General features: G+C 45.7%; 1 protein-coding gene across 8 annotated transcripts; it reads right to left on the bottom strand.

Annotated features, from left to right (window-relative positions):
- Positions 1 to 16,795: 16,795 nt before the first annotated feature.
- On the bottom strand, positions 16,796 to 101,080 carry SERTAD2 (SERTA domain containing 2). 8 transcript variants are annotated; one of them, XM_072857353.1, is made up of 4 exons: positions 100,595 to 101,080; positions 39,081 to 39,238; positions 20,035 to 20,965; positions 16,796 to 19,103 (listed from the first exon to the last, which is right to left on the bottom strand). In XM_072857353.1, exons 3-4 carry the CDS (start codon positions 20,959 to 20,961, stop codon positions 18,897 to 18,899), a joined length of 1,134 nt encoding a protein of 377 aa, XP_072713454.1. In that variant the 5' UTR covers positions 20,962 to 20,965; positions 39,081 to 39,238; positions 100,595 to 101,080; the 3' UTR covers positions 16,796 to 18,896. The 8 variants fall into 8 exon arrangements, with proteins under 8 accessions (XP_072713454.1, XP_072713457.1, XP_072713458.1 ...); XM_072857356.1 differs by lacking the exon at positions 100,595 to 101,080 and adding an exon at positions 98,762 to 98,926; XM_072857357.1 differs by lacking the exon at positions 100,595 to 101,080 and adding an exon at positions 41,354 to 41,371.
- Positions 101,081 to 138,336: the final 37,256 nt, after the last annotated feature.

Here is a 138,336-nt window from a genome sequence, read left to right on the forward strand (position 1 = left end):
TAACTGCAGCCTGTTCATATAAATATCAAAAGAACATGCTAGTCAGGATCTGCCCTATTGCTTGGGATAGCAACAAGTCTTGGCCATGTGACACAGGGAAAGGGAGGGCAGTCCTGCTGCTCCTGCCACACAACTTCATCCCAGTGTGCTTTTCCAAACTCAGTGGACAGCTATATGGTCAGAGGAGCAGGTTGATGTACAGTAGGATGTGCAGAAGACGTGTGTGGTCATGGCAGAACTGGCTCTGTCTAGTGTCTATTCTAGTGTCCCCTCGGGCTGTCACTCAGGTCTGCAGAGCTGTGATACTGACTGAATTGTAATTTTTGCTGTGGTTGGAGCTGGTTTTTCAGGTCTTTTTCAGCTGGGGAAAAGAAGGGTGTGAGGAGACTGCCTGGAAAGAAAAAGTGAACACTGGCAGCTGTGTGCAGACACTCCATGAGTTGTTGGACTGCTGTTTTCTTACTCCTTTATGCTCACCAGTCCAAGGAGTTTACAGAAGATGAGGCAAAAAGTTTTGCTGGATCTCTTCCTGAGGCCCTTCAGCTCCTCACAGCAGCCTTGCGGAAGAGTCTGGGAGCAGCTTCCACAGGAGTTCAGAGCAGAGTGGAAAGTATCTAACAGGCTCTTTCAAAAATGCAAAGGCTGGCTCAGGGTCCATAAGGCTTTTTCTGATCACATTTTGGCTTTTAAACTACAGGAAGCCTTAGCACAAATACAAAAGCGTGGCTGTTTTGGAACCAAATTGAAAGCAGACATGAAGTGTCCCACACACACCTACCTTCAAACCCTCCCTTTCCTCTCCCCCCCAGCCCCGAATCTCATCAAATGTTTTGTCCCAATCTCAGCAACTTGGACCTGAAACCTGTTTGCATACGAATTCGACTACCAAAAAGGGTCTTTTTCATGGCTGTGTTATTTTACTGAGTGCAGGGACTGTGTTTTCATTAGGAGCACTAAAGCCTTTTGTCACTTAGTTAATGCTGAAGCGAGTTAAGAATCAACATGCAGCTGGCGATGGGTGTTTAGCAGCTGTTAGGACTATTGCAGGTTACTCCACTTTCTCTTGGACTCCCTCTGACAATGGCAAAATGAGCAGTTGTATAGCGCTTTATGCTCTTAAGGGTACGGTTTTCCCTCCTTTTCCATTTTTGGGGGATATCCCCTCTCTTTCTCTCCCTCCTTGTCCACCTAGATAAAGTCTGTTCTGGCAGCTTTCCTCCTCCTTTGGCCAGGGAGGAGGAAACAGGGTGGAAAGGGAGGCACAAACAGCTGTCCTTTAGGTTTCAAATCAATGCAGCTCCTTAGCAGGCTGGCAGTGTGAGCTCAGTCATTAGGAAAGATGCCCTTTCATTCAGGAGGCGGCCTGAGCCAATTCTCTCCTACTCCGGGACCAAAGAGGTAGGGATTTTGCTCCTTTCCAGCTTGTAGGACCATTGCAGCTGGCACAGGCTCCTATTCCCAGTGTTTCGTTCATGCAGTGCACTGGAGGACCACGTTGGCACTTTGGAGATTAGCCTGTCTCAGGAAACTACTGAAATGTTGCAGTGCACATGCTTGAATTCCCTTCCCTTCATGAAAGCCACCTTCCCCTGAGATTGGGAGTGGATGTAGGAAGGAGACCTGGACTTTCCAATTGAGCCCTGCTCGGGTTAAACCTCTGAGTTGAGCAGGTTTTAAGAAAACAAGGTAGATGGGGTCAGCCCCTCAGGTGCTATTAGTACTGTAGTTCCCTTTGGCCTGCATGGGTAGTGCTGCGTAGCAGCCGGGGGTCCAGCATATAGGGATAGTGAATACCTGAAGCTCTGAGTGATTTCTGCAGGACTTGCAGACCTTACTTCAGTCCTGGCGAGAAAGATGGCATTTGCCTTTGCCTTCTGAAATGTGTGCTGATCCCCTTGCAGTTTTTTCGGTAAACTGCATGTGGATCGTGGCTCTGCTAAGCTGGTGTGTTGCATGTTGGGTTGCATTGTGTCATTTAAACATGCAGGAAAATATACTGAACCCCCAGGAGAAAAATAGACCAGCGTTGGACTGATGCACACTTCAACTAGACCCTCGCTAGCACCAGTGAGGTTTGGCACTGCCCACGCCAGCCTAACGCCACTGCACATTAGGGGAGATAGTTCAGGACTTGCTGTCAACCTGTTTCTGAGCATTCTGATCTCTGAAGTGTGTTTTGATCTCAGGGATGTAAGTGGGGAGGATCGCAGCTGAAATCTCATTAGCAAATAATAGGCCTTGTGTGCAGAAATCTGCCTCGCTGACATCTTGATCTTATTCCGCCTCTTCTGATCAGCAGGGTTGAACATTTCTTCTGGTTTTGCAAGTGTGAACACAATGTCACTGCCCTGGTTTGCAAGTGATGGTGGAAAGAGCCATGGTATGCAGCAGCAAGGGGGATTTTAGCATGTTTCAGGAGGAATTTTACAGGTTTCCCAGTGTTGCTGTTAGACAAGTTCATTTCTTGAGCGATACAGAAAGTACTGTCTACAACTATGGGATTTGAAAGATAAGTATGCCCCTAGGAAGGAAGGCAGTAGATCCCATTTAGCTGCAGAAAGGTTGGTTAGTGCAAAAAGTACTTCTTTCTCAGGTGCTCTGTTGTTTTCTCCATGAATTTGGGTGTCTAATACCCTTCTGCCACGTGGCATACTGCTAAGTGGTCCCTAAATCAGTAATGGTCCTCAAATCTGAGAGCTTGCAGGGTGATGACATCACTACTGGCAACAGATGAAAAATGAAGTAATGCAATGCTATACTATGCTGCCCTGAATTAAATATTTCCACCTTCAAAAGAATAGCCCTATTCTCCACATTTTAAAGAAACCTTTCAAGATGCTGTTGTGCTGCAGGCAGGGACATATTTGTGGTGTGTTCGAACAGCATGAGGCATGCGAGGAACTCTAGACCGTACCTTAGCATATGCGTCCCCAATATAAAGCGGGAGGAGAAGCTGTACAGCCATGGAATTGCATCACATTATATATGTGCATGTGATTTTTCTGGCCTTGCAAGCCTCCTGGTCCTCTGTGCTTGGGAAAGTCGCAGGAAGGCTTGGGAAGACTGCTGGAAGATGGCTATCAATAGTGCCATTAGCTCCAGGTAGGCTTTCCTTCAATTTGCAGGGTTGTAAGTGAAGGTGGACTCTGCAGACCCTGAGATTAGCAAGGCGGTTCTGATTGCAAGGAACTCCTGTCAGCAGCTCTCCAGAAGTTCTTAAAAAAAGAAAGAAAAAAGGATGACAAAAAAAAGAAAAGGGGCAGGGGGGAAGGCTGTTTTTTCCTCTATAAGGGCTGAGTTGGTTCTGCAGTCCCAATGGTGTGACAGGCAGAATACAGCGAAGATGTGCTAAGGGTTTCTCTCAGCCTGCTTCCCTGCAGTGAGCCTAGCACTGACTTCCTTGGAGCAGAAGCATTAGGGTAAAGCTAAAGTATTGGGAGGCGAGGGAAGACTTTGATTTATGTACTAGTAGGGTCTGTTCAATCTTTGGTCTGCCTTGTTCTCTTATTTTCTGTCTGCGTTGCTTATTTTTGTCTCCCTGGGTACTTCTCCCAAGAATTCTTAGCTCATTTGTGTTTAATCTTCCCAATTTGTCTACAGCCTGGGTTGCTCTAATCTCTGCAGGTCACTGTGCATTTTGCATGTTTGTTACTCCTTGGCTATTTGCTGTGATCAGCACACTTGATCATGGTTGAATTTACATCAAAGAAACACCTGACAAAGAAGCAGGCCTGATAATAGGCTCTAGTTTCTTCTCAGCAACCCAAACAGGTAGAGGCGGACGAGGGAACGCTTGCAGGATCACAAGGGAGTTCATGCTCTACTTTCAACGCAGTGTGTTTGCTCTCCTGCCTGTCAGAGCATTGCAGACCCTGCTGCTGCTGGAGGTTCCCCAAATATAGAGCTGCCACTAGAAAGAGGAAAACAAGACAGAGGTAGGCCTTGCTCTTCTCCTGCAAAACAAACCCACACCTGGGAAATTCCAATTAACGAGAGAGGGGGAGGAAAAGGCTCTCCTGCAGTTGCTGTTGTAGCTGCAGAAGTGCAGCTCACAAATTACAGGTCCCCTTTCCCTGCAAGGAGAGTTGGCTCAAATGCTAGGGGCAAGAGAGATGCTACAGTCGCAGTGTGATTGTTTCCTGCTTCGTCAGAGTTGGTCAAACAAGCGGCTGATAAATTCAAGACTGGCTTCTCTAGCAAAACACTTAAGCTGAAGTGTCTAAATAGGGGGTTTGCATTTGCTTTTGTTTGTATAATTTATGCTGGCCAGACCATTTTCCCTGTTTAGAGTTTGCTGTTAGGAGCTGATTTTATATAATGACTATATATAGTTATACATGGTTATGCATACACACATAGATACATATAGATATATGTGACATTTGGTGCACCTGGGATTATTCTGGGAGGTACTGGATGCTATTTAGGTTGGTGCCAGAGTCCAGTACGGAGGCGTCTCATGAGTGCACTGCTCAGGGTTTTGCAGCACATGGGAGATGCTCATCTTCCGTGCTGAAATGGTGTTTGGGGTACTTACAGAACCTCAGCCCTTTGTCCTCTGCTGAAAGGAAAACCAATGGCACCACATCATGTCTCCTGTAGGTTTTGCCTGATTCAGCAGCTGCTACTCTCAAGGCCTGCAGTTCTCCAAGAAATAAGTGAGTCTCTAGGCTCTGATTGATCCTGGGAGGCTGCATGTGCTCGCCCTGGGCTGGAGAGACCTCTGATAAGGGGAAAGCTCAGCTTCTAAAAGGCTGTGAGGGGAGATTTGGAGCAGGGGGATGTCTTTATTCCTCCAGCACAGCATGCAACAGCAGCTTTAGGATAGGAGGTGTGAAACCAGAAGTAAGTGCAAGCCTGTCTGGAGGGGCAGAAGCATGTGTGTTGGGAACTCCCTGCAGCTTGTCTCTCCTCCTGGGACATTACCAAGGACCACAGAGGTCCTAGTGTGCAGGAACCCCAGCTCTCCGAACTCTTTTGCACAGCACCAAGCTTTCTTATTCTTTCATTTAACTCAGGCTAGCAAGCCACTGTGTGAAACCTGGGTGTTTCATGGGATGCTGTACACTGGAGGGGGGAAGGGATGAGATCTTGCCGTCTTTGGCTGAAGAAGTGGTAGCTGGAGCTGTCTGGTGCCAGTGCTCCCTGGGCTTCCACTCTGAGTGCGCAGGGCTAAAAGCAACATCCCCCTTGGAGGGATTTCCAGCTCCTTTCATTCGGAGCAGAGTCGGAGATGGCTGGTTTCTCCCTGGTGTGAGTGCTGTTTCCCAGGAGGGCTGAGGGTGGATGAGCAGGACAGCCCTTAGCACCTCACACGCTATTGCCTAACAGACCAGAGGTGCTGTTTTGCCCAGCTGCTCACCTCTAGCCCTGCTGTGCCCCTGTAGTGCTGATAGCCAGCCATTCGGGAATTAAAGGTGCTACTTAAAAAATAATAATAATAAATCAAACCTGCCTGCAGTGTTATGTAGGGACTCCAATATTCAAATGAACTCATGATAAATGGAGGTACTGGCTCATTACATATTGCTTTGGAGTTTGTCCTTGGAAGGCTACAGTTTCATAGTGTAGTTGTGATTTGAGATGGTCTAAGTTGTGTCTTAGGGTTTTGTTTTGTTTTTCTTCCAAGGATTTCTCTGGGTTCAAAGCTGCTTTCAGCTGTGAGCTGTTAAAACAATTTCCAGCAAACTGTTGCTGCCCATCCTTGTATGTTTATGAAATAGGAAAACCACTTTTATTTTGTTTTCTACTGTTTTAAAGCCAGGCTTGGGTGTGATGTTTGGAATATCTGCTCTTTGCTTTCTACCATTTCTGCTGAAGAGCGTGGTGGAATGTCTGGAAGCTGTGAATGATGAAGGCAGGCTGTGCTAAAGCCGAGCTTAACTTCAAAATAAAGCAGCTAGAAAAAACGCATCGCCTCGCTCCCACTTCTTCCCTGGCAAGTGAAGCAGTCATATTCTGAATGAAAACGTGGGTAAATCTGGATAAATCCTATCTATTTCTCTGAGCCCACGTGAAGGGCACTGCTCCTGTCCCAGCTGGCTAGCCTGTGTCCCCATTCTAGGCATCCAAGCCATCGAGCAGTCTGTGTTAAACTCCCAGCAAAAGGCAAAACAGGAGGGGGTTGAGGCCATCCCACTTTCTGGAAGTGGTATATGGATGCCTTTTCTTCTGTATCCCAAGGATTTAACTCCTCACTGCCCTGGGTCTCTCCATGTGCCTGCTGCATAGGTAGGTGCAACTACAGAGCACAAATAAGCAGTGACTTCAAATGAAACAAATTGGGAAATGAAATGAGAATCTCACTGTGGCGTGGCATTAAATCCTTGAGTTGCATTAGTCTGAGTGGCAAGTCAGAAACCTGCATCCCAAGATTAAAAATAACACTGCCTTTATGAGAGCAGCGAGAATGCCTGCTAATTGTTGGTTTACAGGAGAAAAGCAGAAACACGCTGAAAAATTGGCTCACAATAGCAGTTGCTGTATCATAATCTCCTGGTTCCTTTCTTGCCTTGCTAGTAAGAACTAAGACTAATTTAATTTTTACATTGTCCCAAATCTGTGGCTATACAATTCAGAGACTTAATAAGATTCTCCTGCTGAGCCAAGAAAAGCTTAGTGGTTTTTAGCTTACTTTCTTCTTCTGGGTTTCAGTTTCGGGACATTTGTGCAGTGGCTGAGACCCTTTTTTTTTTTTTTTTTTTTTAAAAAAAAAAGCCTGAATTTCATCAGGATTACTAATGTCTCTGTTTAAGTTGTTATAGATGTAAATTGGTGTGCTGGAGCTGGGTAAAATCTTGAGGAAAAAAAGGCAAACTTTGGCAAAATGAAAACATTTTATGAGTTGTTTTGATTTGCCAAACTTTTTTTCTGGAGAGAAAAGAAAAAAACTTATTTTGTTTCAGCATTTTCCAAATGAAAGGCTTTGAGATCTTTTTCTTTGAAGCAACTTTTCATTTTAAATGGTCTTCAGCGCTAAGTTTTGTAAAGGGCTGAAGAGTCAAAGTGAAACATTTGTTTCAGTCGACCCCAAATGAATTTTTTTGTAAACTTTTTTTCAGGATTGCCAGCGAACCGAAAAATCAGTTATTCACCCAGCTTTATATACCACATACTGATAGAAACTTCAGAGCACCCCAGTGACTGTTTATGTAGTGCAGCTGTCGCTAAGCCCTCCATCTATATGTTGGTAAATTATTATGCTTTTCAGGGTTGTGTGAGATAGTAAACCATCAGTAAGCGCCTGGTTTTTCTCCCTTGGGTTAACAAGGAAGCAATGTTTTACAAAATATGTTTCTAACTTTATTCTCGTTGCGTGGCAGGTATTAACTTTGCTGGCCGACGTACAGTTGCAGGACCTGTTTTATGCAGAAGGTGCGCGTTAACTTCTTTGGAGACTTGGCTGTCTTAGGAGAAGGCGTCGCGTTAGGAGCTATTTTAAAGCGGCGGAGTTGAGCTCGGCTTTGGGGGTAGCTGTACTTCAAAAAGATGAGTGCAATAATCAAGATAAAGTCCCTAATTTCAGGGTTAGCCACAGTCACAAATCACATTTAAAATGTGCTTTTCCTATGGTTATTCTGGGTGATAGTTTATGTATAACATGAAGCTATTCATTTAAAACAGGTTGTTTTAACCCTTTTTGGCAGGGCGTGTTTTCCCTGTATAAAGAGCTGTCTGCAGATGGCACAGGTCATTTTGGAATGACGGGGCCAAATTGCCTGTTTTACTGAAGCTGATGGAAAAAAAGTTTAGATTAATTCCTGGAGAACAGACACTGTAACCAGGAATTGTTGGTCCTGCTTGCCTGGTATGGATTGCAAGTCTGCTGGAGAGAAAGGAGTCCCACTAAATAGGTTTGTTTCTGCTGTTCATCTTAAATCTTAATTTAAGCTTAAATCTTGATGCCTCTCAGTTGAAGGCCTTTAGCATTTAGAGCAGCACAAGAAAACAGGCTCAGTGTGTTAAGTGCTCCTGAGGTTGCAGTTTTCCCCTTATACCACTGTCCCACTGAGAACTTAGCAGCCAGCCAGGGTGCATTTCAGCACCCAGCTGTAACACGTAAAGCCAGGTTTGTCTGGGCATGGGTGCTAGGCAGGCTGGAGCCACCATGCATGCTCTGAACCTGGCGAGCAGGGCTAGGAAGGCACCGGTGTGGTGGGTTGACCCTGACTGGATGCCAGGTGCCCACCAAAGCTGCTCTATCGCTCCCCTCCTCAGCTGGACAGGGGAGAGAAAATATAACAAAAGGCTCATGGGTCAAGATAAGGGCAGGGAAATCACTCACCAATTACTGTCATGGGCAAAACAGACTCCACTTGGGGAAATTAGTTTAGTTTATTACCAATCAAATCAGCATAGGGTAATGAGAAATAAAAACTAAATCTTGAAACACCTTCCCCCCACCCCTCCCTTCTTCCTGGGCTTAACTTCACTCCTGATTTCTCTACCTCCTCCCTCGCAGCGGCACAGGGATGGGGAATGGGGGCTGCAGTCAGTTCATCACACATCTCTGCTGCTCCTTCCTCCTCAGGGGGAGGACTCCTCACAGTCTTCCCCTGTTCCAGTGTGGGGTCCCTCCCATGGGAGACAGTCCTCCACAACCTTCTCCAACATGAGTCCTTCCCACAGGCTGCAGTTCTTCACGAACTGCTCCAGCGTGGGTCCCTTCCACGGGGTGCAGTCCTTCAGGAACAGACTGCTCCAGCATGAGTCCCCTACGGGGTCACAAGTCCTGCCAGCAAACCTGCTCCAGCGTGGGCTCCTCTCTCCATGGGTCCACAGGTCCTGCCAGGAGCCTGCTCCAGCATGAGCTTCCCACGGGGTCCCAGCCTCCTTTGGGCATCCACCTGCTCCGGCATGGGGTCTTCCGTGGGCTGCAGGTGGATATCTGCTTCACCGTTAACCTCCATGGGCTGGAGGTGGATATCTGCTTCACCATGGACCTCCATGGGCTGGAGGTGGATATCTGCTTCACCATGGTCTGCACCAGGGGCTGCAGGTGGATATCTGCTGTGGCGCCTGGAACACATCTTCCCCTCCTTCTTCACTGACCTTGGTGTCTCCAGAGTTGTTCCTCTTACATATTCTCACTCCTCTCTCTGGCTGCAGTTGTGCAGTTTTTTTCCCCCCTTCTTAAATATGTTATCCCAGAGGTGCTACCACCGTTACTGATGGGCTTGGCCAGCGGCGGGTCCCTCTTGGAGCCAGCTGGCATTGGCTCTGTCGGACACAGGGGAAACTTCTAGCAGCTTCTCACAGAAGCCACCCCTGTAGCCCCACCGCCACCAAAACCTTGCCATGCTGACCCAATACAACCGGCTAGGCTGGGATTAACTGGAGAGGGGTATTCTTTATTTTTAATTTTTTTTTTTTTACCCTCACCTTTGGAGAGCACTGACCCTGGCTCAGGTAGAGGCATGAAATGTAGTGGGAGCCAAGCGGATTCGCTGCCCCCCAGGAGCAGCCCGTGGACTGTGGAAAGGTCAGTTTTTTCTCCCATCCCTTCTGAGGATACTTCAGTTCAGCAAGTCCTGTGCCCTTGGAGCCCTTCTCCTTCGCCGGTCTCATTCACTTCATCCCCTATGTCTCCACTCCCCGCAGGGACCTGTTTTCTAGGCTCCCGTTTGATCTCCAGGTGCCAGCTCCTGCCTGGAGGGAGTAGCTGTGCCGGGAGGAAGGTCATGGCAGGAGCACAGGGCATGGGAGGGGAGGCAGGAATAAGTTTCTGGCAGGAGGGAGCAAGCTGGGACTTGCCGCCTTTCTGAGCTCATCCCCAGGGCCATGCCGGAGAGCCGTCCCTCCTGCCCGGCACGTTTCTCTCCCTTTCTCCCTCACTCCTTTGCCTGGGATTACAGTCCCGGGTTGTCTTTGCTTTTGGGTGTGGGACTTCAAACTGGTTGAACCAATTCGTAGCAGATGATTCACTGGACACGTTTCGGCCCTCGCTTTGTTCCCGCAGTGTCTGTCAGCAGCTTGCAATTTTTACAGACGTGCTAGGTGGTGTTCTGTATTGCTGCTGTCCCGAGAGCCCCTGCCATGCACCAGGTGCTGCCTTGTCACGCAGCAGGGATGTACAAATCATAATCATACTCCTTTTTGCAAGTAATTCTGGGTGTCCTGGTGATCCCTGACCCACTAAGTTGAAGCTTTTCAATAACCCAATTTGAGTGGCAGTGGTGGTTAGGTGATTGTTGTTGTTGTTGTTGTTGCATTAGGGCTATTCACTTAGATTGGACAAATGTAACCATCCAGAATTCAGTTTATAGTAATAAGCAGTGAAACTGGTGAGACCATGTGGTGTTTGGGGAGTGATCTGTAGCACTGGAGGAATGGAGATGGTGTTTTGAACTCTGCTTAGAGCTGCTTCTGCTCTCTGTATTTGAGGCTGTTGCCAAGTGGTGGTGGGGGGTCATCTAAACAGGGGTGGCCTCGCTGCCAGCATCGCTTCTGCCAGAGCTGTTGCCAGCATCTGAGATGCCAAAAAGAGCCGTCTTGCAAGCTCAGCTCTTCCCTGGCTCCCCTGCCCTATTGCTTCCCTGAATCCTTTTCCTTTCCAAGGTGGGAGCAACCTGGCTCCCAGAGCAGCAAAATCCAGTTTCCCCTCCCTGGCTAAGGCAGCTGTGAGTCAGTGTGCTTGCGAGGTTCATCAGCAGGAGGAACTGGCATGAGGAATTGCGGTGCCACTGGAGCACGGCCAGCTCGGGTTTGGGCTGATGGTGTACCCTGGGCTGTGCTTTCTCCTTGTTTGGCAGCGTCAGAGGACAGGAAGCGGAGCAGCTGCTGCTTGTGGAGGCCACTAGGACCCGCAGGTAACCCCCAAACGCTTTTAAGATCCTGGAGTTGGGCTGCTCCTGTCCTGACCTCCAAGCACCTCCCTGGATGAAAGCTCCATAGCTGGGATCAAGTCTTGCTGCTGAAGTTGGATTATCTCTGGGCTGCGCTGGCCAGCCCTGTGTGGTTTTTGGGTGTCACTGCTGCTTCCATTTGTACGTGTTTCCTCCTGTGATCTGGGTCCAGACCCCACTCTTGCTTTCATCCAGTGAAAGCCGAGGTCTGGCAGCTCTGCTCACCGGACCTTCCTTAAACCCTGGTGTAGCCTTGCAGCTGGATTCAGAGGTCCATGCCTGTAGCCTGGAGCAAGTAAGATGTTCTGATGCGCTTGCACCAGGTGGTCTCCTGCTTTAAAAGTGGAGTTACAGGTCAGGTGTTCTCCAAATTGAGAAAAGGTGCTCCTCAGGCCTGAAATGAGAGCATTAACTTGTCTGTTCTCTATCTGGGGGGCAGCCATCAGGGCTGAGTGACCTGCAGTCCCATTCAGAGCAGCAGAAGCAGCTTTACATTTGCTGGAGGCAGGAGGTGTGAAAGCTGACACAGAACCTGTGCCAATTTCTGCAAGCTGGGCATCAGCTGATGCCACCATTACAGGCAAAACCTCCCTGCGGTGGGCAGCCCTCCTGGCAGCCACCGCAGGCCTTTTCCTTCTTGCTCCCAGCCCTACAGAGGGCTGCGCTTAAAAATGGCTTTCTTGAAATCGATAGCCCCTCGTGTTCACGTTCTGAGCCAGCTGCCTGGCCTCGCTTGAAAATGCTCTTGTGTCTGCTAAAACAGTCAGGACTCGAAGTCCCCCTCATCTGCCTCCCCAGGCCCCTGGGTTTGTGGCCCTAATGCTGAAATTCCCCTCCCAATTTTTCCCAGTGGAGTCTCCTGCTTTGCCCACCCCCACCCCCTAATTTATTAGGCAGATTAGGGAGATTTGCTTCACCCAGCTTTCCCACCAAACAGGGCAGGGGAAGAGATGCAGGCCACTTAGTGACAATGCTGAAGGATTTAGGAGGAAACCTTTGACTGAAGTAAGGTGCCACCCTGGCTGCAATGATGTTAACCCCTGGCAGGCCTGGGGCAGGAAAAAGGCAGTGGTAGGTGCAACATAAGAGCAGAGGGAAGGGGGTTTTGTCCCTCCATGCCTCCCACCCCAGTGCAGACCCCCCACAGCAGCAGGAGCTGGCTGGCCACATTAGCTCTGCCAAAGGATTGCAAGCAAACTCTTTTCAGAGCAGCCCAAATAATCCCTTCCCTGTGCGAGCTGTAAGGCAGCATGCAGGGAAAGCAAGACTGCCCAAGCATTGTCTTCTAGCAAACTTTGAGTTTCATGGCTTCCCCCCCCCCAGTAAATGCAGAGCTTGGCACAAACACAAAATCCATGTCATCCCCGCTCCCACCAGGAAGGGAGACATAAAGGCAGCAAGTAATGAAGGCTGTAGGCCAAGCTGCTCAAGGGAGAGAAAGCAAGGGGAGGAACGGGGAGGGGAGGAAGCCCAGTGAATAGGGGGAAAAGGAGAGGAAACAGGAGAGGAAATAGTCCGGGGACAGTAGTATGAGGTGGATAAAGCAGGGCCAGAAGAATGGAAGGAAATCCTCACAGAAATGAGCAATTTAAAACCTGTTCCTTCTGTGCCCCATGATGTGCCTTCCCCTGGTAGATCCTCTAGATCTGGAGATGTTTGGGGGGGAATTGGCTGGCTTTTTGGGGACATGTCGGTTGGAAAAGGGAGAGGGAAGGAGGGCCAGAAAGAAACCTCGCTGCCCATGACCCCGGAGCACCGGGCATACCTGGAGCATCAATCCCAGAGGATGAGTTTTGGAAGTGGGTAGGTATGCCCAGCACATTGCCACACACAGGGCTCTCACAGCCACAGCACACGAGGTCTTATGGCTCCTTCCCCCTCCCTGGCCATCTCTCTATTTGGAGGAGAAGGGAGGTGGGAGGAAAAACCCATGATCTTGCTGGCCTGCTGCCAGTTGCTAAGGCAGCTTCTTCAAAAGGGAGAGGAGCTGTGGAAGGAGGGAGCTGCCTGGAGAAGGAGGCAGATGATGCACGCAGGGACCAGGCAGACAGAGGAGCCTGCAACCACCAGCGATGGAGGCAAGTGGGACCACAGGCTCAGTGGGAGCGGAGGTGAAGTTGCCCAGAGGAAAGGGGCGAAGTGGAAAGGGGCAGAGGGGAACCAGGGAGAAACAGCTCCTTGCACAGCTTGGCTGTTGAGCCAGCATCCCTATGGACCTGTCTCAGCTGATGGGTTAGCTGTGGTTCAGAGCAGCTCTACAAAGCGTTGCCAGTGGCTGGAGAGGGGTTTCTCCCCAATGGCTTTTCCCCTCTTTGGTTTCTCTGGTGAGTATGAGATGCGCGTGATCCAGGGAAGCTGGCTTTGCTGCACAGGCAGGGCTGGGATCAGGGCTTGCTCCTGTTGCCAAGAAGGGGAGGAACACGTGTCGCTCTGGGCCTGGGTCGGATGTGCAGGTTAGAGGCAGGGAACGTTCTCCCTCCTGGGCGAGGGCACCAGGAGCGTGGTGGGGCAAGGGTGCCTTTTGCTGTCCCCTCCTTGCTGTATTTCTGCCCCACATGGCACATACTTGAGCCAGGTTTGTGAAAGCTGGTGACTGCCTGGCCGCAACACCCCAGTCTTCCAATGATTTGGGCCCAGAGAGGTGTTTAGTGGCTGGTGTCAGCTGTGGAGTTGCTGCACTGGCTCGTGGTGATACCGAGCAGCAGCAGAGCTGAATGCAGACCTGGGCCAGCTCCGGGCCATCACTGCTGGTTGTCTCAATGCCTATGAGGAGCCGTTGCTCTGCCCCTGGAAAGCCCACTCCTGGACCACATCAGCACATGCACCTCAGAGAGGGAGGGACTGTCCTTCAGTCCTGAGGACACCCCAGACTCCTGCCACCCCAAGAAACAAGGTAAGTGCCGTTCTCCTGCAGTGTGGTGTCAGTGTGAGATACCTCAGACCTGAACCTTGCCTGCCACAGGTCAGTGCCTGTGCTGAACCCCAGCCTGCTTTCTCCTGCCCTCCATGTAGGCAAGCTCGGAGCAGGGGCTGGTTGCGGAGAAACACCTGGCAGCTCCCGGAGAGCCCTCCAGCTGGGGTCAGACACTAGAGGGAGGAGCAGCTCACTGGCTCCCCACACAGGTACCCCCTTTTAAAAGCCCAGAGCAACGGTTTGCCCTTGCTGAGCTGGAAAGCTGCAAGGTCTGGAGCGGGTGGCAAGCCACTCACTTAAGGAGGGGCTAAGCAGGGCTCTGTGTGTAGCCTTGATGTTTTGGGCTGGAGGCATCTCTTACTAAGGAGTCACAAGTGAGAAAATGAGCTCTTAAATGGTAGGTGGCAACAAAACGAGCAGCTTTGGGAATGCAACAGCAGCATCTCCACATGTCCTGCATCAGGTCGATGCGCTGACAACTGGAGATGTCTGTACAGGAGCCAGCGGTGCATCGGTTCAGGGCAAGCACCATTGTACCCTGGAAGGGCACGGAGATGCTGGGGAAAGCGTTCACACCATAGTCTCGGGTGTGTTTCACCCCTCTGAGCGTGGCACGTGCTGAGCAGACAGAAATTCAATCCCTGGGCTGGCTTTAATTCTTCCACTTCTCCTTTCTTTGCGTTTCCTGTGCCCTGTGTCCCCACAGCCATTTGTCCCCGAGCGGCAGCTGGTGCGCAGGGCCCTGTGCCCCATGCTGCTGCTGCTGGCTGCCGCACCAGTAACATGAGCCAGTTCGCTGCAGCTGAGATGCTATGTGCGGCATGTTGGGACGGGGAAAACTTGCTGCTTTTCTGTCTGGTTTTTGGTTTGCTGTAAATCCAAAATGGAGCAGTCATGTTTCTGTGGGTGTAGGAGGCCGGGCGAAGCGTGCGCTGGGGGGGTGGGAGGGGGGGTGACTCACTTGCTCTGCACCGCAGCCAGGGCCAGCCCAAACAGCACTCCTGGGCTGCACTCGCTGCTTTATTGCCACAAAAGGCTTGAGCCAAAGACAGGCGAGATCTCCCTCCTGGCTGGCCCTGAGAGCAAACAGCAGTCACCTGAGGTGGGGGGGAGAGGGCACTGATAAACGAAGCAGTGGATTAAGGTATCAGATGTTTCCTGCTGGGATTTAATGCCCTAAAGGATAGTGCATTATATGTATTAAAACTGGACAGATTCTGCTCTTGGCTAGCCTGGTGGCACCCTGGTAAGCTGTGCACACCCCACATGGCCCAGCCCACACCACAGCAGAGTGGAGCATCCCTTGGCACTGGTAGCCCAAGAGTGGCCACAGAAGGACACAGCCACATCTCTGTGTTGGGGACAAAAAGCCTCACACCGGGAATGGGCCGTGCACAAGGTGACATTTCCCTTGTTCTGTAAGGTAGAGCGAGTGGGGTGAGGCTGGGCTCTCCCTCCCTTGTCCCCTGCCACTTCCCATGAGGCAGGCGAGACCCTCTCCTGCTGACCCCTGGGGTCTGTCTCCCCCTTACCTCCCTCTTTTGTGGAGGGAAAGAACAAAGCCAGACTTTATTTTAATTGTTTATTGTATAATATAAAACTACAAAAGTAAGACTGCTCATTTCCATGTACATTTGTCCAATTGTTTTTTCGATTACAGCCCATACCTACATGTGAATACAGTAATCTGGTTTCAGATGTATATGTCTGTAATATTGCATAGAAAAGGCACAGCTCTAAGGTCTGTGGGAGGGGAAGGGGAAATACAGCCTTTTTTCTTTTTTTTCTTTTTTTTTTTTTTGACAATAACAAGCCCTGTTCAAACAACCATGCACTGAACATGTCACACTATTTACACCTTTTCCAGAATCTTTGCCTTCACAGGCGCTAGTATGGATTACGCTCAGAACTAGATAGGAGTCGAGGTTGGGATTTTATCTGCAATTTGTGTTTTTAAAGAGGTTCCAGAACTTGCATTAGGCTTATTTTCAGAAAAAGAAAAAGTGCTTAAAAAAGAACTAATTTCTTTAAAAATGTTCAGTCCCATTAATTAATAGAAGCACTGAAAGCAACTTGCACAGAAGCAGGATACTGAGACCCGGGGGGGGGGGGGGGGGGGGGGGGGGAACAAAACAAAAGAAACCCTGTAACAAGAACAAAAAGTTCACAATATGCCAGAGTGAATTAAACCGTTTGTCAGACAGGACCCATTACGATTTACTCACTTTAATGGTGATAAAAGTGTAAACTTTGGATTCACAACATTTGGTTTTAAAAAACCCAGGCTATTACCACACAGCATTAAGGAAAAACCAAATTACCTTTTACAAGGTCCAAATTTATTCTTACAGTGATTGCTTCAGACAGCAGCTTTACTGTCTTGCTTTTCTAGCTGACTGCAAGGAAGGTGCCAGATTGATGCATTTATATGACACTGCTCAACGATGTTCTCTTGAAGCGGGAAGTTCCCCTTCCTTTGCATATAGGGCTGTGCGGTCCCCTCGGGCTCTGGAAGGGACCTGTGGTGTCCAAGGACGGGCTGGTTGGATGCACAGAGCAACGCAGGTAGTTCGAACTTGAGCAAGCAAACCCTCTGCTGCCCCTGCAAAGTGCCGTTGTGACTTCTTGTCTGGCCTTACCTTCTGGTGTCAGCTCTGTTGTTGCAACTTCGGGGGCTGGAGGTAACATCCTGCAACCTTCTTCAGCCATCCAGCCCCAGGGACTTCAGCTGGGCTTCCCGTATGTGTTCAAAAAATAAAAAAATAAATTTAAAAAAAAAAAATCACCTTTTTCAAACATTTACCAGGCCAGCACCATAGAGGTGACTGCATTTGCTCCTGGCTCCTGTTGCAGATTCCAGCAGAGTGCCAGGGAAGGCCCGTTGTGAGAAGCTGATGGGGTAGGAGCCTGACTAGGACTAATTTAGAACATAAAACTGTCCCTCATCCATACCTTTTTTGCATATTTCAAACAACCAGACCCATATTAGAAAAAGAGTGGGAAAAAAATAAAAAAGAAGTGATGTGAACCATGCATATCCTGACTGGAATTCAATTCATTTTCTCTGAATCTGGCTCCCATACCCTTTTTCATACAGATTTACATTCCTACAAGAGAATACATTCCTACCATACATTCTGTACATGTTACAATCCAGATGTTGTTAGCTTCACAATAAAATAAATATATTTACAGAAGAAAAAAAAAAGAATAAATAATTTATGAAAAACAAAAAAAAAATCACTTCAAATCCAAAGCCTTTTTATTCTGCTCCCATCTTGTCACTTCATTGCACATTAATGTCAATCTCCATCCCTGGTGTAGGTCTGGGAGACTTTCCACACGTGGCTGCTGTTAGGATGAGAGCAAAGGCCACGCTATAGACAGTAAGTGACCATGCAGGGAGAAAGCCACAGCTGAGCCCTTCCCTCCCTAGCCTGCCATGGTTACAGACCAGCCTTGCTAACCTTCTGCCTAGTCCCATCAGTCAGGTATGTTCATGTCCTAGGGGATTCGTGGAAAGGCTCTGCCATAGGACATGCACTTCAAGCACCAAGGATACACAGACACCATCTTCTGAGAGGTAAAGTGGATTTAGAGCTCCTCTCATGTTCTGCAGATACAAAAACTTCAACTAACCCCACTTAAACAACAGCACAGCTCTCCAAAAATGGCATTGATGTGAACTTTTGCCTAGCATATGGTATTTGTTTAAATGCATAAGTAATAAAAAAAAAGGCAGCTCCAACATACTGTAAATCATTTTTTAACCATGGTAAGGCAAGTGCTTACCAAGTTACCGTGTGAAACTGCTGCTGTTACCACATGCCTACAGGTTTGTGCAGACAGACACACAACCCTGGCATGGCTGAAGTTTTCCCAGTTACTCCAGTTACAAGAGGTGCAGAATCCAGCAGGGCTGTTTTCCTACAAGGGCCAAGGAGTGTGGCTGAGCACAGGCTAGTTGCTGCCAGGTGTAAGATGAAGCAGTCCCCCCCCCTCCTTCCCCACCCCTTCACTTCCGATGGTCCCTAAAGCTACACTTGGTCAATGGTTTTCTGTCTGAAGCAAGAATTTTTTTTTTTTTTGTAGTCTGTGTAAGGAAACAACTGCAAATCCATCAGCATCCTGCTGCTTCACTGAGTTTGGCTTAGAAAAAAGAAGAAAGCAAACCCACCCCCCCAGCCAGCTCCCCCCTTCTCCTCCAGCCCCATGTCTCACCCTGGCAGATGAATTAGGAGCCAAAAGCACATTTTGTAATTGTACATGACGCATTTCATTTCGATCAGGAGTTCCTTCATTGCAAAATGTATTTGCTTTTACACTGTGTCTGTGTGCATATCTATGTCACATCTATCTATCTATATACTAATAAATATATATGGCCTGTTTTAAAGTGCCAATTTATAAAAAGCTGCCTCCTTAAAGGGCAGACAAGACCCAATTTCATCCATGACAAGAAGGGAGCAGAATTGACTGAATATTGCCAAATGACGTAAAACATAATTTAAAATTTCTTAAATAAATATAAAAGTTATTCCTAAAGAAGCCATAGGCATGTCAACAATATAGGTTGTAACCAGCGCTCAACAGCTAAAGTACCATTGAAAAACTAAAATGCCATAGCAACTTCAGCAATAGGCATGATACATTGCAAACTTTTTTTTTTTTTTAAATTAAATGTACACCACAATGAACTGAAAAAATGCTATTGGTGCAGTAATGAGAAGACTTCTCCGGTGTTACAGGGAACGGGACCATGCATAGAAAGCTGTGTCTGTATATTCATTGTAAAACAGGTCTATAAAGTGTAAAGCAGGTAACACAGTTGATACAAGAAACCAACCCTATACGAGATGCCAAATGATGTAACACAACTGGCTCCAGTTTCAACAGCAATGGATATTAAAGCAAGTCCATCCAGTGCAGGTAAGAGATGAGCTTCACTGCAGTAATACTGAAGTTGCCTTTTTCAGCACTTAGCACAGTGAGGTGGGGAGAGGGAAGGAGAAATGCTCCAAGAAAGGGCGGGTGGATGCTGTCAACGCCAGTCTTCTGCCCGCTCCACACGTACGCCCATGGGTCAGGAAGACTGCCGCGAGAGGTTGGCTCTCGGTGGGCAACGGGCACGTTCCCCCTCAAAACCATTCCCAGGAACTTCGGGGTGAGGAAGTGCTGATCTGCTGCCGTGTTAAGGCGCTCCACGTCACACGGGATGGATGCCCCAGCAAGAGGACGCAGGCAGGCTTGGGGGCACGGGCCCGGCGCCAGGGCGGGGAGGCTGCAGCCGCGGTGGCACTCGGGACGTCTTCGGGTGAAGTTCCACAACTGTTTCCTGCCAACTGCTTCACATACATGTTGGAAAAGGACATGGCTCTAAGTTTCAGGAATCACAGTAGTGCGCAGTGGGTACAGCAGGGAGCAAACACTTGTGAAACTCATAGAGAAGCAGCTCCCAGCCCTTTCTTAAAGCACTTTTTTGTTTGCATTCAGGGAAACCGACTGCAGGCTTATTTGATCCAATTTTCTCTTTGCACCATACACATATAAAACAGTACAAGTGGTTCTTGTACATCTGAATTATGCAGGAACTATGTGAGCAAATCCTATCAAAATAGCTATTTTTTGTGTGTATAAACAGCATTTGTTTTTAGAAAAAACAATATCATAAACTGCAGAATCTGTACAAAAATATAAAATAAATTTGGGCAGCAGTTTCTAAACAGCCATGTAAATGCAACACTTAAAGAGGAGCAGGTTAATGCCTCCAAAAGGCTGAATTGCTAAGTCAACCTATACAGGGCTAAAATGGTATCGAGATTATCTAAATAATAAAATTTTTTACCTCTTGCAATAAAACTTATAGAAAAAATAGACAAATATGCACATGCAATTTACAGCTTTCCCCAACATAATCCTTGTGCTTAGCTTTTACAATTTTTTTTTCTTTTTTTTTTTTTCTTTTTTTGTAATAACATAACATTGTCTACAATACATATTCTTTCCTATACCAGGATATTCGGTCTTCCTTGAGGAACCACTTTAAAAAAAATACATTAGAAGTGGTCATACATGGATGAAGGCACTCCAACTCTGCTTGAAGCAAAAACTAGTGTGATCCTTTTCTTTTCAAAAAAGGCAAGCAAGGACGCATGCACAGTACTGTGAATCGCGGGTGGGAGGGACTATGGAAATACTACCAAGTGTATATACTGGTACTTAAAATTAAAAAACAAAAAGTTGCTATATTCCTATATTTTAAGACCCAACAAGCACCTCCATGATGTGATCCAGTTCTGTGAGGTCCATTTTGAAAGGCTGATTTGGAGTTACTGGTTGACTGCTGTATGGAGCGAGAGTTTTTAGGAGCTCATCTGCTGAGACAGGAGCCATTTTTGAGGCAGCCCCTGTGGCAGACGTGCAGGGGTCAAAATCATACATGGACGTATCAATGTCAGCGAACAGAATATCATCCAGGGTCAAGTCTGTGAGGAAACCTGTGGAAGTTGTTATCTCAAAGTTGCCAGGCAGCGAGTCCATGAGTTTCGATTCGGCCGTTCTGCTCTCTGGGAGGCCCTCGGGCTTTTGAACGTTGGACTCGCTGGGTTGGTCTTTAGAGTCATCGGCTGCTGTTTCGGCTGCTACTGCCTCTGCGGAGGTAGGTGCTGGACAAAGCTCCTCGATTTCGTCCAAGGCTGAAGAGAAGCTGTCCTTTACTGGTTGGAGAGCAGGAGGTGGTGGTTTTGTCGGACCATCGTGCTGGACAGTCGGGGAAGTGCAAAAAGTGTCGTCCTCGAGCAAAGAGGCTGGGGTGAGGCAAGACTCCAGGGGCGTAGTGCTTACAAAGTCAGTGGGGAGAAGGGGCTGGGAGGCAAGATGGCTGAATGCCGGCTGGGCCTCACGGAAGTTGTCGCTGAGAGGGTCGGCGGGCTGCGAAGCAGTCACAAACACGGGCCTCAAGCTGCCTTCTTGTTTGAGTTCTTCCTGGATTCGCCTCAACATGTTGTTAATTAAAACTGTCTTTTGCAAGCTTGGCTCGGTTAATGGCCTGTGGTTATAAAGTTTCATAAGGGAAATGTTGAAGATAGTCTGACGCTGTAAGGTGTAAGACACCTTAGAGGGACCATCAGTAGGAGACACCACTTTGCCTTCCAACCCATCTTCATGCTCGTCAAACTTCCGCTTTCCTCCTTTCCCCAACATATATCTGAAAGGAAAGAGAAGAGACCGATGAAGCCAGCAAGCCTGAAGCCTGTTCTTCCTGCCTGAATCACTACCCCTGTCCACCTACTCCCTTGCACACATGGTGTGGACAGATTGTCTGCTCTGTCCCCTCCTCGCTTACCCCTAACAGTCACAAGTGGAAATCTGTCCACGTAAATAACTCACTCCTGGCCCACAGCAGCATGATGAGGAAGCAGAACCTGCCTTAACACAGTGCTCTGGTCCACCGTGTTTAAGCACGGCTACGCTGGTAAATTCCAAGGAGGAATTCAAACAGCATCTATAAAACTCAAGCCCTTGCGCACTTGGCACCAAATTTCACTCTTGCATATGTTAAGCATATGGTCCCCAAATATCTGTACATAGGTGCACAAGATACTATATTGAATGTTCCTTTAAATTTCCTGACTGATGCAGTACTATGCCTGGGAATACAAACGTAATACACCGAGGTTCTTAAAATGAATTTCCCTTTTTATTCAAAAGTGTGTTCACAGGGGGAAGAGGAGTGAGGCTCAAGCAACTGTATACTGAGAGAAACCTTCCCAGTGAAGTCGGGAGATTCAACCTTTTAGCACACTAGGATATATGCAGATCTGACCTTGTGGGTTTACTTAACTGATCACATAAGGACTAATCTACTAGAGCAGGAAATGCAGTTATTACACTCAGAATTCGATAAATTACAGGTGAAGATGATCCGTCAGGTCTTTTAGTCTAATCTCCAAGACCATTCTCTGCACTACACTCTGCTGCTGCAACCAGGGCCTTCAATCCTGACAGTGCCTGGGTCCCAGTTTGAGGACAGGGGCATCTGCCTTGGAAAGCTTCAGAGGCATTTGGTGTCTCCTGAAGCTTTGAGCACCCCCCTCCAGGAACCGGGCCCCTAGGGAGCATCCCTAGTCGCACGCTCTGAATCCATGTGGAAACGCAGGCCCTGCCTGCACCTTGCCTGGAGGGGGATGCGCTGCATCCCCACCTGCACATGAAGCAAGGGCAGCTCTGACATAGGGCTGGGGCGGGCTGGGCTCTCACCCCCTGCTCTTCTGGGTACGGGAAGCCTTTTCACACAGTGGTGTTTGAAATCCTTTCCTCAGCTTCTGCCTGGCTAAGGCGATGCCAGCAGCCTTTGCTTCCTCCGGTAAGACTCAGGAGCATGCTAGCCACAGACAGAATAGCTTTTGCACCAGAGTAAGGATGCATTGCTCCAGATGGACCATTTGTCTTCACTTCTCCCCCATCAAAGCGTGTCCCTCGCTCAGGACTACATCCATGTCAGGTTTCATTTGAGATGCCATAAGGCTTTCTAAAGAACACAAATCAGCACAAATGCACGTGCTTTTGTCCTGGTTAGATGGCAGATTTTGAAGAAGGAATCAAAGGGAATTTTACCAAACTTGCCCCACATCATAAATCATTTCTGAGCTAAGAGTAAGTAGGGCAGTTCAATCCCTGGTGCTGTCTCTTCCAGGATGTTTCAGAGCGCCTGGAAATGCTCCTCTACACAGCACAGTCCCAGTCTCATTTTCTCACTGTTATTTTTTTGACATGAAGATCCCCCCAAACGCAAAGGAATGAAGGAACCACTGTTCTGTGACAGAGGCACAACCTAACGTTACGCATCTGAACGGGGAGGGCTTTAGGGCTTCTGCCCCACACCACCACCCATCTTCAGTGAGTAGCCAAGGTTTGGTTTGTTGAAATATCCACAATTACTTGGGTGAAACAGCACAGTCCCTGTGACAGACACTTCTTTCAGTGCTTGTGAGGTGGCAGGTTCCCTCTGACTCTCTCCCCCACTACCTGCATGGACCCAGTTTCCAGACAAGCTGTTTTATACCACATCTAAATCAAAACTAGACGGAGCAGAGGCCGTTACTCCACTTCGCTTGCCTGTCCCATGGGCTGCATCAAATCAGCTGAGGAAAAGTCCTGCGGAGACAGGGGTAGGATCACAGGCATTGCAGAGCAGCACCCTGCACTTGGCCTGCTTCCACGTCTTAGGGCAAACATTTGGCTTTCCTCTCTCATTTTCCCAGGTAGAGTGGTGAGGTCCTGGAGCGCTAACCCAGTTGCCCTTTTAATAGGATCACAGACAGCCCCCTGTTCATCCCTGCATCCCTCCCCCCATTTAACAAAACGCTAATAAAATGGCATGAAGATTTATGCCTCATTTAAAAAAAAAAAAAAAGTGGAAGATGCTTTCCAGCCCCAGCTACCCAGAGAGAAGTTGCAACAGGCATATAAATAGATTTTTAACCCCAAATCTGACTCCTCTCATACGAACTTTATTATGCAACTAATCGCCTAGCTATCGTCTAGGAGACAAAACTTGCCTTCTTTATTTGAGTACAATTCCCAGTTCTCCCAACAGGATCCACGCCTGCAAAATGACTGCACCAGGCAGGTCTAACACCAATTCGATCGTCATACACTGGTTCCGCAGTAGCTAAGGACTCGCTAACATCCCCAAGAACGTCTGACAAACATTTAAAAGCAAAGAGCCCTGGCGAAGCGGGAGAGGGGCAAAAGAAGTCAGGGTTTCAATGCAAAAAGAAAGAGCTTCAGAAAGCATTTGCTGGACGTTAAATCCAAAATCAGATTGGGTGAAGTGAGCCTCTTCTGGTTAAAAATAAGTCCCAAATCCAGATCATTTTCTAGCATATTATGCAATTAAAAAAAGAAAGGCAGGGGGGAGGGAGCAAGCTGAGCAGAACTGAGGAACGGGTAGGCTGCCATCCAAGCTCCTTGGCCAGCTACCAGCGATCCCCGCGCCTGGAATCTCGGGTGAACAAAACCTCTGAAATTTAGCACTACTGCCGAAGTCTGTTTTTTCTCTGCCTCCTAGTGTCACTTCCATGGACTACTCCAGGGTCTGAGGTGTGAGGGGGGGTTTGCTGTTCAAATGTTCACGACAGACATGCTTCCTTCCGCTTGGGACAGACAGAGCAAGAAAGGGAGGACTGGGCTAGCAAGAATCAAAACCCCTGCCCAAGTCCAGCACGTTTTCAAAGCAGCGATGGGTTAGGAGGAGAACAAGCAGCTTTCCATCCCTTCCTATTATCTCCTCCCCCTGAAAAAAGACAGACTCTGTCCTAAAGACATACCAATGCTCCTTCTGCAACACTCTATTTAAAGGAGAAATTTTAAAATGGCTCGGGGACTAGGAGAGTTTTGAAGTTTGTCAGGCTCTGTGAGGAATGTATAAAAATATTCACTGCACAAAGCAAACCTTTTTCCCCATGGTAAAGAACACAGACCATTTGGGTGGCCACGCTCCATTCCTTGAGCTCAATCATTAATTATTATTGTCAGGGGATGTGGGCAGGCATTTCGAATGAACCCAATTGAGTCCATTTGCATCCAAGATTGAGGTGCTGGTAGTTAAGATATTTTTTAAGCTGATTAGTAAGAGCTATGGGATGATCACTAGTAAACAGAACAATAACTTCGCTACGTCATTTTCCAGGAAGCTTAGAAATGATTCAAGGTTTCCTGTATGTATGACTGTCAAGCTTTCACATCTCACTCGATCTTCGTGTAGCTTGGTTCAGAGCTTGTCCTTTTAAAAGATAAAATAGATCAGGCAACTCCCAATTTCACCTACTAGCTTTTCAGTGCAGCTTTCACTTTCCTTTTCCCCAGAAATGCTCTCTGAAGCAAGTTTAACTATTAAATCAGCAAAGCAGGGTGCCAGCCTAAGCAAGGAGGTTTTATTTCCCAAAATAGGGGACTCAAATGAGCACCTCTAGACTCTCAGCTTTATAGAGTTTTATTTTATCCCTTTCTCCTCTGGCATGCAAATGGGAATTGTAAAAACATTTTCCTCTAGTTTCCATAAATCGCTTTATTCATTCTAACCAAAGCAAGGAAGCGGTATCTTTTTAGACCAACTGATAGAGTTGGTAAAAACAGACGGGCTTCAGGTTTGCAAGCCTTTCTCTCGATCTCCAAAAAGGAATTTTATAGTTTCTGACCACCACATCTTAAGAAAACGTTGCCTGTTTGTTCTTTACTGTTCAAACCATCTCTTCCCTCCTTCAACCAACAGTTTCATACCTACGTTAAAGAGATCCATTTTGTACGTCTTAAGATACTGAACAATATTAGAAAAAAAAAAAAAGCAAGCTGTACAATGCCAACATTTTATCTGGTTCAGTTCTGTTAATCTCAAAAACTTTGCTCCTAGCCCTTCCAGCCAAAGCTCCTGCTGGGAAAATGAAAATGCCAAACTTACAGATTGGGTTGGCCAAAGATCAGTACAAAATGAGATATACTCGCACTCTCCCAAGTGTCAGAAGACAGAATTGGCCTACCAAGTCATATAGCCGTAATGGGGACAGCCAGACAACAGCAACCCACCAAAACTCAAGACTGGACAGGCAGCAACAAAGGGTCATGTCCATGGAGGGTCTTTTGTGTATCTATTTTGGCTGAGCAGCAATCCCAGCCAGATGTATTTCTGCTGCATTTCTGTGTGTCTGCCAGCAAACATCATTCGGGGGCCAAGCATTAAGAGTTGAGATGGGACGTCGCTTTGTTTTTGTTTTAATAAAGGGTGTTGCAGGATTTTGCTATGCAAGTTAGTTTTCAATGTTACTTAGGTATGTGGAACCAGAAAGCTGAAAAAAGGCAATGGAAAAACTGCATTTATGTGAGGATTGGGGCGCGGGGAGTTACTTGGAGATCTTCCCCAATATTATCCACCAGTTGGCTCCAGCTCTGGAAGACCCAGACCCAAAAGCTGCACCATTGTTGCTGAGAAAGATTCAACTTGCTTTTTTGCCCATTTAGGGCGATTGCACGCGCCTCAGAGCCAGAGAAATCCCAGCATTGTTTGGGACTTGGCTTTTCTTAATTGAAAAACAAAAGTAATATATTTTTTTTTCATTTGCATGTCATTTAGCTTCCTTTTATTGGCTCTGCATGCTCTTCAGACAGAGCTGGAAAAAATTGCAGTTGGGGCTCAGCAGAAGAGATAATCAGCCTGGAGCGGGTGGTTCTCTGGAGTCAACCATCATCAATTAAATACAGAAAAGCTTGTGTAATGCCTGACTATGTCTCTGACCCCACTTAGGGACGAATCCTTCGCTCTCCAGAGGACAGAGCTATGCGCACATCGTGAGAGAAGTATTGTATTTATCGATTGTACTTAGGACATTATACCTTGTCACTGCTGGACTATTTCTAAAGTCTTTAATAATTGGGAGTTTGGCACAGAGAAGCTCTGGATATATAAAAATGGAGAGGAATAAGTGATTTGGTTATCTCACCAATAAAAAAAATACCCTTTAATGTTAATTCTCAAAGGCTTTTAACAGTTTAGTTTAAAACATCTCCCAAGACTGAGGGCTTTTCTTGGAAAACAATTCCACAACCTACTAGTCTCTCCCCACTCATCAAGGCAGACAGGAAGGGAAAAAAAGAAAGAGGAATCGAACACCAAGAGGGATGGCGGAAAGAGATCTTTAAGAAGTTACATTTCCACTAACATATTTACCCACCATTTCAGTTGGTCTAGGGGACAAACAGCTTAACACAGCGAGGTTCACTTTTAGAACAAATGTCACGTTGCTCAAAACGGTAAAAGCATCAAACCCCAGAGTCCACAGGCAACCATTCCTCCCCACGCAGCCAAAAGCCAAAGGAGAGATGTGAACAGCAAGGGCCCATGCAAAAAGTGGAGTTTAAAGCAGGACCAGTTACTTTCTGAAGTCTTGGGTAATTAAAACTTGGGGGGGGGGAGGGGAACAGGACACCACAAAGAAAAAGGCAACTTGGGGGAATTAAAATAAAACACTACACACACACACACACACGTGCGCGCAGAAAAAAAAAAAGCCACAAAAGCCCCTGATAAAAGCCCCCGATAAAAGCCCCCCAAACTGTAAAGAGAGTAATGAATTTGCACATTTCATTCCCAAAACAAAGTTTCCAAACCTCAGGTGTAAATGAACCTCACCAGGGCTTCTCGGAGTCTCTATCCAGTAAATTACGCAAGGACTTTCTGTGTCACTTCTGGCACATGAAATATTATTTTCCTCTCCTCCATCCCTCACTCCTCATCCTTGAGGGTTCCATTGGCTGTACCCTGGCCCAACGGTAGTCAATGAGTGTTTTGTTACTGACTTCAGCAGGATCAGGATTTGGCATAGATAGCTGCAGGACCAAAATAAAAAGGCCTTTTGTGCCAACTGGGTTCAACTGGCAAGAGGAGGGCTAGATCCTCTGAGCTAGCAGAGGCAGGCTGGGCTGCCACAAGGCATTTCAGTGCTGCTGGATCCAGCCTGAGGGACCACCTGAACTTGTAACCAATCCCCATGACTTCAAAGCATCTGTCCCCTAGAGCTAGGGAGGCAAACAGATAAACCTCTCTCTTCCTGTCCCTGTTTCCACATCCCCAAGGCCATGGCAGAGAGAGGGAGAGCGGCCCTGTCTTGGGAAGACGCCGTTGGGGCAGGACCATGGGCTCACCCATTGCAGAATGATGCTCCTTGGCCTGCAGGATCCTGGCAAAGCAGAGCAAACCTGCCCTGGCAGCTGAGAGCCAGCCTGCCCTCCAAGAGCACAGGCATCCTCCTCTCATACAAAGTTGGAACGGAAGAGAAACAGTGGAAGGGACTGCCAGTATAAATCTGGCACCCTCTCCCAGCCTCGCTAAAAACAAGGGAGAAAGCTGAACAGCCCAGGTGTTGAAGTTTAACTCCAGGACTGGAGCAAATAAGCAACATGGACTTTCAGAGGCAACAGCCACCGTGTGATGAAAATCACCCCTCCTTGAAGATTTCATCTGTTGACACCGGGGTCTTTAAATCCTGGCACAGCAGCATCCCCAGGAGCTAGTACAGCATGTACCATGCAGTAACGCACGGCTACGTTCAATATGCTGCAGCTGGCTCGCAATTTGTACACTGACTGGTGGTGTGGGTTTTGTTTTGGTTTTTTTTTTTTTTTTTTTTTTTTGGGGGGGGGGGTTGGGTTTTTTTGCAAGGCTGCTTCTCAGGATCTGATGCAGATTTTACTTGTTCGAGTGTAATGCGTCCATGTTGCCTAGCTAGAGAGGACTCCTGACAACCACTGCCTCGTAAGAATTGGGTGTCATGTCACATGTGAGTTAGAAAACAAAACCCCCAACCCTAGACAAGAGGTACACAGGGAACGGAACTGTGATGGGGTTTCTGTCCTCTCCAGACCCAGTGCTCAGACATTCCCCATTTACAAGGTTTGTTTTCCCCGACACTTACATTTTACATTTATTCTGGCTGCATTTTTTTTTTTTTTTTTAAACTGAGTGAGGTTTAATAAGCACTTACAAAACTCTCCTTTAGAGCTGTATCAAAAAATTGGCCTCCTGGGTAGCTCTGTGCTTCCAGAGAGTACAGGGAATTGTTTTTATGTTTGCAAGCCTTCACTGTAGGGCTGTCGGTGCCAGCAGTAACTGTAAGTGGCAGGTATTTCTCACGTATATTTTATAGGGACCCAACTCTTCCCGTCTCCTGTGGTGGACGGGTGAACCTCGGCTCTTCCAGAAGAAGCAGAGGCAAGCAAAGCTGCTCAGCACCCCACTCCTGCATTTAGCAAGAAAAGCAGCTTCCCTCTGCCTTAAGAAACACAGACTTAGCCCCCCACTTTAGGAACCCATGAGTGAAGATTGGGGGAGAGCAGTTAGCAAGCTGAGTGACAGGGATCTTTTCCAGTCTCAGGTTAAAATCAAAATAAGAAGGGAAAGTATAGTGGGTGACTTTCAGAGGCTAATCTAAGCAGGAATTAGTTAGGGACTGTGCAAGGAAACCTCCTGGCAAACAGGAGACAAGACACCAGAGGAAGCTCAAACTCTCATTTGAGGAGCATCTGAAGTCATGCAGCTCTCGTGGGGACTGGCTTTGGTACTCGGAGCCTGGAGTTCCCAGGCCCCCCGAAGGAGTGTCCATGTTAATCAGAAGGTAAGGTGAAGCCTTCCCTAGCAAATAAGCAATGCAATTATAAAGCCAGTCAATAGTGTAACACCAGCCAACGTGTTCCAGCGATATTTTGAAACTGTAATCTGATCCTACTGTTTCCATCCTCGTGCCTTGCCTGCTCTCCCTTGTTGCATACTGTACTATTTGAGGCCCAGAGGGCAAAGCAAGCTCTTGCTGTTTGTTAATGATCAGAAACTGCGTTTCAAGTGAGAGCTCTACGTGTGCCGCCCACACTACTTTCTTGATAGTTTCTTAAACTTGCAGCCCGCTGAAGCCCTGCTAGAAGGCTCTCTGAAAAACAAAAGCAAGCAAAACAACCAAAAACACAACTACAAACTCCACTTCTGCCTTCAGTTTCCAGCTCCTTTTTACCATGCTAAAAAAAGGCAAAGCCGCAGTCTAAGGCAATCTCCGACTCTGTAGTGTGTTAAGTCTTGCAGGAAACATATGCTTCTATTAAATTGGAAACAGTTTCTAATGCTGTCAGTTTGCTAAGTGTAACATGTTCCCTTGGAAGAAGTGGAGCAGTTTTAATGTTTTTGACTAACTGCACACACCAAACAGAGTATGTCTGATAAAGCTGGAATGGGCTCCAATAAATATAGCTTAGAATAAATTACTGGCTCATTAAGTAATTGTTTGGGAAAAGGAGGGCAGGTTTTCTAGATTATAGCCATGTTATTAAGGGTATTTATAATATTAGGAATTCTATCAGGGTAGCAGAATGTAATGCAAGTTTAAATCAGACGAGCACTTGTTAGCTTGTTAAACCATTAAAGACTACCCCGGCGGCATTAGAAGGTGAACAAGACTGCACAGGTTCTGTGCGTGGAAAGCTAGCTAGGCGTATTTCAAACCAGCTGCGAGGCTGAAGTCAAGAGCAACAGCTCTGAGCAACTCTGACAACTTATTTTCAGTACAAAGCAAGAGGGGAGATATAGCTTTGTAACATACTGGGGCCAGAAAACATTTATTCAAAATAGGTTTTATTCATGTACAGGAAGGCAGTTGTCTTTACTGGAAAAAAGAACAGGTTTGGATTGCCCAGAAGTAATTTCTATTTCAAAGGTCTCACACACCCAAAATGTCAATTCTCACATGTCCTGCTTCAGACAGGACTTCCCACCAGCATCCTTACAACAGCACCCAGCAGATGCAAACAAGACCCCAGCCTGCCCTTTTTTGGTCTTGTCCTTCACTGGAAGTTTTATGAAACAAGCTTTCTGCGATTGCTAATGCCACCTCAGCTGTTCACAGGCCTGGCGCAGACACAGCCCCGCTGACCACCAACCCCAGCACAACCTGCTTTGAGCCAGACCAGGGTGGAGGATTCCTCCCTTCCCACTACCAGGAGCTGTTTTGTTAGGGTTAGTCACTGGGGGGGGAAGAGAGATTTTTAGCAAGATGGCAAAGCTGTCCTCTCCTCAGGTCACCTCCGTGTTGAATCCTCTTTACATCCAGGATGGCTGCATGCACCATCTACTCACAAGAGCACCCGTGCCACCACACAGGAGCCTCCTCACTGGGGATCAGCTTGGCTGAGACTCTGCTTCAAAGAGCCACCCAAAAGAGCTGGGCCAAGGTTATTCTGAAATTTGGGTCTCCACGTGGCAGCGTTAAGGAAGCAACCAGGCCTGCCAAGCATGAATCAAATTACACTGTGCTGTGTACATAGGGGCTGAGCAACTCTGCTGCCAATATCAAAAGCGCAAGGACTAGGAACTGCATTACACACCTGGGCATCAGTAGCAGGAAATCAGAGCTGCAGTAAATAAAACCAGGCACAGCGCTAGGCCAGCTCCTCGGTCTTTACTACGTGATTAGCTGATTATTCAGCAGACTCTGCTTGTTGTTACCCGAAAAATATTCAAGGGCTTCTACGCACAAGGCTCCTCGGGATCAGCCAAGAAGCTACCCCTGCTCCACATCATGGTTTCTTTTCACAAGTCCAGCACTCCACTCCGCTTTGCCTGGAAGCGGGTGACGTTGGTCCCGCGAGGAGGACCACAGCACGATGAAATCTCCCTGCCAGCAGGCAAGGAGCCACACCAGAGCCAGTGCACACAGCTCTGCACTGGGAGAACCAGGGCCATAATCTCTTCAAGCGGTGGAGCTGCAGCAATTAAGATGGCTGTGTACCACTTCAGGACCCAATTCAGCCAAGGGCTGACTGCCTTCCATTTCTTCCCACTACAGAGCCAGCAGGCATCGGCACAGCAAAAGCACTGGCTAAGAAGAGGCACCTTACTTGTAAATTAAATTCAAAACAATCTGAAAGAGCTAGCACGGCCACCAGAAAGTGATACAGGCTAGCAAACACACACTCCCTTTTCACTGCTAAAATTACAGCCTGTAATGACAAGATGCTACTGGTCAGACTCTAAGGGAGAATGATGAAATAGCAAGACCAGCTATACATCCCTCCTCCCCTGCAATGTCGCTCTGAACAATAGATTACGGCAACGTTGTGTTATATTGTACAAGACATCTCCATTGGCACACGCATGTCATGGTCTGGCCGATATTTTTAGCATATGTAGGGACTGAGTATTGTAGACCAGTCTTCATTGGATGTGTGTAATTCCTACAAAGGTTAATGAGAATTGTGTGTGCATCCAAGAGAGACGAGACCCCTTTGTGTATAATAAGAGAGAGTTTCTCGCATATGTATAATTACTTGGATTGAATCCTTGCTTTCAAGTGTATCATAGCATCTTTTCCCCAAAGATACCTTGTTTTTCCCCCTTGTCATAAACCCTTAATAAACACATGGGGGAAAAAATACCCACATTACTGTGGAAAGAACTGAATGGTTTGCCAAAAAGTAGGTTATTACTCTGAAAACAGTGTTGAATAAATTATCACAGTCAAACTGAAAAGCAGTGAATGGCAGGGGGGAAGAAGAGGAGAGAAAAAAAAACACCTCTAAAGAAATGTATACTGCAAAATGCAACATACATCCCAGCAATGACAAGTCATCAAGGCCTGCAGATTTTATTTACTTACCAGTTTCTCACTACTGAAAGTTAAAAGAGGATAAAAGAAAGGTGTTTCCCTGGCATTTTTTAAAGCAGCTATATGGCATACGGCATTCAACATTTTTGCTTAAATGAAATGAACACAGCCCTGCAAACAAGTATATTCTGTGAAAATGCACCCACTCACCCCCAAGTTTCTCCTAAAGAGGTGGAAAAGCTGTTGGACATTTCTCCACGACCAGTGGAAAAAAAGAAAAAGAAAAAAGAAATAAGGTAGTTAAAGTTTGACATGAAAGTTTGCTAAGACAGTGTTAAGTGATGTTAGACAAGATGATAACTGTTGGCCTTTCAGTCCAGTGTACTAAAGCTCCTGCATTTGTTGAAATACAGCATGTGTTTTCACGTCCAACGAAGGAGCCTTCTGAAAACTGATAAAGGGAACTTTGGCCAGCCTTGAACTATTCTCAACCTGCAACAGCTACGAGTTAGAGACAAAAGAGATCCCATTTTTCATGGCGCTTGCTTGATTTCACAATAAAAACTACTACACCAAAGCGATACCCTTTAAAACAGCCACCATGGGATCCACGTAACTTTTACGTGTAGGAATTTAAACATTCTCAAATAAATCATTTAAACTTATATGGGGACACTCTTTTAATAGCATATTTTAACAACATGTGTATTAAACCTGTGTTTCGAAGCAGGCTTAGTACAGGTCAATTAACATGGAACAAACAAACTTAACCACAAACTAAGTCTTTGGAAATTGGGAGTAGAAAATATAGAAGGAGAAGAGATCAGGAAACTGAAACTAAATGTCCTAAACTTCATTTCATATTCAGTCAGGCACAACTCATTCAATTCACCCAAGACAGTATTACACTGATTTTACCCACAATTAAAAAAACTCCGCATCAGACCACATATATATCACGTATGTTCCACCACCAGCGAGGAGAGGCACAGCAGCAACAGGAAGCTTTACACTGTATGTTACACACAGAAAATATTCTCTCTCTTCTATTCATTAGCAAGTTATTTCTGGAACACTTTAGATAGGGGAGGAAAGGGGAAGGGTTGTTTAGAAGAGCTAATTTTGCCAAACAGATGGAGTAGGAGGGTAAGGGAGACTGTGAGCTAGATCACGGGAGGGTAACCTAAGCAGGTTATTGTACCCCTGGGACAGCCAGCATGAAAGTAGTCCTGGTCAAAATCCCTTCGACCACAGCACAGACTAATAAAGTGTAAGTCCCTCCTCCTACACAGGACTGGCAAAGGCACAAGAACCGACTGGCAACAAACCATACTATATGAAAAATGCTTAAATAGAGTTGCTTCTCTCTCACATGCACACACATACACATGCACAGAATGATAAGAAAGCAAAATGTTACCACTGTTTAAAAAAGCAATGTGGTTTGTGCATGAACGCCAGTCTCCTATCTTGATGAAAAGCATATTTTAAAAATATGCAAATGATATGCATGCACGTGTACGTGTATCTATTAAAAGCCTCTTCCAAGGGTGAAAGAGTGCCTGTAAAAACACATGAAAAGTAAAGAGTTCGTGGAGGCACCGGAAGATGATGATGTATTTCTGAATTAGGTTTTAAAACTTCATTTTGCAGCTACCTGAAGTTAAGACAAAGCTGCCTTTAGGCATCTCAAACTAGTCAGACCTGCTGTAGCAGTTGCACTGTCTGCTTCAAATATGCCCTCCACGCTCCTTTCAACCTCCACCCCAACATATATCCGCATAGTTTACCTCCAGTCATGGGTGGTTCTTTCTATAGTGCAGTTCACTCAACCTTATTGCCTGCCTGGCACGACAGGAGTTTTTAAGAGACTAATGTTACAGCCTACTATAAGAAACTGTAAGAAAACAGCCGATAATTGTCACGTTTCCATTAAAGGTGAGCGTGGCTCAAACAGCACAAGGGTTTCCTGGAGGGATTGAAAATCTGGGATGAAGAAAACAGTTCTACTCATTACAGATCATCCGAGCAAATTTTAGGGCAAGTTTAGATCTTTCCACCAACTCAGGGTTCCTTTGAAAAGGGAACTTATTTCTTCTGCTACTTCCATATACTGCCCAGTTTTAAAAATAACATTAAAGAAAACAACCCACATTTGCACTTTTCTCTTTGTATTCTACTATATTAAGAATACAATTTTTATTCTAACTTCAGTGGAAGCAGAAGCTGTCAGATGAAATCCAATGTATCTTCCTGGTGTGAAAGCAAAGTAAATAGGCTTTGGCTCCTAATAATTACACAGACTGAGACTCATGTCATTCAATGCCACTTAAAACTCAATTCCAGAGCAATGTTAATGAGAAATTCCTCTTTAAGCCCACTGCTCCTCAAAACACTGATCATGTTATATAGGTTGGGAACTTCAGATGTTCTATGGCAACACCTATGGTTTTACGTACCAAGCAAAGCAGAGTACTGAACCTGGCTCCTTATTTGAAAGAATAATGGTTTGAACTCGCCTAACACAGGACTCCTTGAGCTAGCTGAGCCTCCACCCTCAAAGAAGGGACATGTGAAAACCAAAAACTTGCTTTCTGGTGACTTGACAGCTTCTTCGGTCCTTTCAAACCACCTTGCTCCTCATCATAACTTAGAGCCATTTCTGAAAACCAATGAGGCTGTACTGCCAGCTGCCCAATGCCCCTGGAGACCAGCCCCACTCTCCCTTGGAAATGCCCCTCAAATCAGCTCTTCCCCGCCCAAGAATTCCCCTTGCGCCAGAGGAATCTCCCAGCTGCAGGTCTAGGGCATCTTCACAGCTCCTCCTGGCCACTTTGCAATGACACCGAGCATCTGACACATTCATCAGGAGCCATCAGTGAAGTAAACGTCACCGTGCAGTTTCTATTCTGCACAATGACACACCGTTTAATACTCATACAGCCATGAGACGGAGGGCAAGGACCCTGCTGTGATTGGTACTGTACAGACGCAGGACATACAGACCTATTTCTTCCACAAAACCTCTGCCGTCTCCCAGAAACACATTTGCTTTGGACTCTGTTTTGCTCAGCTTCAGTTGAGTTCAGTTCAGAACACCCAACAGCAAAGTTAGCACTGCATTTACAGGGCTTTCCTTCCCCACTTGTGTTGAACAGTCAGCATTGTTATCTTATTTTTTGTTATAGTGTTTGCACTGGTAATGCTGAACAAACCTGAAGCCTCCACTACAGCAAACACAAAAATTGACTTTGTTTATAAAAGAATTAAAGAACTAACACAAGTTGAGGGTCTCCATTTACAGAAAACAGGCACTTCTTCATGACAGCACAGCTTCTCAGACTTATGGAAGTTTAGAAATAAAACAAGTGGCAGAAAACATGCAATTATATCCCCCTGAAGAAAATCAGCACTGTTCTCAGACTGGCAAATTCCATTTTCTACAAACTATTAATTAGCAAAAGCTTCATCTACACTGAAGATCTGTGCTTACTGCCAACCTGCTTACATTTAAGCTGGACCTTGCTCTCCCCTTTGGAACACTCCTGATCTTTGGACTTGGTAACTGAAAGCTGCCGTTTCTGGCACTGGTTTGTGCACGTGTGCACGGTCAGGAACCATTGCAACTGGAGCTGTCTCCTCATGAGCCGATTACACATATAAAGCTGAGTTAAAAGAAGGTGTCTCTCTTGCTACCCAGCCCTTATAAAAAGTAGATCACCAGAAGACTACTTACACTTTCAAAGTACTGCATTCTCCTTGCTTGACAGATTACACTTTAAGATGTTACATAAAAGCAAAAATAGTCACAAGTATTTTGGATCACCTGTCTAGTGTTAGCACTGCCGGAGATGAACTGTGCCAGGAGTGTTTCACATCAGTGTGAAAAAAGTCAGAGTTCCTAAAAACAATTTTTCCCCTATGAATTATTTATTGGAAAAATAAAAGCACCTTGTATAAATGACGGCAAAATCCTTCAAACTAGATATTGCATAAGATCTGTTGTACTTCATGGAAGCTAAAAAAAATTTAGAATATGAAATTTGAGATTTTCCCTGATAATAGGACATTATCTCTAACTCCTTGATGCCTCTCATGCAGACAATTCAAGTGCTGGGATTATTTATATTATTATTTCCAGCAAAACACTGAGCAGCTGTCATTATTTCATCTTTCCCATTAAAAAGAGCAGGTGTATAAAGGAATACTATTACAATTCTTAATAAATCAGCACCTACAGACGTATTTAATGCTCTTTAAGACTGCTTCATCTATAGACAAAACCTGAAGTACCTATGGCTAGCAAGTTTCTTTTTGTTTGTTTTTAATCAGCTTCAGAGAAAAAGGAATCAGCTTGACATGAAAAATCAAAGTGGTGTTTTAGTATGCACAAAGTCTAGCTTCATTCGTTAGCAGTCCAATCCAGTTCCTGCAGAAAAGGAGTGGGTGGTTTTTGCTACCAACTTAAATGGAAGTAGGATCAGTCACAAAAGGAGGAAGATCTACAGCTGTTACGTTAGATGCTGCAATACTTGCCTGGACAATGGAAGTATTCCCTACGACATGCTCTCAGATACCTGTCTGAAAGCATAAACTGCTAATCCTCCTCCTATCTCTACCACCACCACTACCTCATTATGTTAAATCAGACTCCAAAGATACCACCTTATTATGTAAAAATGTATGCATTTTAACTTCAAGCAGAAAGGGTTACTTTCAATTTACCCTGCTTAATCAACTGCTTAATTTCTACAGCAATGTAAGTACAAGCAGCAGCAACTTTTAAGAAAACACAATTCATTTCTACAGTTCGTTTTACCATATGAAACCTTCCCATGCATTTAGATGGAAACTGAGGTGCCTCTGTCAATTTTGTACCCTGTGAGAAGCCCATAAGACACAGGCACCTTCATTTGTGCAGGTGAACCCCTAAAAATAAATCAGAATAAAAAGGTAGGAAGTGTCATTTCAACTCACACAAATAGAAAATGTTTACTCCATTTGAGAGACACAAGCATAAAACTGATGTTAGGGGGCGGCCAAGCCCTCTACCACCATTGTTTGAGCAATAGCATATTCTATGGTGGCCAAATCCAGCACCCACTGACAGCAGCAAGAGCCACCCTGCTGACTTCACCCGGCACTAGCTGAAAAAGCCTGGACTTTCCTGATCCTGAGAGCTTTGGACTTGTCTGAACACAGACTGCCACACGCAACAGCTCTGGCGTGCTGTGCTGAAGTTCGGGTAAAGGGGCTGACAGCCCCCCCAGATGGAGATGAAATGGGCAGATTTGTTTTATTTTACACCGACAGCTGACCCGTAGCTGTAAATCAGCCACCAAAGGTCCCAGGGGACAGCACACAAACCCCTCCATAGATTTTCAACAAAAACGTCCCTGGATTTTCCAGCTGTGCTGCACAAAATGCAAGAAATGACAGCAGGTAACTGCACTCCTGTTTTCACGCTTAAAGAGAACTTACCCTTCCAGATCCTGACACACTGACATGAGTAAAGCAGCAAACGCTCTAAATGAAAGTGGCATTGCAAAAGGATTTTTTTCAAGCGTTCCCCCACCCTGAAGGAAATCCCAATAAACAGTTTTTTCGCCATTGCTTCCAAAAGATGAACCACTCTACTTCACAAAAGCCCCCCAAACGCCTGTCTCTCCGTGCTGGTGGTGCTCCCAAGGAAGACCCATGCGCGCTACTGCTCAGGGAAAAAGACACGCTAATCCCCTGCCCTGCTGCCACCCTAACACCAACCCCTGGAAAGGTCCAGCCAGCGGGGCCAGGCGGGTCCTGCCCAGCCATATGTCAGCTTTGCTCCAGCGGAGTGAAAGTCTCCCCCAGGCCCTTTCAGCTCTCCTGGCACTATGGCACGCACTCTTAGCGGTACCCTGAAGTCCCCGCTCTTGCTGGGAAAACGGAGCAAGGCTGTCGCCTCCCGGCTCAAGAGGCTCCCCGGCGCATACGCTAACTTACTGGGGTAAAGCCGGTTTCTTCGAGTCGGATGTAGCACGGCTCTTGAAAGCACAACCGCCCGCACTATCGGGGCCGGCACAGCAGCTCCGATCAAAAGTAAATTCCAACTACGCGCACGCACCTGCTTCGGCCCGGGATCTCCGTGCATCGACGAGGGAGGCAGGTATTTTAAGAGCAACTCCGCCGCTCTCCCTCCTCTGCTCATCTCAGCACGATCCCCCCCTCCCCGCCCCCCCCGGAGGAGAGGGGGAGGACGCCCGCCTCGAGCTCCTCTGCCCGGGCACAAATTTAAAGGTAGAGATAAAGCCCCGATGACTCGCAAAGCCAGGGCAGGGGGGTGGGGGGGTGTTGCGGCCCCCCGCTGCCCCCGAGCCGCTGCCCCACAGCCCCCCAGCCCCACTCACCACATGCAGCTCCACCTGAGAACTAACGCATGGAGAGGGGGGGAGGTCGCAAACTCTCGCCCTAGAGCAGCTCCATATGTCGCTCCCTCGCCGCGCCGCGCCGCTCCGGGGAGGGGCCGGGTGGGATGCGGAGGAGGAGGAGGAGGCGGCGGCGGCGGCAGGCGCAGGCGGCGTGAGGATTTAAGCCTCCGCTCTGCCCCGGCGGCTGCGATCACGCAGCATTATACAATGGAGGAGGAGGAGGAGAGGGAGGAGGAGAGGGAGGAGGCACCAGCCCCGGCTCCCAGCACTTGCCGCCAGCACTGACGACAGGGGCGGCTCCGGCGAGCTCCTCGCCCTCCGGCCCGCGTCAAAGCTCCGCCTCGGCCCCGGCCTTCCTCCCCCGCCCCCCCCCCTCCCCCCGCTGCTCCTCCTCCTCCCCCTGCTCCGCGGCCGCCGGCGCGGCTCCCAGCGCTGCCCACGCGTGCCTCTGCCCCGGGCGGGCGGCGTGGCCCCCCGCCGCCGGGGGTTCCCCGGGGAGCGCCGGGCCCCGCGCCGGGCCGCGGGCCGGGACAAAGGCGGGTGCCAACGCGCCCCGACCGCAAATATGACAAGTATCCCTGCTATCCGGCGGCGAGGACACGGCCGGGGGACGGGGCTCGGCTGCCCCCGGCCAGCCCTGCTCTCCCGCGGGGCTGGTCCCCAGGTCGTCCCGGCCCCCCCACCCCACCCCCTGTCAGTCCCCGGCCGGGCCAAGCCCGGGGAGGCTGGAGAAAGCCCGGAGCGCTGCCGGCCGCCCCCCGCCCCGGGAGCTCACCTGGGAGCCGAGGGAGGCGGCGGCCCCCCTCCGTGGGATCCTCGCTGCTAATTTGGGCTGTGCAGATACCACCGAGGCACAAAAATGAGGCCAAACGGAGATGTTCGAGCGCACGAAGACTTGGGGGAAGGGGGGGAGAGCTCGGCACCAGGCGCTATCTGGAAAGAAGACGATTATTTTAAGTTACCTCAATGATTGTGTTTCGAAAGGGACTGTAATCCCAGCTGGTGCTGTAAAAGGCGATTCAAACACCTTACAGTTTTGGCTGCAGCCCCAGCGGCATCTCGGATCATCCCGGCCTTTCATGTTCCACTAAACCGGTTGTACTTCGGGACAATAAAGCTTTAAGACCTAACATAAAGGTGATTATTAGTCATTAATATCACGACTCATTTAGGTATTATGCTCAAAATGGTCTGTAATGATTTGTGATCAATCAAGCTGATGGTCTTGTTAGAAATTAAGTTCCATTTTCAGCTAGAAAACCAAAAAGGAAAAGAAGGATACTTTTAGAGGGAAGATTTCTTTAACCTGTAAATTGTATCTGTCAAAAATCCACAAAGAAAAAAACCCACACAATTAAAATAGTGAATCTGCCAAACCAGAAGGAGATTAAGTGATGATTTTATGGATTCTTAAAATTATAATTGAAAAGACCCCATCTAATTGAGGTTTAAACACCAAGACTGGTATTTCAGATAATACTCTGCTGAAGTCACTAAAATGGGAGGAAAAGGCATCAGAACTAGCAACCGCCATTTGACTTCACCAGTTCTGGAGGTCTCGGTACACCTTTCCCCTTCCACCCGCGCTATCAGCCATTCCTTTGAGGAGATCCAAACCCTCTCATCGTCTGTCTACGGTACGTCTCTCTACGTCTGTCAGAGGTAGCCCTGAACGAGATCTGCAAAGCAATTCACAAACCGTTTACTGAATTTTGATAAGCGACTTGTGAATTGCTCAGGAGCTGGCAAAAATTGAAACCAGAATTTCCCGTGGCTGGATACTTTCCAGCAGCCGGGCACTGAAATTTGGTCCTTCTACTCGGCGAAAACAAGCCTCTTCTTGAAATTACAAGAGTCATAATAAAAAAATCATTAAATAAAAGGAAAAGCTTCCTTTTCTTTAGGGCATGAGTGGAACAGTACCTGCCTGGTGGGCTTCAGACTACTCAAAAGCCAGCCAGAATATTTGTACATTTTTCAACTGGGTTTTTTTTTTTTGCATGCCCGATACGCCAAATTTCAGGGCCGCATTCTGCCCTCCTTTACACCGGATTTATAACACGGCAGGATCTGGCCTTGTGTAATTGTGCTGTGGATCCATCCAGCCAAGCAGTGCCTGCCTTCCGGAGCTCAAAGTCCACAGCAGGTTTACAGTCCCTGTGCCTGGGTGTGTGCATGCTATCATCAGGACCATAGGCATAACCACAAACATTTGCTAAATAAGCGGCTGGGCTCCAGTCCGATATCCACGGCCCCGATCCTGCCATGTTATACTCGCCAGTAAAAGGCCTGAGCCTGTACTCTGAGTTTTGAATGCTTCTGACTTTGTTAGGTTGCTCCAGTTTTACACTAGCATAAGAGAAAACTCACCGCCCCTTCTGTTTCCTACTGTAACTCCCCTGGGCCTTTCTTGGCAGGAGTTTATAGTCATGCTGTAACTCGGATTGTTCCTCCAAACAAAACTAGTACAACCTGCATCCACACTCAGAAGCACTCTCAACCGAGCACAGGTCACGATACAAATCAATACGAGTAGAGCTCCTTCCTACGCTTCGCGTACAGCAGAGGCTCCATCATGGCGGGACAAGGTTAGGCTACGCAAGGCGAATAATCCTACCGCCAACCACTTCTCACATTGCCTCCCACCTGATTTAACAAGACCTTTCTGGCCAAGAAACTCCGCTCTGCAGCTCCAGAGAAATCTGACCAGAAGGTGTCTGCAAGGCCTGAACGCAGTTTGCCCGAACATGTTGGTAAGTGCGGAGAAACAGACTGCGACTGAGCCACAAAACACTGTACAAGGAAGTGTGTCAGCACAGGGTTCCAGAGCCTGCAGGAGCAGGGGGAAAAATCTGCGTGTCTGCAAGGAGGAGCCACCTAAAATGCATCCCATTTTGAAATGGTGCACGCAAGGGCTTCCTGAGGAGCAGCAGTGCGAATGTAATTGTGCAGTTGTAGCCTTGACACAGGCCCTCGAACTCCTCACATATGAAGACAACACACTAAAAGAGAAGGAACCAAACTGAATTTTTCTACAGTGCTACTGACCTGACGTGGGCCAGAGGTATAGTTAAGCGCAGCCTTGTCTTTGAGCAAGGATTGTCAAAGCTTGCCTGACTGAGGCCAGGTCTCCTGTAGGTCATGCAAAAACCCTCCTGTGTTAAATAAATGAACAAACAGAAATCAAAGATTGGAAAGATTGGGAGGGGGGAAACAGACACTGGACTTCGTAGGGCAATTCATTAGAAATACTACAGACTGCCAGGTAATCTCTGCCTATCAACGCACGTGCTAATCAGGAAAGAGCGGCAACGTTTGGTGTGCTGGAATGTCAGCACCCCTCACTTTTTTTTTGTTTGGTTTTGTTTGTTATTTAAAAAAAAAAAAAAGAGGCAGTGAACTGCTTCCTATGTTTCTAATTGCATCCTTGGCCTTTTTCTTTCTAATTGCAGTACACATGAATACTGTGAGATTTCACCAGGTAATTGTAAGAACAAAACATCTTCATTTTCTCCCTGGATGTTTTTGCTTCAGTGCACGCAGGAGCTGATGGGCAAATACCTAATACTGCCCCCAGAGCAGACAACTTTTTTGCAACTAAAGACCCCATCAGCACCAATAACTTGGGAGAAGCTAAACAAAGGGACCACCTACAGCCAAGGATGCTCGTTCCACTAGAGCAGCGCTCCCCACCAAGCAACAGAGGTCTCATGGGTAAGAAGCAAGCACGCTACAAGCAAAGGCGTGATTAAACACCACTAAGATCTCGTGCCATCTTGGTTCAGGCCAGCTCTGGGGTCAATACTGGTCTTCCGGAGTGGGGCCCTTCTCATGCAAGGCTCAGCCATAAATAAAAGCAAGCCCCTCAAAAAAAATGGGGGTGCTGCATTACTGCAGTTTGCACCTCTACATTAGCAGGGATGGAGCTGCACCTGTGAGCTGGGCTGCTTTCCTTGAGATTTCATTTGCTTTTTTCCTTTTTTTGCTGGTGCAACTCTTCCACTGTAACAAGGCTGCCCCACACGTCCCAAAGCACAGAGGAATCGGTTAAAACTGAAGGAAGGAATGCTCCCCCCCTTCTCACTCCAATTTTAGCTGGTTTTTTTCCTTCATTTTCTGCTTTAGTTAATGTTTTTCTCCTTTAATGTTTTTGTGGCAGTAGGAGAAACACTGTTCCCTAGAATGCATAATATGCTTAATTATCATTCTCCGTTAGTTCTCTAGGAAAAAAAAAACCTACAGGAGAAATCAGTTTAATTAATGAGTATGACCAAGTGCAGCTTTAGTTCTAATGCAGTATCATATATTATATGTCCAGTTGGGCAGTTGATCTTACTTGGGTAAAATGAACAGAGATGCAAAAAACCATGGAGCTCATGAATCAATATTCCAAGTACAACTAACCCCTTTTGTATAGTTATTCTAAGCCTTCCTACAGATTTCGATGCCAATGTCTGTTCCCAAATACTGTTTTTGGCTTCAGTAATGCAGGATCAGGCCCATACAGTCTAGTAATAGAAGGCTGTTGCTTGGCAGTACCAAAGGTTGTGCCACATGGTAAATTCATTAAGAAAAAAAAACCCTTAACTCCAAGATAGCACTCAAATAGTCATACCCAGTAAAAATCCCCAGTGTGTGTCAAGAACAAGCGTGGCAAGGTTTCGTGTGAAAGTAATACTTGGTGATTTAGATGCTTTCGAAAAGGGCTACTTCTTCACATATTAAATTATTAAGGAAATATTATGGAACAGGACTGTCAGGAAAGAAAAAAAAAAAACACCACAGCGTGAATTAGCTGGCTTAGTCAGAGGAGGTTTTGCTGCATTCCTCATGCACAGAGATGACTCCCTCCCTCTGTAATTCCCTGTGCACTCCCAGTCCTCTGGAGACTGCTGGTGTGCATCATCCTCGCTCCAGCTGAAACACTCTGTCCTCTGACAGAGGTTGAGGCTACCTACCATTGCTGTATATCTTCTCACATCTTTCTGCCTTTTCATAAACATCCGTGTTCTTTCCCAAATCCCACTCAGGCTGTATCACCTGCACAATGTGCTTCATTTTTGACCCAGGCCAGACTGTTCACACTGATGCCATCTGTACGGCACATGGGCTCCAAAAACAGTCTCCCCTTTCCACTCTTGCTTCTTGAAACAGTGGATTGTACTTTGCATTGAGCTGAGTTTTAAACAATTTTAGGCTGCTTTTCTTTCCCTTTCAGTGCTCACTCTGCAGTCTCTATCAAAAGCACAAGTCATTCTTTTCTGGAACACTTGGTTACTTTTTTGAAGAGAGGCTACGCTGATGTCCTGATATTAATCTCATACTGGGGCCAGTGGATTAAGAGGAAAAAAAAATCTGCAGATAAAACCAAAGGCTCTCTTTTACAACCGAGGAGGGAATACTTTTAATAAAGAAAAAACACAGAAACGGTCGGAAGAATACAGAGAGATGGCCAGTCTTCAGGCCTAATTAATCACTGGTGTAAACAGATGTCGCTGCAATCAAGCCAGAAGACTTCGGCCACCCACTAGTCTTGAGCACAAACCCAACATGAGCCTGAAAATCTTAACAACATGGGGCTGTCAAACATGCGAGCCACACACACTCTTCAATACAAAGGTTGTCACCATCTCCCTTATGCTGATGGACTACCTGCTCCTGGTTCACCAGGGGAGAGCAGCTCTACTGATCTGGCTTGCTGCATGCACTGCACATATTACAGCCCTTTTCAGAAGCAAAGCTACTCCAATAGAGCTCTACATGAAGCCGTACATTTCTGGAGTGCAGATGCCCCCTGCATTCTTCTTAAACACACTTGAAACCTAGAAGAGGCCTGGCTGCATAGGCAAGATTTAATATGTTTAGCACTGTTCAACCCTGCTGAAATGCCAAAGGCTTGACAGACCAAATGGGGCCACCAGCGCAGTGACTAGACGCTTTTAGAAGTGGATGTTCCTGCTCAGATTTGTCGCATTGAAGCATTGTACAACAGTAGCAATGTGTTTGAGGCTGGAAGGGCAAACCAAAATGGTGTCGTGGCTATGGTGTTGATGTAGGGTGTTATACAGCATTGCAATATGTTATATAGCACTTAAAACCATGTCACTGGAGTTTAATGTGTTCACGCTCAGATGCATTACCAGGGAAAAAAAAAACCACAAAACTATTTCAATCCTTATTTACATGAAAACATGAGTTAATACATTGACATCCAAATGAATGCACCCACCTCTAGCTGCTTCTGCTGGCTGGAATACAACCTGTAGAGCATATTAAAGCTCCTACACCATTTTGGGAGCTTGGGCATTTTGTTTAAAACTAGTTTCTTCAGCTTCCTAGAGCCACTAGATTCAAGCAATGCTTACCAAGTAAGAGAGAGGCATTTTCAAGGTAATTCAAATTTGCAATGATAAATCCTTCCCCTGACTGTCCCAGTTGCAAAATTCTTTACAGACGGTGTTTTTTCTGCACTTCTTACATACAGACAGAGGCTTCTGAGGGTCTAATTTTAAGTAAACAGTGACCTACACAGCTTCTTTAAAAAAAAAAAAAGATTCAAACCCCAATAAAACAGAAGTTGAATCTGAGGGCCAAATTTAGAAGAAAAAAAAATATGGAGCTGGCAAAAAACCTAGCACAAGAACATCAAATGTAACATAAACTCCCACTGCCATTCTGTTCCACTACAAATAAATGAAGATCAAATAGAACTGAACTCATTGAGTCAATGCAGTGAATGCACTAGTCTTTCAGTTTTAACCCTTCACAAAATGTGTGATTTCTTAGATGATGTGCAAAGACGACATTAAAAAAAAAAAAGAGTGAATGAGTACATCAGACGCTTTTACTGACTATGCCTGTGGTAATGATTCATTTTGCCCCTCTACATTCCCTCATGCTACCATAGCTGAGAGTCAGCAAAAGCTCGTACTGTATATGCAGGTAAACAGACTGTGGGAGAAGCATGTATTTCTTAACTCTACCTAAAACCACTCCTGTAACGGTCAGAAATGTATCTTAGCTTTCTGAAGAAAAAGGGAACTGCACAAATTAATTTAGGTTCTGTAACCTTTTTTATGCTCTCTCACTTTAAAGGAAGCTGTTCATTTATAGTGACCATTAGCCAAAGGCTAAAAGAGGTTTACACCTAATTAGTATTCCCAAGCAAAGATGAAACACTAAATCACTGCAAACCCACCCAGTATTTAGGATCTACCACCAGGACAAAGAAAAAAGCTGAGAATCCACCATTTATCATTATGGTCCTGTCCTGGTTTCAGCTGAGATAGAGTTAATTTTCTTTATAGTGGCTGGTGTGGGGCTATGTTTGGGATTTGTGCTGAAAACAGTGTTGATAATACAGAGATGTTTTAGTTGTTGCTGCACTAGTGAAGGACTTTTCAGCTTCCCATGCTCTGCCAGGTGCAGAAGCAGCTGGGAGGGGACACAGCCAGGAGAGTTGATCCAAACTGACCAAAGGGCTATTCCATACCACATGACGTCATGCTCAGTATATAAAGCTGGGGAAGAAGAAGGAAGGGGGGGACATTTGGAGTGATGGCGTTTGTCTTCCCAGGTAACCATTACGCATGATGGAGCCCTGCTTTCCTGGAGGTGGCTGAACACCTGCCTGCCTATGGGAAGGAGTGAATGAATTCCTTGCTTTGCTTTGCTTGCATGCACAGCTTTTGCTTTACCTATTAAACTGTCTTCATCTCAACCCTTGAGTTTTCTTACTTTTGCTCTTCCGATTCTCTCCCCCATCCCACCAGGGGGGAGTGAGCGAGCAGCTGCATGGTGCTTAGTTCCCGGCTGGGGCTAAACCACGACAGGTCCATCTTTCCCTTCCTTTCACACCTCTTACACTCTCTTTCATCCTCCGACAGTGGCTTTGGGGTGCTAATGTCCTTGAAATGTGGCAGGGGGTCTGGAAGAGGGGAAAGGCAGCTATCCTGCCTGGTCACCCCCATCTCTCTTGTATTGCAGCATGTGTCAGAATTTGCAAGGGGCAGGGGGGAGAGATACGTTGTGGGCAGGATGGCACACAGCTAGGGAAGCAGATGCTGTCTGTGGCATACTGGTCCCTAAAGCCAGTAGTGGCTTTCTGAGACAGCTATAAGCAGCTCTCTCGAACAGTAATAATTCTCCCTTTTTTAAATTTTAGCCTTGGTGGGGGAGCAAAGCAGAGACATGATGGGAGTGCCGAGGGGAACAGGCCAAGGGAAATTAGTAGACCCAAGAAACAAGGGGAATGAGCTGCATCCCCGTCAATGGTGCTGCTGCCGAGTCTGGGGTGTCCTCTGGTTTGAGCTCTGGACAGCAGCAGGAGAAGAAAATACCACGAGCAATATCACTGAGGCTCTCCCTGCTTCTTCTCCCAACCACGGACTTTCCCAGCACAAAGGGATGGACAGAATTCTCCCAAACCCCTCTTTCTTTTACAGAGAGCGCCATTTTCCTGCAGAGATCCAGCTATACAAACCAGCTTCTACCAGTTTTATTTGTAGAAAGAAATACGTGAATGGCTGTCCTGAGCCATCACTCTTGTTCCACAACCTGCCCGCAAAAGCAGCCAGCAGCCAGGTACTTCACAGAAAGGCACCAGCCTATTTGCAATAGCTGGGCAGAAACAGGCACCCTCTGCGAGAGGCTCACAGCCAGGGGATGGCCAAGTCAAGGAGGGATGATTGTCCATCTGCTATACACCTCATGCCCCAGGGCATTTTCTAATCATCCACATCCAGGGGACATTCCTAGTGTGATTCCTGCTAAGCAAAAAGGTCATAATAAACCCCGGTTACTTTGCTTGCTTACCTACACCTATAGTTCAGTAGTGTTAACATTCAGGTTAATCCACACACACACACACACACACACACGTGGTCTTCTGCTAACTTTCCTTAACTCTTAACTGGATGTTCAGCCCCTGCCATACGAGCACAAGAAGTTAAGCAGATGTCAAAATGCTGATAATGACTCCACACACATACACAAATACTATTCCTATGCAGGTCAACAGGCAGAAACCTCTTTTTGCTGACAGTGCTCTTCAGAGGAAAAACTATCTCATCTGAGCAGCTGGGGAAGTGCAAGTGCTCACTCCTACTCTATTTGGGGGGTTCATAGAAAGAGCTGCCCCCCAAGAACGCTGGTGTGTTACTCTTACCAGTGAGAAGGGAGGCCTGGCATCTGATGGGTTTGTTTTGGTTTTAAAATGAGAACAACCTAAAACAAACCACCTCTGTTAGAGAAACATTGTCTTCCATGAGATGTTCAGGTGAAAGAGCTCAGATTTCCAACATATTTTTGCTAGCTGTCACAGCTGATGTGGGCGAAATCATGAGAAGGAAATGCATTTGTTGTTTTGAACTTTTTTTCTTTCATTTAGCAAAGATTCCCCTTAAATAAATGGAAGTAGGGAGATCTTGAAATAAGCCCTAGCAAGTTTTAATCACACTTTTTCTTCTTGCGAGCAAGCCGTCATTCAGTAGCTAGGTGGTTCTAAATAAAGAACTCTAGTCAACAACAGGAAATAACTCCCACAGAAAAAAAAGGGCAGAATACAAACTCTAAGCAACTCTCGTACATAGCTCACAACGGCCTTTTGTTCCATGCACATTAAGTTCTGAAAAGTAAAGATTTTAGACATGTTGTTGCTGTAAGTAATTAAAACTTTTTTCTTGTCGCAAGTACGGATCCCTTCCTTGCCTTTCTCCCAAAACAGTCAGATCTAAGAGTCAGAAAATACCAAGCTATTCCCATTTCATTTAATAAGTAAGGACATTCTAGGAACACCACATGATGACCAGGATTTTCAAAAGTTACTGATGGTGTCTTTTGCTCTTTTTTTCTTCCTTTTCTTTTTTTTTTTTTTGGCAGGGGGGAGGTGCACTGTTGTGTCCTCAGCTGCGAACAGTTTACATCCTTCTTAACGTTCAGAAACCACTTCATGTTCAGAAAGCACAGAGCACCTGGTCTGTGGGGAGGGGGATAAAGGAGAAACCACACATCTCTACCCACTTTTTAAACACTCAGGCTAGTGTCTAATCATCAGCTTTTAAATTATACAAGATGTCACAGGCCAATGCCTGCAAACATTACTGGCAAAGACCGCCTATCTCCTCCTGCACACAGTCTTCCCAAATTCAGCAGAACAGCCTGGCACCAGGATCTGACCCAGCCATAAGACAAGTGCCACACACAGGAAGCACTGGCTGTGCTTTGTGGAGGAAACATTTTCAACCACGACCCCAGGATTTCTGTAGTTTTGACAGTTCAGATTAACCCACCTGGGTTGACGGGCTACTCCTGCCTTCACTGCACAAGTTAGGCAGATAGGACAACAGCATCCCTGCTGATCCCACTCCTCAATTCTCTTCCTCTTCCCAGCCTGTGATTCATCCTCTCCGTAGGAAAACAGTACTAGTCCCTGGCTATGGGAGAGAGCTGAGTTGTTAGCAAAGCTGGTTGGAGCTGGATGTGTCCAGCCTCTTCAGGCAGGAGAGTACAAGGAGATGCACCTTGTTCTGCTCAAGACAAGGTGCTTTGACGTGCTCCAGGAGGAAATCTTATCTAGTATGGATTCAGGCAGAAGGGTGAGAAGGATAAAAGCCTTTAGGAGATATTGGAAAGCAGGCTGGGGACAAAAGCAGCACAGACCAACCTGGAACAGAACATAAAACTCCAATTAACAAGAAACTTAGCCATACCAGCATTTGATGGATGAGAAACCAAGGGAATATAAACAGGAGGAGAGGAAGAAAAAAAAAAACCCACCAAAAAAAAACCAAAACAAAACACAACACAAGAGTTTATTCTGGTTAAACTTTAGGCTGTGAAATAGCATCTAAAGCTGTTTTCACAGGAGCCTGTCTAGCCTATAGTGCCCACAATAGCTACACAAACAGTTCTATATTCTTGTAACAGGGCTTTCAGGAAAACCAGCATTAACAATCTGTTGGTTTTATTGGCTTTTTGCTTTGTTGTTTTTTTTTTTTTTAAATTCCTTAAAGTTTTCACTTGTAGTCTGGTGCTGTCAACAACCAAGCTCTTCTATTAGGTGTCACTTGGGGACATACCTGAGTCCTACCATAGCTTCCAGTTTATGCTGAGCAAAGATGATCCCAGGTTTCAAGAAAGGGGATAAATTCCCCTTTTCACCCTCAAAAAAAACTTAATCTGCAATCCCTCTTAGAGAGGTAAGACTGCCCCCTCAGTGGAGAAGTACAACTCCAAAACATGCATATTGCAGACTCAGGCCAGATTCTCTCATCTCTATTAGGACACAGCAGATACCTTAGTTTATAAGAAACAGGAGGAGACTATCTCCATACAAAACTGTCAGTATCAGACCAGAAGACAGAAGCACCTAGCAATCTGGTTGACAGTCCACAAACAGGTCCCTTTGCTTTGCTGGAGAAGTAACAGGGTTAGGGCTAGTGAAAAAAAAAAAAAAAGATGCAGATTGCAGGACTGAGCACAACATACAAAAAGGCACAACTAAAATCCTTGAAAGAATATGCTGGTTGACTCTATCTGGCTTCAAAAAAGTGTGGGTTTGGTGTGCTGGGGGGAATTTTAAGATGGCTGCTGCTTGTTAGCTGTGATGGATAGGTCTCTGCAGGAGGTGGGAGAGTTTCTTTAGGATAGTTGCTATTATTTGTGGCAAGTATCTTCTGGAGTACAAACATGTATATGGCAGATTTCAGTGGTCTGCTGATTCCAGCATCTCTCCATCAAATCACCCGATGTGGCTCTGCCACATTACAACCTAACTGTAAAACCATTTTCCATGTTAGAAGTAAGTCCTGTTTGAATTATACAGCTACAAGAATCAAGGTTACAGATCCAGACTGGATTTTTGTAGCTGGAATATGTGAACTAGCTCAGTGTGCACGTGTGTACCTGTGTGTTTGTGTGCACATGCGCTATCAAAAGTTTACTGGAAGAGCAAATAAAATTTGCTTCCTAATGCAAAATGAACACGCAGGCTGAAGCAACTCCACATTCAGATCTATCCCAGAATAAGTCTTGGTGGTTGTATTATAAAGTCCTCAAAAGTGGGTTCAAACCTGAGCTTGCAAGTATAGACTTTTCTGTTTTAGAAAACAGATGTCACTGCTGAGAGGTCCAGACTCCTCTTGAACTTTCAGAAAGGAAGAAAAATCGACATAGAGTATCCTAGAGCAGCTGTCCCCTTGTTTCCCAGTTCCTCACCTATTAGGTTAAATACTACAACGATTTCAGTGGGACCAGCACACTTTAAAAGATGTAGTCTGTCTTTTTCTCTCTCTCACTGAATGATATTTCTGCCCACATGCACTGACACATACAGCGTCTAACAAGGCTGTGATTCATTTTCAGTTCTAGTCATGCTCACAAGTGATGTAGCACACTTGCTGTGCCTTCAGGATCTGCGTAATTTTGCTTCTCTGCCCCCACCCTGCATTAAGTGAAGTTCCAACAAAGCCAAGTCATCTCCCACCAACTCACCCTCCCACCTGCTTGGGGGATGTGTACAGCAGGAGTCTGAATAATAATAATAAAATTAAATTAATTTTTAAAAAAAGAGAGTGAAGGGGATGAGAGCCTGAGAGATACCGTGAATTGTTAGAAAGCTTTCTAACATCTACAGGGAGTGAAGAATAATAATAATAATGGGATGTATACTACCAGATCACTGAAGAAGCTGTATCAATCCTGAATCATCTTCCCTTATGTGTTAAAAGCAGCAGTGTGTCTTGCATCGTGAATATCATGCATGTTCATGCTAAAAAATGATTGACATGAAATCGAAATCCCTGATTTACAAAGGCAAACACCTCCTCAGCCTCTCCCACAATAACCTCGTAGTGACCATTCACTTGTCCTCTGTCCTGTTGCAGTGACTTTGACCAAGCACAAATGTCAGCGAAAGTCATTAGCACGTCCCAACTGCAAACCTCTCGTATCCAGTGGCTACCATCCATCATGAATTACACACGGTGGTTTTGTGATACAAATTACAAGCTGCTTCTGAGCTAAACTCCATGTATGAGGCATGAGGCCAAGCTTGAACGAAGTGAAAGACAGGCTTTTTATTTGATAAATCTCATTATCTCACTGGCATTCAAAATTCATCTTAGACACAGAAATGCATCACAAAATAGTTCTCTAGTTACTTGGAAGAGCCAAAATGCTTTACGATGTAAGTTAAAAGGTGTTTACACCCCCATCACACTAATATTTCTAGCTCTCCCCCACCTTCAACCTGGAACTATGTTTTGATGGAACAGAAATCTTGGTTTTCAAAAGAAAAACAAGTCAACTGCATTTCTTCAGCAAGAGTCCCCAGACAAAACAGAGTCACTGCAGACTCCTTCAAGCAGATCTTAGTGATCTGCATGATTTCCTTAATCCCTAACCAATGACACAGGGAAAGAAGAATTAGCACCAGAAACTAGAAGGTACTTCAATATCAGATATAATACTGAGAGGGTTGCTGTCACCTCAGAGCTACAGCGAACTAAGAGGACACATAAGGTCTTTCTTCCTTTACATGAAACACGTATGTAAGGCTCCCTACCATGTAAGACACGCACACACACCCCCCAGCTAAGCAGCCTCTCCTGTTGCTGACCCCCATTCATGACCAACACAAGCAAGCCAGAGCAGAGATTAAATTCTCTACTTGCTGTAGCGGCCCACCTCCTCCTCTTCCTCACTCACTAAATGCTCACTCAGTTTGGTCACAACAGCTCACCAGCCCACTTACTTGCATGTCCCCACCTTGGGCACACTTAACCATCCTGCAAAGGCAGAGCCCAAGAGGACACCAGAGTTTTGGGCCACTCCAGGCTCGTCCAAGCCTAATGGGGGAGGTAGAGTTCCTCTCTCTGCCTTCCCACCAACCTCCTTTTTTCTGCCAGGACAAGCCTGGGCTGATCGGGAGCTGAAGAAATATATTGAAATTTCCTCATGGTCATTTGTTCCTGATCCCTTTTCCTCCACAGAAGCTCTCAACTCTATCAAAGAAATGGAGGAGTGACCACAGCCAGGGAAGGGTTGATGTACATTTCTGATGTTTACCACGCATGACTGGAAGGAAGGAACTGGATCATCCCATGAGGCTGATACTACAAAGGGCTCTAGGAGCTCTGAAGGATTTGGAGGAGGATAGCTCCTGGGGCTGGATACTCATTGGGAGTAACGGGTCAGGCAAATAAAGCAACGGACTTCCATTTCAGCAGACGGGCTACTACCTCATTTTGCAAATTGAAGAAATGAAGCACAGGGAAACTACAGGATGGCTTATTGTGGAAATGAAAGTCAAGACCGCGTGTTTTGATTTCCAGAGCACTCAACACAAGTCCAGCCTTCCTCATCCACTAAGTCACACTGTAAACATCCTCAGGGCAGGGCCTGCACCTTTCATTTGCTTTACCTCTGTGGCTTCCAATCTTTCCTGGTTTGCAGATACTTTCATGCTTTCCAATAGGGCTGTGCATTTAAACCTGCTGACAACAGGCTTGCTTTCCCTGGCTTTCCTGCACATCTTACGTGTAGCCTGCAGATCTTTGAGAGACAAAAACCACGGTCTGTTCTCCCTTGCTGTGGATTCGTGTGTGTCCCTCTCTTCCTACTGATCCCTACACACCACAAGAGTCAGCAGCAGGCATTTTCAAAGTAGCCCTAACTCAAGACAGAAGCGCAGAGCTTCCCTGTCATTTCAGCATTTCCCATCTCAAGGTATGGGAGCTGTTGATCTCCCACATGAAAATGCATTATGCTGTCAGCCCAGCCTAAGGGCTGTTATTTAATTTACTTGAGGAGGTAAGTGAAAGCCCCTTCATGCAAATGCTTACAATGTGATCTGGAAAACAGCAGGCGTAATTAGATAAAATGGCAGCAAAGCCCACCAGGGAAATAATGTTAATTCATGAGGATTTTCCTCTCCACCTCCATCTCAGCAAGATTTGACGCCGGGGGGGGGGGGGGGGGGGGGGTGGAATCAGAATGCACCTCAATGATCTCTCTCTTGGTGAAGTAGAAAAACAGGACACCAACCACTGGGGTCATCTAAAAGATGCCTCAGCACAGCACCTCTGGCAGGACTGGCAGCCCATGCTCCTAAGCGATGAAGCACTGAATGCAAAAATTGCTCTGTCACTGTCATAAGTTATTCCGAGTAGAGACATAACGAGCCAACATCCCTAAACTTCACACCATCTCCTGACCAGGCGATGGAAAAGATTTGTCACATGATAATGCCATCACTGCAACCCTCTATCCCCAGTAATAACAATAAAACCAGAGCTCTTTTGCAAGTCTTGAGAACAGATCTGGCATTTCCAACCCAATCACAAATTCTTTCCCTCAAAAATATCCAGGAAAGGGTTTTGAACAAGCCATGTCACAGCATCATCGGTAAAGGAGAGCGCTAGGACACCGCACTCTCAGTGCATGGGGCTCCAATATGAATGGCAGCGATGCTCTCGCAGCGGCCTCAGGAAGCCGTAGTTCTGTGTTTCAGCTTCTGCCAGTTTCTCCCTCCCACCTAGAAGCCAGCCAGGAAAGTCACCTCCTGATTGCTGACCTGCCACTACCAAAATGGATTCCAATTAGCCAACTCACTCACAGCTATTAGGAAAGAGAGACACTTTTTGTTGTTGAGTAATTACTCCTCATGAAATGGCTTACATCCCTAGTTGATTAGGTCACAACACACTGTGAACAAACTGATGTAACAGAGATATCTTTAACCTGCTAAATTAAGGCATACTTTCTCGATATAGAAAGCTTAATTGAAGCCATGCATGGGGTACTTACCAAAGGCATCTAGACACAGAATTGTAATATTCACAAACAAACAACGGTTGAGACTGAAAGACAACCCATACACATCCAACTTGCATGTTAATTGGGGGAAAAAAAAAAAAGCTGGTTTGTTTGCTTACAGCGAGGATAGTAAATGACTCAAAGTGAACAGAGTAGTTTGACATCAGCAGTTAAACATGTAACAGCAATATTCAGGTGGCACATATGAAAGAAAAGATTTTTTTTTGTTTGTTTCCCTATATATTTTCCCCCAACTAACAAAGCAAAAACCTCTTCCTCTAGTCAGGGATTCACTTGTTAAAGCAATAAGAAATACACAAAATTATTTTTTATACAAAGCCCAAATAACCACATAGTAAGTGCCAGCCCTGCAACAGCAAGGGTTCCCAAAACACAGCCCACAAAGCCCCCCAAGAAGGATCTTGAACCACAGTCAGCCCAGGTTGCATTGCAAATAAGGTTGATTACATTTTCTCTCCCTTCACAAAATCCCAGCTTTCAGTCTCCCTCCATAAACAAACTTTCAGCTGCCTGGAGAACAGCAGCTCCACCACCATTTCTATCAAGTCATCCATCGTAGTACACTGGTTTACTTAAAACCAAACCCAATTCCCCAAGCCCGTAAATACCAATGACTTCCTGATTTTGGAACTTGCCCATCCATTAAAGAGGAAGCTGTTCTCTTTACGGATTGTGGCCTTAATCTGTCAAACAGTTATGCCTGTGCTTAACAGGAGCACGCAAGCACTTCAGTCCAACGTAAGCATTTGTCGAAGCGAGGCCAATATTTCCTGTTGCAGTTAAAAACATATTATACAGTTAGGATGGAAAAAATATGACTGTGACACAAAAAAATCAACCCTTCTCTTCCCATTTCGGGGGGGGGTGGGGTGGGGTGTCGGGGAAGCACTCGCAATGTAAATGTGTGACAAGGGCCTGGATAGAGTGAGTGCCATGAACAGCTTTATACCGTGTTGGCTTTCTAAGTCGGGAAACCGACTGGGTGTCATTTAATCTCCTAGATTAAAATCACTTAGCGAATATTGTATTGTTTCACTGTTCTTGCTGTCATTTTAGCGTTCAGGGCCTTGCCGGAGCTCTGCTGCTGGCTAACTCGCCACTAATGAAACCTCACGCAGGAGCAGCTGCCGGAATCTGTGTCAAACTGCATCTGGCACCCATCTATCTTCCAGCCATCTAAATTCACCTCTGAAATCATACAAAAGCAGCCGCAGAGCTCCCTGCAGCCACTCCAACACACCAGTCTTTGTCTCATCAAGCCAGTTAAGCAATTTAAAGCAATTTATTTATTTAATTTGCCTTGTATTTTACAGCAGCAGCTTTTTTCAAAAGAAGCGAAGAAGTTAAGAAAAAAAATTGGTGGCAGGGGGAGAGGGAAAAAAGTGCCTTTTTTTTTTTAAAGCCTGTCAAGCTCTCAGTAGACTATCATTAAACCAGTTTTGGCTGAAACTGTATGTTTAGGGGTTTTCCAATGGAGACACTCTGGTGCCTGCAACACTCAGACAGGGAGGGGAGGCTGCTATACAATTGTTGAATTGTTGTCATGGCTATTAAATATGCTGTAGCATAAATACCCAACAGGGCTGAAGGTTTGCAGTGTATTGGCTCTGGAGAGGTATCAAAAATACTGGTATTAACTAGCAGATAACTGAGTTATACAAACACCGAATAAAAGATTAAGTCAAAAGTTGTAAAAGGTTTATTAACTTCACTCCAATCCCTTCCCCCCTTCCTCCCTCTTGCCCCCCACTTGGGGCTTAAAGTACCCTGTAAATTCAAAATATTTGACATTTACTGTAGCGTTAATTTGACTGAGTCTCCTCTAACGTTTGGGGTAAAACTGCCTCTCCTCTCTCTGCGTTTTCTGCAGAGGACAGGAGTTTTGCTCCACCGTCTCGTTAGGCTTATGAGCAGCAGTTGAGAGAGTGGCACAGTAAAGCCATGACTTGCTGACTAAAACAGGTTAATGAAAAACAGGCTAGTGACTGAAATTGAAACTTCTCATTTCTCTCAAGAAAAGGGTGTATTGTCAAGATAAAGTAGAGCCTAGCGTGTCTATTAAGCAACTTTCAGAGAAGTGCTGCTCAAAACAGCAGCACCGCAAGCTCCACAGCACAAGAGGAGGGGATGCAACCCCCGGTGCAGGCACAGCCCCAGCGCCCAGCCAGGCCGTGCCGGGAGAGACTGTCCTCTCCGCACCAAAACCCAGCCAGCTGCCGGGAAGAAGCATTAAAGAACATGGTGTGCAGAGGGCATGGGATGTGCTGGGGCTCCCCTCCCAGGGTGAAGTTGTCCATCCAGCCAAACAGGTCACAAGCCAGGTCTTGGTGACATCCAGCCGTACAGCATGGAGGACTCTAGGTGAGTGTGCCAGGCCTACCATAGGGGCACTGGTGGGCGAATTCAGCAGGCGTTTCCTAGACTGAATGCTGTGGAAGGAGCAGGAGAAACAGGATCTGTCAACCCATCTAATTAAGGTGCATTTTCCGCATGCAGACTCATACATGTCTCTCCAGGCTATAGGGCCCTCATTTCTTGCCTCAACCCAAACCAGACTGAATGTATTTTGCATTTCTATGACAATTTGTTCTCAGCACTTCTCAGGAAGGAGAAGCACAACGTACATGTCCTAAGAAAATACTTGCACGCTCGCAGACACCTCTGTCTCTGCTGCTAATTGCGTCGCGTCCATCCCCTTTGCAGATAATCTGTTGCAGCAACTGGCCCTGTTACTCCATGCTAACCCCATTTGAAAAAAACTGAAAGTGCACTCCTCTCCTGCGAGCTTCCCAAAGTAACCATGTAAATGAGAAATCGCATTCTTGCGCAAAGAAGCGCAAGCCTGGCTGCTGGCATTGCTGCTCTTCTACCCAGTAAGTAAAAAGAAGATTTGTTTGTGTCCTGCATAGGGTCACATTATAAGGATGCCTAAAATGAAATCACTAGTGCTGAGGGGCCAAGCGAACATTCCAGGCAACCCCCTCCAGCCCTCAGTTGAGCTCTGCAGTAGGACTGACGACAGCCCCAGTACCGTGGCCACTAGGAAAAGCAACATAGATCAACAACTCATTTTTCACAGGCCAACAGGCTGACCTCTGGGCAGCATTGGAACGAGTCAGCATAAAGGTGACAAAGCTCTGTATACCATTATAAATCATCCAAACCAGCCAGCAGAAAATCCGTGCACTGATGGAGTTAGCTTATACCTCTTTCTTCCCCCCCCCCCCCCCTTGTAAACAGAGTTCTCCCCCCCCATCATCTCCAATGGCCCATATGGCAGGTATCAGGAGGGGCGTTCTCACATCCCCCTCTCCGAGAAAGCTGGTCCTGCTAACAAAGTGCTCGCACAGCACGCTCTGCGTCTCACCGGACGTCACACCAACAGATGATGCAAGCGATGCCTGCTGTCCAGGTGGTGGTGTGTGACCTGTTTCTGGGCTACAGAAGTTTGCTTTGGGAGGAGTGTGCAATGTCTAGTGACAGAGGGGGGAGGAGGAGCGAATCATTGTAAGAAAGTCAGGAATAAATCCTAAATCCTATGTATTGGCTCTGTGTTTTCAAAGGGAAGTAAGAGGCAAAAACGAAAGCACAGTATCACAGCCTCGGGACCCCACCATCAATCTGGAGTGGAAGTAAGGAGGAGAAATAATCCCCACTGTGGGAAGTAGAAACTTGCTGCTTACAGCACTAATGTCCCTAAAAACTAGTTTCCTTAACAGCACATGGCACCATGAAAGAGAAATACTTTAAAGACAGATAGGAAATTCCCTCCTCCCCTGCCTTCCAATGAGCCCATTCATTCAAAAACAATCTGCTTCCCCACCTGACCATTAACAGACTACCTGCTCAGCACCACTACCACGTGTCTCAGGTTTTATGCATGTATAAACTATCCTGTAACTGGGGCAAATGTATTCTCTGTTCATTTACCAGGTGGAGTACTTGTTCAATCATTCCTCTTTCACATGATATATGCAACCAAATGAGCTCCGTAGCAACAGGGTAAATTTTCACAGCTAACTCTCCCTCTTGCAGGATTTTCTTTGGCATGGGCTGAAGCATCGTTGGTTTTCTTGTCACTTGACGATTTTGCCATATTTTAGAGCAGTTCCTCCAACCCAAAAGAATGCCAGCACATACAAACAGCTACACATACAAACAGTATTTCAAAATTTACAGCATTGCCCTTCAAGTCACAATCCAGAGGGCGTCCCACAGAGGTTGTGAAGAAAAGGGAAGCAAAAGATGTTGATTTGCACAAGGCATAGTGCTCCTTTAATTAAAGGAGACTGTCAGTTGGTCTTCATGTACTTTCTTGCAATCTTTGGGGCCTTCCAACCCTCCCAAGCTGCTGATCTCTTCAGTCATAGGGAAGTCTCTGCAGATCCCTGTAGATAAGCTGTCCTGGCACTTCAGTCTGCTCACACAATCCCTACAGAGCTGTGGTTGGCTTGTACTATGTGACATGTGCACACTGTCTATCCAGAAAAACAACACAAGAAACAAAAAAGCCCTCTCCAAAATACCTCATTCCTTCTATTGATTATGGAAATCTCCCCATTTCCAGGAGCTCCTGGAAAAGCAGGCAAGTCTTTGTGTCTACATCTCTTGCAATATCATTTCAGGATATTACTGTTTAAATAATAAAGGGAAGCTTTTTTGATGGGGAAAACCAAAAAACTGAATAGAGCTGGTTTTGTATCAGGTGCTGTATTAATTTCATGAGTTTTTCTACAGTGTATTCGTTTTCAAAACAGGGCAGCCAAGAAGTCCCTCCTCCAGTTATCTATAAATCAGGGCTGGAGAGAGAAGAAACAGTCCCAGAGTGTGGTTTGCATCAGCCTAAGCAATCCCACCAGCAAGTCGTGCAGGTACATAGCTACACAGCCTCAATTAGCAAAAAAAGGGTCATCTACAAACCAAGTACAGAAAAAAAGCTTACAACTCCGCCAACCAGCCACGCTTACCTGTTTAAAGAGGGGGAAAGGCAGCTACCTCCCTTGCAGCACACACTGCTCAAGACAAGCAGAGAGACCAGGTTCCACTTTTAGGAGTTTCAATCGCATAAAGAGCACCAGACACAGGGACAAAACCATTTAGCAAGGCAGTCATCATGTCCTGACCGCGCTCCTCCGCAAGCTGTGCGAACAAGCTGTGCAAACGCTCTGACAGGCAGAGAGGGGCAGTTGCAGGGCCGGTACGCTTAATGGTATGCTTGAGCCATACCTCAAATTGTAAGGGTCACCGGAAGAAGGCACAAAGACCAGAGCATGGAGCAGTATGGACAGAGCAAGGGAGGAAAACACTTTAATAGAGAAGGAAATAAGGGCTAGAAATTGGGCAGAGGGCTTGCAGACAAATATGAGATAAAATAAAAATATATATACACAGCTGCAAACTGGCACAAGAGCAGCTCCAAAGCAGGGAGGTAGGGAGATAAAGGTAAAGGGAAGAGGGGGATCTAGACCTGACTATGGCAGCAGGAAACTGTTTTGGTGCCTTTCTCCCCCCCACACATTCATTTGGATAAAAATAATAAAGACTGAGGTGCGAGTCCAAGAGGCCAAGGATGGGAAAATTTGCTAAACTAGAAGCAAAAGATGACCCAGTTTGGACAAGAGGTTTAAGCAGAGGGAAATCAAGAGGAGAGAAGGAAGTTTGGAAACTTGTGTAGAGAAGATAACAGCAGGATTTAGCAACCATAAGGAATGGGAACGGGGATGGGTAAGGAGAAGGCAGTTAAAAACAACAGAGTTGCAAGCTATGTTTCATGGCACTAATTCAGCAAAGAAACAGCCTCAAATGGATGTAAACAATGGACTATTCATTAGGGGTTTCATTCCCTGCAACCCAGCATACTATTGTCTACAAGTTTTAAATACTCCCTTCACACACGCTAAATTACAGAAAATGTGAAACATCAGATAATCTCAACAACTTGCCTCAGAATCGCTGCCCTCAAGCATGCACCATGCTCAGCAGGCTCTTCTTCCGACCATCTACCAACACGTGTAGGAAAATAAATGATTAGGACCCCAACACAGCAGTTCTGTAGGGGTCTGAAAGTAAAAACCACTCCGCAAACATCTGAACAATGCACATAATGTTTGTGAAGCTTAAAATGCAATTCTGCTTTTGCCTGCTCCAGTCCATCTCTCCCTCATGTTTAAAGTAGGAGGTGGCTGTTCTTTGTGTCCGATCCGATGGCCACAACACCACCAGCAATCTTTGCAAGGCCAGAGCTGGTCAGCCTCCCAGAGCTGTGCCCTACCTGCCCTCGCGCCATCTCTAGCACAGCTAACTGGTCTTTTAAGTGCCATAGCTTGCTTTCACACCACCTGCGGCACTGGGGCCAATGGGGAGCAAGACCTGGCCTGCAGAGCCTGCGAGCCAGGCTCAGGGCTAGGGAAAGATGCTGCTGTGCTTAGGCAGCTGATGGTTGCTTATAGGAGCTGACACTTCGTAAGTAGTTAGGATCAGGGTTCTAAGCTTGTAAGCCAAGTACTGCTGGTGGAGAAATCATCAAGAGGTAGCACAGAGGAAATCTGATGGTGCTATTTCCATTTGGCTGTGACAAGGCAAGCCTTGCACATCTGGGGTCAGACTGTGAGCTACAGCAGCCAGCCTGAAACTCATGCACAGCTTTGCATGAGTAAAGGATGGGCAGTGACTAACAGCACAGGTAGATGATCTCTGTGGAGCCTTTTTAAGCTGTCCCACCCCAAGTGTCCTTTCCACCTTGCAACAGGAGCCTCCCTCACTGACAGAAGATGATGTGTGCTTGTATCTCACACTACCCATCTGACATAGCAGCTAAACCAGCAGTTCAGAGTTTGGAGCTACATTTTTAGTTGCAGAAGGTACAGATGCACATTTCCTTCTGATGCCTCTATTACAGTGAGGGGCAGCTTGGATAGCTAGAAAATATGTTTGACATCTGTATTTGCTCATCTGAGCTTTGTCCGTTAGAGCTCTCTAGTAATATCCCTTCCTGAGCACCGGGGTGCACGACAGGGCATTCCAGTGTCATCCATGTATCCTCCTCTTGTTCTCAAAGGTGACTTGGCTCTTTGGGCTGCCCTAGTGCAAGTACTCACTGCCTCTGATTCACAGCCCCTTGGAGGGAAGGGTCTTGTGCTTCCCAGTAAAGGGCTAGCAACTGTGGGAGGCATTTGTAGGGCAAGATGGAAAGAGAGGCAGGTTACTTAGGCTTCCTTTTTCCTCACCTATATGAAGGCACCTGCATAAAGGACCTTTCATAGTGCGTCCTTCCTGTATTCATGGGCAAAGGCTCAAAGGACCTATCTAGTCTGCAGACCTGCAGAGCACAGGCTGTACAGCCTCACTCAGTGTCTCTCATGTCTGGCAGGATATGACCTGTCTTTCAGGAGTACAGCCAGCCTGTCTGGAGGACTGCAGGAAAGGCTCCTGACAAGCGGCTGTCTCACAGCATTTCTTCCTCTTGCCCAGGTTCAAAGTTATATGAGCACAGTGCATCTACTCAGTGTTACGTCACATCACTCCCACCATGAACGACCGTGACACAAGAAGAACTTTGACTCCCTTGAGGTTTTCACTCAATTCCTTCAAACTCTGACTCCTTGTGCTGAAGGTGTGTGGAGAAGAGGGAGGGAAGAGATGACAAGTCTTTTCTTATCCTTAGTCTTGGGCACATGGGTAACAACAAAGCACCTAATTCTGTTGTCTGTTATCCAGAAGTGCTGCATGTTTCACTGAGCCCTGGAAGCATGCAGCACACAGCCCACACAGGAAAAAAATGGCCTGGAAAAGTGGCAGGAGGAGGGGAAGAGCTAAGCAGTTTTAATTCAATTTGTGTCTTTAATATTGCATGGATGCTCTTTGTTCATGTTACGCAGTGCACAAGCAGCACACACAAATCACTGTCCGCCACACTGGGAAAAATAAAGCTAAAAATACGCAGATTCATTTATGTTTCCCCTCTCATCTCAATATGCTTTTACGTATTTGGTTCACATTTAAGGTTCACACAGTTCACAGAGTATCTCAATACAGCAATCACACACTGACAACTACTATGGTTTAGGGACGCCTTCACAACTGCCTCATAAGCAGCAGGAAGCAAAATGCTTGCATACAACACAAATTCTCCTTTTCAGCTCTCTGAAAAGCCCCTGAGCTGGGTATAAGGCAGCCTTTGGGGCTGTAGGAGATGAGTCCCAGAGCTTATCAGCTCTGTACATGTTTTAACCTAAGCTTTTAGTGTGAAAGGGAACACAATTTCTACCTCTTTTCATGGTGAAGATAGCCACCAAATTGTGAACTGAAGGTTGGGCAGAAAAACTGAGGAAGCGCAGAGAGCGGGTGTTGCAAGTCACATGTGGTCTCCAGCATATGGGTAACAGTCACACTTAAATAAGGAAATCAAATGTCAGCCCACTACTACCCTTTCAAAAATGAATCTCTACTGACTCCCAAGAATATCCAGCTTCAAAAGAGTGCCTGCTCACAGGAACAGGCAGACAGTAGAAAATACACACAGGGAAATAACGGGAGTTTGCTCTCCTCCTCTCTCAGCCAAAGTCCTTTTCATTAAGCATTTTTCACCAAGCCATACAAGAAAGAGAAGCAGGAGAGGAAGAGGGCAGTGGGAGGAGGGAAGGCGGAAATACGGCATTTCCCATCAGCTCTACCGGAGGAAAGGGACGGTGGGGAAATGGTAGAGGAGCTGGCTTCAGATCTCTTCCAGCCAGACAAGTGCAACTGAGGAACAAAAAGGAGTAACACATGGATATCAGGGGAAGGAAAACCAGCACGCAGGGGAAAGACTAAGAGAATACATAGGGAAAGAAAAGAGGGTGAGGAGGCTCTGTGTTTTGGTGGGACAAACTACTGAGGAAACAGCCAAACATATACACCAGTTTAAGAATCAAAGAGAAGAAGATGAAGGTTTGAAGAAAGCATCCAAACATGGAAGAGAACAGGCTCTGAGGAAAAAACATGGTTTGGAAAACACCAACAAGAAAATAAACGCTAGCAAAGAGGCAGAAAAAAGGTAATGAGAAGGAAAAAACAGAATACAGGGGTTTGGCCTTCTTTTACACAGTGAAATCTTTGCTCAAGTTCATGTCTAACTTCAAGAAGAGAGTCTCAATTCTCAGTTTCAGCAGAAAAGATCCACGTTTGAATTAGTCAGCCCATAAAGGATATTTCGCCACCACCTCTAATCAGCCTCCTGTCACAACCAAGGACATGCCAAATATCTGAAGTAGACTCGGTTTAAAAGCTAAAACAGTACCAGTAATAGTAACAATTCCTGGCTGAGTCATATTTTCATTTTAAGCTACACACATTACCCATTCAAAGGATTTAATTTGAAAATTGTTATTGTTGAAACTTGTTGGGTTTTTTTTTTTTTTTAGTAGCTCAGATGAGTAGGAACAACATTTCCTGTACTATGGATGCTTTTTGAACATTACTGAGTTTTTCATTCCTCCTCTTCCCAGCCCTGACACACCTCTATTGGTGGGAACTTTCCTTGCAGACACTGTCCTTCCCAAGGACAGACTTAGAGAAAAGATGATTTCCCTTACACAGTTTCAACATTGACTTGAGGGCTGATGAAAATGGTCGCTTGGGTGTACTGTGTGAGCTGATGAAGCTGCAACCAAATGTCTTCACTCTTTCTCTTGTAATTTGATACCTGGCTTTAGCGATCCCTCCAGCTCTTGAATTAGGAATGGAAAATATGAGAGCTCTGTTTCGCAGCAAAGGTTTAGAGACGGGGGGGGGGGGGGGGGGGAAGACATCTCAGGGCTACTTGAAAATGGTATTTGCTTTACATTGGACTTTAACACCTGACAGGAACAACCCATGTAGGCTCTGTGTACCCACACATACATCCCTACGTCCGTGCTACAAAGCACTGCTCAGCCCTGTCAGAGCTGCTGGTTTGAAGTCTGAACCCGAATCAGGCCTGAAGCCTGATTTTTTTTTAAGCCATTCCCTTTGCTTTGTACCTCTTGGCTCCAACTACTATGGGTGCAAATAATGACATTTAAAAGCAAACAGCTACCGCTAGCTGCTGAGGGAATGCAAGATTAAAAATGCCAATAGCTGCTTTCTGCATAACTGCAGTTTGTCACAAGAGTAAAACAGGATGCCGGGCTGAAGGCTTTATAAAAATGTTGTCCCTAATAGTCACACTCATATTCCAAGTCCTTTGAAAAATATTTTTAACACGTCTCTGTAGTTATATGTCTTGTTACGTGTTCTCAGCCACACAACCGGCAAATTTCAAATCCCAAAACAGAGTACAAGAAACCCCACACAAACACAGCACTCACAGCAGTTTGCAGCATAACTGGCATTCCCAGACTGCCCTCGTACATCAGGGAAGGGTATAATGCATTCACAGGCTCACACGGCAAAACCTTCTCCCTGAGCATTGTGGCTCAGCCATTTCAGTGACACAATTACAGCATTTGCCAAGTAGCTTGCATCACGTAACACGCTGTGAGGCTTTTCACGGCAACACGACTCACAAGCTTCCCTTCGGGGGCCCATCCCCAAAAGCCCTGCTGCAAAGTGCTGTAACTCCTGACATCCATGAGCTTCCCGCACCTCTGCGTGAACAGTAGCAGGAATCCTGCACCTCTTTTGCTCCTTTTTGTAGGAGGGTCAGCCCTGCCAAGCTCGGTTTAACACTGGCTCCCAGTGTTTACAGGGAAAGATAACTCTGTCACCTTTCAGAACATCACCCAAGTCATCTTCCCAAGAAGGTTTTGATGTAAATCAGGTGGGAAAGTGACAGGTAACCAGCGAAAATACTTTTGCTGCATTCTCAGGAATATGAATTTATAGTACCACTGGTTGGTTGGTCAGAGGTCAAATTTCAGTTAATGCAGGATTAAATCCTGTCCTTAGAGCCATATGATGATACTGGCAGGTAATGTTGAAGATCCAGGTGGAAACAAAGCTTAACTTTGCCTTCTTCCACTATAGCGTAAGAGCACTCATTTTTACAGATTGGCTACAAGATTTCTAAAACAACATGCTATAGCTATGAGACGACATACATCAATAAAGCCATAGCTTTGTCAGGATGGTGAGAAACAAGCAGTGTGCAGTGCAAACTAAATAGTACAAAAACACAGCAAATTAAGCAGTTGGTTCCTGAGCTGAGGTTTGTAGAGATCTGGTGAGCTGCAGGATATTGGCTCTCCATCTTGCTTCCAGCTGCTTCTACAGATGTCTGGACTCCTCATTGCCAAGAAGAGCTAGGAGGCTAGTGAAAGCAGCTGGAAGAGAAGGAGGTGGAGGAGGAGTCAGGCTTGCTGCCTCTGGGGAGGGCACAAAGAGGAGGAGAGGGAAGCAGGCACTGCCCACACGTGCTCCACAACTTTGGCTGAAGGTGCTGACCACTAGGAAAAGGCATAATGTCCAGGGAGAGAGGAATGAGGCACTGGGCACTTTGGAGTATTTTTTCCTTTCTTCCTTCTTTTTTTTTTTTTTTTAAGGGAGCTAGGGGAGAGAATCAGGTCATTGGGTAGCATCTCTGCAAGAAGCTGGGAGCAAGGAGGGCAGAGACTCAAGAAAGAACCAACAAGGAGAGACAGAGAGATGGGGGGGGAGAGGGGGAGAGAGAGAAATAAAGTGATCAAACATTAGTGGTGTATGCAAGAGCAAGAGAATCATTGAGCAGATGGAAGGAGGGAAGAAGAAATGATTAATAGAGAGTGTGAGGCCCTTCCCCCTCCCTCAAGCAGGACTAATCACGTGGAAGACAGCTAAAATGTTACTTCCTAATATTGCTTTGCTGTGGTAGCTGCCACATGATGGAAGAGAGTGAGCCTGTTCCCAAGACAAAAAATCTCCCTAAAAGATGGGAACAAACCCCTCGCAACAATGCAACCACCACCTTTTGACTGCTGGTGCTAAAGAGTCATCTGTCAGGACACATCTGTCATATCCTGAGAGCTTATATCTGTGTGCTCTTACCCCCAAGTCCTGCAGCAAGTCTAAAACAGCATTCCTGCTTTCTCCCTGGTCACCTCCCCTGCCTTCAGACTCTGGAGAAAAATGACTGGGCCTCTTGTGCAAGCCAAATCCAAATGTTCAACTTCCTTGCATCAGAAGCCAAAAATCTCATCACCTGATGTCAGAGCATACCTCTGACCAAGCATTTGTGGAGCCGCACCTGGATACTAATCCACTGCCTTCTCAGCATGAAAGCACGGGACAAGCTTTGCCATTACATGTATTGATCAGAGGTGCAGGTCAGCTCTGCAGCTGGCCTGCTCTCCTCGACTTACAGGAGGAAAGACAGCTCTCCTGCAACAGGAAGTACAGGCTTCCCTTGCACCGCACGTTTCTCAGGCTGGCCGCCACAAAACAGGAGAGAAGTGGGGATGTCACCACAGAAACACAGACCCAGACAAATACATTTGCCAAAAAAAAGAAAGAGGCTCCCATGGATTTCTGGTGGCAACCTGCCACCAAGACTGCCCTGCACTCAGCTCGCACGAGACAAGTATACAGTCATGTTCCCGAGGTACGTGCTAACCAGTTTATTCCTTCCTACATTTTACGGGTGCTATCATGTCCATCCATCCCCTCAGTTTTTTCTTCCATTGACTGAACAACCCCAATACCTTCATTTTTTCCTCATAGGTCACGTCTGTTAAATCACCCATTCACGCTATTTTCCTCTAGATTTTTTTTTGGCCCACTTTTGAGTTGTTTTGCTGTTTTTGAAGGCTGTGAGCAGAAAACTGGTTCAAGACTCCAGCTAAGACCTCACCAAGCTGAGTTGAGTGGAAGGATTGCTGCACCCTCTTGCTTATAAACCCCAGCTTGCCTTTTTCACAACTGTATGAGCCTGGTGACTCACAGTCAGCCTGGAATCCACAATCAACTCCAGCCCCTTTCTGCAGAGCTGCTGCTCAGTCAGCCATCTCCCATTTTGTATCTGGGCAGTCCGTTATTCTCACCTAAGTTTACAACTTTGTGCTCATCCTTTTCTGAATCGCCTCTTATTTTTTCCAGGTGATTTCTCTACTTGGTCAACATTTTGAATCCTAACCCTGTTCTTCAGAAAGCTCAGAGCTCCTCTAATGTCGGTATCATTTGCAAGTGTAAATAGCATCCACAGCAGAAAAATCCCTACTGTGTGTCACTTCTGGGGAGGACATGCAGGAATTGACCTGTGGATACAGACTGGTCCTAGTGCGTTCATGACATTGCACCCCACAACGGCCAGTCTCTGGAATTTCCCCTGGAAGTAACCTGAGAGCCACGATAAAGCATGGAAGATGAGGGTGTCAACGGGATTATGCAAACATGCTCTGCTCATGATGGACCACTGTGCTGTGCCACGGGACACAATAAAAACAATTCAGATCAAGTGCCATGCTGCAATTCAACCCAGTGTGAGGGAGATAACCACAGCTGATTAAAAAGAAAAAAATGGTGCAAAAGCCTCAGCAAGACAAAAGTGAAAAGAAGCATTTGCCTGATCATGATGGTGGAGCATCCAGAAGAACTGTCATGTCCCGTGCCAAGAAACAGGCAGAGTCCCCTAAAAACTTTCACCAGCAAACACCACTCCTTCTGCAGTATTCAAAGCCAGTTAAATCCACACAAGACATCTTTTCCACCAGGCATTGTTTCTCTCTAGGGCTTTGACACTACACTATGAAGACAGGTATCTTTAGACTGATATAAAGTGAGCAAAAACTCAACTATGTCTAAAGGCAAGGAGGCAGAGGTAGGCAGAAGGGGTGGCTATGTTCGCATCAGACAACTGATCTGGAAGAAAGGACCCGAGGGCATTTCACACACAAGTTACCCCACTTAGCTTTCCTTTCTTCCCTGTGAAAGAGCAGCAAACATGCCCTGGGCTGCAAGAGCATCTGGCCACCATCCATAGCTCATGGGCAATATGGCAGAAGGGCGCTTTGATCCCAAGCAGTGTTTCAGGGCAGCAAATTGCAGGTGTCCTACAGGACACTGCTTATTAATCCTGTAGCACATAGTACTGGGCTATAAATTCCATCAATTGCCCACTGTTTAAATAAATTAGTTTTCTTACAAACAGGAGCATGCTGGGACCAGTTATAAACACATCTGACTCAAGTCCATCTGATCCCTTTCCCAGTTACGCAGCTGGAAAGACTTTGACTTTACACTGGGAAAAACGATGCTCAAAATTTGACATGTCCTTCTACTCCGAGCGTCCATGCTTAACAGAAAAGCTAAGAACAAAACCCAGCCTGTGTCTACTTTTATGATCTGAATCAGCAGGCACATGGGACAAGCCCAAATGCCAGGAAAGTAAGGAAATCCTGGACCTTAGGGACCTCCAGCAGAAAGGTAGCCGGTCATAATGCCAGTGGGGGCTCCAACTTTTTCCTTATGAATAAAAACCCCCTCATTTAGCATGGTATATGTCAGTAAGATTGCCAAGAGATTACCATAATCACCAACACTGCAAACCTTTGCCTTGGACAGTTTCAGCCCCAGAATGACCAACTCCTACCTCTGAGGCCAGACGGTATAACCACTGGCAAACTAAACACTGCCCACTGCATTTCTTAAGATGATGATGACAGTCTAGAAAGGCACCGCGAGTGGACCACTTAAAGCAGTAAGAATGTATTTTATTTATTCCTTTATGCCAGATCATTTAAAAATCACTGCAGGAGATTGCAGTAGAGACAAACTAAGATTTTTGTTTGTTTGTTTCTACTTAGGGTAGAGCAGCCTCACCAAATGAAGTCTACACAGTATGGGAAGAAAAAAAAGAGAAAAAGAGTTCAATACTCTTAATCATTTTATTAGGATTTCTTTCCTAAGCTCAACAAAGCTTTGTAGTTTTTCTAGCTCTGTACACCGTATGAGTCCCCCGATCAGCAAGATTTACTGCATTCGGAAGTCCTGGGTGGAGTGCTCCAGCAGAACTGGACCACTGCTACAGAAGGATTTAAAATAAAAGTGATGTCAGGAAATGGGTGGGGGCAGGGAAGGGGAGCATAGTAAATGACATAGCCCATGATCAGGAAACTCACTTGGCAAGATTTGTGGAAAACCGGAGGTATACAGGAGTAAAGCCCCATAAACCAGTGCTCCGGCTGCTCCCACCGCTAATCTGTTGCCGTTATCGAAGCTCAAAGAAAAAAGGACAGTTGCCAGCTCTGGAGAATTGGGAACGGTGCCAGCTGACGACATGCTGTGATAGGCAGCTGCTTGGGTCTGGGTGAGGCCTGCTATCATGTGATGTGAGCTTTATAGCAAGGGAGCAGGGGAGGAAAGCACCAACTACAGAAAGCACCTACTCGCTAGTTACTGAATAAAGGTAAGCAGGATGCAGCAGGAAGGAAAAAAAGAAAGCATCCTGCAGCTGTAAGTCAGTTACAGCAGATTACTATTACAGAAGTAGTTTTCCCAGAGATAGCAAAAGCCAGGAGGCTTCACAGCAGCATGCAGATTAGGCAACGCTACCCTGAGCCAGATGCAGCTGCAGTGCTACATCGTTTTCAGGGGGAAATCTGTCAAGACAGAAGTGAAGTAGCAAAGCCTTTTAACACCTGCAGACAGGGCCAGCAAATCCCCTACACCTCACCAGAAAAGGCATGACAGCAAAGTCACCCCAATGGGTCTGGTTAATGGAGTTTGGGGCTCCTGGATAACCAGCACTGCACCTCCTCAGACAGCGCATGTAATATGGGCCAAAGTGATCACAGAGCCTCAGGGAAGGACAGGACTGGATGTGGCAGGATGCTCCTAGGAGGTTATATGTGCTCCAGTAACATGCAGAGGAGTGTGGTTTTCTTGTTCCTACACTGAGGAGTTACCTAGAGACAAGCAACCTCAAATACAGGAGGTCCCAAGACAGGAATATAATCTCAGCAGCTGCAGGATGGTAACGCTGTCACTGCTGTCCTCTCCCCGAGCTGGGAGATTCACTGGGGTCCTGCTCTGCACATACATCCATGCCTGGACACACAATTCTATGTCATATATCTTAGAAGCTAAACAGGTACGTCAGAGGGATGGGAAAAGGAAATATAATCATCAGGAATTAAACAGAGAAAAGGGAATAGCAAATGCAATACAGCAAAGGGAATGTTTAAGGGCTGGGCACTCAACTGAGGTCTCCTGAGTTGCCCTCCCATCCTGCACGCCCCCTGCTCTCCTCTCCTGTATTCCAGTCCACTGGAAGTCACCTGTTTTGGGAGGATTTTTTAAAAAATTATTCTGCAAAGCACCTATGCTATTGGGTAGGTTAAGTATTAACCAAAAAATTTTCCCTTCTAAAGAAACCAGGAAACCCAAATGAAAAAGCAACACAAGCCACCTTTGAAAGCCAAAAAAGGTATTAGTGTAGCACGATCATGACAAATTTGGGGCAGCAGAGAAAAGATGGAAGTACATGTAACATAAGCAAACACATCCAAAAAGAGGATAATTCAAAGGGATGAAAGTCTCTGAAGTCATTGATATTCTCACAACAGTTGGTAGTCATAAAACATTAGGTACCAAACAATAAAAATAAGGTGTTTCATTTAAGAGTGCCTTGGCCTGGAAAGATACTTCTGTTGGCACCAACTGGTTTTGATGAACCAACAGGAGCACAAGGTGAACAAACAGCTCTGCACCGCAGGCAGAGACTCAAAGCTATGAGTTAGCGGATGTCTGAGCTCAACCAGGTTAGAAGCAAGAGGATCATAGATGGAAATTTTACCTATAGTAGGCCTGGCTTTTCACCAAGGACCATATTTTATATATTAAAAAAAAAGTATGCCAAAATGTTGTATTTCACAGGCAGAGACCCTCCAAAATTGAATGGTTATTCTGCTATGCAAAATACATTTTGCTGCTTCCTTCCTCCATTATACATTACACTCGCATAGAGAATCGGAAGCTTTACTTTCCATAGCTGCCCTTTCTCATACACTCACACAGACATGCACATCTAAGAAGTGAGGACCCAATTAACACTTAGGTGTGGGTACTTGTTGATAAGCCCTAGACATTTCCCCTTCCAAACCAGCCATCCTAGGCAGCCATCCAGCATGCTCACAGGACAGCCCAGTCCTGCACACTCATGACAGATACCACTTATGGTTTAGCAATCCGATGTCAGGCAGGCAGATGATTTAACACCATGTATCTGACTTTCCAAGAGACAGAAAAATACTTGGATATGCTTAGTAAAAACACAGCTAACACTGGGATTGTATTCTTTTTGAGACTGTTTAATTAGGCCATGAGTCACACATGATACAACAACTTGCAATGCAGTTTGGAGAGAACTGGGCTTCACTTGCAACTGCAAGAGAGTGGGGTTTGGTCCCTTGGCCTAGAGGAATCTTTTTTTCCCACTGATCAAAAGAAGTCAAAATTAGAGGCGCAAAAATCAATCAATTGTGGCTGTCTGAGTGGTACTTGGAAAGCTATTGCTGGCACTATAACCTAAGACTCCCTGTGTACATTGTCTCTGCCATGTGAAACCAGTACAGTCACTACCTAAAACTAGAATCACCAGTTTGGTTTAATTTCGTATGTCTAGTTATTGGTAAACCTCTCTCTCTCTTTAGGTGTCTGTGCTCCTCCTTAATTACCCCAAGTCTCTGCCTTTGGGCAGTGGCAACTCTTATAGTCACACACCCATATCTCCAGTTATGTGAAGGAAAATATCTTCTACCCCCTTTACCCAGCAAGCCTAAACCCTTAAAAAAAAAAAAGGGTCGGCAGGTGACACAGACTCCATTACAGTCAGTAGCAGCTGATTTTCCAGGGCCCAAGTTTCATACCAACTCTTCAGCTGACTTCCAAAACCATTATCATCTCCTTGGAGTAATCAGCACGTTTTAGTAGCTGGTGGCTTCAAAAGCTGCACTAACTTCAGCAGCATTAGAAGTACCAGACTTTCTTTTTGCTTTGCTTTGCAATTTGAGTTGTGTTCAGATATAAAAACAAAGCTTCTCAGTTTTGCTTGGTTTAGTTTTGAAATCATGCACAGATACTGAATTTTGTGACGTTTTTGCCTAACTTCTATCCCAGGCTCATTAAAATCACTGCTGAAATTTGCCCAGTTCACCCCAGGAAATGTTAAGGTAATGGAAAAATCTATGAAAAAGAAAACCTGAAGTCAAATAGATCTTTGACCAGTCAGTTTCTGGAACAGAAAAAGGAAAACAGAAGAGAAAGCATTTTTGGTATATACGACCAAACAAAACTAATGCTTTAAGAAGAGCATGCACTTCAAGTGGGAACACGTCACTAAAAATATTTCTGTGCTCATGGATACCTAAACACAAAGGACCACATTAGACCTTGAATTATACCCCAAAAACAGCCCTACTAAACCCATCAGCACTGTCTGATCATAACTAAGGAAAAAATTTGACCCATTATACAAAATCAAATCAACGGAAAAAAAGTTGAAATGTGAACTCACTGTCAGAGTGTGGCAGCTCAAGGGACCAGACTGAAACTACACACCAAAGCCCAAACTGAAATAACCAAAATCCGAAGACATCCTCTTCTCCTTGGAACCTACACACACATAGCTTCCCTTTCGTGAATTCATAGGTAATTTTTGTCCTTGCAAGCTTTTTGGTACATCACCCACCAAAGGTCTTGCTAACAGTATAAAAATCATCATCAACCATGGCAAGAAAAAATTCAGAGCCTGAGCTCCTTGCATCCCTCCAGAATGAGGTCACTTCAATTTAAGGCTGAATGATCCTGTCAGAAAACCATGAGGGTATTCTGCACATGTTCATGCCCACCCTGAATAAGAACAACGCTTTGGAAATGGTTTAATTAAGGGGTTTGGGCCCTTTTTTTTTTTATCATGTATTTTTCAAACAACTGTTAAATATGCTCTACTGATAATAGATGAAAAGAGAAATGCATTAATTTTTTGGCTTCAGCATTCATTAAGAACACATAGAGCAGTGTAAGGCTTCCTGCTCATTGATACAATCAGTGTCAGACCTTACACTTTCATGCCTACAGCAATACCACCTTTAGCTGTGATCTAGGCAGTTCCTGCAAGGCAAGCAGGGTCAGGTTGGGTCAATACGCAAAGGAGAGGCCCCCAGGGAAAGATCCAAGGGCTGCAGATACTAGAACTGGTAGTGATGTAGCAGCACTGCTCTTCTGTCTCATGGACTGCCTGCCCCCAGGGAAGCTGCTATACAGTCACCCGGCTGCGTATCTGCAGCATGGTATCTTACAGCCTAACAGCTCTCGGTGTAGATATCGAAGGAGGCATAAGATGCCCTTATGCAACACAGATAACTCCACTTTCAAAGCAGATACTACACTATCCATATAGGAGGGGATAAGGCAGAGCAACTTGTACATTGCTTTGCATACCCCATGCCTTGGCTTACTAACTGCCCTATAACCAAACCTGGAGTAAGTAAAGTTGAACCAAAGAACGAGCAGGTTTTCATACCTCGGGGGGGGGGGGGGGGACAGGGAACAACAAACCAACAGTATGCTCTTTGCAGAGAAATGAAACTTCTCAGTCAGCCAACTGTTAAACCCTCATGTCCTGATCAGCTTTCATTTTGGGTTACCTTAAATTCTTCATAGTTTCTACAGGACACAATGGAGTTCTCCTACTTCTCGTCCCAATGCCTCACGCTGTCAAACAGCTGCTGCATTCCACCCCACACCAGGCTGTGTCAGAAGAGAGAGGAACAGTTCCCATGTTCAAGTATATATCGTTTGCAAAGTGTATTAGGATCTTCTGTGATTAAGTCTATTAGAAGTATGCACTGTTGAGTTATTTTTATTAGCGTTATTAATGCAGCATGGGGAAAAAGGTGTCTGAAAAGCACAAAAACTATTCTTCAGCATTTATTTGTGAACAAGCTCTAAAACCTTTTGGAAAAAGTTTATGGGAACCTTTAGGATCAGTTAGTAACATGATTGGGTTTATGCACCTAGAGTACACGTGGTAATTCATGCCACCCATGTCAATTTGACTCGACTGGAGATAATATAAACTGAGGGGCGTGTTTTGCAAAGAACTTTGTAATCATTGCAATGAAAGGAAGCTGTAAGAGTCAGATGAGGAAAATCCCCAGAACGCTCAAATATCTACCCCTCAGAGTCAAGGTGATTTCATAGTCACACAGCTTTAATAATGGGACTTCCTCAGGGACACAGTATTAAACATTTAGAGGAAGCATTTGAAGAGAAACTGTATTATCAACTTGATTTCTAATCTTCTCACTTTCAGCTACTAGAGGTACTTCAGGGTTACTCCTAAACGATGCAAAGTGACTACGCTTGGCATTCTGAGGGGGGAGACATACTCAGTTTCTCTCTTTCGTTAATATTTCCTACAGATAAAGTTCAGTTTTTCATTTTTATCAATTGACATTTTTAATTTCTCAGTCCACTGGGTTGTTTTTAATATTAAGAACAGTGCCGTTGATAGAGTGCTATATGAAAACCAAAAGAATTAACAAAACAAGCTCCAAAACACAGTTTCACTTTCCACTGATCTTGCAATAAGTAGTCCATCAGAAATTCAGCCTTCTAAAAAACGTATATGAAAATGGAGGGGACAGGAAGAGAAAGCAAAAGCAAACCACGAAAGTCCTTTTCTGTTGCAGCTGCCTGCAGACTCCAGGATCATTGCCACACACACTCCGTGTGTACTTAGAAGGAAGAAACAACTGGATTATTGTAAAAGGCTGATTTGAGTGAAGTATAGGATACTAAAACTTCAGGCTGCCTCTTGATGTTATTAGAAGAAAATCTCCAGATAAATCATTACAAGAGTCATTAAAACTTCTCACATCAGGAAATTGCACATAAAACCACCTCAGGAACTCCCCACTGCCCCCTCACCCCCCAAAATGGATCTGAAGCACAGCATTGCATTACTACCTATTTTTGTTCCGTATATTGCGGGCACTGTATAATCTAAGCATGAGCAGTAAGATCACTACTTGTTAGGAGCTGATAAGTCTGAAATAAATTTTACTCTTAGATGCGCATCAGTTTTTTTCCCATTGACTTCATGTGTGACATGAAATAGACCAAGTCTCCACATATTCCTTTAGGTTTTTTGTTTTAATTTGATGAAAAAAATAAACATAAACAACCAACCAGTCTTAGCAGGCAGCAGAGAAACCTATGCCTTACTTTAAAAAAGGCAAAACAAACCAAAATACTTTGTCCCTTCCACCCAAAGGGAAACCTAGCCAACTCTGGAGCAAAAAAACTACAAAATAAGTAAAGCAGGGTCTGCATCTGTCTTTACAGTCTGCTCATTTTCTTATGAATTTACAGATGCCATGTCCCTGTTAAAATATATACAGATTAACTTGCCCTCCCAGTTGCTTTGGAAAATACTGCCACCATCAAGGAAACATGACAGAGCAAAGAGAAAAACTAGGGACTCACAAAATGTTGTTGAAACACAGAAACAAGTTAAAGAATGGATTGTGAAAGAAAAGCGTTCTCTGTAATAGCTGTCATTTATAGTAACTTTCTAAGTTAAAGCTAATAGAAAATGTTTTCAGATCCACATGTTGATCTGTTTATCCCCCTTGGCTGTTTTGCTTAAAATAACATTCATTATTCAAAAAGAAAAAAAAAAAAGCCCTGCCGTTTGTGAGAGTTAGGGCCTAAGAAACTACCACGAGATAAGCAGAGCCCTGCCAGTCGTGCCAAGCTTGTGCTGCTGCTATCACAGACACAGTTCGGCTGAAGGTTTTGGTTGGCGAAGCCACACTGGGTGCTGGGCACAAGGCTCCCACGGCTCCTGGCTCCTCAGCACAGCCCTGCCAGACACCAGTGCTGCAGGAGGAAGCAAGCTCAGGCCAGCAGATGTTACTAACACTTACGCCTGTCACCAACAGAAAGGACAAGAAAAATCTTGAAGAGGCAGCACCTTGTTTTCTTCATCAAGAATTGGGAGATGAAGCTGGGGGGGGAAGCAGGATGGCACCCCTCAGGACTGCTACTCATTCAAAGCTGTCTTTTTGACATGCCATTGCCTGACTCTTATTGCTACCAAAAAGAAAAATAAAATCAGTATTATGATTAAAGAAGGTCTTCAGCCATTTTAATTCAACACATTATTGTAGTAATGAGAAAATTGAGATTTTAGTGGTAGAAACAGGCATTTCACAGTTGCAAGACCTTTTTTGGGGGGTTTTGTTTGTGGTTTGTTTTTTTTGTTTGGTTGGTTCTTTTTATCCATACTGTTTTATTCAGGGCGAAGAAAATCCACAAGGCATTTGCACAGGTAAAACTGGGGGCCTTGACAGGGAGCAGCAGTACTATGGAGCTGAATAGAGGGCTGTATACTTTACCTGACTGTCTAAATAGCACACAAATCCCTGTTTTGCTCTGTGTAGATCCATAAAAGTCTGATTCCTCCTGCTCATCAGTTTACCCCACCCTCTGCTCTGGTTTTCTTAATTTATTCCTCCCTGTTGGGCTTTCATGGCATTGCCAACAAGAAGAAATCAGTAAGTTTTGTGTGCTTGATACTACACTTAAAAAGGCCAAACAAGGAGAACCTTTCCAGTCTGAGAAAAAGGCTGTGGGGAACTTTGGGATCCTTCTGGGTGGGACTGGTCTTCTGTTCAGTGAGACATGAGCAAGGGAGGGGATGCGAAGGCATCGCATGCTCCATAGGACCCTGTGCCCACTGGGGGGGGGGGGAGGGGGGGATAATAAAGAGGAAAAAAACAAAGGAAGGAGTAGGCCATGGTGGCTATCTCTAAGCTATGAAGCAGGATCACTGTGGCTCCCTTCCTTTTTGCTCTTGGTGATCTCCTTCAGTTGGAAACCCAGACTTTATGCCAATAAGCTGTGAGGACCTGGCCAAGATATGAAAACAAGCCTGGGAATTGCTCTTGGATTTTTGAGTTTAGACAGAGCCAATGAGAGTTGCAGGGCAATTCTGCTCCTTCACTTTGTAGGAATGTCTTAAAACAAGCAAGAAATCCCCAAATCCCCAACATCTACTGGGGACTGCCCTCCCCCTCATTAAACTCGCTGATGTGCATGCTGTGGCAGACACAGAACAGGACAGGGAGCAGCTCTTGCCTTATAAAGCGTCAAAGCTCCAGTGGTAAATGCTGGTGAGAATCATCCCTCCCTCAGTCTTGCCCAGAGCTCTTTGTGCAGCCTGCTCCCATCTCACATTATGATCAAGTATGGAAAGCCCATCCTTATGATGATTCTTTACTATTCAGAAAAGTTGTAACCATTATAGAAGCAAAGAAGGGGCAAAAGCAGGAGCATGCAGTGTTGGCAAGTACTGAGAAGTGACTAAATAAGAACTTCAGTTTCACTCATTTTCTTTTGTTTTTAGCCCCTTATGTTACAGAGACATCTTGAAAATATCAACCTGCAAGGATCAAAAAATAATCAGAGAGCAAAGAGAGTACCCAGCATAATTTCTTTAGAAGCCTTGCAATATTACTTCGAAGGGGCTGACCGCAAGATTTTGCTGAATCTTTGAGGAATGATAATTTGTTTTAAGATGCATGACAAAGTCATACCAAAATTACACCTTGATATCAGACCAGACTATTTGGGACCCTTTTTGTGACCATCTCCATAAAACCAAAAGCAAATGCAAGATTTTTTGCAACTGGTTAAAATTCCGTATTATTGGATCCCTGGCCACATTAAAGCTAAACTTAATGCTTTGCTCAATACAAAGTGAACCATAACCTCAACAGCCATCCAGTAAACTTTGTTACATGAAGAAAAGAGCCAAGCAGGGCTGGCTATCCAAAAGGCCATTCTGCATGTTCCCAGCAAGAGCAAACATGCTGCAACGTATCTCTGACTTGTGGTTTAGGTCAAGGCTAGAGTGAGCATTTCTGGCTAACTCTTACCACTGGCAGCAAGTGCAAATGTTACCCGCTTGGAGGTAGAGGCAAAGTGCACAGGCCTTTCCCACCAGCTCATCTCCCTACTTAGAGCAGTAGCAGGCTGGTTGGACAAGATGAGAGACAGTAAAGGAAGGCAAAAAAAAAAAAAAAAGGAACATAAGGGAACTTTCCTACTACACGTCTCCTCCCACTCATGGCATAACAGATCTTCAGTGAGGCTGCAGCTGAGAGATTAACTGTCTTTGCTAGTTGCTGGTACAGTTTTTGGAAGGGGAAGTTCTGCTGGGGGTTGTGACAAGCCCTGTGCAACACACAGTACTGCTGAAGTGACCTAGAACGAGATCCCTGCTCAGCTAAGTCTACTGTAAGAGTTTCGCTGTCCTACAAGTCACAATTTCACCCTCCCTAGGCACAAGCCAGACCCCAGAAAAGGAGGCATGCTGTAGGGAAGGCACTGACAGTCTAGCAGTCTGCCATCAGGCCACAGAGAAGGAAAGAGATAATAAACAGACCTAAAGCAACCTGCTCCAAACTTTGTACACAAGTAACACTGCTCAGCCCATGTCACACCTGCCTGGGAAGGACAACTGAAGAGGCCTGCCTTTCTCCTACACACTGGCAAGGTCACATTTGCTGGAGTTGTCCCCAGTCCCTGAAATGTAAGAAGCCTGCAGCTGAGGAAGGGTCACCTCACCACACGGATGCGGCTCCAGGGGCCTTACCACCCACCTCACACATCTCCTGTGCTGCAGCAGAGCTCTCATTCTGCTCACAGCCAGTCGTCAGCTCACCTATGGCCAGCTTGGCTATTTAGCCTGAGATTTAGGAAAGTTCTGCTCCAGCCAATTCATCTTGAACAAATTCCTTACCTGAGCTGTCAACACTTGTGCTACTGCAAGCTCTCAAGCACAAGCTTTCTGACTGCTTGGCTTCTGGTCTCTTCTAAAACAGCCCTGGGCTTTTCTCGTAAATCAAGAATGGTCAGGCCCTGCCACATGCCAGCCCCTCTGGGGAGCAGGATGTCAAGCAGCCACACGAGTCTCCAAGGACAGTTAGACTCGCAGAAAGTCAGGACTTTCCTGGTTTTGAAAGAGCTGCTGTTCACCCTTTCCTTCCCCTCTGCAGGATCAGCAGTCCCAGTTGTATCGTTCTCTTAATGAGATGCACAGGTCTATCCCACACTTGCTTTTGATCTCTATGAATTCATTTGAGAAGTACGGGGTCAGACGGATCCTTGCTTTCTTGCCCACTTTCACAGAAGTTGTGAATCTTTGACACTTGTGCATCTCCAGATGCAGATCAGGCCAAAAGGCTCAGATCTGGCCAAAAGGCTCAAAAGCTACTAATGGGACAGACACAATCCTAGAAAAAGTCCAATTTTTCTTTCCCTCCCGCATTCTTGTCCCTCCCTACTAAGGCAGATTTTATGATTAACCTAGTCTGAATATACCCTAAAAGCAGATGTAAAAATTTGTACATTAGAAAATGTTAATATTGGCAGTTATTCACATTCCCTTCCAGGATTTCACAAAACTCTGTAAATCCCTCGTGACAGGACCTAGATGGAATATGAACTTTTAGCTATCTTTGCAGCAGTACAAGAAACAAAGCAGAAGTCACTGTACTATTCTTTATATCCTTGAAATATTTGCTTGGAAGTGTCATTGATTCAAGAATAGCCCATCAAATAGTTATTCTGGTAGGCTTATCAACTTTTTTTACTTTAATATTCCTATTTTCTGTCACACAACACAATGATTTTCATGTTTGTTTTGTCCTGTTACCAGAGCAAACCATTCATTTTTAACTGTTGGTTTTGGCATAAGAGTACTGTAAGTTCATAATGGAAATGTGTTTTCAGTGGTAGTACTGAACAATAGAAAAGTCTCTTTCAACTGTCGGGTTATGAGGAGAACCATCTGTTATTAAATTTAAGTCACAGTGGCTCTGTTTCAGAAATGCAATGGAGGCTTCGCTAACTTTGCAGTCAAGGCATTTGTAGCATTGCAGGAAAACAGCTACTTTTCTAAAGGCCTTATCTGAAACAAGCACCACAAAATGGTACCTTTATTCTAGCCTGATTTGATAATGATGAATAACCAGTATCTTTCAAGTAAACCTTTTCTGGGTGTTGTGGTCGCAGTTTGGAGCCTCAACAACTTATATACTTATATCCCAGTAATAGAAATCAAATATATAGAAACTAGTAAAAATCTTAGCATTGCCAGGCCCAGTTCTTTGAACTATATCTACAACTGAATAAAGCAAACATGAGGAATTAAAATCATAATGAAAGTGCTTAATTCAACACAATAGAAAAGTCAAATTTCATCTGCTTGATAGACTGTTATACAGCACTTTAATTGTTCTCCGACTTCCAACACAGAACAAATATGAATTCTACAGAGCAGCCAGGATTTCAGAACCTGGAATAACACTGGAGAGAATGACTGCAGCCACCGAGGTGGGAATCAAAATACCTTTTGGTGCAAGACTTCAATATCACCTCTCCACCCCATATGAAGTTATCAGGAATTGCTCTATTATTTCTGTCATTAACCAACCATTCCTCCCCCCACCTTTGCACCAATTTCTCTCAAGTGCAGCCAGAGATTATCAAACCCAGAGATAGCCTTTCAACAGCTTGGCCAGTTGAAATATCTCTCAAGTTATACTGCTATCACCGCTGCGTGAGCTGACGTCAGGCTGTTGTTTACTGGAGATGGGATGGTGCCAATTTCCACTGAGCTGAAGACAGCCGTGTCCGGCCTCTTTTGGCTGTGCACAAGCAAGAACAAACTCCTTGTGTGTGTTTGCATGCATGCGCACATGTGGGAGAGAAAGAGTGTGCATGTGTGTCTATTTGTGGGCACACACAAATGTGGGGGAGAAGCAACTTGCTTTTATTTTCCACTGCGATACCAGAAGTAAAAACAACAAAAAAAATGCAACACTCCATCTTCTCTGGGAAACTGCAAAGGGGAGAAAGGGAAACACTGACAGTTTTCTTGTAAGAACTATCACAGTATCGATGAAAATAATCATGAAAACATAACGGAGTAAAAGCAAGCTTGGGATACCCCTAAAATCCCTACAAAGAAGCTTACATAATTAAATAAAAACCAATGCCTGACCATCAATTAAAGGACTGAGGTGAAAATTTGAATACTTGACAGCATAGAAGCAATAGCTAAGCTTTACTAGGACTATTTAAGTTTTCAGAGTAACTGCATTGCCTTCCTCTTCTACGACTAGGAAAGCCCCAGGTAAAATTACTTAATTAAAATTTGATATATGAAAATATGCTAAGACATATTAACAGTCCAGAGGAGAAAAAAAAAAAAGGAAATTCAACCAAGTCTGACTTTTTCATAACATGTGTTCACTTATGTTATTCCCTGTAAAGGGACAGACTTTATTTGTGAGTGAATGTGTGCAGATGGGAAGGCACAGAAGATACATGACAGCATCAAGTCCTGTTTTCAAGCACAACTTTTATACATTACAAATATAATTATCTCGATGGCTGTAATGACCCATTTGAAGTTCTAAGTGTTACACTACCACTTCTGCCTGGAAAAACACTCCAGCATATTTGAATTTGAGGAATACAAAATGCAATTATTTGCACCTCAAGTGAAGTTTCCAGTATTTGCATCTAAGCATGGACCGCCACTGTCATCCAAGTGAAAAGTAAGTGTACTGAAGATTTTTGGTTCCACTTAATGGCTTCTTCTCCTCAGCACCTAAATACACACTCCTCTGCCTTCTTACTTTCCACAAATGCATCACAAGAGGATCTTCACATGCACACCAACTCGCTCTCCTGATGATTTTAACTCCATCTTATCCCATCTTCTCATGGAACTTCTCTTTCAAGTTTAAATAGTTTCTCAAAAGTTTCTATTGAGTCAACTATCTGAAGAGGTTTTACAGACCATTAGTACTGCTCTGTAGGTTAACCACAAACAACATAAATAATTGTTTTCCTCCTTGTTTAGGGAACTACTGAGTTTGAGATGCCCTCTTCTCAACATCAGTGACACAGTACACACAGAAAATATGCAAAACTAGGGGAACTTAATTTAAACTACTGGAAATAGTGAACTTAACTCCTTAGGTGCAATGTTCTGTATTTACATTTATCAAGTCACCTATAAAAAAAGCTGGGAATCAGCACATCCATCCCAATGTCCAAGACAGCTAAAACATGAAAGAAGCCAAAATATTTAACCATTAACATAAAACGTATGAAGAAGGCACATGGGCTACAGCATGCAAGTTAGTCAAGACCTTGCAGACCGCCTTCACAAGAACATTTTCCATCACTGCTGGCCAGTGGTATTCAACTGATACACTATCAGACAATAAAATACATGCTGCCTTTCTAGTCTGTGACAAATTTTGAGGACTGGTGACAATTTTAAATATTAAAGTTTGGGAACTTTTACTCTGAAATGATACATGGCATCTCCTTATGTTACTGACTGTTTCCTTCTCTCAGTCAATTACTTCTCCTCCATACAGGCTCAAAGATACCAGACAGGATATCACCACCTAAAACAAAACTGAGAACTGGCATTTTGAAGTCTAGACATTATTTCCTCTTTTGGAAGTCTTCTCATCTCTGTACCTTCCTCATGTAACCACACTGGGGTAAAGAGTTCTCAAGGTGGCCTCATTTAGATCTTCTATATACAGATAACAGTTCAAAATAGCATTTATTTCTTTAAACCAAAACCATACACTAATAACTTGGTCGATAACTACATTGAATCAGCAACACTTATTTCTAACACTTTCACCTTTTGCTTTACGTCTCAGGACAAGGAGGTTGCAGCATGGATCATACACACTGTTGGGATGCAAGGACCTGTATCAGTATCTCACACAACTTCCTTAATCCACCCTTCCTTGAAACACCTTTCATATTCTTTAAAAACGCTGCTCAGCACATACATTTGTCAAACTGCCTTTGCAGAGTGTTTCCAGTTAGGCCCATGAGACTTTTTTCTATAGCAAAGCACTACTGAATAGTATCTAACTTTATATAGACATGCCAACGAGGGCTTTGCCACATGGACTGATCTTGTGCCCAGCAGGTGACTCTGAGAGGGCTTTTTTTTTGCTTTTATAAGGCTGGCACCAATCCTTTCTGCACTCATGCACTTGAAATGTCACTATACCTAGCTCCAGCACCTATTTGGAAATTTACTTTCTGTGAATTTGCTTGCCAATGCCTTGTAGAGCCTTAAAGGGTTGCTTTAAACCAAGTGACCCCCAAGCAACACTATTTCTGTGGTGATCTTGGTATTATGTTCTCCAGCTACATCTTTTTGAACTCCTGTGTGCATTCTTGCTTTGCAATTTGTTCTGATGACAGGCTTTCAGAGTGTATGATTGCATATATTATCTACATATATATGCATGGTAATATTCCTTGGGCTGGCCACCTTCATTTTATACTTCACTCTCTGTATGTATTGCAAATAGGTTAGCCTCTGACTGCATTCAGTCTACACGGTTTGACCTTTGTTTAGCTGTGCTCTTCAGCTCTTTTACTGCTTTTTCTTTAGGGAATCATTTTCACTTGCCTTCCACATGCACACTGCTGTTTGGGAAAAAAAAAAAAGCTCTATTTCTCACTGTGACTGACTTTCAGTTTTATCTGTCTGTTATAGATGCTGGGAAGTTTTTTGGTCTAGAGAACTATTTCAAGGGTATGCCCAGTGCTGCTCTGAATAAGGGAGCTGAACAGTTGTGATTACACCCCCGTGATATAAGAGAGATTCTAGCTGCTAGTGTAGTGAGCAGCTGAGGGGACTACAACTTCCTTTCCCTCTGCAGGTGAATCTGTCCCATGTTATGTTCAGCAAAATGTGGATTCAGGAGGACTGAATTCAATTTGAATTCAATGAACAGCCCTTAAGATCCTTGTTTCTTTAAAACTAGAAAACTGCTTTCAAACACGTACTCTTTAACCTAAAGGAGTTTAGACAATCCAAAATACTTGAATTTAGGATTACCCAAAATCTTAATTTTTCATATTAGCAAAAGAAATTTTTTGTCTTTCAGTTCAAACCAACCCACATTTTTGGTTCAGCCACAAAATCAAAAGCAACAGTTAATCACAGCTCTAATCACTTCTATCACTACTCCCCAATTTGCTAACTATTCAAAAATAAAAATCCCATGACTGAGTTTTACACTGCTATGTAATGCTAGAGCAAATGGTCTCAGCTGATCTCTAGTTCCTTCTAAAGAAGGAGGAATACATCTTTCCCCGGTGGTATTCCTCATGCAAGTACACACAGCATTCAAACGACCTTCTGGGAGTTTGCAATCCTCTCCATTTCTCCCACTGGAGCCTATGGTAAGTCCAATTATCACATATGCCAGATTCAGAACCAACACAGAGGATTTCAGCCTCCCCAATTCCCCGACACAACATCGCTCAGGCCAGGAAGATGTGCAATGCTGCAGCCAGCATCTCCTCTGCCAGGCTCTGTTCCACACACTAAACAACTGTAGTGGCTTCATTTACTCAGTTTATTTTTTTCCTGGTATAAGACGCTGTTTACTCCCAACTCCAGTCATTAAAAGTCAGTCCCTTAGATGCACGTGTAGGAGATTGTTTCCTGCCTCTTGCCATCTGACACGCTATTCCCTTCTCTTCGTGCACACACAAGACTAAAAAGCAAGCCAGCAGCAAACAAAAAACCCACCCCAGTACGATGTGTGAACATTATAGTAGATCACAGCCAATTACTGCAAGAGTTTCAATCATAAGCCAATTCAGTTAGAGGTTTTCAGCATATCCCTTTTTCTTTTTCCAATGAAACCAACTCATATTTATTTCTTTCCTTTTCCGCCCACCCCCTCTTTCTTTTGGTCAGAGGTTGGCAACCTTCAGTCTAAGAAGGGAAATCCAGCCCCTGATCTCCAAAGTCTCAACAGACATGGATCACTACTGTGGTCTTTTGTGTCAGAGGGCCTTGGTGCTGCCTACAATTTCCCTAGTTGGTCGTCTTTGAGATTCCAAGTTTTTGAGATTCACAGGTTTTGTATTATTTTGTCTGGCAGAACGTACTTGAGAAAGGCTTCTAGCAGTATCAACGAAACAAAACACTTTTGGTAGGTGAGCATACCAGCTGTATCCACTGATACACAGGCAGCACGCAAAAGCATGGAGCCCTAAGTGATGGGTAAGAATACAGTACATCGAAGTCTATACTAGTGCCCCATGCAGAGCTATATAAAAATTGATAGCGAAGTGAGCCTGAGGAGAAGGCAAGCCTCAGATCTCAGCTCTGGACCTCTGAATTCAACCAGGAGATCCCATGGAAGGTTAAGGTCTGCTTTGATACCACAGAAATCTCTTTCAAAAGACACAAGGCATGAGGGAAAGACCACTGGCTGCATTCTCCAGCCTGCACACAGCCTCGGCATCATTCCGGGTCAAGAAAGCTGACTTTTTTTTGTCACAGTCAGCAACACAATCCAGCGAACGACTCCCACTGCCAAATTATCTTTCCACAGGCATCAAAACACCAAAGGGACGCTGGGGACTTGTTGACTGTTTAGCCAGAAGCTTGTCAGGACTTCCTGGAACAGGGTGGACATGGAGGGGCTTTGCACCTTCAGTGGTTCTTGGTTAAATCAGAAAGACACGTCATGAGCACGCTGTGATGGAGTTACACAATCAAATTAAATGTCCTGAGTACCCAGTCTCCTTCTCCCTACCATGCCCTCTCACACACACACACAGTGGGAAAACCCACTCCAACCAGTCCCAGAGATCCCTCAGTAACCCAACTGTTTGGTTCTCCGTTAAAAGGAAAGGCTTTTATTCGTGCTATTCCCTAGTATCTTCAGGGACAAGAGGCTCAAGGTCATCGCAGGCCTGAAGGCCTCAAGTCAGAAGAACAGCACAGCTTGTCTTTCCATGGGCCAGCCCACTTCGTGCACTGTGGCCACAATGGAAGGAGACACAGGCAGAGCATGGCTGTCAGAAGCAGCGTGCTCAGCACAGACGTGACACTGGCCCCACACACAGCTTCTGCTGCCTGTGCTTGTAAAGGTGCCAGGGCTGGATACAGTTAAATACCCCAGGGTGAGGGGAAAGCCCCAGTGATTTTCAAGCCACAGCTGCTACACCATTTGTACAGTGGAGAAAAGCCTTAGTAGGTAGAGAGGCACAGAAGGAGCTGGCAAAAGATTGCAAGTTTTCCTTTGCTGTGCCTTTTCTAGACAGTGGCAGATGATTTGCTGTGGAGTCTCAGGTGTCCTGAACAATAGCTGTGGAGCCAGTCCCTATTTTGGTGGTAGAAAAGAAACTGGCTTTCTGGGGAGAGACACAGACAAGTCAAGCCAGTTCCAGACTTGTCATTTTTCCTACTAGCTCATTCTGCTCAAATCACAAGCTGGAAAAACTGGAAAGGTAAGCAGTCCAAATTAATGGGAACATCAAGTGAACTGTTTTGTTTATGTGTTGGTTTAACTGGAACAGGGAGCACAATTCCAGCTTTGGGCACTAGCTTTGTAGACATTCCCTTAGCTTACCTTCTACCTGAGAAAGCCATGTGCAGGCCTGAATTACTCCTGGTCTGTCTTCAAAACACATGACAGTTTCTTGAAGCTCCATGCTTGCATGGCAGCCATGGCCACAACTCTTATTATGGGATGGCAACATTCATATCCTACCAGCTCATTCTTCCAACTCCATGTAATTAGGAAGGAAAAAAAAAAATCAGAAACAACACAGAGCAGGGAGCTGTCTTTTTCCTCACACCGCTCCTCATGCATCATTGTTGCCACATCTTACCCATAGCATAGCATTTGCCCACCAAACTGGTATTTTTCTTACAGAAGGAGAAAAAGCAGTTTTTAGGAGTCCTACAACTGGTAGGAAATAATCAATTTAAGCCCAATGATTAAAAAATCCCCAGGTATATATTTATAGTTAATTTCTACCATAGAGCAGATTTCACCAGATGCTCAATTGCATTTCATCCTTAAGAGCAAACAAGGGCTCCTGCAGATTAGACCTTTCCAGCAGAGCTGTTGCAGATGGGCAGTTCACAGTGTCCTGCTAACTATCACTGAGACCACAGTGGTACAATGATTCTACCTACTAAAAGCAATAAGTTAAAGCAAGCACCACAAAGGGAAGAAAAGTGGCATGGATCTTGCACATCATTCCTCTTTAATACTTAAAATACTTAAAATTCTTTATAAACTGCAGGATGGATCCATATTGTGCAGACAGAGAAATTTGAGCATAGTGGCTTTATTACAAAACTCAGCGAAAGAGCGAGTGCCTAATACCCCTGTACACCAGGGCTGGTCATCCCAACCTCCAATCCATATGATCAGCAATCCCAGAAAACAGCTTCTTCTGTGTGCACATTAAAGACCTCAATGAGAACATAAACGAGTCACACCACCTTGCACAGTTTAAAACTACAGCATGACATAACTGCAAGTCATTGCCATTAGAAGTTAAAAAAAAAAAAAGTCCACACCTGCCAAATACAGCTCCATAGTCCACTGCTGAGTTTTAATGACAACTGCTGCATCTTGGAAAACTGTTCAATAATAAGGTACTACATTTCCCCTCCAGGACCAGAAACCAGGTATTGTCACTCATATACATAAAAGGCACACATAAGAAAATATCCCACAGCCGTGTGCCTCACGCAGCAATCAAAATCTTGGACACCCTCTGCACACAGAAATTTGCTCTTATTACAATATATTCCAGTTGGTCAGCATGCTAAAAATCTCCACTCAAGATTTCTGGCTTTTCCAATTAAGCTTATAGACAAAAAGTCTTTTTTCCTTTAATGACATTGCCATTTATTGCAAAGCTACGATGAGTTCTTATCTCATTGTGGTGCCCCATGATAACTCATTATTCACTGAACTTCACTTTTTGATGTATGAGGAACAGCAACATATACTTAAATAGCTCTATTTAAACTGGCCCTATAGTTGAAACAAATCATTCCAAGCACAGCACTGCATTACAGTCAGAACTGCTCAAAAGCTTAGAGTACGATATTCTTCAATATTCATAGAGCTTAATATCTTCAAACAGAAATTACTCAAGCTGATGTATCCCTCATTATTATTAAGTCAAAGTTCTTCCAAACGAGAAGAGGATGATTGATAGTCAGAGATTACCAGGGCCAACACAGTGAGAGATCACACTCTTTATGGCCACAAGCAAGCCTGGGAGGGCTCAGTTCCCCGACAGCCAAGCGCGCTGGGAATGCTGCGAAGCACCCTCAGGGCCCCTTGTCCGAGCCCAAGCGACTCCCTCATTCAACACCAGATCTGTCTGGTGCTGACAGGTAACAGAGCACTGCCTAGGCCTTCTAGGCCACGGGTAAAATGCAAGTTTTCAAACTTTATAGGAGGGAAAAACAAAAGAACCCACAAAAACAACAACAAAAAACCCCACAGCCAGAACACAACACATGCACCAGCATAGCTCCAGGCCTCTACCCCACCCCTCCAGTTGGTAAATGCTGTGAGATGTCAGGATCTTTCCAGGAATAAGCAGCACTGCTTGGATCAGGTTCTTTGCTCTGCCTGACACTGATGGGATTGGCTTGGGAATTCAAATTGAACCTGGGTTAGAGATGGCGAGTCCAGTTCAGTATGTCTAGAAACACTTTGAAAAGTGAAAATACAGTCGTTGGCCTGGCCTGTTCACTACTAGCTTCCTATGTTAGATGCCTATGGCACACTGGTATCGCAGGAGGGGAGGAGCCAGATTAGCATGCCCTAAATTGCACCTAAGTCCCTGTATGTTTTGCTTCCTTCCAGCTGACTCCTGGCCTTCAAGCACAGAGCCTTAGGTGGAATTTAGGCCATGAGAACCTGGTCTTCAGCCTCTCAGCAAGTAGAAATACCCAGAGCTGACTCGGGCTGGAAGATACTGAACACATTACAGGAGAAAATACACCTGCTGAGCGTACATATACAAACACACACAGAGCAATGTAATTCTTCTGCCTCAGGGCTCCCCAGACTTTGAACTTGACCTGTCACACAAAGAAAAGCAGAGCTGAATTTATATATATGGAGCATGTTGCAACTGGACACTGCAGGTAAAGCGTGTAACGTGAACAACCTCCACCCGCTGACCATGCTCTGCAGGATCCAGAAGCCAGTTTTCAAAGCAAGACACTGTATGTCTCACCCCTCGTCCCTGTTACCACTGTACCGCTTACTGAAGTCAAGCTACTGAAATGTTTCTAAGAGCACAGGCAGTGTTATTTCCTTTCCGTAGCTGTTATGTATCAGGAAAGATCGTAAGTAGATAGTATCTCAGGCACAGGTAAGAAAGATGGCAGAGTTAATGCATCCAAATCTTTTTCACACGCAAGCACACACCCTGAAATAAGCCAGAAATGCTAATCGTGTTTATTACACTATAGTATAAACAGCAATCATGAAGCTAAAGAAAGTAACAAAGCATCCCTGCCTGAAGGGTCTTCTCCGGGCTATTATATATCAGAGGAAAGATAAAAGCAGAAGCTTGAGACATAGTAAAAGAAAAGCTCTCCCCAGATAGGAAGTCCAGCACTGAGCCCTAATATGCAGGAGTATTTCACTCTCCAGGGCCGAGTGGCTGTCTACGACACCATTTCACATCCCAGCTCCAGAGCATCCTCCCGAAAGCAATTTGGGAGGGAGCAGACAGATACAGTCTCTCTCACACAGCATTCAGCTTCAGCAGCACAGGAGGGTTTCCTTTCTGAAGGAAAAGGGCACAGCTGTTCTCACCTCAGAACAGGAACTCCGCTGCAGAAAGCCTACAGACCCCACTGGCCATCTCCCTCTCCCCCAAACACCTACACTAGGGAACAGGCCAGTACTTCACACCCCTGAGCTCAGTACGTCGCTGTCTGGAGTCAGCTAATAAGTGTTGTCAAGAACAAGGCTGCATCTTAAACCCACCCATCACAGAAGCAGAAAGGAGGTTCCTACATCCACGCACTAAGACAGAAACCTGTCCTTCAAAAAGCTGAAGTTCCTCACTTCCTATACAAGGCACTAGAAGCAGTGGCCACAAGTCCGTATCCTCCATGCAGCAGAGCAGGACTTAGCTCCCTCAGCTGAGGCAGACTGATGACTTCCTCCCTGCCATTTCCACCCCAACCCAAGCTGGCTGAGGTCTTGCAGGAGCAGTGCCCTAAGCCTCCAGACTATCCTGTGCAAGATGGAGAGATGACTCTCAGTTCCTGCAGCAGAAACGAGCCTGCCTTGCAGAACAGACACTGGTTAAAATGCAGAGCAGGAATGGGAAGCAGAGAGACTCTTCCTGTTCGCACAGGCACTCCCCAGGGAGAAAGAGCCACTGGTCCCAGCTCCTAGAACCAGTTGGTCCAAACACCAGCTCATTAAATGCACGAAAGGCCCTGGGGGCAGGCAGCGTATCCTGGATTCTCCTCTACCTCATCTCCGACTGTCCTTCAAAAGAAGGAAGCAGCAAAGACATGTCCAATGCCATGGGCATGCATTTGGTGAGTTACAAGAGTGCCTCAAGGAGCTTCAGCAGAAGAACATCCAGCTTCTGCATTTAGGTTTGAAGTGCATATTGAGATGGTAACTGCTGCAAGATGAGGACATTTCCAGTCATGCTCAGCAACAGAGAAAGATAACAATAGATTTGTTAAAGCAGAGTACTGAGATTAAGGGGCCCTTCTTTCTACTGCCCATTCTGACACCACATTAAACACCCCTCTACAAAAAGATGGGCAGTACAATTCTTCCTTGACATCACAGGAACACCTAAGACTATGTTAATTGAGTCAGGGCCTTGGTGTTCTTGCAAATCAAGTGAAGGACAGAATATATACAAGGTAGTCAGTTTACATGAACAATATATGACATTTTTAAAAATCAGACTTTTTTCCTTGTGCACTCAATACTACTAAATTTTGCCTTGTCCTGTACAAAGCATACAAGGTTAGAAGCAAAACAAGGTCTTCTCCCACACTTTATGTTACATTGGCACTGCTAGATGCCTTGCTGCTCATCTTCCCACACCTGGGGATGTTCCATAAGTAGCCCACTGTTCCCATCCAGTCCATGTCACACTCTAAGAGAGAAAAACAGTTCATCGCTGTTACTCCCTGTTCTTGGGCCGCTGAGGAGGCACCACAAACAAAAGCGAACAACATGCAACTGCTCTGTTTGCATGTCCTGAGGACTGGCTCTGCACGCTGGTGCCTGAAGAACAAGCACATTGCAAAAGCATTATGTTTCCAGTGGCAAGATGGATGGGAAAAGTGCCAGCCACTAGCTGTAACCCTTTTGTCATGCCAGTTGTTGGCTGCTATGAGGATGTACGTTAGATACCTCCTTAGAAAAGAGCTCTGCATCTCATCCTTCCAGATGGAGAAGGAATGATTCATACGCACATAAGCAATGCTAGAATGACGGCTGAAGAGAAAACATTTTCTTTGTTTTCTGTTTTGTGTTACAGACATGCTCAGGGACCTTAATCGCAGCAAAAATTGAATTGAAGACGATGACACTTTGTGCCCCAAGGAATGCATATGCAAAACCCCAATGCTACTTCTCACTGGCCTTGTCAAGCCTCACGTTGCACACACATACCTCACGTGCCTCATTCCCCTGCTTTCTCATTTTCGCAGCATTTCTCTGCACAGAACATGACAGAATAACTCCACTTACACAGCCATCACACACCGCGCAATGACAAATACAGGGGAAAGCATCCAAGAGATGGATCAGGTGTCGGGAGCTCTAAACTGACCAAGGACTGACTTGTAATGCAGAAGCAAAGCAAAGGATCTCTTTTCTTTCCAGACACACCAGGGATCAAAACACACACATTTACTAGGCCTAGATGGGTGATAAATGCAGAATAGACAGAAGGCTTGGCAGTCAGAGCACTTGTCTGCATGGTGCCCGTTTCTTTCATGGAGGCCACTGCATGTATCCTCCTCCCCACCTCACCTGCACAGCACCTTTGCCACACACTCACACTCCTCTCAAGGGCCCTGCATCCTGTGAATCTCATTCTGTTTCTCAGTACTAACCTGTAAATTCCCACCAATTTACTCTCCTCTGGCCTCTCAGATTTGTGAAGTCCTTGGAGCAGAGATTTTCCATAAGCACCTGGAAAGTATCTGGAATATTCCGAGTCCTACTGCAGGTAAATAAACAAACAGCAGTGCATAAGCACGCAATACGTATATTAAGCCAAGCATATAGCAGTCACCTCTGACAACAAAAGTGACGGCAGTAGCTTCCCCCATCACACAGTGGTAGAAAATCTACATTTCAGGGTACATCCACTGACCAGGAAAACCTTCAGATTTGCCTTCCCTGCCACCCACTTCCCTCTTTCCCCATCACATTATCCATTTCTGAAATCCATGCCCCACTTTTTATTATAAATTATTCTAATCAGTTTTGTGGCATGGCAGAAATCCAGCATAACCTTCAGAAATACGCATGCACATACTGGCTCTATAGCTTCTTCATTTCATAGGAGCCTTTCACAACAGCCTGGTGCAGAGTCTGGAAGCATTTGGCAACCTTTCTTAGCAGCACCACCATGGTGGTGACCCTTTCCTAAAGGGTGCTAGATCCATTCACCTACGCTACTTCCTCTCTTTGTAAAAGAAGGATTTTCCATTAATCTCTCATTAAAGCCAGGAAAAAAGTGTTCAAGCAGGAATTTTTCCTCTGCTGTTCTTCAGGTTGAAGAAGTGTGACTAGGGGGTGGCAAAAGGGCTAGAGAGAACATCTGCAGTCTAATGCAGACTTTTCTTTCCCACCCCACCCTCTTCTGAATGGAAAGATGTAAGATAGGCTGGGTAATTGCTCCAGCTCCTTCAGAATCAGGGTTCAAGTGGGGAAGAAAGGGAAAGGAAAAAGAAAAAATAAAACAACACACAGAAAAGCCCCAGAGATAATAAGGATCCTTAACTTTTCTTGGGTAAGAAGCACAGGCTACTTTCGTAGCTCTCAAAAGAAGCCCTACGCAGTTTGTTCACTCATGCTGCAACAGCTCCAGAAGGCATCTGGATCTGTGGCTTTCCCATAAAACTAATAAGGAGGTCTGAACCCCACATTGGGGAGGGAGAATAAAAAACACACAACAACAAGCAATTTAAACGCAGAGCACTACCATCTTGTTAGATAATATGTTAAGAACTCATCTGCAAGTCTGTCTTGGCCAATGAGGGACATAAATCAGGAAGATACAGTAATACTCACTAGCAGGCAATTAGTCACTGCTGTAAGCACTTTAACTCTGGATTTCTTGGATTATAACATTTCAAACACTGTTGTTTTATAGGAGCGATATGATAGCTGTCCAAGCACCACAAGCAAATTATACTACCAGGACATTCGGGCAATGGATTATCACAGCAAAGGAAATGGATTATCATAGTTTTTATTCTGAACAAGGGAAGACTATCTCATTTTCAACATGGCAGGGGGGAGAGTAGATTATACCCAAATTGTGGGGTTTTGTTGTGTGTCGTCGTCCCCCCCTTTTGGAATTTCTAAGGTAGGAATGCCACAAAAATCTGCCAATCTGAAAAGACAGAAACTGCCCTTCCCTAGAATTTGCACTGAAATATCTGAAAACATGGAATAAATTAAAAATACTCCAAATCAAAGGGCAGTTAAAATTCCTTGTCTTGGCTGAATGCTGGAAGGATGCCCTATTCCTGGGCATTTTCCCATTGCATATCTGGCTGCTACCTCTTTCATTTGATACCAGGCAATGAGCATCACCACCACCAGGCCTAGAGACTTCAGCTCTGTTTAGAAACTTTACTATCAGATATGTTCCCTCGCATAGGAAGGAGGGCCACTTACCTTCCAAAATCTTCAAACTAGCAGGTTCAGCAAAGGATTGGTGTGTTGCTTTAAAAAGGTTTAATAGTTTAAAAGGCTGCACCTTTTACCTTTACATCCCCACAGAAAACCTATCTGATTTTATACCTTAGTTCTCACATTGCATCACAAACCAAATTATTAGCTTTTTAACTTCACAAATCTTGTTTGGGTTTTTTGTTTGTTTGTTTTTAAAGAGTATTTTGATACCTTCAACACATACATACATACTTTTTGGTGCATGGTACTCAAGACACCCTGATTCTGACCTCAATTTCTTTGGCAATGGCCAAATATTCCAGCAAAGGATGAGGGAAAACCCACTAAGTCTTAATAACATCCCTGCGATGCAGTCTAAGAGGTCACTAGTAGCCATGACATATTAAAGATGAGAAAAGACTAAAACAGAGAAGACAGCCAAATAACTAGAAGCAGAACCACCAAAAAAAAAAATAGAACTGAGCTCCACAAAGCATAGAAGAAGCAGAAAACCTGCTTTGCCACAGCACAGGGCACATGTCTGAAGCTGATGACACCTGGGTATTATTCCTGGCTGTGGTCCTGACTCCTTCTGGATGACTGCACCAACTCATGTCACACCTCCAGCAGGCTCTCCCTTCACGTTTTCCTTTTGGACTATGGGTCAGCGGTGGTGAACCTTTTCCTTGCCAAGGGCAGAGGACACTAAATATTACTGGTATCTCATACCTCAACATGTGCCTTAGCACTGCATACAGCAGCACGACTACTCTCCATAGCAAAACCAAGAAGTGTGGGCCACAAAAAACAGGAGCTGGATGCCCGTCCCCCAGATTTCACATTCCCACTGTAAGCTTTTTAAGGAAGAATCAGTTGCTATTTATTTGTACCCTGCATAGAGCAGTGTTATTTGGAGCTGTTAATGTGATTCTCTAAGCAAGCAGCAACACTGGTAGTTGATTAAGACTAGAAAGAGCAACAACAAATGGAAAAAAAAAATTGGCTGGAAAGAAGTAGAAGGAATAAAAAACAAGGACAGAAAAGGAATTCAAGTAGGACCGAAAGAAGAAAAGCAGATGATGAAAAGATACTTAGAAGAAAGGAAACCAAAAAAAGATAACCAAAAGTGAAAAAGGCATCCACAGGAATACCTGACTTCATTTCAACAAAAAACAGGGTGCATATCTTTTTTAAATGAGGATGTTGAATTTGGATAATCAAACAAGCAGTATTTTATTTTGCCCCACAGTAAATATATGAATGTAGGCTTTTAAATTTTAGAAAGGAAGAATCCAAGCTCTCAACGCACTTGTTCTCAGAACTAATGCTTTAACCACATTAGTAACAGCTTATGAAAAGACAGCAAAGTGACTACAATTCCTTCTCTATCTAGCAGCTACTTTTTCAGAGTCACTATCACTACTGTAATTTTTCAGTTATGAAGGACTTGATCCTCATTGTTTCGTGGGACCTTCACTCCTATTTCACATGGTAGGAGCTAAAAAGGTTTTGTTCAGGTTCAGCTAAGATCTCTTCATCCCTGTTTTTTTTCATTGCTGTGTTCTTAAGCTGTCCTTAACTGGACACCCATGACAATGCGAGAGATATGAAGCACTGTGGATCACTACGACTACAGGCAAATATTTTAGAGAATCAGGAGTTTACTTGCATACTACGTTACTCCAACTCCCCTGCCCTTCCTGTGACTTCACCTGCTCATAATCTTTAGAAAGCGGAGTGTCATTTCTAAGCTGTAGTTGAGCACTGAAAGCACCATGCTGGCCCTCACTGGCTCTATTTAATTAGAGATTAGCAGAAACAATAAAGCATAGGGGGAATATAAACATAATGTTGCCAGTTTCTCAGTAAAAAGGTTTGGGTTACCAAAGAGATAAGAGGAAGACTGCCTATTTTATCTGTGCGGCCGGACTGGCAAGTTTACATTCACTGGAACCACGCCCCCATCAGAATTCCCTCTGAAATGTCAACACAAACCATATTATTAATTTTCCAAGTTGCTGACCTTTACTGTTGCCTGCATCATAAATCCAGCATTCTGAACTGTTTCTATTCATACAAGAACATGCTCCGCACGCCTCACAATATCCGAACTCTGTACATACGCTGCTCACATGTCACAGAACAGATGCTTGCTGCAGCGTCCCTGAAGAAGCTGCTGAGTTGGACCTTCCTAGTTCCATAAAGTCCACCAGATTACCATCAGTTATGCTATCCACCACTAAGGCAACCAGGTTTCCCAGGTTCCCCCAAAGCCCTTAGCGTATCTTACATTGAATAAAATGTTTCAGAGTATTTTATCAAGGGTCATAGCATACAGATATTTTAAAATAAAATGATTTCATTATGAACTTAAGTTTAACTTCAGTCAGGAAGAAAAAAAAAAAACATAAAGTCCTTGGATGAGAAGACAGCCGTTCCCATTTATTGTTCCTCCCAATTAAAATGTTTTATATAGATCATCAGAACTTAATGCATCGTACATGTTACACAGTGCTCAACATAAGGCTGTCGATCTGTCATTTCTCTGTAAGCACCTAATGTGATGAATGATCTGGTTACTTGTCTTTCTGGTATAAAAGCGGGAGAAGCTTTGAGACAAAGAAATAAAGGCCAATGCATATTACGGGTCTTACAGTGATTAATATCAGACCTCCTGACTCACATCTCTGAAAACAGTTAAGGTCACTTTTTTTCTTTGATTTTTACCATGGATTTCAGTACATCTCATCAGAACCCTCCAAACACTTGAGATAATTTAATTTAAAGCAGAAACAGGAATGTCAGGAACATACAGCATTTGGGCTACAACAAACAATGCCACACCAGCATGTCATAAGAAAAATAAGTGACCTTCACTCTTGCCTCTGCTTGACAAACAGACACACTTGAAGCCACTTGCAGGCCAGGATGTTAGTGTGATTTCTGGAAGACAATCTAATAAATAAAGATTTAAAAGAGTTAAAAAAATCTGACTACTTATTGTCTGAATTGAAAAACCTGCCTTTCCAAATCAACTAATGGGTTGGCAAGCCCACATGAGAGGCAGACAAACAAATAGCATCTTTTCCTTTTAACATGGAATCTGCAATAAGAAAAAGAAATCAGCATTTTATTGATTTCCATAATACCGTCTCTACAGCTTAACAAACTCACTCAGCTGCTAATGCTAATTCACTGATGCTATGGAGCCTTCCCATATAATTATACACCCTCCACTTCGCTGAGCCCCAGGGCGCTGTTTCTAACTTTCCAGAGGACCACTGCACTGAAAGTAGAAACAAAAACCCTCTCTTTCATTACCCAAAGCAAACTGCAAGCCAAATTTTGCTTATTTAAATGGGAAATTAGAGAGACTTAATTTTTTAGACAGGGAATAATCTGCCAGTCTGTGTGTATTTTCAGATTTGATATCGTGACAACAAGTTCTCATTTAAACTCTTCTCCCCACCCCTTATTTTTTTTCTTCCTGAGAGTACACAACAATACAACATATAAATATTGCAACAATTATGATTTCTAGGGAGAGATTCTAAAGTCCTTCTCAGCTCAGAAGTGTTTCAAGGGGGTGATTCAGAATCAGACATAGAGACTTTTGTGAATGTCACTATAACTAACATTATAAAAAATTGTAAAAATATTACCATTGCTATAGGGAATATAAGTGAATGTATATTTCAAAGATATTTTTAATAAGTTTTTCTTTAAAAAAAAACACACAAAAACAAACCTTGGAACACCTTCTAAACCAAATTAAAGAAAGATATCTTCTCCAAGTCTAAAATCCAAAACGTCTTAAATAATTAATGAAGTAAACTCTGACATTTTTCTCCATTTCCCGAACAAATTCAGCAGTCCATAACCAAGCAGAGATCTCCAGTATACTTCAGTGAGAGTTTTGCTCAATTAGGGACTGCAGAATTTGGCCCAATTAATCTAGTACTGTCTATCTGGAAAGAATGTGGTGGAACTCTGCAGTTGTAAACACCCTCCCCGAATGGCTGTACCTAGTCCCCTTTCTTGCTCCCCCCGTTTACCCTGCCTTGATATTTCAGATCCAACCATATTGTATTCACCATCTCCATCAAGATTCAATGTGCCATTTGAGCTAAAATAGCTTAATTTTGCTATGGTTTCTCATGCATATATTAATTTGGAACCAGATAATCTATTTCCTCTGAGAATGGTGAAATGTGTGGAATTTTGTTCAACAAACAAACAAGTTGACAGTATCAATACAGAGTTGGAGAGCCTCTAAAAACAATCTAGTTTGCATAATTAATGTTAATTACAATAACATCTCAATCAGTGACACAAAAGCTTAGCAATGAACACAGTCATACGAGGAAGTGAAAACATGAAACAAACATGAAAGAATTGTGTCTTGTTCTGAAAGAGTATCAAGCAAACTTTCAAGAGATTTATAAATAAGAACATAAAGGCAGAAAACAGTTCTACTTTGTTAGACATATTTTCTTTACAGGCTGCTTAGTACGGAGCTTTCTTCCGAGATTGTAATAAGGCAGTGGATCTGAGCTGTGGACACACCAGATAATATTATCTTTCTACAACATCACATCCAAGCCATTATCAACTGCTTTAAAGAAAAACAACAGAGGGCCTGATCCTGCTGCCAGTGATTTCAATAGCAAACATTTAAACAATGCAATGTGAATGTTTGGCAGGGTTCTGGAGAAGGAGGGGAAGAAAAAAAAACAACTCCAACTTGAACACCGCATGCAGGTATGGATTCCCTCAGGCATAGAGGAATTTCAGGACAAGATCATGAATTTTTCAACAATCTTTTCCTACTTCCCATAGCAACAAGGGAAAGCTAAACACACAGAAAACTTACCTGCCTGTTTCACTGGTAGCACAGAAGTCTTAAGCAGGTTTTTTTGGTACGGTCACTTAACAGAGCAGCTTTACATTTAATCCTCAGAAGTTTTCTTCACAACCCAAAAAAATAGTTATCCAATATATTCTTATTTCAAAGGAAGGGGAAAAAATAGTTATGAAAAAATAAGCACCACTCTACCTCACCCAGACTGGTACTGTAGTACACAAGTAGTCATACAAGCATCGCAGGGAGTACTTGCGCAGTAAAGTACCACTCAGCATGAGTAAGGGTGGCGTAATTGGGTCTGATGAGAGAAGGAGTCAGAGCTTGTCACGTCACTACTGTAGGGGCCTTTCTGAAAACATGGATTTCTTGATTACTTTTCACATTAATGCAAATCCACTCCGTTAAAGTTAATGAAGTTACACTGGTACTAAACTAATAGCAGACGAGAAGCAGGCCCACTTCCTATTCATTTAAGAGACCACAGCTCAAGGACCCCCCATAAAGGCAAAATAACAGGCATTTAGGAAGTTTTTGGGTTACATTGGGCAAGTTACTCCTTGGGATAAGGACTGATTTTCTATTTGGTATCAATCTCAGGGCTGATTTTTTTTGTTTCCCCTCCCTCTCTTTCTAGATAGAGGCAAGACAAGATTTGTTAAAGACTTCATTTCCTCTAGAAATTCACTATCTTAAGCTTACTTAAGACTACACTTAAGTAGTCACTGACTAAAGCCATGCTTTCCTACTACTTATTTACAAGAGTGCTTGCCTTAAAAAAAAGAAACTTCATGTGGAGGATTCTCAGAATGATGCTGGCCTTTCCTCCTAACAGAAGTTCAGTAGATTTATTTTTCAGATGTCTGAGAAAGATGATTTTGGAGCGCTGTGAGGCTTGGTAAACCTTCAGTTCAGCAATTAGTTTCCATATGATATGAATTACAAAGATCGAGCAATTAATATTAATAACTAAACCCGGCAAAGCACTAAGACTTCAGACGCCCTGTGTATGGAAATGTTGCTGTACTTGTTGGGGTTTTCCATGTATCTGTTATTTTAGCTACTCTGAACGTACACCACATTCACGTTTCTAAAAATACATTAAGGAGGAAAAAAAAAATCAATAGCAATGAAATAGAGACATAACCATTTTACATTAAACGCTCCCAATATCAATCCCAAGCCACCAAAACTCCCCACTGCAGACCACGGCTTCACCCTACGATACATGCATTTTCCTGCCAGCCAAGTCAAGCCCAGGTAATACCGAAACATCCAGGCACGACAGGGTGGGGAGGAAGATGGTGTGCCTGGAAATAAAAGAGCTGGGTTTCTCTGGTTTTCCAAGAAGGCCAGTGGCCAGAGCCCAGTCCGGAGGGGTCTGGCCCGCCGCTCGACCCGGGCAGCTTTTGGGAGCTCCTTGCCCCTCACGTCAACCTTCGCCACAGCCTCACCCACAGTCTCAACCAGGGGGAATAAAATAAAATAAAATAAAAACTACAATCAAATGTGTCATCGGCAGCATGACACGCATTTGTAGTTGGCAACGACGCCGGGTTTTCATATTTTTTTAATTCCCCCCCCGCTTCTTTTGCAGTCCGAGGGGGAAAGTATCTCCCCGGCCGGTGCCAGGCTGCGCTGTGAGGCGAATGCCCCCAACTTTCAAACAGTTGGCAGCCAGCGGAGGCACCCAGCCCACCGCCGCCGCCACCGCGCTCCCCCCGCCGCCTCCCCGGACACCCGGGGGCTGCCTCAGCCCGCCGCCCACCCCCTACCCCCCCACACACCCCTCCCCCCCAGCCGGCAGAAAGGAGCGAGCCCGGGAAGGCCGTGCCCGGCACTCACCCGCTCCGGGGGTCTCCGCGGCGAGGGCCGTTCAGGACCGTTGAGGGAGGCGCTGAGGGGAGCGGGGGGCGGCCAAACGCGGGGTGGGGGGTGTCAACGGAAAGAGGGGACGCGGGGGGGGGGTGAAGAGGCAATGGGACACACACACACACGGGTGAGGAATTTAAACCGGACAGGGAAATTAATTTAAAATGAGCGTGCGGCGAGGCGCCGGGCTGCGCGACGGAGGCGGCGGCCAGGCGCTGAGGCGGCTGTGCTCTCTATCCCATGCCGCTGCGGTGGCCCCGGGCGGCGGCGGCAGCCGAGCTGGGGGGGAAGTTGGGGCCGCAGCCGGCGGGGAGGATGTGACACCGTGACAAGTACGGCCCGCCAGCCATGTACCGCGGGGGGAGGCGGCCGCCCGCGCGCAGGGGGCCGGGGCAGCCCAGGCAGCGCCGCCCGCCCGCACACGGCATTTAACGGCGCTGACGGGCCGCGCCGTGACTCACACACGGGAGTTAGTCACAGGGCGGGACCGGGGACAAGGGGGGAGGCCGCCCCGCCCCGCCCCCTGGGCGCCCCGCCAGCCTACGGGACGCCGAGGCCTGGCGGATTGGCGCGGCGGCCGGCCAATGGGCGCGCGGGTCTGCCACCAGCGCTGGAGCGGCCCCTTCGGCCCAATGAGTCTTCTGAGGACACTGCCGCGAAGTGTTGGGGAGGGCTGGAGGGACCCCCGCGGGGCGGGAGCTGCGCCCTGGCCTGCCACTGCGGCCAACCAGTATTGAGGATTGCGTTGATGGGCGGCCCGGCCCGGCCCAATCAAAAGGGTGCGGGGGAAGGCGGAGGGAGGGGGGAGATGCGCCTTCCCCGCCCCCTCCCCGGGAGATGGTCACGCAGAGAGCGGAGGGCGGGGGAGGGAGCGTGACTGGAGCTGGCGGGCGGGCGGCCTGGCCCGGCCCGGCCCGGCCCGACCCGAGGGAGGGGCGCGGGCATCTAGCCGGCCCCAAGGGTGTTGGGCTGGGGCGCCGAGCCGGCACCGGTGTGAGGGCGCGGGCGGGGGTTGCCTCAGGGAGCGGCGGAGGCGGGGCACCGAGCCGGCTGAAACGGGGGTTACCTCAGCGAAGGGGGCACAGAGCCGGCTGAAACGGGGGTTACCTCAGCGAGGGGGGCACAGAGCTGGCCGAGGCGGGGGTTACCTCAGCGAGGGGGCACGGAGCTGGCCGAGGCGGGGGTTACCTCAGCGAGGGGGGGCACAGAGCTGGCCGAGGCGGGGGTTAACTCAGCGAAGGGGGGCACAGAGCCGGCTGAAACGGGGGTTACCTCAGCGAGGGGGGGCACAGAGCTGGCCGAGGCGGGGGTTACCTCAGCGAAGGGGGGCACAGAGCTGGCCGAGGCGGGGGTTACCTCAGCGAGCGAGGCGGGGCGGAGGGAGCGGGCTCGGCGCCTCTGAGACCCAGGGGAGGGGAAGGGCTCGCCCTGGGGCTGCCTGCGGAGCGGGGCCGGCGGCCGGGAGATGTCCGGGGCGGAGAGGGGCTCGCCCCGGGGCAGCGCGGCGCAGCCAAGGTCGTTTCCCGCGGGAGGAAGGAGACCGGAGCTGGGGCCTGCTCCAGGGGAAGCCGGGGCGGCCCTGCTGGCACTGGGCGGGGAAGGGCTGGCCGGGCGCCGGGTGGGAGGTAGAAAGCCTGAGCGGGGGGGCTGACTGCAGCCAGCTTGGCTGTGGAAGCTTCGGCTTCCCTCAGCACCAAAGGACCCCGGGGTTTGGAAGTGGAAAGTTAGGGTTTGCTTGTGTTTGACAGGTCTCGCGGCTCAAGGTTTGAATATTTCCACCTCCCTCCCCCACCTTTTCCTCCTTTTTTTTTTTTTTTTTTAATTCTGACAGATTTTTAGAGAGCAAAGTATATCTCGGGTTCCAGCGTGATGGCAAAATTTGACCAGATGAATGAAAAAATAGAAGTAATAGCATTGACAGCTGCGTTACAAAGCGCAATTACTCTTGTGCTGCTGGAGGGAATTGACAGATAGGAGCAGTATCAGTGGTGTAAAAAAAGCAACGCTGTTTTCACAAATGATTAATATTGGAGGAATTTATTTTGAGTAGAGTGAGGAAGTAATGCCCGCTAGGAGTTTCCAACAAATACTGGAGCCTTACCAACAATTTAATCCTGGTGAAGGAAATGAGATACTCAAATTGTGTTTCACCTCTTCATCTCTACATACAAACTCTTAAACTAAGACCTGTTTTTTGCAGTAAAAGCGTAAAATAGCTGATAGACTTCTGCGAGATAATGAGATAACACTGTCAGAATAAGGGACTACATTGGCATTTTCCCAGGCTGCAAAAATACACAGTTTTGTTTGCTTTAAAAACTTGTTCCCTGGACAGAGGGCTATAAATACAGATTTTTTTTTTCTTATTTTGGCATCCCCAGTAATTGAAGAGCTGAAAAACTATAACCTGCAATAATTTGTTCTTGTTTTTCACTTTAGAAATAGTGGCACTAGTTACAGTTTTTTTCCTGCTTGCTTTTATCGAGATCCAGGGAGCTGGAGTGAAGATTTCACAGTTCCTCATTTGAAGCAGGAATGTTAAATTGCACACCAAAAAAATGGCCTTCAGAGTTGTCTCTTAGCATCTAAGGCATCATCCTGCCAGCTGTCCTGTAGTCTGTAGTGTCTGTCAACAAATCCAGGATGGACGGTACTCAAATTGCTCTAATATGAAAGGGGAAGAAAAATAAAACCAGTAAGGCCATCGTGTCAGGAAAAGAAAAAAAAAAAAGGGAAAAAAAAAAAGTGGTGGCATACAGATTTGGTAGGGTTTGAGTGGGATTTTTTTTCTTTTTCTTTCATCAAAGAAAGAGCAGAAGCAGGGTCTTGTGCCTTCCTGAGCATCTAGCACTGGCACACTGGGAATTCTAAGAAATTAGCTATAATTTATGTTACAATTTTACCCCCAAACACTGAGACGTACCTGGCTTAATGCCTTTGGGGTTTCTTCCAACGCATTCTTCATCATGCTGAGGGTCCAGGGAGTTTCTTAGATGCAGAATTCCTTGGGCAGCGACACTGCTCTGCTCATCAGCTGCATAAAGCCATAAATCTTTCAATTCTCAGATAATGTTGGGAAATAACGTTGTTTAATAACTACCCCATCTTCCCTGTTTCTTCAGTCTGCTTTGAAACCATCTGAAGGCTTCCCCACCCCAACTGGTGCATTCATAAAACTTCGAGGATTTGTTGACTAATATTTCCTTTCCTGTTGGAATCTGCAGAGCTCTGCTGTTGTAAATGCTCTTGCTTTAACTGCTCTTGGATTAGAATAAACCGAATCCCCCCTATTGTTCTTTTATTGCATTTTATTTTACACATACTGCATTTTGCTCCTCTGAGTGATTGGCTGTTTCCATTAAAATTTATGAATACGAACATGCATTTTGTTTGGCACAGACCTGTTTCCATTGAAACCCAAGACAGTTACCTTGACGTAAGGATTCATTTCAGCTAATCATGGGGAATAATGAAGGATTTTTGTAAGCAATCGTCATATTTGAATTGACAGCAAAAGCAGAGAATTTAAGATCTGTCGTCTTTTTTTTTTTTCCTGCCATAGTAAGAGGTTAACATACTTGCAAGGTTCTGCAACCTTCAGCAATGCCCACACACTGATTTGTGCTTAGCAACTTCTGAACGCTGCACAAAAGAGGGCTTTGCATCGGATTCCGTGCAATTTGGCAAATAAGATGAAGAACAGAGTATTTATCATTCAATGGTGGAGAGTAAATACATATATATACACACACACCCTCTTCAAAGAACTGAAGGAGGTGGGAATTTCAGGGTAGATTGTCTTTTTGTAGTTGTATCTTCTTTAACAGCAATATTCTAATGGAATCGAGACAGAAATTGAGCTCATGAATTTGGGCACGATTGCTTCTGGAGGGTGAAAGTCTATAAGCAATCATCCTGCTCTGCTGCTACAACCTACTACGGGGACTTCGCACGTGCGTGCTCCCAGAGACAGCAACTGAGGTAATATTTCATATCATCGCAGTGCTGCAGCTTTCCCAATATACAGCAGTTTTTCTTCAGGGCCAGCGCTGGCGAGGAAGCAATTATATGAAGAGCTCAGCTTTTACTTTTAAAATCTCAATTTCGCACTTACAGAGAACAGTTTGAAAACACGGCCCGCTGCCGAAGGTGGTTTCTGTTTGAGGTGGTTTATTTTGGTTTTTGCGAGTTTGGTTGTTTAGGGTCAGTTGTTTAGGAGTGTGTTTGCTTCAGCTGAACTGAGCCAAGCTACTCTTCAGTTAGACTGGGTTTAGAAATTACAGCGTTTCTACCAAACTGCTTCAAAACTGCTTCCAGTTAAACTAGTACCATTTAGACAGGCATCAGCTCAGCAGGGATAGTTGTTGTCCCTGGCTTGGAAATTCAGTAGCTCGCCCTCCGTAATTTGTGTGTGGTGCAAAACTCTGGAAGAAGGTCGCACGTCTTGGGTTTGGCTCTGGCTTTACCTGAAGGTTTCCACAGCTGCTGTGACAGAAGTCATTAGAGAGAAAGAAACAAACCGCAAAGCCTGAAGTAAAAGGAGCTCAGGCAACCAGGTCTGCTCAAGGTACGTAGCATGCCTGCAAATGGGGAGTAATTCCCCTGCAGCCCACAAACTTGAGGTTTCAAAGCCCAAATCAAATCAGGGTCTGGCAAGAGGGGCCTGATCCCTTCCGCTTGCATCCATGCACATCTCAAGCCATCAGAAATCTTTGATCCCTGTGCAGGTGCCCTGATGACACAAACTTCACTTTCAGCTACATCTTCCAGGGAGCATCAGAAGGTGTGTATCGTGTTCAAGGGAACACTTGCTGAAAATTTTGGTTCTTTTGAGCATAATTGGGATGATTTGGTAGATAGTTTCACGCAAAGACATCAGAGCCTGGCTTTTTACTGCACGATAGCTGTTTACAAAATAAGGTTGTTTAGTTAGTTATTGACCTCGGGGAATACCTTTAAAAACCTGCAAATATTCACTTATATGTGAATAAAAGCAGTGAATTTCCTTCAGCTGTGTTTGCTTTTTGAAAACATTCCAGTAAATTAGATTAGTGGCTAGAAATGTTTATGGAAAGAATTTTAAGCCCATTTTAGAGGGTGTTCATGGAAAGCAAAATTTTATCTCAAAAACACAGTCATCTTACCAGGTGTTAATTTATGTTTGTCAACTCAGGGAATGCAAACCAGTGTTATACGTGATTTGTTCAGGTCATGTATCTCTCCTGTTCATCCAGTCTCGTCTCTTTTTCTGCTGTGCTGCTTCCTATTCCTCTGCTGTGCCAGGGATGGAAAATGTAACATTTTATTTGTTCGCTTCACACCTTCTGCATTTCCCTCTGAACAGAGGGCTCCTTTCTTGAGCAACAGTGAAAGTAAACCGCTATCACAAAGCAAACTTGGGGCCCTGGAATATAAAACCACTCCCTGCAATATTTAAATTCCTTTGAAAACCATCCCCTGCCATATGTCTATAAACACTGTCCAGCTGCAACGAGCTTATAGATTCTTGGAGACCATCTGAATTTAGCGAAGAAAGAACAATACTGTGTGCTGAGGTAGAGTCAATTGCCATTTTAAACCTCTCATGTAGATCTTCAGATACTTTTTATTCTTTCTCTGTTGGCAATTGTTAGGTAGAACTGGGAACAAAGGTATACCAGTTGTAATATACTTACTTTTCTTAAATTAGGTTCATCTTTCTAAATAGTTATATGAAAATTATCGGATTTATTACAGGACATACAGTGTAATTGTGCAGTTTAAAAGACTGAGATTTAAGTTTAATGTCACTACTACCATCACATAAGCAGGCTAATGTGCGTGTTCCAGCAGTTTAGCATCACGTTCTTGATCCCTTCACTTCGCAAATGACCAAGAGAGAAGATCTAGAGCTCTTGTTGCAAGAAAACAGACCCTCCTTTACCGAAAGGAAAAAAAATCTGTAATGGTTTTTATGCCTAAGGCATTCTGTTTACATGCATGTTTGTAAGCTGCTCCTACACCTTACACCATGCTGCTTCTGTTGGTTAATGCTTTCGGCTGTCTGGTGTCACTGTGTCCCCACACAGCATTGTCAAACACCAACTTTTCATGTAATTTTAAAACTCAGATTACTTCACTAATATCTTGTAAGTACTTCTGCACAAACAGCTTTATTGCTTGGTTTACAAACATTTCTGATGTAATACATGAATGTATAATGTGCTGAGTTGCTTGTATTATTCCATTACCAGAAACCACGTGACACTTGCTACATTAAAATACAATACTGAACACTTCACTCTTAAGTCCAAAGTCTGAACCACAGTTTAAATATGTTCTTTTATTTTTTTTCCTTACATTTATCATAGAAACCAGCAGAACTTTTACATGGGCCTCTTAAATGCCTAACGGGTAGTTGTTTGCAAACTTCCACAGCCGAGTGTACTAGAAGCATTAAGACTACCTGTGGCACCTCAGTATTGCCAGTTGTCATCTGACTGCAGCCCATTCGGGGCAGAGGCCGTATGGTTTTTCCTGCTTAGGAATGGAGTGGCAGAACTGGGACACCGACAAAAATACAATAAATAATAGCAACGAACCAAGCACACTTCCTCTGTCAAATGCCAAGTGTCAAGTACTTGTAGCAGGGATGCTTTCGTGTGATCCATGAGAACAAGATTTAGTTGTAGGAAATACCCAGTGAGAAAATTTCAAACACAAAAGTTAGAGAAAACTAACCTGCATGTGGACAAGCATGCTGAATTCAAGAGTAAATTATATCCTATGAGGTGTTTGTCCAGCTCGAGTTGCAAGTTCCTCAAAATCAGGATTTTATCACAGGAGAACTACTAGACATTTATTGTGAGCCACCACCACCAATTCCTTACACATTGGTGCTGGCAGAACGTGGGGTATAAATTAAAGGAACAATTTTAGTCATATGGCAATCTGGCGAAGCGCTTTTACATTTTAATTATGCTGCAGAAAGGTCAAGGCTGGATCCGTGTCAGTGGAGGGATAATTTTTTTCATGGTTTATGAATATGCCTTTCCAAAACTGAAGAACCAAGAACTGGAGAATAAAACAAAATTTTCCTGTGTCGGGTGTCAGTTCCGATCTGCTTTTGAAACAGCCCTCCAGAGGCATCCTGAAATTTTACCGGCTTAGCCCAAATTTCCAGGGTGACCATGCAGTTCTCAAGGCAGGGCTGGGGCATCTTCAGGTTGAGAAAGATGCAAAAAGCAAGTGTCCTGGCTGTCAGTCATGGCACAGTGTTCGGCATGCTGAGGGGAATCCGTATGTGCTGATCCGCCTCTGAAAAAGGGTCTGTAGGCTTTCAGCTCTGGAGAGGAGTGGTGTGAGGAGGGAGGATGACGGGTTACATGGCTTTTCAGTATCACACCGTGCACCCTCCAGCATGCTCAGATGAGAAGGGGTGCTTTCCCAGTACCAGGACACTTGCTATCCCCTTTCCATCAACTTATTTTTAACTGGTGGCAGCCTGCTCACCTTAGCAGGGACAGAGAACACAATTTTGTGAGACCTCTAAAGGAGCTACATAGTGGTAATAAGAATTTCCTTTCTCCTACCCTATTTTCAGACCCAGTCCTGCATAGCCCATAAGACCAAGTCATGACACAGCTCCCATAAGACGTCTTTAGCGAGAGCCTCATGCACATCGAAGTTTAAAAACGTGATCGGAAAGTTGTGAAGGGATGAGCTTCCAAGAGAAGGTGACATGCTCTTGTTTTGAGGCCAAATGTTAAGCACCATCCCCAAGTTCAAATATAGCTCTTGAATTATCTGTATCCTTTTTCAATAAGCTATTTTCTAAATAATAATAATAATAATAATAATAATAATAATAATAATAATAATAATAATAATAATAATAAAAAATACATTAGCTTTGGGACTAGCTGTTTGCATTTGGGTATGTGGTTCTTCTCCAAGGAGAAAGACCCAGGCTCCATTATTTGTTTGCCAGCCCCACTGCAAGCCTCAGCCCCCCCAGGGGATGTGGCTGGGCTTGGTGCTGTACATCCCTCCCCAGCAGCAGGAGAGAGTCCCCGAGCCTGCAAGTCCGAATAGATAAGCGTGGAGCAGGATGCCATACAAAACCAGAGAAGTAAAGTGATTTACTTAAGGATAAGACTCATCTCTCCCGACAAGACACCCCCACCCCTTGATTGCCTCATCTCTGCAGTGCTGATGGAGCTGCAAGGAACTGAGTCTCCCAGGTAGGGCAATGGTTAATTCAGTGAGAAAGCAGAAGGAAAATGTCTTGCTACAGATTTAATTCTGACAGTTGTCCTCTCTTACCTCTGTTGTAAACCCGAGGGCCTGCAAGCAGGCAGGATTGTTTCTGTTAGAATTGCTTCTGACAATAAATATTGTGAAAATCAGCATTGTTTTGTTAAAAAAAAGAATGGATGTGCACCTCCAGTGACCTCTATTTTTCACTTCACTGAAGTGATTATAAATGGCTTTACTTCTCCATCAACACCTTTGCCGTGGACACTATTGATTGTTTTTACCTCGCTGTGCGTATCCAGGTGTACTGAATTTTTTACCCACATTTCCAAATGCTGCCTTTGCCCCAAGCTGGGGCAGACTGTGCTCCTGCAACAGTGATTCAAAACTTATTGCTGTGGTTATCCATGCTGAAGTAGCGCCTAGGATCGACGCACAGGTACCATATCCATCCGCAGCTCAGCTTGGTCCTCATTGACTCACCCACTGGCATGGGAACAGGGCAGGGGCTGGAGAGACACGTGGGTGACAAGGGTGCTGGACCAGAGAGCGAGCGTGGGAGCTGTGGCCTGGTCCTGTGGTCAGGAGAGCCTCAGAAGATGTTGTGGTCCAAAATAAGGATCAGGGCTCAGCCTGAGTATTGAGAAGAGACACATGGGGAAGCGTTTGGCAGGAATTGGGGAAATTTGCCAAGCTCAGTAGAGAGGTCTCCCCCTCTCTGGGCTTTATCCAGCCCTGCCGAGGAATAGCCAAGCCAATGCCAGGAACTGGAAAGCGAAACTGCACAGAGGCAGAGAGGGAAAAGAAAAAAAAAAAAAAAGGGCAAAAAGAGAAAGAAATCCAAGCTGAAAAGCTGGGAGGAAAGAACACCAGAGCAAAGAGCCAGTGTGCTGGAAATAATTTGTTCGGACTGAGTCCACCAGGTGATTTCAATAGCGGAAGGGCAGAAACCTTGTCGTGCTCGGGAATGTCGCGCTTGGACCCACTGGTTTATTTACAGCATTTCTTTTGCTCCCCCTCCTGCACTGAGCTAAAGCCAGTGAGCAAGACGGAGGGAGGGAGGGAGAAAAAGAGAGGCCGAGAGCCTTCTGTGGTTGGCGGGGGCCTATAAATAGCTGGTGAAGTCTTCTAATACCAATAGGGTGCGTCATTATGGCCCTCCCCGGCTCCACTCAGCAGCAGCCGTGCCAGCGGGAGCGGGAGCTGCAGCAGCACCCAGAGCTGAGCAGCTGGGCTTGGCACGGATGGAGCTGGGAGAGGGAGGCCGGGAGGTGCAAGGGGGGTTGCACAGTCTGCCGCAGTTTGTCTCAGGGAGAAAGGGAGGGGGGAAATGAGCCACGCGTCCTTATGAGCCGCCTCACCCAGGCGTTGCAAAGCATATTCCAATTCTTGCTCTCTTGGCTGCCCAGTCGGCACGGGGGAAATGCCTCTTCCCAGAATAAATGGGCGTCCGAGGTCTGTGTCTCTGCCTGACTTAGATGTTGGGGGCGATTTCTGAAGTCCTGCTGTGTCGTTCGCTCCCCCATCTCGGTCCTCCTCACCCCATAGTAAGGGTCAGAGGAGGAAGAAGAAGTGATGGAGTAAGTTCAGCAAGACGGGCAGGCTGGTTCAGTGCCACCAGCCGGTGATCCCTTCTCCACAGTTTTAAGTGTTGCTCTCAAAGGTGACTAAAGGCAAAAGTCTGAGGGATGCTAGAGGGGATTTCTAGCCCAAATTTCCCATCCTTGTCACACCACTGGAGATAACCCTCTCATAAATAAGGCCGCTGCTCCTGCCTCGTCTTTTTAAACTGTTGCTGTCTAATCCAGATTTCAGGGCTGGGGTGTTAGAGGACCTGGTGCCTTCATTTTCTGAGCTCCCGCTATCAGCCTTATAGCAGCAAGCTATGGTAAAGCTTGCAAAGAACCTGTATCTAAGACAGTATAAAATGCTTGCATAAATATGGGGAGGACTTTTATACTAATTAAAATGAGACTCCAGTCATTTTCCTTTTTTTTTTTTTGCAATACTGCTGTATTTTTTGAGCATCCTGATCTGCTTTATTTCAGTCATTTCTCCACCTGCTTTGTATTCTTTCATTGCTCCTTGGAAGGTTTTGCAAACTCAGATGCAATTTGATGTGTATTTCCAGGAGTGCAGTTAATGGAGATCTCCTTATCAGACACCAGTTTCAGTGACTTACAATGCCACTGATAAAAGGGTGAGGATGGACTGGCCAAATCTCACTGGTTTCTACCGTCTTCCAAAAGAAATTTTTCATTATGGAGCATTGCAGAAATTTCTTACGTCAATCTGACAGAAAGAAGTGGAGTAACTGCTGGCGAATTCTTCCTATCTGGGTCTATTTGCACAAAAATCGGCCTGTTAAACAAGAAGATGTCAGGCTAACACAGGCAGGTCTCTCTGCCGAGCCAATGCTGTGAGATATGCTCCTTTTTCAAGGAAAATGGTAAATTCTCAAGATTTGGGGCTCTCTGTGGGGTCCACCAGCACAGCATCCATGTCCGGTGGAGGAACCATCTCTCCATGAAATTGCACCACATCCAGCAACTGGAGACCCCTCTAGGCATCCTAATTTCCAAAATTTCCTGAAGATGTTGAAGCTTTCGAGCAGCGTGGCATTGGCTAAGGACCAGTGGGTGTTTGAACACCCGCCAGGTTTATCAGTACGAAACCCAGCAGAGAGAGAGGGGTATGAAGATGATGGTTAATCTGTTTGAGTATTGACAGAGGTCAATGGCACTTAAGGATCAGCACGTGTGGGCTCTGCTGTGTCAGGGGAGATTGGAGTGCTTGCAGCAAGTGATAAAATGCCCCTGGGAGAGAGTGGGACCATCCCCACGTAGGAACAACTCGGTCCCAAGCTGAGCATTTGACTCCAAGCGTCACTGTTTTCTCAGTGTCCAAAAGGTTTAAGCTTCAAAACACTTGGTTTTGTGAGCATTTTGAAAGGATGTGTGCAGAAAGAACTAGCGATCCCACCTCCCCCTCCAAAAAAACCACCCTAAAATCCAGTGAATAAAATTTCTGATGTGAAACTTCTGCCTAGGTTGACTTTTAAGAGGAGACAGTGAATTTGGGAATAAAGCATGTGCCCCCAGGCACAGCTCGAGCTCTGAATGCGGGAGCCAGGCTCCCCCTCAGATGTGCTCTTCTGCATCCCTTTGCACCCAAGCCAAGATCTGTACAGGTTGCAAGAGCCTGGGATGGAGGCGGTTGTGCCCTGCCCTGTATTCTCTGCACCAGGCAAACCCCATTCCCGAGGATGCAACGTCTTGGGTGCCCACGTCCTGCTGGCCGCTTGCTTTTTTCCATTGTGCTGGAAATGTCTCCATCACGCTGATTTGGTCCCCAGCTCTGCTCTCAGCAAAACTCAACCAGAGGAGGCAGACCTGTCTCAGTCTTGGGGAAACTCAAACCCTGTTTCCCCATCTCACAGCAGCCTCCTCCACGTCCTTGTTAATCCAAAGAAATTTGGGTATGTACATCTTTTCACAGGGAAAAATAAAACGTGACTTAAAAGAAGTTCAAATCTTTGACGATGCTGGCAACAGGCTTGATATGAGCTGGGATCTACCTTTCTGAACTGAAATTATGAGGATTACTCACATGTTTAAAAATAAGCCCATGTTGAAATTCCCTTGTTGGATTAAGACCTAAGCCCTGCAATTGTCACTTTTCCCACCAGAGGAAAGTGCCAGTGGCTTAACTAAATATACCATCCGCATCGTGGCCTGCCATTTCCAGATTGTTTCTCTTTCCCGTTTTACTGGAACTCCTCCACATTTCTGTAAGTTTATTTTACTTTTTGGTTGGTTTGCCTTTTTTTACCAATTCATCACCTTTCCCGCTACGTCCCTTTCCCTGAGCCATATGTGATCTCTCATCCTGTCCTTTCCATTTCTTCCCCATCTTTCTCTGCCTGTTTGCCACCCATTACTTCAAACTTGTGAGAAACTACCCAAACTAGAAATGGTGGACAAAATAAAGCCAAATTCACCCTGGATTTGTGTCTCTTCCCTGTCTAATGATATGCAAGTGCTGATAGAAGTTTTTTGCAGGGTTGGGGCAATTTCTTTTAGGGATTCTCTGATGTCTAATAAGAGTTGTGCTGACATGCAGCCGTTTCCAGGTGGTTATGCCCAGTCTTTGGGATGAATCTGATGAAAAAAGTGGAGTCATGGTTTTGTTACATGTAAAGAAAAAACTAAGCAAGAACCAGGAAAAGGCAAGGATTTCATGTGAGTCCGGTGTTTTACTCTGTGCTTATTTTGCTTTGAAACAAAAAATGTTCATGAACAGCTTTTTAAGCATTTTGGTTTCTGTTTATTCACCTGGTCTGGTTCTCTCTCCTTCTGCAGTTTTCCTTGCTGGAAAAGAAAAGAAGATGCTAAATAAAAAAAAAAAAAAAAAAAAAAAGGGAAGGAAAACTGATTACTTTTGAGAAAAGCTTCACAGAAAACCAGAATACTTCCATTAAATCAGAAGTGTAGTACGGACCAGCACCCCTGCTTCTAGTATAGGGCTGACACTCCTTTTAGATGTCGTTTCCAGGCACGAGCTGAATACCCGCATGGTGTGCTCTGCCCGTGGGCTTGCTCAGGGACTTGGCTGGGCCCGGCTACTTGGCTCTGGCTCTCGCCATCCATGGGAAATGCTCCATCAGGAGCAGCACTGAAGGCAGCTTTCTCCCCGATTGTCGGCCAGCCCTCGGCTTGCCAGCCCAATTTCAAGCCTGGATGCCAGGGAGCTCCCTTGAATGCTGCTCCGCTAGTTGAGCCGAGGCTGCACATGCACCCGCAGCTGCCCCTTGGCTATTGCTTGGGTTGCGATTGTGCTAAAGATGCAACAATAGAAGTGTGCGGCGTTTTGCTGATCACCTAAACTGCAACCATGAGAAAAAACCCAGCCATACTTGAGTCACTCCCAGCGCAGGCAATACCACAACTCTGTGGGACTCCCCTAAGAGATAGGAAGATGTCGGCTCATTAGCTTTTTGCTCAGCGGGGCTCTTCTACCCAAAACCTTGGAGAAAAGCCTTTTCTGCGCATTCATCCTATATATTGCTAAAGAAGAGAGCCTGAGAGCAGCGTCTAGCCCCAAAGCCAAACACCAGGCTGGCTGCATGCTCCCTGTGCAGCACCCCATGTAGTGCAAAGCCATTCTTACTATTTTTCATGTGTTTCTTTCAGTATTTAAAATAGTGTGAGCTCTCTGTTGCAGCCTGCCAACAAGAGGTTTTCATGGCATGACCAGGAAGGGGGTTTTACATGCCCCCGGAGGGTGGCATGAGGGTGTTCAGGGTGCAAAGCCTCACTGCGATAATGTGGGAAGGTGGGGGCCAGCGGTGCTGGAGATGAGCTTGTCTCTGTTCCAGGAGAGCATCCACATCATCTGACCCAGGGAGGCAGCTAACAGCCGGGCAGTGCTGCCAGCGAGGCGTCCCACTGCTGGTCCTCTTTCATTTCATGGCATAGACACAGCCTTTTGTTCCCTTCTTCATCTGCTGAATTTGGTTTCTGCTGGGGGGAATGGGACTGAATGGAGAGAGGGGAATGTCAGGAGAGAGACATACACTCGAGGACCTTTGGCTTTCTCTAGGAAAACTTCCTGAAAAGCTCAAATGGCCAAAAACCCCCAAGAAGATATGTTTATGGTTGACCCCAAAGGTGGCTCGCAGTGTTTCAGCTGAATTCACCACCTTATTTACAAGGCATACCCTTCCTTAACACACTCACCCACCCTGCATCTCTAAAATAACCCCATCACATTACTAAAAATAACCTGTTGCTTACTTACCGATACCGGCTCGCTCATCACTAGCAATGTTATGCTTCTTCTCAGTTCCCATTAATTGCTAGCAGCAGCTCTCCCAGCCCGTCCCTCTCCACCGGCAGTATTTCAGACCAGGATAGAGCAGGGTGCAGCCCAGGGCTCGCACACCACTCAAACATACCGACTATACAGGAACCAGATCTATCCTGCACCCTGAAGGGTTGATTTTACCCCTGTGAGGTCATGATGTTAACTCCAACACATCTCCCCTCCACTGCTATTTATTTTTGCCAAAACCAAGAGGTTGCAACAGTGCCTGGCAATTCCCTGAGAAGCTGTACTCTCAGTCCCCCAAAATTAGCTTTCTACAAAGTGAGGTCTTTGTGTTAATAACCCTCATGTTTTGATAGCTCAGTCAATATTTTGGTAGCTTTAGGCAGCACCTATAAATTTTGACGAGTGTGCCGATGTGATAGACCTCTCCCATTAGCTGCCGAGAGCCAGCTAATGAAATGAGGTGAGGTTTCATTCTTCTTTTCTGACCGTCTCTTTCTGCAGCCCACTTGTAAGAGCTTCATTTTTCTGTCACCACAGCCCAATCAGCCACTGAGACACTATAGCAACGACTTGATTTAATCGCTTCTCCAGCTCTGTGATATCAGCTCTGTTAGATGCCTGGAGTTTAACGGCACGTGGGGTATTTACCCATGTGCAAGGAGGATGTTAAATGCTCTTGAAGCATGATTACCTCTACAGGCACCTTGCCTGGGTGCAAATCCACCAGCTATGGTCTTGGATAGGAAAAGTTAAGACACAAACATCATTTCTCATAATGCAGTGTAAGCTACCCCCATCCATGTTTACAATAAATAGCCCTCTCTTGCCAGGAAGAAATAATTTTCCCCCTCTGAGCTGCTTTTTTTTTCCTCCTGGCCTTCCTAGCCAATGCATTGATCAGCGTCTGAAAGAGGTCTTAATTTGAGTAGTTTCCTAATGCACAATGTGTGCAAGACTAAGCTTTTTTCAAGAATTTGCTGGTACAAAAGAAATGTATTTCACAATGAGGAGAACAATTGCCATTATAAATATCAAAGCATGAGGATACCCATTTTGTAGTTACATTCCAAAGGACACTTTTTATTCAAATTCCCTCTCTTCAGGAGCTTCCCCTTCTGAAATTTCTCACTGTTGTTAAGTAGCCCAAAGGGGGATTTTTGTGTGTGTGTGTATGTGCATGGGAAGTTTGGCATAATTCATTCAGGATATTGTGGTAATGGGGTTATTCTAAGCATGAAACAAGATAATTTTCACGCCTTTTGGAAGCTGTTCTCCTGTTTGCCTAATTTCAAATCGTTTCCCTTTTGATGGGTTACTCCTGTATGTTGCAGCTGATGCGACGCCGTGTGTCCTGGACACCAGGGCAGTGCGTCTGACCAGCCAGGACTGATCCTGACATGGGCACCAGGTTCTTCATCACCTGGGATAAGTCCCATCAGTGTGAGCAGGAGCCATGGATAGGGCCAAGGGGAAACCGCAGCCTCCAGTCTCCTCCCTCGCTCCTCCCCGCAAGCCCACTCCATTGCCTGAGGGTCTGACGGTACCCCCAAAATAGATAAGGATATTCCACAAATACGGGAGGTGCTGGAAGTAATCTTTCCGGGCTTGCTCCCTCACTGAGCTGGGCGAGCTGTGATTTTAGGGAGCGCACTCAGATCCTCATCCCCTCACCAAAAAGAGGGGGCAAGCAGCCATGCCTGCTCTTACAAGGGACACATCCTCCACTCCATCCCATCCCCCTCACGTTAGCCCCTGGTAACCACAGGTTAGATACTTCGAGTGTGTTCAGGGGCCTGGAACTGCAAATAGATGCCTAAAATCCCACTGACAGCACAGGGAGTTAGGTACTGAACTGGCTTAGGTGCTTTTGGACCTTCCCATCCCACAGCAAACTTCTGCCGAGCTCCTTGCTGTATCTTTAGGGATGAAATAGCCTTGGGAGTTTGACCCGTGAGCATGCACACCATGCATATGTCCTTTGCTGAATTAGAGCCTGGGGGTGTAAGCCTTTGAAATGCTTTCCCTCAATTTGAGAAGACAACAATCAACGACTGATTTTTGCCATATTCCAGCCCTTCTCACTATTATCCTGAAAGTATAGTAGCAGTATGCACGATTCTGATGATGATGATGATTTATAATACCTATAAACACTGCTACTGTTGCAGCTAAACCCTGCATCCCCTCAATACATATGATGCTGTTATTATGGATATATAAAATACATGTGGCAAGCGAGACTCAGCGATTTCGGGAGTCCAGGCCCCCCACGCTCCAGCGTGACGGCACTGCCCGTTGTGCCAGGCAGAGGAGGGACGAAGGCTTGCCAATGCAGGTTTTATATCATCTCGGGGCTGCCCCCGTGCTGCAGCTGGCAGGGGACCAGCACAGCTCCTGGCATCCTTTCTCGCCGCCTCAGGGCGGCTCTGATTTATGCCTGGTGGCCCTCGAAGGGCTGTCCCAGCCAGGGCACTGGGTGCTTCCCTTATCTCCTGGCCATCTCCCATGATTTCCATGCCAAGCCTGGTTTTGGGCAAAGAAGCAAGGATTGCTATGCTTGTGCTTGTGTATCTTGAGATCCCAGCTATACAGGAGGCTATAATCTTTATGGCAGACAAAATATTTGTTTGAAATGCGAATTAGTCAATACAATTGCTTTTTGGTGGTGGAACTGAGCACGTATTTCCCTGGCATGTGACAAGGGGTGTTCCCCGCCCCTGAAGCTTACAAAATAAAATAAAATATCACTGAAAATTTAACACTGAACTGTGAAATGACAACCAGAAGAAAGGCTTTTGTTTTCCCTCTCTTTTTTTCTTGAATCGAACAGTACCTAACTGTTTAACTTGCGGCTAAGGATTATTTATGTAGGGCTCTTGTGTAGGTAAAGTGCCATGTCCTTGGCCCTCTGCCCACGTAGCACAGTGCGGGATCTCTTGTTACAAATTGCAGCTGTATAACATAACAGGAAACGTGGGGCTTTAAGTTATTCCACTGGAAAGATTAATTATTTGGAAAATAGTTATGCAGCAGCTTTGTGTATTTTTGGAGCAAAGGTGACCAGCACCATCTTAAATTTAAAGAAAAGAAGTTGCTGGGAAGGAAGAAAAAGAAGCACTTTACAGAGTGGAAGTGTTGTGGGACAATTTTATTTATTTTTTTTTTAGATAATGTTTGAATCATCTGCTGTCATGGAAGGAGCAAAGCCGGGGTCCATGAAGGGCAGCCACGGCAGGGTGAGGGTGGTGGAGGAACAGGAGCTGCTGGATTCAGCTGGACCTTCACTCTTGCCATCCAAAATCCCATCCACCTGCTTGAGGGGAAGAAGCAGGAGTCCCGCTGACGGGGGAGGCAGAAGAGAAGTGAGCTTGGAGGCACAGGCTCAGTGCGATGGGTTGTGGTCTCCTCAAAGTATGCTGTGGACAGCCTGTGAGAAGACACCAGATCCTGGGGAGCCTTTTCCCTCTGGGTAAACACTCTTGAAAAGGCAAACACAGTGTCTGGAGGCGATCTTCTCCCATGGGGCAGCGGATGGGGTGACAAGTGATACCTCCTGCTCATGTCAGTCCATCCAGCCTTGTCTGCCTAGCCGTGAGCTTCTTTATATAGCCTAGTTCACGGGATTTTAATTTGCTCCTCTGCATGCAAGCAATCACCCCAATTAAAGGAAACCACTAAAACAGCAAACTTGCTGCTGCAGTGCGTAGGCATGGGTGACGGCCAAGTTCTCCCATCGCCTCCACGAATGCTTCCCAGTGACTTCAGAGAGGTCTGCAGCCAAAGCAAAATGTCTCACTGATTAGGATTCCTCTTAGCATCCAAATGTGTTTAAATACTGGAGCTCTCCGGAGAGATGTGGTTTGGATAAAGAAGTGGTAGTTATTTTTAGGCAGCACAATGCACCTCTTAGTAAAGTTTTTCCACTCAGACACTTAACCCACAGCTGTTTCACGAGAGCAGCTATCCCACACCTAGCTTTGCACTACCCTGGTCTCCAGGGCCTTTTGCCCATGGCTGTGATAGGGACCTGGTGGTCCCTCTGTTTGCTCAGCTAGAGCTGCCAAAACAAAATCCCCAAGGGAGAAACCCTCCTGCTTGAGCATCTTGGTGGGTTTTGGGAGGAACCTAGTGAAGACTATGACTTCTAGCCTGGCAGTCGTGCTCCTGGACTCCTCTTCCTCCCTGCTGGCAGGAGAAACAGGTAGGAGGTGCTCCAGGAGCAACAAGATGTGGATCCCAAACCATGTCCAGCATCCCTCCTTCCATCAACGTGTAGGGGAAACCTGTTTTCAAAGCAGCCCAGTTTTCCCGATCCGTACTGGGAAAAAGATGATTAATAATAGCTTAATAATAGCAATAGGCTGCATTCAAGGTGTAAATGTCTCCTAATTGATGCAGGATGGTCCATTATTTTTAATTTTTACGTTCCAGGTCCTGGCAAAGAACAACGTCAAATTAAGGAGAGGAGTAAAGAAAGTTTCTTATAAAATCAAGAATGCCTCCTACGTAAGTAGCAAACCAAACAGAGAGAGCAGTCTTTTTACTTTCCAAGTTTTTTATTTCTGCCTCATTTGCTGCTACCTCAGACTAACCAAAACTCCATGTTTGTCTAATATAAAAAAACTATTTTTGCAAAACTCTTCAAGCCACAGTAGTTTAGCTCTACCACAATAATTCACCACTCTACTATAGCAAATGTTAGTATATGAAAAAACCTGCTGGGTTTAAAAAAAAAAAAAAAGAGGAGGAAATTATTTAATTTAATGCCTCTACATTTCAGTGCGTTTGATAGAAGACAGAAGGCATATTTTTCATCAGCCAAAAAATAACATTAGCAGAAGGCTACTTTCTTCACTGCATTGCACCTCATGTGGCTGTTGGCTCTTTTATACCCATAATGCGTTCCCAAAGCAGATATCCACAAAGTCCTTCTGGTTTGGGACCTGGAGAATCCCACTCTGCCCCATAGCCCAGATCTTAGCCCAGATACTTGTGTGATGCCTGGCTGAGGTCTGGACAAAGCATCTCTGGTATCATCATAGCACAAGTGAATTGCAAGTTGGCTAATGGCATATTACTAAGCTGTCCAAGATAGGACCATGGTCATTCAAGGCTTCATCTAGACTCAGTGGAAAGAGAGACCCTATAGAAGACAATCCTGCCTAGCTATAACTCCTGCTGGGAGAAATATCTCTTGTGTCTTCTGGACCACTGACTACAGGGGCAACCCAGGATGACAAAACTCCTTATTTAGGTTTTTCAGAGAACTGTTTGAAGTTGGGTGAGAAAAACAAAAGGCAGAAGTGAGGTGTGTGGGGAAAAGATCAGCAAACCTTGGTGTAGTACATAACATAAACCTTTTACAAGGAAAGAAGAGGCCACTGTAAATAACAGAAGGGTGGTTAGATCTGAGGCTAGCAAAAAAGTTCAGCTGAGAAGCTTTCAAGAAACCAGGTCTTTTAGGCAAAGCAACAAATCTTCTACATTCAAAAGTCACCTGAAGACAGAAGGTGCCTGGAAGAGCAAGATTTTACTGCCAGCTTACGTACAACCTCATTGTACAACCAAAAGTGACACCGGAGGGATTGGTCGGCATGATGGTCTTTGAGTTTGCCAAAGAGCCAGATGTTCCTTGCCATAGGGAAATTATCTTCCGCACCTTGGCATCTGGTTCCTGTAGCTGCCAATAAAAGAATGGGACAGGCACATTGTGTGGAGGGGCAGGTGGCACATTGCAACGGCTTTTTCAAATAATTACCAAGAAGAAGTATTACGACAATTTTTGGCTGAAGTGATACAGATAAATGCTGTGAACAAGCTCCGTGAACGTGGCTCGGGGAATTGCTGAAATTAGCATTTATCTCTTGATATAACAGAGTGCTGGGGTAGAGGATTTCAAGAATGAAGGATTATTTGGCAATAAAACCCTATTCCTGGTGCTATGTGCATCAACGAGCAGATCCTTAAGTGAGCAGCCAGGCAGGCAGGCTATGAGTTATCATGTGCCCACTCGCACTGACTTGTACTCTAAGGGGTGAACACCAAGTCCTTGCTAACCTTCCTGCAGGGTTGGGTATTTTGGAAACTAATCTAAGAGCAAGCAAAGGGCTTGAAAAATAAGACAGAAAAATAGCAATTCTCTTTATACTCCCTTTGAGGAATGAACAAAATGCTTTAGAAGCTTTTGCAAATCTGGCATCTCGATTATCTGCTGGGGCCAGACTATTGCCTTCATAAAGCTCTGTGAGGTCCTTCCCTCAAAGAGGACATTCTCTGGGTTGAGAAAATCAGTATGAGCAGAGGAACAACGGCTGTAGGAGCAAATCCCCAGCTCATGGGAGAGGGTTATCTGTTGCAGATCCCCATGGGGCAGAAGTTATACCACCCTCAGTGCTCCCCATCCTGGGTTGGAGGGGCTCCAGCCAGTCCCTCCTACCTTTCCCTGGCCACCGCTCCACCATCATCCCACTCTGGCCTTTGCTGATCTCCATGGGGCTAAAAAAAGTTAATGGGAAGGACTTGAAGAGAAGTCTGGAAAAATCGGGAATGCTTCCTAAAACCCTGGCTTGTGTGACATCCATCTGCTCAGAGCACACATTAGCAGGTTGTTTCTTCTAAATTAAAAGCTGTGATAAACTCAGCTGCTCTCAGCTGTCACCGTCTCTATCCTCGGAGTTAATTTGCTGAGATGAAAGGGACTATCCCCACCTCCTAGATAACTACTGGTCCAAGTTGCCTGCATGCTGGCGTAGACCTCTGCATCCCACCGTAACAGATCGTGGGTCTTTTTGATTTTCCAGAGATGCCTACAGAGCAGGGTGGGGGCATGAGCGGCACCGGGGATCCTCAGGATGCAGCTTGGACCACGCACAGTGGACCTGCTCAGCTTCCAAGCGCTGTTGCCATAATCACAGTGGAGCCTGGCAGACGTCTGAGCCACCAACACTAGCAATTAAGTGTAATTATCTAAAGGGGGGTGTGTATGTTATATGGAAACACAGCCCTGCCGTGAGTCCTGATGTTCAGAGGTAAACACGGAGCTGAGTGGAGAAATAAAAGTCAACTCTCTCTGAATTTTTTTATTTTTTTTTACAGACCTGCTCACTGTTACAGAGCTGAGCCTTAGGGTTTTTTTTTTACAGAGTCCCTGTTCAGGTGGATGAGGGACACCCCACTGCCAAATGCCATAGAGGGATGAGGATCTGGCCATGTCCTCCATGCAGAATTACCCCAGCAAATCCTACCCAGGGGGAATCAGTGAGACATCGCCACAAGGGTGCGAGTAATCTCGCGAGCTCTCGATGTGGTGGGAAATAGGATGAAGAAGGCGAGGTGGGCATCCAAAGGATGGATGAAGACGGACCATGCAAACTAGGAGCTCCTGGTGTTATGGTTTATATGTGGTTTTGGGCTACCTTGAGTGGGGCTGAGCAGGAACGGTAAAACAATGACCCAGATAACATTCCTGGGCAAAACAAAGGAGAAGATGTTTATTGGGGAGTAGCTCCTCTCTGGCTCCAGCGGGGCGGCGAAGAGTTTACTCTTCTCAAAGCTAAATCCGAGATCAAAAGGAAGATCTCAAACATTAGAGGACCCCAGGGCTCAGCCAAGGCTTGGGGAGGAGGGGAATGGAGAGGCTACGGAGAGCGGCCATGTCTTTGAAATAAATAAAAATAGCTTTACTTGGATGGGGCTGGTTTGATGTTGATCAATCAGCTGGCCAGGCTCACGTGCCTCTAGACCGAAGGGGCCACCAGGCACGAAATCCCAGACAGATGTGTCATAGCCACCCGGGAGGGCTGTCCCTCTGCCTTGGGGGACCACCTCACTGGCTTTCATGTGTCTGACAGCATGCAACATCTCAAAAAGATGCTAACACCTCCCCGCCCTAAAAAAGGAGCTCCTGAAAAAAACAAAAAAAGATAAAGTATTGCAAGGAAAAAACAACTTTGCAAAACCTCTTTTCCTTGGGCTAAGGAGCTTTGGGTGGTATCAGGCAAGATTTAAAAAAATGGCTCATAATTATAAAACAAGAAGCCATGGGTTTGTGCCAAAGTCTTCTGAAGCTACCGGGGGGTGACCTTGAATCTGGCCCAATGGGGATTGAAGGGGATAGTACATTATATCCCCTCAACTTTAAATTACAAATGCCTCAGGACAGCGGGGTTTTTACATATCAAGCAGAGTACTTGATAAGAGGCTTTGAGGTGGGAATAGCAGCCCTTTATTTTTCTGAGCATCCCAGAAATATATCAAGGCCGTAGGGAATGTTAATATATTTTATTGGACAAGCCGCTAGAGCTGGAAACAGCTTGTCAGCTGTTGGGCACGCAAACGCTTCCAGAATGAAAGCAAAAAAACCTTAAAAGCTTTAAAAAAGTTCTCAGAAATGCTTCACTCGTGCCAACAACACCTTAAATAAACCATCAAAAGTAGCCAGACAAAAACTAGAAATACCCCCAGAAACCAAAGAAGTTCTGTGAGTGTGGATCAGCTTTGGGCAAATTATAGCTGGTTTGCTTGAAAGGCAAAATTTTTCCCTACAAAATTTTCCTAGAGAGTGTACTCAATCCTCCTTTCTTTTCTATCAAAACTTGAAAATCTAATGAAAAGATTGGTTGAAAACCAGCCAGGCTTAACACGGATGGAACACTGGCCTAAGCAGTTTTTCTTTAATTCAAAATTCTCAATTTTTTCTAAAAATAGCGCTATAGGAAATCCCTGTGGACTGGCAGGGTATTCTTGTGGTTGCTGGGAGAGCCTGAGCAACCCAGGCATCTTGAATGAACAAGACCTGATGGTATGAGAAATATTAATATTATGAATTAACCCAAACAGGAGAATTCCAGCACTGGAGTGTCGTCTCATTTTGTGTTGGATCCTATTCAGTGTGAAGGACCAGACAGCTTGTGTCTGAATCTCTCCCAGCCACTGGGGTAGTTCAAGATTTGGATTTCTAAGAAATACAATTTAAAAGACAAGACAAAAGTCAAGGCAAAATAGAGTATTTCTCATTCTCTGTATTCTTTTGTGCTTCTTGCTTTCCTTTTTCCCTTGTTTTATGGTATGAGTCGTAAGAAAGACAATCGAAAAAGTCGAAAGACAATTTGCAGTGAACCTGTACAGCCAAAGAGTTATTTAATCGCTTGTTACCCAGGCATTTGCTACCTGCTTTGCCTATCTAGAAGGCATTTTAAAAATAAATAAATAAATAAATGGTTTTGCTCAACTGAGAGCCTGGATATTGCTCTGACATTACTTGTTCTACCTTATTACATCATCTACCTGGACTTGTGCAAAGCATTTGACACTGTCCTGCATGACATCCTTGTCTCTAAATTGGAGAGAGATGGATCTGATGGATGGGCCACTCGGTGGATAAGGAATTGGCTGGATGGTCACACTCAAAGAGTTGCGGTCAACAGCTCAATGTCCAAGTGGAGACCAGTGACGAGTGGCATTCCTCAGGGGTTGGTATTGGGACCGGCACTGTTTAACATCTTTGTCGGTCACATGGACAGTGGGATCAAGTGCACCCTCAGCAAGTCTGCCAACGACACCAAGCTGTGTGGTGTGGTTGACACACTGGTGGGAAGGGATGCCATCCAGAGGGACCTTGACAGGCTTGAGAGGTGGGCCCGTGTGAACCTCACGAAGGCCAAGTGCAAGGTCCTGCACATGGGTTGGGGCAATCCCAAGCACAAATACAGGCTGGGCGGAGAATGGATTGATAGTAGCCCTGCAGAGAAGGACTTTGGGGTGTTGGTTGATGAGAAGCTCAACATGACCCAGCAATGTGCGCTTGCAGCCCAGAAAGCCAACCGTATCCTGGGCTGCATCAAAAGAAGTGTGGCCAGCAGGTCGAGGGAGGTGATTCTGCCCCTCTATTCTGCTTTTGCGAGACCCTACCTGGAGTACTGCGTCCAGCTCTGGGGCCCCCAACATAAGAAGGACATGGACCTGTTGGAGCGAGTCCAGAGGAGGGCCACGAAGATGGTCAGAGGGCTGGAGCACCTCTCCTATGAAGACAGGCTGAGAGAGTTGGGGTTGTTCAGCCTGGAGAAGAGAAGGTTTCGGGGAGACCTTACAGCAGCCTTCCAGTACCTGGAGGGGGCCTACAAGAAAGCTGGAGAGGGACTTTTTACCAGGGCATGTAGCGATAGGACAAGGGGTAACGGCTTTAAACGGAAAGAGGGTAGATATAGATTAGATATAAGGAAGAAATTCTTCACTATGAGGGTGGTGAGGCACTGGAACAGGTTGCCCAGAGAAGTTGTGGATGCCCCCTCCCTGGAAGTGTTCCAGGCCAGGTTGGATGGGGCTTTGAGCAACCTAGTCTAGTGGAAGGTGTCCCTGCCCATGGCAGGGGGGTTGGAACCAGATGATCTTTAAGGTCCCTTCCAACCCAGACCATTCTATCATTCTATCATTCTATCATCGTTCATATTCAGAATTTGCCTAACGGTATGTTGAGTTAAGCTGTGGAGTTTATCCCTGCATCCCCTCTCACTCCAAGCACTTCTCCATCCAAAGAAAGGGAGAATGTTACAAGCAAGGTCCACAGGGCGTGTTTCTTCTATTGCTATGCAAAAGGCACTTCAAGCGAGGCTGACATCAAAGCGCTACTGTAAGCACCAAGCATAATAAGCACCAAGGAAGGGCTGCCACGATTCATACATCAGGAGAGAAACAGAGACTGCAGAACAGCGTTTCCCTCTCTTTGGCCTCCTTATTGTGGTGAGGTTCTTGTCAAAGGCACAAAAAACCCAGCCCCTTGCAATATCAGACATTTGTTTAAGTCATGGTGGCTGCCAGAAGATAATAGCCGTCAGTGTAAAATTACAAATCATTCTGCATAATGCTGTGCGATTACCATGAAAGCAATGGCAGTATTTGAATTTTACTCCTCTTTTTTTTGCCTGTCTTTGTTGCCATGCTTAGCTGAAGAGCTCGACGTGGCAGCCTCACTAAGGCAGCGTTTTGTACTCAGATCTGCATGGCTGGCCTGACGTCGCTTGTGCATCACTCTTTTGCTGCTCAACAAAAAGGTTCAGCAGGTACCTTAGGGCAGGTGGACTATCCTACTGCACAGCATCCTTGCAGAAAGCCTTTGTTGGCTCCTCCTCAGGTCCCCTTCAGCAGCAGCATTGTATGGCTCTCCTGTGATGGGGGAAGCAATTTTCACCTTCCTTTCAAGTCTGAAGAAGGGAAGCACAAAAGCCTGAAGTCGCTCGCCTGTGTTCACAAGTGGCAAAAAACCCCATTTTGCAAAACCCATTGCACCTGGATGTCTGGAGTCACGAGGAATGACGTACCCAGGCGCTCGCCCAGGCATCCTTCAAGTGCCTCTAGCAGCACCGATACCATAATGCTGCCATAAAACAGAGCTCAGCTAAGATTTTCCCCACCACCTCCTTGAGTATTTACCCTGAGTATTTCTCTGTAGTCGTGGCTACGCTGCCCGCAAAACCTGAGCTAGATTGTTTAAGATGAGCTCAGGTTAAACCATGACATCAGTGTCGCGGTGTTCTTGCAGTAGGAAGGTCCTGGAAATCTTGACCAGGGGGATAATTAATGAAGGATGCTTGGGAAGGTACTATTTTGTGGTGAGCAATTATCCATAGGGAATCCTCTGCTGAGAGAGGAGAATGTTTTGTAGCCATGACAAAAGCTGGCACTTAATTCTACCTGATGTGAAGAAAAAAAAGATCATCATCATTTCTCTGTGCTACAGGATTGAGAGACTGCTTGAGTCAGGGACGTTGCTGTGGGGAGTCAACTGGATTAAAAAAATAATTAAAGATGTAGGAACGAGGAACAAGGGGGATAATTATGAAACAAGGAGCAGAAGAAGGGCTGATGTTTTCACCTTACCAATCAGGAAACCCAGTCAGGACAGCTATTCGATCACAAACAAAATGTATTTCAATACCTCTCCTTGCCTGGACAGCTGGGGCTCCCGCGATCATCCCCCCCCTCCAAAGCACACCCATGGGGGCAAAAAGCAAGAGCGCAGCACATCTGGGGCATCGGGGTAATGTTTGGACAGTCAGATGTGTCTGTCGGCTTTACGCTGTGCCCTGCCTTGGCCAGAAAGGGTTTGCCAAAATGTTGCGGAGCTGGAGGTGCCGTGCTTGCCTGGTTTCATGCAGCTGGACTTTAACTCAAATTAATTATATATGTGCCCTACTTAATAAACATATAGGTGTCTCCTTCCTTCTGTCCTGTAGCAATTTAGCTAGTAAAACTGCAATTCATGTGGCCTGTCCTTGAGTATCTGGCTCTGCTGCAGCCAGTGCTGCTCATGAGGGGCTGTGTTTGAAGGGGGAGAGTATAGATGGGGTTTAGAGTGATGCTCGGGTGCTTTCCTGATCCCTACTCCCACCGCTTCTTCTCAAAGGAGTCTGAAGGGTTTTTGTGAAGAGCCTGAAGATGGGATTTTTGGACTGTGGGAGAGGTTATGGGTCACAAAAGCATCTGGAAAATATGCCAGGCCTTCTAAAGCATGGGGTCCTGCAAAAAAAAAGAAGGAGTAATGCCCTCAAAGGAGCTGACGTGTCCCCTTCCCATGCAGGACCCTGCTCTGCGTACAGCTGAATCCACCTTTAGTTCACATACAAGCTTTCCAAATGTTATCCCACAAGCATGAGGTCATTTACCCTGTGTACGAGACACCAATATACAGACAGGGCAGAGGTATTTAATTTCATGTCTGCACGGAGGTGGGTGCTAGGTGGTCATTCCACAAAGCTAGCACAAAGTTCGGTCAGGCAGGTACAATATTTATACGGTCTAGTTATACATATGCATAAGCAATTACACAAAGCAGTTTTCTATTGGTCTACATTTCTCTTATTTCAACGTAAAGCTACAGCGCTACTTTAATATTCTGTGTATGCTTGCAGGAAGTGGCGGGGTAGCTTTCTTTGGTCTTTAATTGAGTCGGTGGTCATGATCTCCCTCTGCCGTCCTTACCTTTCCCTTAGTTTCTGTAAATCTTGTTGACTTCATGTAGTGCTGTATCCTCCCATCCCAGCAATATCCCGTATAACAAGATGTTTTCTTTATCAGTCCTTGAAGTTCCTCGTCTTAGTTTCTTCTTCAAAGGTTAGTGATTAACGAGGCCTACATATTCCCCTTTTATCAGTCTCTTAGTTTTTTTTCAAGGGCACAGTCGTTAGCAAGGCATGCGTTGTTGATACAAAAAGTGTCTTGTTTCATAAGGCCTCTATGGCCCTTACATCACAAAGTCCGAGAATTCACTGCAAACGAGTTAATTCGTCTTTTAACCCACCCCTGGAAGTGCTGTTTCCCCTCTTCCTGGCATCACAAAGTTGCCAGCAGTGCTCTTTCAGAGAGCAGAGAAGAGCCGTTCATCTTCTTTAACACCCTCAGTTTTTGCTTAGGTCAAGATGTGCTCATCCACCATTTTCTGGTGATTCACAAGCCAGAAAAAGTTCCTGGCTGCTTCAGAGGAGGGATGCACGAAGCCCTCAGTCACCGTGAGTCACTTCTCTGCCAAATGCTAATTCTCTGCCAGAAGCATGTTTTACTTGTATTTTGAGAGGACTTTTTTTTTTTTCCTTCTCAGTTCTGGCATTTGAGGACGCACCCTGCCTGGGAGGTGGTGAGCACCCAAAAATCCTGTGAAACTTGTGGGTGCCAGAGCCTCTTATGTGGGATTTGGGCCTAGAGCTTCCTGGAGTGTTAATTAGTGTAGACCTCCTGATTTTGGAGGAGCAACTTAATCAAGTCCGTAATCAGTACGGTGGTCTAAGCAGGATGTTAAAAAATAATCAGAAAGGTGAAGCTTCACATAGGCTCCTGCAAGGAGGAGGATTTCTTGGGGGGGTCATTGAAAGCCCATCTTTTTTTTCCTTCCTTGGTCTATTTGCTGCTATTGTACTTAAAAAAACATCTTCCCCAGTGGCAGCAATAAGGTAGTTTGGTAGGTTTTATGGAATTTTCAGGACTTTTCCTCTCTGGCAATCTGTATACTTAATCTTGATCTTTAGTTATGCCCTTCTCCCTTTCTCTTCCTTAATTTTATCAAGCTAAACCGTGTGCTTATTAGCTGCTGTAGTAAATACATGTTGATGATCCTGAGTTAAGAGGAAATAGAGCAGTTGGTACCATTGCAAGCTTCCCTTCTCCTTGGAGATAAAACTTGGTAGGTCTTGTTGGATCCACACATGCTGTCATGTTTAAATTATTAAACATTGGCCCTTGGTGGCCAAAGCCTCAGTACCATACAGCAAAGATGAAGCCTGCAGAGGATATCCCTCCTCAGTAATGAAGTCAGTGAGGATGCCAGAGATTTCAGTCCCTGTTCCCCAGCAAACATGGTACAGGCTGTGCCACAAGCAACCACATGGAAGTTTCTCTTCTTCCTTCCTTTTCCATCTAACTGAAGGTTAGAAGTTTCCACCTAATCGAATGTTAGAGTGGAGGCTACAGACAGATGACAACCCGCAGAGCCGTACTGTGAGATGTCCTTGTTTGGCAGGGTAACGTAGAGTAGCTCCACTGGGAAATAGAAACTGGGGCCAAGGTGAGAAGGGAGGCAGACAAGAAAAAGAAGAAAGAGAGGAAGCAGAAGCTGCAAAATTCCTCTTCGACTCCCCTCCCTCCACGTGTGTGATCACTGTACACTCACATGAACGCTAAGTGCCTGTGAAACACCAAACAAAACACAGGCTGTAGCCCCAGGGGCAGTAGAAAGAACGAAGAGAGCCAAACATTATCCCTCCTCCAGGAGAAGTGGGACATAACCTGGCACAGGGAAACATGCTTTGCTTCTTGCGTGAAATATGCCCAAGCAACATCTTCAGCGCTTGGTCCCCGAGTGAGGGCTTCTAATTATTTATTTACATCTGCGATTGTCTCCTCTTGACGCTCACATATCTGTGTGTACTGTTGAAGCTCGCTAGCGAGGGATGGGAAAGCCCTGTTAAATCATTAAGCCTCTCCCCCGAAGTGCAGGCCTCGTGCTTTCAATCTGATAGCAAACAATACTGCAGTTTATCTCTGTCAGAAGCACTGTGAACAGCTAGTGTCTGTCTCTTAATCTCATTGTTTTCTTAAAATATCACATCCTTGGGCACTGCTGTTATTTCAGTAGAAAAAGGGAAATATGAAGGGGAGATCAGGCTTAACCAACCTGATCACCTTCTGCAATGAGGTGACTGGGTGGATGAAGGAGGAGTGGTGGATATTGTTTACCTTGACTTTAGTAAGGCTTTTGGCACTGTCTTCCATAACATCCTCATAGGCAAGCTGACAAAGTACAGGTTAGATGAGTGGATGGTGAGGTGGATTGAAAACCAGCTGAACAGCTGGGTCCAGAGGGTTGCAGTCAGCGGTGAAGGCAAGTGGTGCACCCCAGGGGTTGATACTGGAGCCAATGCTGCTCAACATCTTCATTAATTACCTCAACGATGAGACAGGGTGCATCCGCAGTGAATTCGCAGACAATACAAACCTGGGAGGAATGGCCGATACACCAGATGGTTGTGCTGCCATCCAGAGGGACCTCAACAGCCTGGAGAACTGAGCTGTCACGAAGTTCAACAAGGGGAAATGCAAAGTGCTGCCCCTGGGGAGGAATAACCCCAGGCACCAGTACACAGTGGGGGCTCACTGGCTGGAAGGCACCTCTGCAGAGAAGAACCTGGGGGTCCTGGTGGACACCAAGTTGCACATGAGCCAGCAATGCATCTTTGTGCTGAAGAAGGCCAACAGATTGGGCTGCAGGAGGTGATCCCGCATCAGGAGGGTTGTTGCCAGCAGGTGGAGGGAGGTGATCCTTCCCTTCTGCTCAGCACTGGTGAGGCCACACTTGGAGTGCTGGGTCCAGTTCTGGGCTTCTCAGTACAAGAGAGGCATGGACATACTGGAGAGAGTCCAGCAAAGGGCCAATAAGATGATGAAGGGACTGGAGCATCTTTCACATGAGGAAGGGCTGAGAGAGCTGGGACTGTACAGCCTGGAGAATAGAATGCTCAGGGGGGATCTCATCAATGTGTATAAACACCTGAAGGATGTTGGGACAAAGAAGACAGAGCCAGGCTCTTCTCAGTTGTGCCCAGTGACAGGACCAGAGGCAATGAGCATAAACTGAAACACAGGAGGTTCCTCCTGAGCATCAGGAAACACTTTTTCATTGTAAGGGTGATAGAGCACCGGCACAGGTTGCCCAGGGAGGTTGTGGAGTCTCCATCCTTGGGGATATTCAAAAGCTGTCTGGACATGGTCCTGGGCAACTGGCTCTAGGTGGCCCTGCTTGAGCAGGGGGGCTGGACCAAATGACCTCCACAGGTCCCTTCCCACCTCAACCCCTCTGTGACTCTCCAATTCCCTTTCTGACTTTTTTTTCCAGGTGAGGAAGCCTTCTCTGCCTCACATTGCCTATATTTTTCTAGGCACCATCAGCCAAGATTTCCAGTATGGGGAAACTGAATCCTATACCCGGGGCTTCAAAGACAGCTATTCAGCAACAAGCGCTACCTTTCATCAGGTATTTCACCAGTCTTCTCCAAAGGGACACTATCATAATCATAATCTTCAGTGGGTATCAGCAACTATGGGATTTTTTAATCCAGTAAACCAGCGCTGTGTTATAGCTCTGTCATATTAGCAGAGTCTTCCTCTGTTACATCTTGCCTGTAAGTCATGTTTCAATATGGGAAACCATTCGTACCCTGACATCTCCTGAGTTGGCCAAACATCCATAAGCCTAATCTGCTTTGTCTAATGAAAGCATCAATTCCTAGCAGCAATAGTTGTCATTAAATCAATAAGACATGTAGCCCATTCTTCTGGTGCCTCACACGAACACTTGAGCAGCTTGTTAACAAGATTTGCTAACGTTGAGGTCCCACAGTCCAGAAGTTTCCCACCAATGCTACAAAACATAATGGTATTTGGCTTACGGAAGAACTTTTCCTGGTTTGCTTTGTTCTCCTAAATATTTTAACCCCGTTTTCCCTCTGATTTTTCAGTGTTTGAAACCTGTGGAGCAACTTTGCTCAGGTGGAGGCAGTTCAGGCTTGAACAAAGCACTGACAGCAAACATCAGGCATCGTTTTCTGCAGGTAGTCAAACACTGCCACAGAGACAGTCAGTTCTTGGTTTGCTCAGCAATTTATTTTTTGCCCAGGGAAGCACTAGACTAACTCCTAGTCATCCCTAAGGGGTTTCGGGGTTTCCTTCTTTCCCTGGGATCTATTCCTGATATTTTTTTTTAATCACTTGAAAGTAAAACTGTGACCTCTTATAGTCTCCCAACACTCTTTTGACCGGTAAAAACCCCATTCCTGGAAATCTGAAGGCTGGCTAATGTTTTAAGGATGAGGAGATGACTCCAAGGTTGGCAGCTTTGCCTCCAGAATATTTCCTGATGTTAAAGTGCAGCCGACGTGGCTTTTCTCTTGAGCACCAAGAGCAGCCTGTGCTGACAAGGGAGTGCTTCTATGGTGTGAACCAGCCCTTTTTACCGGTTTTGCAGGTTTTTGGTGGCTGGGTCTGACCATCTCCCTGAAAGACCTTCATCCTTTGTGCACATTTGTGTGTGCATTGACATAGTGGGATCAAGGGCTGCAAAAATAAGGATCATGCTGCTGACCTGCTGGCTTGTAGACCATAATTAGTTTATGTTGGAAAAGCACGGTAACAGTGAAATGTTTCATGTGTGTCTCTTCAGAGAGACAAGCAGGGAGGTAAGGAGGGTGATGATGCTAGAGGAAGAAGAAGAGAAATATAAAAGGAGTGAACAAGCTGGCAAAGAGAAGAAGGCCAGAGGTGCTCAAGGACGGAGACACAAGAAGTCAAGCTGATTATTGAGAAGAAGAGGCTGTGCTTCAAAACATAAAGGGGAGCAGCATAGAAAGATGCGAAAGAGCAGTAATGACAGGGAGATGGATTGGATGGGCAAGCTGTGGATTGAAGGCGAAGGCACAAAAGGGCAAGGACAGATACATACGGCTTTGCAATTAGCAGCTGTGATTTATGTTTGCTTCTTTGTCTTATCATCCTTCCCTGGCAGATGTCCTGCAAGTAGCAGCAGTCAGGGGGGTATTTGGGGAGGGGAGAGAGGAGATTTTAAATAGTCGGACTAACCGTGAGGTGTGAAAGGGACCTTCTAGTAGTCTGTACAATCTACCCAGGCAATTCTCATTAGAAATATATTCTAAATTAAGTAGTAGCTGACCTTTTTAAAATAATCTTAAGAAATCCCTTCTCCCTGTACCCCAACATTTGTGCTACTCACAGCAGGTTTCTGTTCCCTTGGACAGAGCCTGAGCACTCAAAGCTGGTTTGGGTTTCAGCTGGTGGCTGGCAAGGGAGGAGGAGGGAAGCAGGAACGAAGGTGGCACAGAGGAAAAATTTTCTTTGTTGGGATAAATCTGCTGCTCTGCTCCCTGATCCTTTCTCCTCATCCTGACCATCCCCTTTCCTCTGTAGACACACACAAAAAAGTTTCTATCCCATCCGTTGTGACAAAGGTTGAAGCAATGGGATTGCATGGCCATCACTTGATTAGCTGGTGAGGCTGTGAGGCTAACAGAGAAGCTTGAAACCGGGCAGGGGGCTTAGGTATTTAACTTTGATTTATTTTCAATGAGTTTTTTCCACCTCTGCTCATATGGCAAGGTTAACACCATAAGTAGGGAGCAATGGGCTAATCTTAACCCAAGGCTGGCCTGGAGGGAGCTCCATCACCTCCGGCCCCCGCCATGGAGGAGGGAGCACCCGAAGGAGGAGCCAGGGCTGCACGGGAGGAGAAGCAGGAGGCAAATGGGGTGAATTTGGGAAAGGAGGGCTGCAGTCCCTTGGGAGCAGAGGTCAGAGAGGCTCAGCTGTTCAGAGGGGGCCAGCTGCAACCACAGCAAAGGAGAGTGGTGGGGCAGGAGGGATGTGCGGGTGACCGCGGGCTCCTCTGCTGGGTGTCCCTCAGGGACTGAGTCAGGACTTGTGGGCTCACCCTTTCCTGTAATAGTTGGGGCCAAGGGTGTTTACCCTGTCTGCTTGGGCAGCCTGAGCACAGGTACCCTTTGTAGTCCTCCCGCCCCTGCAGGAACCCACCGGCAGCTCCAGGTCGATGGGCTTCGTGCCCGGGGCACCTCAGGACTCGTGTCCCTCTCCAGGGAATCAAGAAATAAAGCTCCTGGGATTCACTGTGTTAATAATGACACTATAGACCCATATATAAATGCAACTACATGAATATAGTAACTTTGCTTCGCTGTTCAGTAGCTCCAGGAAAGCTTATGTTTGGAGTGAGCACACCTCGGTAAATCACTCCCAAACACCTAATTTGTTGGTCTGGCTGGGCTAACACCATGACAGCCTGGAAATGAGACTGTAAGTGCATTTTTTTTTTCTCCCTTATTCTTCTTTTGGGATTTCTTTTGCTGTTTTTCTCTTATCCACAGGTCCTTTGGGTGAGCGTCTGGTACCTGCTTGTCCAGCTTGGCTGCTTTTTCTTTATATCCTGGCCTCTTCCCAGTCTTCCTTGGAGGCTGTAGCAGCTCCCCTGCCCTTAGAAGAGCTCAGGAGGAGCCTTGCCCGGGAAATGGGGATTTGCTGCCTCTTAGGCCGAACAAGAGCACACACCCGTGGTAAAGCATTAAATCTCCTCTGGCATTATGTGTAAGAGATGCAAACCCCTGCTTTCTATCTGGCCTGGGGAATGGGCATCCCTGGTATTCCTCTAAGGGAATCTGTGAACAACAATTGAGAAACACAAGTCAGGTAAAATACAGGGATCCTCATTTCCACTGGCAGCTTTTAAGGGAGTCTGTATACCCTAAAAAAGGCCGGAAACAGCTGCAGGGGACAGTGTCCCCAGCTTGCTCCTGGCCAGAGCTTGTCCCTGTGCTTGGAGGTGACTTCTCCTCCCAGCTGTCTCCTGCTTCCCCCTGGAGCCAAGAGCCTGCAGCAGACTCTTGTGAAAGATGCCTTGTTAAAGGTGCTCAGTGGATCCCAAGTTAAGAAATAAAAGGAAAAATTCTTTAGAAAGGAATCCTTTAAAAAGTGAATCCATTTTTATCCTGGAAAGCAAAGGTTGCTGGCCCAGCCTGGCTCGGTGGGGTGCTTCAGGTTCTCCGGAGGAGAACTGGGGGTTGCCCCTTCCTTGGCTGCAGCAGCTTTGACAGTTTCGGGAGGGAGGAAAGCAGTGGGAAAGGATAAGAATGAATAAAATAAAGCCAGGGGAGAGAGAACTTCCTTATATTAATATTCCCTGCCCAGTTGCAGAAAGGGAAAAAAAATGCTTGGACATTTGTTGCGCTTCCAAAAACACATAGAAGTGAAAGTGCATAAATTGTTTAAAAAACCAACATGCGTTAAATAGTATTTAGCTGCCAAAGCGGAAGGGAAAAAAAAAAACAGAAAAGAAGAAGACATCAGTTGGAGGGAGAGTGAAAAGTATTTTGATTGAAAAATGTCAACAAGCTCTCCTAGAAGCAACAACAAGCAGCAGTGATTGTGTTTGTACAAAACAAGCCCTTCTTCCCTACGTAGAAGATTGGTTTTATTTTTCCAGTTTCAGATCACCTACCTTTCCCACAAGAAAGCCAAATAAAACCCCCAGACATCCTGACTCCCCCCGTTGAACTCTCCAGAAAACTGTGGGTAACAGAGAGGAGAAAAGAAATTTAAAAACCCTCAGAAACAAAATATGACAGCAAGGTCCACATCCTCAAAGACCTAAAAATAGCTCTGAGGACTGGGCTCTGTGTTGGCAATGACGTTTCGGTGGAGAAGCTCTTCCTGCACATTCTGGCTTCTAGCTCAAATCCAGGCACGGAAAGGGATTTTCTAGGTGTTTGGGTTGTTGCAGGTTTAGTGGCTCGACGATGACTTCTAGGTTTTTTTATTCCCTAATCCTACGTGAGCACTGTAGGCTGAGAGAGACATAATCCAGGCTCCTTGAATGAATCTCGCAGAGTTTTGTTCTTAGACAGAAAATGAATTAGGTTAAGCGGGGATTAGAGGAGACACACCACATGCCCGCTTGGCCCCGTGCAATCGCAATTGTTTATGTGTGAGCTGGGAAAAAAAGTGATTTGGGAAAAAATAGTTCTAAAAATTAATGGGTTTCCCAAAGCGAAAAAAAGTATTAATAAAAAGGAACCTCAGAGGGTTGGGGAGACTTTCTCAAAATGGCAATCCCATGGCACCGAACAGTGCTGGAGGTCCAGGGGAAAATACATCTAGGATGGAGCTAGCATCCATGGAAAGATGGAGGTTCAATGGCTGTGGATGGGTCTGAGAATATCGAGACAAAGCTTTGCTGAGCAAAGAAGGGCTGATAGGGAGAGGATACCTTTAGACCGCAAAGGTCGTGAAGATTCAGGTGGTGTTTTAAAAACTGCAGTCGCAGCGGGTGGGCAGTGATGGCCCACAGGTCATCCTCCTTAGCCTCAGAGCTTCTCCGGTCCTGAGATGCCAGATCCTGCTCTGCCTGCCGTGCTGGAGCCCGGCTTGCTGAGCATGGAGTGTGATGCCCGCTTTCTGGATTTTCTATTTTAAGCAGCTTCCGTCAGAGGTGAGGAGTTGAAAGTTGCCATGCCGACAGGGAAATTTCAGGCCCTAAAATAGTCAAAACTTGCTCCTGCATCATGCAAGTGTGCGTATGCTTCCTGCGAGGGAGGCGAGGACCAAGCTAGGAGGGCACAGGGAGGCTGTAAGGATCCTTCCTATGCAGGGGGGAAACAACCCCCTCAAGAAAACATCTATAGGATGCTTTCAGGCTCCTTCCCTATAGGTATCTGGGTAAATTAAGCAGCAGTGGGCAACAGACAGCAGCAGCAGTGAGGGGATCCTAATGATCACAGCATTAAAAATAACTGATTATTCCTGTTTTTACTATTATTGTCACTGCTAGAGATCTTAGCCTCCGGACCCTGATAAGGAATCCAGTCCTCAGTGTGAGGCACGGAGAGCAAAGGAAAAGAAACTGGGTGGTTTAGGAGGGAATACACATTTCTCAAGGAGGTCTTGCACTATGCTCGTGGGGCAATAGTGGTTCATCATGATTTAAAAGATTTGCAGCTACATGCTGGAGATATCCGAGGGCTGCACCAAGCACCTAGCTGTGTCCTGCCAATTGTGGACATGAAGCTTCCTGTTGTGCAGGACTAAATGGGCTTGGTTTTGCATTTTCCCCTGCTGTTCAATCCAATTTGACCAAAGATCCCAAAATGTGGATTTGTTGGGGTTTTTTTTAAGTTCTTTAAAACTGAGGTAGCCCCTGCAGAGATGCCCAAACCACTCGAGCCAGTGACACAGATCTGCTGGTGGTCAGGGGATGGTTTTGCCTCTTGCACGTGCTCAGGTGAGGTTATTCTCCAGCCTCGCAGAAGCACAAATGCAAACACTGTTTAGCCATCCCTGAGTGAGGAGAAAATCAATTCACTTCACACGCTCAGAGCCAGCCATGCTCCCGACCCTAATGGGTGCTGGAGCATCTCTGCGCCAGAAACGAACCCCGGCAGAGCCCGGGAGGCTCCTCCCTGTGGTGAAACTCAACGTGTATTTCGGCAGGGGGAAGTCACAGCTCACTTTGATTTCCCACGTTCTGCCTTTTTTTTCCTCTGCCTCGCTCCTACTGTTTTTCCGTGCTCGCCCCTCCAGCCAGTTGTCGCTCCGCGGTCCATGCTTACAAATGTAAATTCTTCTGATGTATGAATATTTCACAAGCGCTCCCTCCCCAGGGACTGTGCCTGCCGAGGAGGAGGCAGGCTCTGCGGGGATGGAAATGGTAGCAAATGGCAATCTTAATGAAAGATCTCTTCTCCAAGGATGTCTTTGCAGAAGAGTACACCATCCTGCAAGAGCTCCCAGCTCATCAGGGTATGTATGCCCTGCTCTCCGGCTGCTTCAGTTGCCTTTGGCCATGGGTGGTGGATGTACAGAGAAATACAACTTGGTCTTTTCCCAGGATATACCGTTTTGTAGGTTTGGAGATGTGTTGGGATGCTCTGGTCTGAGCTCCTCATAAGACTGATGGAAATATCTTCCCTTCAGTAGACGTACAATGGTATAACCCAGAGAGTGGCATGATGCTTCAGGTGAATTTTTTTCCACCTGATGTCCAGACAGAGGAAATTAATCACATAATTCCCTCCATCCTGATACACATAAGTAGCTGATAATCAAAGCGCATATCAAATCCAAACAACAAGCGTAGCATCTTCACCAAAGAAACGTGCTCGTGGGCCCATGTTTCCCTGGACCTCCATATCTCCATCCCCTCCCAATCTCCTTGCCCATCTCTTCTACATCTGCAGGCCACCAAGAGGGGCTGGCACCCAACCGACATGTTTTCCCAGGTGCTTGTGACCCCCAGACCCACCCAAAGTTCTTCCAGTGAGGCCTCCTCCCCGCTGGATCTCCCTCGCTTCACACCAGCTTTCTCTGCCCCATCCAGACCCAGGATGGTCGTGTGCATAAACAGTCACATCTGCCTGACCCCAGCAGTACATATATAGCTGTGTGTATATGTCCCACTGTATGCATAGAGCTGCCTTATAGATATCCTAGCTGTCTTAGATATCCAAATTATATGTCTTAGATACATCTTATTTATTTATCCGAGTAGCAAGCGCAGCCCATGCCTGCGCAGCAGCCACGGTGCTGTCTGT

This window comes from Ciconia boyciana, chromosome 3 (genome assembly GCF_034638445.1).
Source record: "Ciconia boyciana chromosome 3, ASM3463844v1, whole genome shotgun sequence".
Lineage (NCBI taxonomy): Eukaryota > Metazoa > Chordata > Aves > Ciconiiformes > Ciconiidae > Ciconia > Ciconia boyciana.

What these genes read in the sequence shown, in the direction of transcription:
- SERTAD2 (XM_072857355.1), bottom strand. Translation starts at nt 20,961, where the DNA reads ATGTTGGGGAAAGGAGGAAAGCGGAAGTTTGACGAGCATGAAGATGGG. An exon ending in AACTGGATCACATCATGGAG is followed by an intron (nt 19,104 to 20,034) that starts GTGCTTGTTGGG and finishes ATGTATGTGAAG; the next exon opens with CAGTTGGCAGGAAACAGTTG.